The sequence below is a fragment of the Thermobia domestica genome, chromosome 7 (assembly GCF_964235325.1).
Source record: "Thermobia domestica chromosome 7, izTheDome1.hap1.1, whole genome shotgun sequence".
NCBI lineage: Eukaryota > Metazoa > Arthropoda > Insecta > Zygentoma > Lepismatidae > Thermobia > Thermobia domestica.
Genome location: NC_137460.1, coordinates 254,478,940 through 254,603,229, shown reverse-complemented (window position 1 = coordinate 254,603,229; position 124,290 = coordinate 254,478,940). Strand labels below are relative to the sequence as shown.

Sequence of the window (124,290 nt, the reverse complement as noted above, 5' to 3'; positions counted from 1 at the left end):
CATTTATTTGAAAAAATGAAATCTTAAGTTTTACGTCCCACGATTACGCCGGTTAAGCTAAAGGAGACGGTGAGTATGAGAAATGAATGAAATGGTGGAATGAAAAAGTGGGAGGAAACGGGAAAACTCCGGGAAAACCAACGAGCACGGTGTTTGTCCACCACAAACTCCACATGGCGCGAGCTGGGATCGAACCAGGGACCCCAAGCACCGGAGGTGAATGCTCTACTACTGAACCACCGCACCCCCTACATTTATTTGACATTCGACTTATAAGAAAATAAAGGATATAGTTTTTTTTTTTTAAAAAATAGATCGCACTCAGACTTCTATGCAATAATAAGGTAGTAAATTCGCAACTGTGTGCACTCACTTCGTTATTTGAGAGTAACACAGTAGATAATTAATGAATGTATTATTTTATTATTTGGAAAGTTCATACAATGCTTTTCATCACAAGATACTGTAAATAGTAGCAACTTCTTTGATTTGTCGGAGAAATTCCCTAAAGTTATTCTGAAAAATATTCACGATATTTCACTTTCGAATGCAATTAGAGCTAAATTCACCTTCCCTGATGAAATGTGGATGTCAACGTTGAAAATGAATGATCAAACGTGAATTTTATGACCTATAACATATATACATTCATATTAAGATTGTTTAAATTTAAAAATGAAAAACAAAATGTGTTACATCTTCCATTGTAAAAATGTATACGTAACAATAAATTATTTATTTATATGCTGAATACGAAAATATGTAAAAATGTATATTTAAAAATAGATCATTTATTTATCTGCTGCATACGTAGAAATATATAAAAATGCATATGTAAAAATAGATTATTTGTTTATGCCCTGCATACGTAAATTATGGAAAAATAGATTATTTGTTTATGCCCTGCATATGTAAGATATGTAAAAATAGATTATTTATTTATCTGCTGCATACGTAGAAATATATCAAAATGTATATATATATAGATTGTTTATGCCATTCAAAAGTAAAATATGTAAAAATAGATTATTTGTTTATGCAATGCATACGTAAAATATGTAAAAATAGATTATTTGTTTATGCCCTGCATACGCAAAATATGGAAAAATAGATTATTTGTTTATGCCCTGCATACGTAAAATATGTAAAAATAGATTTTTGTTTATGCAATGCATACGTATAATATGTAAAATAGATTGTTTATGCCATGCATACGTAAAATATGTAAAAATAGATTAGTTGTTTGTGCCCTGCATATGTAAAAAATATTTTATTTATTTATGCCATGCATACGTAAAATATGTAAAAATAGATTATTTGTTTATGCCCTGCATACGTAAAATCTGTAAAAATAGATTTTTGTTTATGCCCTGCATACGTAAAATATGGAAAAATAGATTATTTGTTTATGCCATGCATACGTAAAATATGTTAAAATATATTTTTTGTTTATGCCCTGCATACGTAAAATATGGAAAAATAGATTACTTGTTTATGCCCTGTATACGTAAAATATGTAAAAATAGATTATTTGTTTGACATACATACGAAAAATATGTAAAAATAGATTACTTGTTTATGCCATGCATACGTAAAATATGTAAAAATAGATTATTTGTTTATGCCATGCATACGTAAAATACATAAAAATAGAATATTTGTTTATGCCCTGCATACGTAAATTATGTAAAAATAGATTTTATTTATTTATTCATTTATTTCCTGCAATACGGAGATCTCTCCAATTATAGGAGGTGTACACAATTGGTTACATTATTATATTATAATAATAATATATAAAACAGAAATGTACAAATGAAAATAATAAAAATAAAAATAGTAAAAGCAATAAGGAAATATAATATATAACTTTGTATGTGGACATTCCATAGATCAGTGCATACATTTTATGAAACACAAACTCATACTCTCATTCTAGAAATAGTCGTACATACATAATACATATATACACTTACATATACATATATATGTACACCAATATTTATACATACAAATATATATGCACGAACACACACATATGTATCTCGCACATTTCACATGAACACATTCATGTGCTCACCATGGATATTGTACATTACAATAACATGAAAATAGAATATGAATCAAATGTGATTACCGTAGTTAATTTAGTATTATCTAATATTAATTACGTTTTCTATATAACTTAATTTTTATCTGTTCAATATATTTTTAAATATTTTTTCTTTCAAACTTAAATCAATGTCATCGATACTCTCAGCTATATTATTATATAATGAACATAATCTTATTAAAGATGAGTTGTTGTACGTGTTAGTTTTCTCAGTTGCATACCATAATAATTTCCTCATTTTTAAAGTTCTTGATTTTATATTGAATTTGATATACTGCAAAAACTCACTGTTATCGAATTTACCATTTACTATTTTAAATAAACACATTTCTTGTAGAATAACACATCTATCCGAAAAAGTTGCGTAATTGAATTCAGCTAGTAGTCTAGAATACGAAATTTTATTAGTAATTGCAGATTGTCCAGTTTTCTTGTAGTATAGATACCTTAAAAACTTTTTCTGAATTGCTTCTAATTGATTGTTTTGAGTTACGTATTTCGTAGTCCAGATCATCACGGCGTACTCCATCTTTGATCTTACAATACTTTTAAAAATAGTCCCTATAACATAAATGTTTGTAAATAAATTCTAATTCCTTAAAAGCGTTATGTGTTACCAACAATGTATGTTTATTAAAAGACATATCACAGCTGAAAGTAATACCCAAATTCTTATATGTATACACACGTTCTAATACTTTGTTATCTATCTTGTAGGAATTAATTTTAGTTAACCTTCTTTGTTTTGAAAATATCATGAATTTACACTTGTTAGTATTAAAATATAATTTATTTTCTATACTCCGCTGATATATGTTTTTTTTTAGATCCTCATTCAGTTTCAATACATCCTGATTTTCCTGTATATCTTTGTATAATTTTAAATCGTCAGCATATAATAAACATTTCTAATATTTAACATATTTTGGGAGGTCATTTATAAATGGTAGGAACAATAAGGGTCCTAAGTTTGAGCCCTGCGGGACACCGGAATTAATATTATAACTGAATGATCTTGTGTGATTGAAGTATACATACTGTTTCTCTGATACAGGTAACATTTAAACAATTTTAGTAAATTTGATGAGAATCCAAAGCTTGAGAGTTTTCTAAGTAGTATGTTATGATTAATTGTGTCAAATGCCTTTGCAAAACCAATATGTACTGTGTCTACTCGTTTGCGATCTAGTATAGCTTCATGAACGAATTGAGTGAAATTAAGTAAATTTGTTACCGTCGATCGTCCAGGGTAAAATCCCTGCATACGTAAAATTATGCTCTGCATATGTAAAATATGTAAAAATAGATTATTTGTTTATATCCTGCATACGTAATATGTAAAAATAGATTATTTGTTTATGCCCTGCATACGTAAAATATGTAAAATAGATTATTTGTTTATGCCATGCATACGTAAAATATGGAAAAATAGATTATTTGTTTATGCCCTGCATACGTAAAATATGTAAAAATAGGTTATTTGTTTATGCTCTGCATACGTAAAATATGTGAAATAGATTATTTCTTTATGTGCTGCATATGTAAAAATATATATAATATGCATATGTGAAAAATAAACTTTATTTATGTGTTGCATATATAAAAATACAGTATTAAATAGCAGACTGTATTCATTGCTGTTTACCTTCTCCTAACGGTGACACCACCTCTGGTGTGTGGAGTTCTTAGCTGCATTCCAGCTCTTTATGGTGGACAAACATTGTGACCGTGTTTTCTCGGATTCTCCCGTTTCCTCCCACTTTCTTCATAGGCCTCTTGGTTCGATTTCAGTCCTCGCCGAGTGGTCCTTACGGTGGAAGAACACTGCGTAAATATGTTTTCTCGGGGTTCTCCCGTTTTTTCCCACTTCAATCATTTCATAATTATCATCTGTCTGATCATCACCATCTTCCTTAACCTCGGTGCATAATCGTGGAACGTTAAAATACATTCTGATGTAATGACCGTAAAATACCCATTCGGATTACAGTCTCGCTTCCTTTTAGCGCGTACACCTTAGTGAGAAGATACTTTTAGCTTGATTTAGTTTTCTTGTCAGACATATTATCCATGGGCACATATTCTTCATGCGAGGAATTCTGAGTACTTGCAGCTCTTCTATGAGGGAAACTCCAGCATTTCTGGTCCGTTCCGAATGCATTTGCTTCAGCTACTGTCGTTGGAAGAATCTCGTTCAGGGTTTCTGGCAATAGCAGAGTTGCAAATACAGACCACAAGTTGAATATAGCGATAATGATAAATGGATACCGCACATTATAAGCCGTTCCCTGGAAAGTAAACAAAAGAATACTATATATTCAAGAAAACGATATTATAGCTAATAGAATGAAATAAAATTTTATAATATTAGTAGTATGTAACACACACACACAACTCAAAAAGTGAGACATATGAATGCATAGATCTTATTAATATGAATCACTGTAAATACTCGTAGTTTTCGAGAGCTCCTTCGTGGCTAAGGGTCAGCTTACGCGCCTTTAACGTGGAAGATCCAGGTTCGACTCCCGGCTGGAGCTCACGTGGTTCGGATTTCACGTTAATCAGTAGGTCCTGCCCATATACACTCGCTGTTGACTCTCAAAATCAACTCGTACACTTTCCCAGAAAACACGTTTTTTTTCTAAACCCAAGAGTTATTGCTGTATGATCAGCACGCTACCCATTAAGGTGAAACTGATCCTAAAGTTCTCGTAGACTCTCATAATTTTTTCATCATGATATTATGTGAAAATGACAGTGCATAACGAGATATAGCCAACGTTTACCATTAACTGTTTAACTTTAATTTTGGTTTAATCATAACACTATGCAAAGATGAGCTCTATACAAATTAATAGATGATAACGATCTGAACAAAATTAGATAATTGTGAGACTAAATTCTCATGCAGGATCTTCGAAAAAACCTGTGAGAAGTAAGTTTTATGGTGATAAAATGTACGCTGTTGCCAATAAAACAGTAAGTTGATAATTTTAATTCTGCTAGAACAAATAGTTTTATTTAGTTCTATTTGAACCAAGTTTTGTTAAAAAGGCATAACTAATGTTATGGTCTACTTTTTTAAAATAAAAAACTATTTTACTAGCCTATTGAAACGTATTGAAAGGACACCGGTCCACTATTTTGTATGGCTGTAGTAGCTGCTCCAATATTATGAATTTTATAATATTACAATTGCACCAATCCAGACCAATACCCCTTTTTAACATATTAATGTTTGCAACAGTGCTGAAGGCATATAACATTTCCTTACCCAAAGTGTCTGTACATGGCCTATTTTATCTTTGTCAGTTTACAGTTAATGTTTACTTGTACCTGTGTAAAATACTAACACATTATACGCATATCATAAAAAAAGGGGGCTGGTTATAAGGATCCAAACGAAGTGTGAATGTTTTTACATTATTACCCAAAAGATAGTTCTGGTAATTTCAATGGTTAGGGTTTTCTCTGACAATTGCTACGGACAAAACAAAGAAATAGCCACTAAATGTATTTCTCTAGCATTTAACAGATTTTTGAACCATTCCTACATTTTAGTAAGTTTTGTAGCTTGAGATCGAATCTTCGGGCTAATGAAACGAGAACTTCGACAAAGTGACGTGAAATAAAGTATCTACGACATTATAGAAAATATAATAAAGCGTGCAAAGCTAGATAGGTTTTGTTAGGTTAAAGAAATTAAAATGTCGAATTTTGCACTTCGGAAATTGGTGGAAACGTTACTTAGTTTCATATCCAAAGGGGGGAAGAAGAAAATAGAATGATGATAAAGTTAACTTCAGCATTAGTAAAGTGTATCTTTTGTATACAAGCCTGACTTAAAATGTTACACCATTGACACAATACAATCAGCGGTTTGAATAAAAATACATTCTTCATGGGAATAAGAGGTAATGCGGACGTGATACACCCTGTTCAATCTGCGTATCGTGATGGAAGAATTGCCATGAAGGAATCTAAGATGTTCGACATCACGAAAGTACTTCAGAATGTTACAGGACAACAGAATTTTTTACTTTTAGGTTTTAGAGAGATGATGGACTGCAAGAAGATGGGTATGATTAGATGTGCGTCTTATTTACTTATTTTTAAAAATAAAAATAGAGTTTCAGGCTTACAACTTCACAAAGCATTTTCTTTACTTTGCCATGTATATTTTATGCTAATATATACAAGAACATTCTAGTTCGATAAAATAATGAGTTTTGAGTAAAAATAAATTTTAAAATATATATTGGTATGACCTACCTCACGTCATAAAATTCTGAGTTTCGATTGGCCGTGAATACGGTAATCCAAGCCTTGTCTCAGGGGCGGATCCAGGACCGACTTCTGGGGGGGGGGGGCGGTGGGTTGTCATACTGCTACTTTTAAGAGCTCCAAACTTTAGGATGGGTTTTATTTATATATATAAAATAAGAAAGTTTCCTCTTCTGGGGGGGGGGGAGGCGTTCAAGTTCGTTGCAAAATTGAAATCAGAAATTTGTAAGGCAAGGATCGGCATTAAATTTGAGAGACCTCGTGATAATTCTATTTTAGAATTAATCGTAAATCTAATTATTAATTCAGTTTAGTGTTAATATCTTTTTAATTTTCTTATTTGGATTATTGTTGATTTTATTTAAATTTCTGTAATTTAATAAAAAGAACAAAATATAGATATTTTGAATGCTAAGGTTAATTCATATAATTGTCCTGATTTGTGTTATTATTAATTAACAGTTGTTTTTCAGTATTTCGGTGCACTCAGTGACTGTTTCAATATAACACCGGCTTCGGTTGTTCTATTGATCTGAAGAGATTTGAGTTTCATATAAGTTGTATGTAACCATCCCTCCTCCGAATACTAGGACTAGTCGGAGAGTGACTGCTGTTTGTTAAAAGAGCATCTTTTCAACCCTAAATAAAATATTTTAAAATAAAATATAGTATCACAGAAACAAAACCAATTCTTTTCCTTAAAGGACAAGATTCAGAGGTGACAATATTCAAGGAAAAAATAAGTCAATTCTGTTTATGTCTTCTGGCGACAATGCCAGATGGCTAACCCTTTGTAAAGGAAGCAAAATTTGGCTAATTGATATTCTACACATATCTTAACACTCTTTTGATAATTTTACAGCTGATAAGGAAGTTGCTTCAATCCTACTATATAACACTGTCTAGAGATCTCTGGCAAATGAGAAGAACCTAACTCTTGAAGGGTTCTAGGTTTTCTGCCTAGAAGTGTATCATAGAACAGTTAAAAGTAGATGCGATCTGATGGAGCAGGTTGTACTTCTAGCTAAATTTGTGATCACTAGCATCGACAGACACCAGTAGCTACCCAGCTAGAAAGGGTACCTTTGGCATGTTATTTATATTATGATCGTCACATCAAGATCATAGTGTAAGTCAACTGAGATTTAATTCTCCTTTCTAAAGTTCCTTCGAAACACACACACACACACACAAAAGAAATTATATCTCGATTACTAAAATTGACAAAGCAAATTAAATTGCACTCACCAAATAAGAAATATAAGGCCCAGACGTTTCCAGAAGTCCTCCTATTGTACTTCCAAAGGACATCCCCGTCTGCCTTAAACAGGTTGGATAAAGCTCCATCCCATGGAGATAGGTCCCATAGAACGTTAACGCGTTAGTAAATTTAACAAATACTGATAAACCAATCAGACCAATGTCAAGAATGTGAGCTGAAAAGAAAGGAATAAAACATATATTCGCATATTGATTACAATTGTATCAATGGAATTAAAATATAAGTTTCAAATTGACATAGCCATCGAGTTTCGCGAATTAAGCACACAGGATAGAGTGTGATTCATTGTAACCGAAACCTAATATACTTTCAAGAAAAATGAGACACTAACTGTCTTTCTTAGCTACCAGTAGAGAAATAAGTTTTCAGAACTGATTCTCCCTGCCAAATTCACATGCATAACATCTTAAACCAGAACTTTTCCGGACTATGCTTCTAGACAAATTTCTTTCTTGGTAATGTGAGAATATTGTTGAGTGAATGAAATAGTATGGCATAGGGAAAGAAATATCTGTAGTACCTAATATGATCAGCTTAATATCTTAATTATGTTTGTAAGTATGTTGATTCTCCGTGTCACACAATACAGATGCTGATAAGATTATATATATATCTGACTTCGAAGTGTTCCCTTACATATGACAGTTCACCCTTCCACCACTACTTAGCTTTTATAAACGACCAAGACTTTTGACGATTGGACGCTAGCACATTTTCCACTGGATAAGACTTCTTTGGACATGAAAAATGGGTATTTTATTCTACTGCTGTTGAGATGCTTTCTAGACTTCGAAAACGAAATTGTCCGCAACTTACGAGATGAAAGATGGTGTTTCACAAGTCCAAAAGTACAGCAATCTATTCATCTAGCAGGGGGTATCTTCACTGCGATGTTGGTGAACGGAATAGCATGCAACTTGGCCCAAAGTTCCATCCCTCTGGAATATGCCAGCAATGGTTTGGCCATAATTGGACTCCTTCTGATGCAGTTCCAGCCCGTTGGTGTCCGCTTCATAAAATGTAGAGATTTGATTGTTGTCAAAACATTCCTCAAAATACGCAGTATTGATTTTCACATAGGGGATTTTGTTGAAAATTAAAACTATCAACAGTGACAAAACCCAACCAAAACCATCAAATCATTTCAGCACTAGCGAACGGGATTATTTCGCCTTTTGTATCGACAATTCTGTGCGTAATTGCTCGAACTTTTCCACAATCTGTCAGAAATATCCACGTTTCGTCTACAGTGACTATAAACTTCCATTGTTCTCCCGCCAGGTAGCGTTCGACGGCTATCTATAGTTGATTTTCTGTTGCAAGACATGGCTGCTTTCAGTGCCTAATGGACCACCATAATGAGGGGAGAGTGTCAAGCGTGGTTGAGAAAATGTGGCCGATCGTGGTGAGCCACGGCAGACTGCAGACTTGTTTCGTTTTGCAATCCAATCTTTGGCTGTGTGATGTCAAAAGTAGTCTGAAAATTTTTTGAGTAAGGTAATTTTCACCTTTCTGGGCTTTGAAAATGGCACTTGACTATCAATCGTTTCAATCACACAACCCAATACGTATACGTACAAAAAACATTACTTTTTTTTTAGCTTTGTTTCAGCCAGTAATTAGGGTCCCGCAAAAACAAATACTTCTAATGAGTACTGTTATATACCTAGCAAGACAAAGTGATACGAATTAAATCTGCATTTGCATCTCGCAAATTCAGGATGGTCTTTCCAAGCGCTCCATATTAAAGAGACTTCTCATGGATATATTCCCTATGATTAAGCCAATATCCTTATGACTGGAGAGTAGACTCATTGAACTCTAACATGTAAGCTAGTCGTTTTGAACTGGATGCTCTCTGACGTCACAGTTTACTGCTCGGATTCTCTGTAAACCATTCACACAGAGCTAGAAGAAGGCTGGTGACAGGTAAACAAGGCGTAGCTGATGGTTCTGCAGATAAGACTTCTCGTGAATTCATTATTAATCGAACATTGCCGATCTAGTTTTATTCCATTTCTTCTTCGTCCCGTCCCCTAGTCCTGTTCTATCTCTTCTATCTGCGTTCGTGAAAGACCCCTTATACGTCGGCGAGTTGAAAATGACTCATGTAAGCGAAGAGTTGGGGAGCACGGTGACTCAGGCAGAGATATTGGGCCTTATGCAGAGTTGATTTTAGCATTGTTTTACGAGCTTTACTAATGCATGATGCTAACTTCCATTTTAGTAGCAAGTAAGTAAAGATAACAACGATATATATCGATAAAGGCCAACTTCGACGTTTTCGCAGGGTTGTCCAAACCCTTTTGGAGAAATCGAGTTAAATGAATCCTATTCTTTCATCTATTGATTTCTCCTTTTGTATTTGGACAACCCTACGGCCATTTTCGATATAAATTGTTGTTAACTTCCCTTACGTGTTACTAAATACGGAAGTTAGCATAAGGCGTTAATCAAGCTCTTAACACAACGCTAAAAACGACTCTGCATATAGCCCATTATATCTACTGCGAAGGATTCCTGGTTTGATCCAGGCTATATGGGTTTGTGGTGGACAACATCACGTTCCTGGATGTTCTCGAAGTTCTCCCGTTCTCTCCGGGGTTCTAATTTCACCAATTCTTTTATAATAATTTCCCCTTCATTAATCACCCGTCTCCTTTAGCCTACAGGTCATAATCGTCAGACGTAAAACTTAAAAGTTCATGTAATCCAAAAGTTAAGTAGGCGAAGGAAGGCACAATGTTTGTACTTACTCTCCCTGATTGGCAATACAGCTGCTGTTGCGACGGGAACCAAGAAGAAGAAGAAAGCTCGTGGCCATCTGCGTCCAAAACGGTCTGTCACCCACATTCCCATCGTATACGCTGGCAATTCCACGAACAATAGGAGGAAGGTATTAAGGAACGGATTTCCAACCAAGTTGTTAAAGTTCCATAACACTGTCCAGTATGTCAAACCATCTCCAGCCCTACACAATAACAATTTATAATTATTAAAAGACATAAAACATGTTTTAATATAGAGAATACTATTTTTAGTATTTATTATATTAATAGATTATATGAATGGGGGCTTTGAACTATAGAATTGATAGATTTCGCTTTACTGTTTGTTTAATGCAGTGATTTTTGTACTGTGTAGATAGAAATATAGCCTACTGAAATAGAACCATTTAAATTTTAGGTTTGGGCCAGAAAATGTTTCTTCTATGTTTCTTGAACTTCAGCTTCCTCTTTTAACTCCCTATATTTTCAAATCATCGATCACCTTTGTTTTACTCCTTCCTTCTCCTCCCTTCAATCTTTCCTTCTATGGTGGTATGAAGGAAACAATTTCTTCCCAAGATGTGCCCAATCCAACTGGCCTTCGTACGAAAAATGCTGGCTAAATTCGTTCTCTTCTATCCGTTTCAAAACATTTTTGTTTGTAACTCTGTCTGTCATTTTATCTTCGCCATTTTTTTCCAACACCGCATTTCGAAGCTCACTAAATATTTCTTCTCTAAGTTCCGCTATCTTCAAGTCTCTGAACCATACAGTCTGTAATAGATATTATTACATAACCTGATAGGCTTCTATATAGATGACATGCAAAGGACACGCTACGGCACAAGAGCAGTGCAGAAATGTGAAACTTGAATTGGTGAGTTAGTAGTGTGCAGCGTGGTCCGGAAGTTGGCATACCCCTAATTGGTGTTTTCTGACGGTTTTAGGTTTTACCTACATTTGTTTGGTAACATTGCTTGCATTGCCTGGTAACATTGCTTGACATTGTCTGGCAACATTGCTGTCCATGTTCATTTATTTTCTGCTTGGTAACAGTTATTTGCAGTCAAGTTGGAGTAACAATGTGTGATCAAAGTCAATGTGTGATCAATGCATGGATGGTAATCATGCCGATGTTTATGACTCCTAAGACTCTTAAGACTTCAAGGTAACTGTGTACAGACATTCTACCGTAACTAACACTATACTGTTGAAACTAAAGGGGGGTACGCCCACTTTCGGACCACCTTGTATGATGTATCTGCTAGTATAGCAGTTGTATTGACCAGAGATGCAAAAGCAGAATGAGATAAGTGGGTAAATACTTTAGAGTCGTCTATATGGAAGCCTATGAACCCCTGTACATGAACTAAACATCAGACTTCATTTCTGTATAAGAAGAGAAAATAATATATATATATATATATATATATATATATATATATATATATATATATATATATATATATATATATATAACTATTCAACATGATGAACTGAGAATGCTATTTACAAAACATTACAGTTATTTTCGTAATAGTCTGTGCGATGTATCTACACAATATTCTTAACGCTAATTTAAAATACTTTTCTCCTTAGATCCTCTTACTCCATAATCCTTTCTTGCTTGCTTACTTTCCATCTCTCTTAATTCTCTTCGAGCCCGAATATCCACGGAGTTTTGGCCTCCCTCTTTTGCGCTTTCTCTCTATCTGCAACACATTAATCCTTTCTATCATATAATTTTCATCTTTTCTCTCTCCTGCCCAAGCCACCTTGAAACTGCTCAGTGATGAGTCCCACTTTAACTGTTCCTTGGATGTAATCATTGTGCATAGTCCATTCTTTTCATCTCTCTCATCCACCTCGGCATCTTCGTCCCAGTTACACGCAGTTTCGTATTCTCTGCTGTTGTAATTGCCCAGTGTTCTTGTAACCAACTAGTTACAGTGTATCTAGTGTCTAATTTTTTAAACCTTGGTCCCTGTCTCGATAAATTTTAAACCCACTGTATAATATCGGAACGTGTAATCAGTTTTTACTGTATAAATTTCTCTAACCCACATGTAACATCCGTTTTATTTTGACCTAAATTAGAATAATTTGGAAGTTTTAGGATAATTAGGTGTGTAGATTCTCAGGAAATAATTTCTTTTTATTTATTCATCATTCCTTCATAATTTTCTCGTATATGGGTATCTCATTTGAATAGTTATAAAGTATACGTATTATTTCAATGAAATTCATATTTTAACAAGGGGATAAAATTTCTTCCGAATTTTCGCCAATCCAAAATCAGATAAGATCCTTAAGACCCCCTTCAGCCCGATGAGATACCCATATCCTGCCAAAAACTAGTTTTATCCTCTCATAACCATTTCCTATTCGATTTGTAATGCCGCCGCGCGAAAATTCTATGTTGTGATTGGAAGTTAAACATAGCCTCAGTGCTTTGGCGCACTTCTACAGGGCTTTTGTCCGTGAGATGTTACAGAAGGAACAGTTCCAACATCAGGCAGTGAAAGTCTTGGAAAATTATTGGAAAAAATTCTCCGTATATAAGGTAACAATAGTCTAATTATGATATAAACGTCAGTTAAGCAAAGAGCAGCATAGGACTATCAAAAATTCAATCAGGAAAACGAGCAGGAATACATTATGTATGGGATCCGATTCAGCAGACGCCATGTTTGTGATGAAAAAGTTCCCTGGACAGGTTTAAAGTGAAAGTGAATTTGTTTTTCTTGGGTGTTGTGAGCTACTAAAACCAAAATTTAAAGATTCGTTTTCCCTTCTAAACATTCATTCACCTCCCGTAAATTTGTTAGGTCCAGTTACATGTCCAGTAACATATACAGGGTGTTTCAAAACAACACCGGCAACGTTTGGGAGGTGATTTCTGACACCAAGATAAGACGAGAAGTATAAACCAACCTGGGTGCACAAATGCTTTCTTTCGGAGTTATAGGCTGCTGAAAACATGAAAAAATGAACTTTAAAGGTCTATAGCTCCAAAACTATGGGGCCTACCGTAGTAGGGTCAAGACTTCACTAAGGAACTAGTATGTACCCTATGCAAATATCCAAGTTTCAGAATCCTAAGGTATTTACGCGACAACTTTTATAGAGGGAGTTTGGATACGGGCATATAATTTGACGTACTCACCAACTACCATTATAAAAATTGTTGCGCAAGTACCGCAGGATTCTGAAACATGGATATTTGGATACGGCACATACTACTTCCTAAGTGAAGTCTTGATCAGATTACGGTAGGTTCCAAAGCTTTGGAATTATGGACATTTAAAGTTCATTTTTCCATACTTTTGACAGCCTATAACTCCGAAAGGAAGCATTTGTGCATCCAGGTTGGTCTATACTTTCTGTCTTATCTTGATGTCAAGAATCACCTCCCAAACGTTGTCGGTGTTGTTTTGAAACACCCTGTATATCTATATTCAGCGTAGATATGTAGATTTCAATTTTGTGTAGTAATATTATATTTATATGTGGAGTTAGTAGCATGTGATATTTAGTTAATGAGTGAAAAGTGTTAGTGAGAATATTATGATTATCTGGTGACAATGTACAGTGAAACCTGTCTATGTTGGCCACCATCGTTTCCATCGAAAAGTGGCCAACTTAGACAGGTGGCCCACTTACGGAAAATAAGTGATATTTGTGTATTTTTAGAATAGGATATCTAGTATTACTTGATTGTAAAATTTTAATAAGCAGTGGCACGACAGCTACTTATAAATAATGTATGTAGAGTAATCATAAAAGAATATACAGTACTAGAAAATATTACTATAGTATGTTTAATATATGTGCATAATTTTCTCTTCCTGAAAACTAGTCTGGTACATTGGATTATTCGGATTGAAAACACAATAACACAAATAATCATGAAATAGAAGCGTATGTATGCAGTTTATTGAAATTGATATTATAGCACACTGAGTTACTCAGATTGTAAACAAGAAAAGCTAAGTTATAAATTGAGAAATCCATATGCAATTTATATTACGTCTTTTCAGTTGTTACTGAATGGTGGTTAATTCTAGACGTATTTGTTTTATTCTTTTTGGCAGATATGCACATTCTAATATTGTAGTTAACTACCTCTTGTTAATGACTACCGAGTGTTTCCCTCGGAGCAAAAGATGTTTTGAGAAAATCTTGAGGGAATTCATATCTCAAAAACTCCGCTACCTTTTGACAAGCCGACAGGTGCCAATAGTTGATAATTGAGATGGTTAGTTTTAACCTTGAGAATTTTTCGGAATTACCAAAGCTCCTCACTGATGAGAAGAGTTGATATAGCTAATGGTTTTACCAAAACAGACAGGAGTACAACCATTTCCTGAATTCCTATACGTGCTTTTTCTTATTCACACCTTCCTTCACCACCCATTTATGAGGGTAGTGTTCTGGTCATTGACCTTCAAGAACAAATCGTGCTAATCTATGCTTCTTTGTGTCCAGTCACAAATACAGAACATCTGCCTCTTATATGGGAATACGAAAGAGTTAAGAAAAATAACAAAACTGTGTTTTGCGTGATCAAGATACGTAGGTAAATTTATTATTATCATCATAGGATAAACCTTGCTTCAGTGTGGCCAACTTCCAAGATAGACAGGTGGCCAACTTATAGAGTAGTAAGTAACGAATGTCTTATGGGAAAATGCAGATTCAAGATGAACTAGGCCAAGATAAGCAGGTGGCCAACTTAGAGAGGTGGCCAAGTTGACAGGTTTCACTGTATTTAGTAATAACCACTTTCATCTCTGTGTAGGATTAGACCAGTGCGCGACTTCATGTAGTATTGTGTTTTGTTATATATAAGTGAGATCCGTGTAATCTTTTGAACATTTAATGCATTTGTTATTATATAAAATTTATAATTTTACTGTAGTTAGTACATATTTTGTTTTGAGTACAAGTTCCAATTTTCGTATGGCAGCGACACCTAACGCGAAGCAACAATTTCGTTTCGCGAGTCATTTGTTAAAATGAACTATGAAGTTAAAATGAGTGTTTTTTCCAATATTATGAGTTCATGTGAACCGCTACAATTATGATGAGTAGTCAGATTTCAAGAGGATACTACTGATCAACTGCACGAAAGATTTCATTTCATTCTGACGCAAGAGTACCAAATGATACTTAAAATAACGTTTTACATTTCCGTAGTTAAAGGTCAGTGATTGTTGATGTTTCGTAACCTTAAGCTATTACGTGTGTATAGGATACTGATGGGCCTACGGAATATATATATATATATATATATATATATATATATATATATATATATATATATATATATATATATATATAACTGGTAGTATGATTACAGTATCGACATATAAATTGTTTCGTGTAGCTATGTGAATTCTGAATTAGAAATTAACAGAATTACAGATACAAGCGAACATTCATAAGATAGGTTAGGTACTACTGTTGACTAATATTCTTAAGAATAGGAGTTTTAATTTTGCGAGCCAATGCAGAAGTTTTACCTATGGAATAACATTTATTTATTAACGTAAACAAGTATATAGTACTAAACTTTCGTTCATGTATATGATATGACAGGTTACAAAGTGTAAATGTATAGTAATGTTACTGTTAATAAAAGCAAATATCGAGTAGTTTCGAATTTTTCGTTGCGGTGATCAGTGTTTGACAACTTTTTACCTGAGTTCTTAATCTCTATTCGACTATCCTTTGTAGGGTCGACGCATATAGATTATGAGAATTAGCTTTGAATAGTGATTGCTTACTTATAGTAGCATATGTAAATGAATAGGACGTGGATGCTTTAAGCAGTCCTGGGCATTGCAAAGCATTTTGGTGTCCTGGGAGAAGCACCCCTATTATATACATAAGTGAATATGAATAAATAAATGATTATATATGAGTGTGTTGTAAATGTCGTCGAATAAGACATCTTGATACAATTTAGTATAAGCCCATTTTATTTTCTTTTTTGCCACTTGTTAGGGACGTATTTATATATAGTTCTGTGAATGTTTATGTGTGACTATGAATGGTCAAACAATGGTCCACAATGGTCCAATTAGCAATATTCATTAATTATTATTCTGCAAAATGTGTAAATATCCCGCGTTCATGCCTGGTTGCTAGCCATACCAGATAGAATCCCAAATCATTAATGGTTAACTAAAATATAAAAAATATGTTTTGTGCGGCTAGTCATTTTGGGTTTGAGGAGTTTTCTTCCTTTTGTCTTTTGTATTTGATGTATTTAAATAATCTTGAAATATGTAGAAACGGGGCATTTAATGACGAATTGTATAATATAATTGAATATGTATATATTGAAATGCGAATATGCGATAGACTTGTGTTTATTATGATAGAGTACAGTATAGGGTTACAATACGTCGTTTCGATGTAAGCAAAGGGTTTCGTCACCTTCCCCGGTTGGTTGCAGTACGACTATTGCGTCTTGTTGCCACATTTTTCTAACGTCGATAAATGTAAAAGAGAATGCGTTAAGTATACCGCTTTTGTAAGGAAGTATTATTCTTGTCTTGTGTAGTGATACTACATATATGTATATTTAGCACCTCTATATTGTTAAGTACTAACTGCACGTTGGGTTTAGTAAGGAGGCAGGTTGTCGCGACGTATGTTTAACTTTTCATACATCCATGTATAACATTGCGAAATCTAAATTTTTTGAAATAACTACATCTCTCCTTTCCCTTTGTGATCAATGAATCTCCCAAAACCCGGTAATTTCGTTTGTGCAATTTAAATTTGTACTGAAGACTCAATAACGGTAGAGACTTATGTTCAACAACACAGTTTAAAAGAAAAAAAGGGGGGGGGAATTCTTCGGAAAACCTACCTAAGACATCTCTAATGGTTACAATTTTCACAACGCCTCGTATTCCAAAAGCATACTAGTTCATTTGTGACATTACCGAAATTATAGACTAATTCCTAACGAACATTGATGTTGATTACGAATTTAAATTAGTGATAATATCAAACTGATCTAGACAACGACCAGATTTTGAAAAATATGTAGTCTTAAAACTATGATAACAAAAAGTTATGTTATTATTTCGACTGTTGTCACAAACTATATTAGTGCGACGTGTTCGATAGCTACACACGCTTAATATGGACTAGAGTGTAAATCAATATGACTATTATTATATGTGTGTTTCTCATTCGGAGAAAGTAAGTCGTGTATAGAAACTAAGTTAGTGATAATATGGACATGAAGCAAAAGTAAGATTAGCTAAATTGACGAGAATATTTGAACTCATGTAATAAATCTTATCTTCCCAAGTTAGACCATGATAAGGTCCAGAGCCGTGTGTTGCATAACCACCGGTATGCGTAACAGGAGATATTCAAATCTTGTTATAAATGTTGGATTAGCAAGATAATCTACTTTCAGTAAGTGGCTATTCGATTCGATTTGTTAAACTGAATGTCTATTGATACATCCGAATGATTATGTAGACCACTGTATTTGTACCAATATGTATTTAATTTTCTTTTCTATTTATCTTTTGTTATTAGATGTAATAAACCATGTACAAACTGTAGTTATTTAAGTGCTTCGTTTCTGAACCAATACTTAACTTACTTGTATATATATACATTGTCTGATATGGTGTGGATATGCGAATAAATGAATGATTATTTTAGTTATAAATAGAGAAACCTACGATATAGATTGAAAACCGATAATTATTTTATTTCATGTATATTTTGATTTCCTTTGAAAAATGTGGTTATTCCCTATTCACGACCTAGATTATGAAGGTAATCAATCTTTCAATTAAAGCGACAAGGGCTCTACAAAGCAAGCAGGAACGATTAAACAGAACTAGTGGTAATAACCACTGAGTTCAGAAGTTTTGAGAACTTCAAATCATGAACAAGCAACTTTTTAATTGATTTTATTCCCTTGACTTGTCCAAGTACGAGTCTGACTGCTGAGTAAGAAACATTAAGTAAATAAACAAGTACTCTACGATTAGAAACAATGAGTATAAGAAACAATCTAACCTTTCTCACCATCTGGGCTAGGTTCGAGTAACTCCGACTTGCGCAGTTACTTGGATCCAGGTCAGAGTTGTATGAGTGAACAATCAGTTTCAACTCGATTTTCAGGCAATAGAACGGGAATATAAAGTACATCGAATACTTCCTTCAGTTCTTTACTATATTTCGAAGTTTATCCCTTATTTTCTTTCTCTCTACCTCTTCTTTTCCTCCTTCTTTTATATTCCCCCTCCAAGTAGCGGACCGTCATCGTCGGGGAGGGGGTGGAGCTGAGAGGGCGGCTTCATCATTCATTCATCTATCATCCCTCATCTTCATATCATTGCTCGCCCTCTCAGCCGCTAATACCGCTACCGAACTCGCGGGTGGTTGGTGGGAGTCGGGAAGAGGCAGGTCTAGTGGACGTCTCCTCCACTTGGGGAGGACGTGCACCCACCCGGCCTACTGTTGTCTGCGTCCAGTGTATGTGTTGTCCGGAGTGTTGAGTCTTTAAAAATATAGATAAAAAACAAAAAAATGAAAAAACTAAAAAAATCCTATAAAAAACAAAAAATATTAAAAATACAAAAAAATCCGCACCATTAGTTTTGTTTTGTTCTTCCTGGGCTGGTGGGGATCTATCTTTTTGTTTGCCAGGTTCTTTTGTTTTGTTTCTCTTCTTCTTTTTCCGGGGCCACGCGTTTTTGTCGACGGGAATGGTTTTTGCACTTCCATTCCCCTTGACCGCGTCGGCCCCACGCTGATCCTAAGGTGTTGGGCGTGCTGAAGGGATGGCCAAGGGGTAGCGTTAGTTCCCCTATTAACGCCCCGGTGTGACCTCACACCCTTTTTCTTTTCAAAAATGTTCATTACATTCACACTTTTATGGGTAAAAACACTTTAAACTCTGATCCGGGCTCTCCATCACGGAAGAAGCCCAAACCAACTGAACCTGAGATAGTGGAAAAGACAAGTATCGCGACACCTGTTGTCCGGTATCTTGTAATAAAAGATAAAGACGTTGATAGTGCCAATTCTGATGCAAACCGTCCGAGTGCTATTAAGGGCTTGTCCCCTTTTGTTATTCATAAAGTTATCACTTACCATGCCGGACAGGTAAACGATATGAAGAAGTTGCGTAATGGCACTTTATTGGTGGAAACGACAGACGAGAGGCAAACTGCGAAGCTACTTAAGTTAACATCTATTGGACCGGTGAACGTGTCAGTCGAACCACATCGTATACTGAACGTTTCCAAAGGGGTAATATCGTGTTGGGATCTCCTCAATGCAACCGAAGAGGAAATTAAGTCGGAGTTAGCGGACCAACACGTTATCGACGTAGCTCGAATCAAAAGTAAGAAGTCAGGTGAACTTGTCGCCACCCAGTCCCTGATTCTTACTTTCAGTTTGCCCACGCTTCCGGAGTACGTCAAGGCTGGATACTATCGTTTGAAAGTTCGGCCGTATATCCCTAGTCCTTTGCGGTGCTTTAAATGTCAACATTATGGGCACACTAGCACCTCGTGTAATGCGAGTGCTGCTCTTTGTGCGATTTGTGGCCAGGGTAGTCATGGTGCGGAACCCTGCAAAGCGGCCAAGCCCTTCTGTGTCAACTGCAAGGGTGAGCATTCAGCTTGGTCACGGGACTGTCCAGCCTTTCAGCGCGAGAAGCGTATTCGGGAACTCATGGTTGTTGAGAAGATTTCTGCTGCTGATGCTAAGCGTCGTCTGAAAGAAAGCGTCCCTTCTTCGCTTTCTGATCCCTTCGCTACTGCTGCAGCTAGTTCCCGAAAATCTGTAGCCACCCAGACTTCCGACGTTTCCACCCAGACAGACTCGGTCCCACAGAATAGTTGTGCCCCGAAGACCCCGGTTGCAACGACAAGCGAGCTTCCCAGAACCCCACGTGTTTCTGTTAGTGGTGCTCTTCGGCGTACTCCAGCCCAGCGCCGATCACCTTATATAGGCGGACTTAAACTTAGCCAACATATTCGCCGGCTGAACGAGACTGTTCTCACTCCCAAGAGAACAAAATCTACGCCAGTTCGTAAGCCTCCTGCCGTTTCTCTGAAATCTGACATGGTGGAGGACGAACTTATGGATTCCGAGTGGGCTGTTATTGGACCCCGTGGGAAAGTTCGCCTGAAACGTTAGTCCTTCCCAGTATGGCGCTTCTTCAGTGGAACCTCAATGGCTTCTGTGGTCACCGTGAGGAATTGATCCAACTGCTAACTGACCACTCGCCTGTACTTCTCTGCTTGCAGGAAACCCATTTTAAGCGTACCCAGTCATTTGTTCTTTCTGGGTATACTATGTATCGATGTGACAAGCCAGACGCTGCCCACGCTGCTGGCGGCGTGGCAGTCTGTGCCTCCGATTCTTTGTATTCTCAGCAAATTCACATTGTGTCCCGACTGCAAGCCGTTGCGGTGCGAGTACACTTTTCTCGCCCGCTTACAGTATGCTCATTGTACGTTCCTCACTCAGAAGCCTTTACAACCGCCGATCTGCTTCAGCTCTTCCATCAACTTGAGCCGCCAGTCTTGCTTGTAGGAGACCTTAATGCCTATCACCGTCTGTGGGGTTCTGTCCGTACTGACGGTCGTGGCCGCGAGGTCACCAAATTTCTTGAGGAAAGTGGCTTGCTTATCCTTAACGATGGCAGTCCTACTCATTTCTCCACTGCCCATGGCACATATTCTTGTATCGACCTCTCCATGTGCAGTGCGGGTCTCTTGACCTCATTGACCTGGAGAGTGCATCCTGATCTTTGTGGCAGTGATCACTTCCCGTTGTTTGTTGAAGGTCTCCCAGTTACTCCTTCTTTTCCTCCCCGCCGCTTCAATCTGAAGCGTGCTGACTGGCGTAAATTCCGTGAGCTCAGTGAGTTTCATTGTCGTGATGATCTCCCTGTAGCTGTTGTGGCTGAGGCTTTTGAGCAGACTGTTATTGATGCTGCTCATGGTTCCATTCCAGAATGCGGTGGCGACGTTTCTCGCCGGCGTGTTCCATGGTGGTCTGCGGAACTCCGTGAGGCTCTCCAGGCTCGTCGGCGCGCTCTTGCCACTTTTAATCATCATCCCACAGAAGACAATCTTCAGCAATTCCGCATTCTACGTGCTCGTGCTCGACGTCTGGTCAAGCTCTCGAAGCGCCAAAGCTGGAAGAATTACGTTTCGTCCATCAGTCGTCGCACACCTATGTCAACTGTGTGGCGTCGGGTTCGCTCCCTAAACGGATCCGCTTCTTTACTTGTTGTCCCAGCCTTAACGGTGAATGGTGTTCTAGAGACCAATCCCTCAGAGATCGCCAATATCTTGGGCCACCATTTTGCCACTATCTCTGAGTCAGATCACTACCCACCAGCCTTTGCTCGTTCACGTCCTCAGCTGGAGCGAAACCCGTTAAATTTCCGTACCGCCAACAGTGAGGACTATAACGCTCCTTTCACGCTCGTTGAGTTCGATTCTGCTCTCCGCGAATCGTCCAATACTGCTCCCGGGCTTGACCGTGTTTCCTATGATATGTTGCGCAACCTCTACCGCGATTCTCAGCTTGCATTATTGCAGCTGTATAATCGCCTCTGGGTTGAGGAGTTTTTTCCACCTGCTTGGTGTGAGGCCCTGGTTCTTCCCATCTTAAAGCCAGGGAAAGCCGCAACTAGCCCCACGAGCTACAGACCCATTGCTCTCACGAGCTGTGTCTGTAAGCTGCTGGAGCGAATGGTCAACAAGCGCCTGGTGTGGTATTTGGAATCGCATTCCCTTTTGAGCAAATTTCAAAGTGGATTTCGTCGTTTCCGCTCCACTACCGACAATCTTGCTTATCTTGAGGGTGAAATTCAAGACGCCTTTCTCGACGGCCAGCATCTTGTTGCTATATTTTTCGACTTAGAGAAGGCGTATGACACCACATGGCGTTACGGAATCCTAAAACAATTATACGACTGGGGTCTTCGTGGGCATATGGCCCACTTTATTTCGAATTTTCTTCACGAGCGACACTTTAGAGTGCGTGTGGGCTCTACTCTCTCAGAGCGCTTTGTACAAGAAAATGGTGTTCCACAAGGCAGTGTTCTTAGTGTCACGTTGTTTGCTGTCGCAGTCAACAGCGTTTTTTCGCAGATCCAGGCTCCTGTGTCTGGTCTGCTTTATGTTGACGATCTTGTAATTTTCTGTCGCTCCCGCCACCTTCGTGGCATTACTCGACAGCTTCAACTGACTCTCAATCGTCTCGTTCGCTGGTCGAATGAGACTGGATTTCGCTTTTCCACCGAGAAATCCCAATGTGTTCACTTCTGCCGGCAGCGTACGTGCGTTGTTGACCCGGACTTGTACCTCGATAGCACCCGTTTGTCATTCGTTGATACAGTCCGTTTCTTGGGTCTGGTGTTTGACCGTCGCTTGTCGTGGGCACCACATGTACGGACTCTTAAATATTCTTGTCTTCGAGCTCTGAATCTCCTTCGTGTCCTTTCCCACCGCACGTGGGGTGCTGATCGTACTGTTCTACTTCGTTTATACCGTAGTCTAATTCGGTCCAAGTTAGACTATGGCTGTATTGTCTATGGTTCTGCTCGTGCTTCTCTGTTACGACCACTTGACACAGTGCATCACCTGGGTATTCGTATTGCTACTGGCGCCTACCGAACTAGTCCCGTCGCCAGCTTGTATACTGAGGCCAATGAACCTTCGTTATCATATCGTCGCAGCAGACTACTTCTTAATTATTCTGCGCATGTGCGTTGTGTTCCAGACCACCCGTGTAGACCATGTCTCCGTGGTGGTCGGATATACGAGCGCTATGCTGCACGTCCTCGCTCTACACGTCCATGGTACATCCGTGCGTGTGAGAGTTTCCTTGGCGACGATTTCGTGTGGCCCTCTCTTTCATTGGTTCACTTCTGCGCTGTTCCCCCATGGCTGCTTCGTCTCCCTCGCCATGATTTACGTTTCTCTATGCATTCGAAACAGCAAACTAGTCCCCAGGTGTACCAGCAAGAGTTTGCCGCACTGTTAGATCAGTACCCCGATTTTAGTGTGTTCTTTACGGACGGTTCTAAGAATGAGGATTCTGTAGGCTGTGCCTTTGTCACCGACGGGGCCAGCTCCGAATTTCTTTTACATCGCCTGTGTTCAGTGTTCACTGCTGAATTGACTGCAGTTAAGCTTGCCTTAGACCACGCTCTCACGCTTTCCCTCCGTCGTGTGCTTATTTGCACCGATTCTTAGAGTGTGATTTTGAGTCTACAGAATGTCTTTAGTATGCACTCTGTCGTGCAGGACATTCTTGTGAGATGCCATGAATTGCAGCAACAGGGTTGTGTCGTCGTTGTCTGCTGGGTGCCGGGTCATGTCGGCATCCGGGGAAACGAACGTGCTGACACAGCTGCCAAGAACGCCGCCTTGGCCGGGGTTGCACTGGAGCATAGCCTTCCCTGCTCCGATCTTCAGTGTCATTTCTATTCTTTGTTGCGCTCTCACTGGCAAGCAGATTGGGACCAGGCTCTTGAGAATAAGTTACATGTAGTGAAGCCACTTCTAGGAGAATGGCGTACGTCGTCGTGCCATCGTCGTCGAGATGAAGTGCTCCTGGCGCGTGTGCGTATCGGACACTCTCATCTGACGCATGGCTACTTGTTGCAAAGATTGAACCGTCCGTACTGTGAGGAGTGTATAGTCCCGCTGAGTATTCAGCACATTCTTGTTGAATGTCCTGAATACTCAGCTCTCAGAGAACGTTTCGGATTGCCTTCTGTTCTTACCCGCGCTTTGGGGGATTCACATGATATAGTTAGCCGGGTACTGGACTTTGTTAAAGCTTGTGGGGTTGCTCACGTTCTCTGAGCGTTTTTAATGTGTTGTCGATTTTTATTGCTGCTAAACTTTTAATTTCTGTTATCTTTTATTGTTTTCTATATATTGTTTTTGTTATCTGTTTTAGACTATTTATTCTTTTATTTTCTTTTTCATTTTATGTTTTTATTTAGCAGCACTTTCGTTTATTGCACTCTAGTATTTTAACCTTTTTCTTTACATGTTTTAGTCCAGAGCAACCATGTAAATCGTGACGGGGACATATAGCCTTGATGCTGACGTCCCCATTACACCCCCTATTCATTCATTCATTCATTCATTCTTTTATATTATTCCGTCTTTACCATAGACCATTGAATATCCCTTTCCTTTTACTATTTCTGAGACATATTTCCTTTATAAAGTCATTCTAACCCTCTTTCCTTCTTTCTATCCTCCTTCTTCCTCTTCTTTCTTTATCTCTTTCTTGACTTCCCATCCTTCTCTCTTAATTTTCCCCTACTTTAAAGAAAACTGAACGACGTCATAACTGGGAGTTATCGCCGTTGTGCGCGGTCAATAAATTTAGATTCCGTTGAATCTTCGGAAGTTCAATATTAAATGGCAGTTATAAAAAATATATATAAATTTTATTTAATGATACATTTAATAAGTCATGGAATTCGATAGTCTTGCCTTTACAGCTTTCAGTTTCAAAATGGCGACCACTGCTCCACTCTTCCTTACTCTTCTTTCTTTAAGTTATGACACGTTCCATTCTGACCTTTCTCTTTTCCTTCAATTTCCTTTTTATCCTGTCACTCGAATTTCATCCAGTACAATGTATTTTAAATTCCACCAAAACTCTCTTTAGAAAGAATTCATCAAAAATAGGCATTTTGAGATATGAACAGGCGAGGGCCTAAACCAAGGAGCGCAAGGTCTTTGAAACTCATACTGCTTTCTTTATATGTTCCCAAAACTTCGAGAATATTTCAGTTCCCAATACTTCGAGAATATGTCAATGTTACCTTGCTTACATTTAATAAAACGTACACCTGTCCTGCATAAAACAGCTGATGTTCCGCACGTGATACTGGAACATTTTGATCTTTCTAAGAGTTACCTGATGACTTCCATTTGTTTGGTCTGAAGAATTACTTCAACTGTTGAATCGGTAGTGAAGTTATGGACACGTGTAATGGCTTGATATTTTATCAATCACAGAGCGAAAGTTATTCTTTAAGCAGGGTGCAACAAAGGGCTTGCTACCTACAAACTCAGGGCCAGTGATTATAACTAGTACGTCTGTGTGACTGCCAAGTTGGGTCACTGTCTTTCACTAATTTTTGTATCTATGTTGCAAATGCCTATGTATTAATAGTTATGCAGAACTTAGAAAACAGAAGTGGACAAATACCACTTATATTATTATGCAGAAAGGTGGGTATATATTGCTCAATACTTACCAAATACTTATGAGAATAAGTGTCCTGATGGCAACATTTCTAGTTTTGAATAGGCTAAAAATCCCGTACATCTTTTTCTTTCTGAGGCCCATCTTCTCAACGACTTCTCTGTGGTTGGAAGGCAGACTTGTTCCATTCACAGCTGCTATTCGCTTCAGTTGTCTGATTGCGTCGTCTACCCTGCCTCTGCTAGCCAACCAAGCAGGAGATTCAGGATAAACCCTATGAGGGAAGATTGTAATTGGTTTCTTTAAAATACACTGAATTTTATAGTGATGTTTTGAATTTGTAGAAACAATTGTCTAAACGCTTCCGATTCATATTTACTACAGAGCAAAAATATATGTGGCAATTCAGCACAATTTCTCTGTTATCTGAGTTATGATAAATTTTGCACAAGCCTGGTGATATTTCATATATTAATTTCATATTCCTGGTGCTATTTAATATACAGTATGATTATTTTGATTGTTTGAATTAAAATATTATATTACCTTTTGAAATCAGTTTGTTTATTTTGAGTTATAGCAACATTTTGATTTGTATTTAAAATATCAAGTGCGTAAAAGTCATTATTTAATTATTTACAGTAACTAGTAATTTTAGTCATTATAATATTAGGATATTTTAACAAAAGTTTGTATTTTAAAATAGCAATCTTGACAATTGTTTTCTGCAATGAGACAGGCTGTGACTCAGATTACAGTCACCTGTCACTGAATACATGCTATTGTTTATTATACGATTCATCAACATCTAATCTTATTCTTATCTTGGGGGGCGCGGTGGATCAGTGGTAGTGCGTTCACCTCCTGGTCTTGGGGTCCCTGGTTCGATCCCAGCTCACGCCGTGTGGACTTTGTAGTGGACAAACACCGTGCTCATAAGTTTTCTTGGGGCTTCTCGCGTTTCCTCCCACTTTCTTCATTCCACCATTTTACTCATTTCTCATTACCACCGTCTCCTTTAGCCTAACCGGCATAACTGTGGGACGTTAAACTTGAAGATTTCATTTTCTTATTCTTATCTTTTTCTGTGGCAAAATGAAAGGTTCGTTCTAATCAGTTTGTGAACGCCGATGATGTACATTTTGTAAAGTATGCTACTCGTTGTGTAGACGATTCCTCTATCCCCCCCTGCCCAATCACTTCCTACTGTTCTCCTATCCATATTCTGGGTAATTAGCAAGCGATATTTTTCGGTCGCCTTTGTTAATGCTGAAGCTTTGAAATGAACCTGACTAATCATTTTAATTGCACCTATCGGGCTTAGTAAGAAAGCATCATCTTCATGATCCGATTACTTACCTATAGAAAAGGAAAAATAGCAGGATTGGTAGTGTAGTAACAATTTGGAATATGACCCAGTCTCTAATCAACCACGCAATCAATGGAAGTAGACACATGCCAATGGTCCATCCAAGACATTGCCAAAGATTAAACAGCGCTCGGCGTCTGGTGTCTGTTATCTCCAGACCTGAAACATCAAAAAAGCGGTCATATTTAATTATTTATATTTCTTGGCACTGAATCAAATTTGTGAGTAGAAGCACCCGCTTTCATGACGCTCATTCAGTAAAAAATTAGTCCCGGTCAACGCATTCTTGAAATTTGAGAGAAGTGTATGATTTCGGAAGTTTAGGGTCGAGCTTTAAGGTCCGTATTTTGGTAGGATAGTGGGTATCTAGTCTAAGGGTTTTGAGTACCATGGCTGGAATACACTCTTATTGGCTTAAGCCGTCCTAGATAAAATTATAACTTAACCTTTGGGATATACTCTTGGCTGACGCATTACATACTCTAAGGTCTCAAGCAGCTTCCTACAGATGCGACAAGATCTATTGATCGGGATCGGGTTTGCGTTTGATGAGGAACCTTGATCTCCATAAATATTCGTTCTAACTTCAATAACATTGATAAAACTATTGTCAGGTAACATTTCTTCATTCAAGGAGCAACAATTAAAGGGTGCTTCACAAAGAATGCCGGATTTCAAGTTACTAAATAGCGAATTCATTTCTAACCAACATCCGCTCACACATTTCCCCAACTTCGTCGAGGACACGTCGAATTTCTTGTTTTAAGTTCCAATAGATTATGGGGTTTGTTCCAGTAAACTCGTGACCCCCATATGAAAGAGTTACAAGGTGTCAGGTCAAAAGATCGAGGTGGGTAGTAGTCTGGCAGCCAGTCCATAAGATTTGCAGAGTACCTTACATTTTGGGGTGACCAAGGTTGTTTGATGTTTTCTTATAGATTTTGATGTGCTGAATCCAAAACTGCCGGGTGCAACTCTGGCACCCTTGAGCATTTCCCACAAAACTCACTAACGATTTCCCCTCCCCCTTTTTATTAAACAAATCGTTGACTTCGGGAAAATTATCTGTAACTTCTACAGTAGTTAACGTAGAATAAAAATTCAAACCTTGTTCTGCTTCTATTGAAACTGTCTTTCCAACTATGTTAATCACTGGGGGCTGCGACGAACAGGAAAGGGAAATAAAATGGGAAATTCTGGAAAATTCCCTCCCAAAGCATCTTTCTGCTCTTAATATTCAAGAGCCGTACCTTGAATCTCCATCCGGAAAGAAAATATTTTTATATTTTCACGAACTTTCGACACTAGTAAACAATATTAGGACGGATACTGCCCTGGCACCCTTGAACATTTCCCACAAAACTCACAATTTCCCATCATTTGTATTTTACCAAAAAATTATTGACTTTTCGGAAATTATATGTAACTTCTACAGTATTAAACGTACAATAACGGTTCAGACCTTGTTATGCTTCTAATGAAACTGTCTTTACAACTATGTTAATCACTTGGGGCTGCGACGAACAGGAAAGAGAAATAAAATGGGAAATTCTGGAAAATTCCCTCCCAAAGCATCTTTCTGCTCTTAATATTCAAGAGCCGTACCTCGAATCTCCATCCGGAAAGAAAATATTTTTATATTTTCATGAACTTTCGACACTAGTAAACAATATTAGGACGGATACTGCCCTGGCACCCTTGAACATTTCCCACAAAACTCACAATTTCCCATCATTTGTATTTTACCAAAAAATTATTGACTTTTGGGAAATTATCTGTAACTTCTACATTAATTAACATAGAATAACGGTTCAGACCTTGTTATGCTTCTAATGAAACTGTCTTTCCGACTATGTTAATCACTTGGGGCTGCGACGAACAGGAAAGAGAAATAAAATGGGAAATTCTGGAAAATTCCCTCCCAAAGCATCTTTCTGCTCTTAATATTCAAGAGCCGTACCTCGAATCTCCATCCGGAAGGAAAATATTTTTATATTTTCATGAACTTTCGACACTAGTAAACAATATTAGGACGGATACTGCCCTGGCACCCTTGAACATTTCCCACAAAACTCACAATTTCCCATCATTTGTATTTTACCAAAAAATTATTGACTTTTGGGAAATTATCTGTAACTTCTACATTAATTAACATAGAATAACGGTTCAGACCTTGTTATGCTTCTATTGGAACAGTCTTTCCAATAATGTTAATTACTTGGGGCGGTAATGAACAGGAAACTAAAATAAATTGGAAAATTTCGGAAAATTCTCTTTCAAAGCATCTTACAGCTCTTAAAGTACAAAAGGGATGGGGTGTATCTCCTTCCGAAAGAAATATTTTTATATTTCCATGAACTTTCTACATTTGAAAATAACCGTACACACGTGAACTGTAACCGTGCGATAATTAAAATTTAAAAGGAATTTACATTTATAGAATTTATAAGTAGCACAATATATGGTACACTTATCTTCCTCATATAATTTGGGCAGTAGGATATATTTAGTACTTGTATTGTTGCTTTTAAGTTCAGCTTACGATTTCTTGCTAAAAGTTTATGGTTTTTAATGTTTAATTTTTTTTATCTTTTCATCGTTATTAATTCTAACGTTCCTCCATGTATTAATTCAACCTTTTTATATATCTTCAGGTAGCAGTTATCACATAGACATAACAGTTTTTAGTGAACATGTGGGTGAGTTTACAACTGACTAGTGCCAAGTGAATAAACGGTTACTGTTTTATGTGTGTTAACACTTTTCAAAGTGGTGTTTCATAGTGCACTTTTTAAAATCGTGCCGGATGAAAAGAAGTGCATTTTCACATGTCAGAAAACACAAGAGCGGCTTATAGCTGGAGGACCAGCTCGAGTTCGATCAATTACGTTGGCAAGGCAAGTAGTCTTAGACGTGACGGACGGTTTATTTCTCTTGAGGAAAATGTACCAGTATACTTTCATAAGGACTGCGTATCAACATATACTTCGTAGTGGAATATCAAGAGAGCCAAAGAGCAGTCAACTTTAACCTCCTCTGAACCACAGGTGAAACGGATTAGAAGATCAGACGCAAAAACTTTCAATTTTCGTACTGACTGTCTATTCTGTGGAGAGATCTGTTCCGATCCTGATCCAAAAAATCCAAGTTGATGGCGCAGATATCACCTTCTGAGAATGGTCGATCGTCCAGGGCAACCAACTATACAAGAAGCTATCCTCAAAATATGTGATGTTAGAAATGACGAATTATCCGAAGCTGTCCGAGTGCTTGTAAATGGAGCTGTTGGAGATCTACATGCGGTAGACGCTCGTTACCACAAAGACTGTTACAATCAATTCTTGCACAGTAAGTCAGCTAAAATTTGTTCACTGAAACGCAGCATAAATAAAGGAAGTGACGGAGATGGAATCAACGCAGTCATGACATCTTTAAAAGAGGACACCTCTCGTATTTGGAACTCCATCGAAGTTTACCATCTTTATTAACAAAACGGTGGATCTAGAACTGATCGTCTTGCAATTATAAGAGATGTTCAGGAAAGAATAGGTAAAGACCTTTTGGTATTGTCCTCTCCTGGTGTATCCAGCATTCTTGCCTTTAAAAATCAAACTGCTCTTGCCATGAATATTACCAAAGATGACGACGATGAGGAGAAACAATAAAAGAACTAAGTACAAAGATAATGAATGAAGTGGAGAAGCCTGATGATAGATTGAAAAGTTACGAAACTACCCTCTCTGAAGACAATATTAAAAATAATGTTAGTGAAACTTTACTTTCCCTATTAGAAATGTTTGGAATTACTGAGCTAACTGCAATACTCATTGGAAACTACCTGCAATATCGTAATTGCAGCATTGACAAAGCAGCCAACTACTCTCCAGATTGCTCTTACTGTGCTTCTGAACAGCAAACGTCTCACTGACGAATTCTATAAGTTTGGAATCACTTGTAGTTACAGTGAGACAATAAGATTTAAAGCGTCAGCTGCAGCAGAAGCCAGCAAAGCACCAACTTTGCAGGGACTTAATCCCTCAACAGACGGATTTGTGCAAGCTGTTGGTGACAACTTCGACACGTCTATTTGATCTCAAAATAGCCTACGTCAAACTCACAGTATGGCTCTGCTGATAACTCAAGTGGAGTAGTCAGGGAGTTGCAACAGTAACAAAATTTGTCGCATTACAAAGGAAGAAATGAAGGAACGTGTGACTAGTGGAGTGCTTGTACACCGGTACACAGGGCCAAAAAAGCCACCAATGCCCCAACATTTCTCAGTAAAAGAAGTGCCAACTCTAGCATTCCTTGCATCTTAAGTTTATTCAGTGTACAGAGCACAGAGAATAGATTTCGAATTTTTAAAGTCGATCATTAGGAGTCCTGAAGTCACTCCTGAATATGGTGGCTATAATACAAGAAAATCAACAGCCATTAAACAAGTGTTAAAAGGAGTTATCCTGAAAAAATTGGGGTCTCAGGAAGAGATAACCAGCGATATAGAACAAGAAGCAACTGACTTTGTAGCTGGTGGTGTAGCAATTGTGAAGTCTATGATAGAAGTTCGTATTAACGTTTGGAAGAAAAAAACTGCATCTGCTCACACAAGAGCCCCACTACTTTGCTCTCTTCCACCGACGTCGGAAGCTTTTAAACTACATGTAAAGCGCGCACATCTACAAATGCTAATTTGGCTGAGTGCAGACAGGGCAGACCAACCAAATGTTGGTCCAACTTGTTATGGATGGACACGTGATGAAACAACCAAATCGTTAAGGCCAGTTATGCTTCCTCCAAATGTTGAGCCAGCTCCTGCAGATGTACTTCACCTCATCAAATGTGTTTGTTGTGTGAAAAACCTTGTTCAACAAGAAGATGTAGTTGTGTAGGTAAACTACCTTGTACAATGTTCTGTAAATGCTTTGATGGTAGATGCTACAACAAACTAAACACGTACTCACATAACGACACTGACGAGAGTGAAGAAAGTTGTGAGGAATAATATTACAAATAAACATGACATACTTAAGTCATTATGTAAGTTTATCTTGAATAACCATTTTTTACAAATAAATGTGGCTTTTAGAATACCACTAGAACATTCATTTCCTAAGTGTGCGAAACCTCTCGAATTACACGTGCTACATTTTAATCAAAATCATAAAAATCGAAGAAAGTTATAAGAATATTTTTTTTAAAACGTTCGATTTATTAATACACTTTACTGATAATAGAAAATTTTGGAACAGTCTAAATACATTACATTCCTGCTTAATAAAAATGTCTCGAAATTGCAAATGTTGCCCTAAGGACTGATATCGTTGGAAAGATTATTCGAACAGAAGCAGAAAGGGATGAAACATTATTCTTTGTTAATTTGTATAGAAGTTCAAAGTACATTTCCCGCAATGAACTATATTTAATATAGATGATGGGAAATCATGAGTTTAGTGGGAAATGGTCAAGGTGGCAACCTTTCTCATTGTTTACTAGTGTAGAAAGTTCATGAAAATATAAAAATATTTCTATCGGAAGGAGATAGACCCCATCCCTTTTGTACTTTAAGAGCTGAAAGATGCTTTGGGAGGAATTTTCCAGAATTTCCCATTTTATTTCCCTTTCCTGTTCGTCGCAGCCCAAGTGATTAACATTGTTGGAAAGAATGTTCCAATAGAAGCATAACAAGGTCTGAATCGTTATTCTACGTTTATTACTGTAGAAGTTACAGATAATTTCCCAGAAATCAATAATTGTTTGGTAAAATACATATGATGGGAAATTGTGAGTTTTGTGGGAAATGTTCAAGGGTGCCAGGCCGGTATCCTTCCTAATATTGTTTGCTAGTGTCGAAAGTTCATGAAAATATAAAAATATTTTCTTTCCGGATGGAGATTCGAGGTACGGCTCTTGGATATTAAGAGCAGAAAGATGCTTTGGGAGGGAATTTTCCAGAATTTCCCATTTTATTTCCCTTTCCTGTTCGTCGCAGCCCAAGTGATTAACATAGTTGGAAAGACTGTTCCAATAGAAGCATAACAAGGTCTGAACCGTTATTCTACGTTAATTAGTGTATAAGTTACAGTTAATGTCCCCGAAGTCAACGATTTTTTAATAAAAAAGGGGGAAGGGGAAATCGTTAGTGAGTTTTGTGGGAAATGCTCAAGGGTGCCAGAGTTGCACCCGGCAGTTTTGGATTCAGCACATCAAAATCTATAAGAAAACATCAAAAAACCTTGGTCACCCCAAAATGCAAGGTTCTCTTGCTCTGCCACCAGACTATAGGTTTGGTTTCCTCCCAACGACATTAGTCTGTCAGGGAACTTTTCACACAGCAGAGCGAATGTGTCCCCTGAAGTGTGGCAAGTTGCGCCGTCTTGTTGGAACCATAAATTGTCAATGTTCGTTTGATCCAAACCAGATCAAAGTAAAGCAGTAAGCATCGCAGATAACGAACTCCATTCACTGTTACAGCCCTTCCTTGCTCATCTTCAAGAAAGTAAGGACCGATTAAACCCCACTCCAAATCCCACATTAAACCATAACTCGTTGAGGATCATGTCTTTTTCGTGAATTTTTGGGCTCTCTGATCCCCATATTCGGCAATTATGCTTGTTCACAAAGCCATTTCAATGGAAGTGAGCTTCATCTGAGAAAATGATGCTCTTTGAGAAACCATGGCTCTCTCGTTCCTTCTTAGGATCCATTGCACAAACTGTCGTTGTTTCCATGATCCGCTGGTTTAAGTCCCTGTGTTAACTGTACTCTGTACGACTGTACGTGCAAATCTTTTAAGATTCTGAGCATTGTTGCTGGACACATGCGAACTTTCTGAGCACGACGGCGACACGATTTTCCCGGACTCACAGTAACAGAATCACACCAAGCAATAACATTTGCCTCACTCTGGCCACTTCGAGGGCGTCCAGGGCTTTTGATGCCTACTGTTGAATCGGTTTGTTCAAATTTCTTGATCAACCTGCGAACAGTAGATTCATTTGGTGCATTGTTGCGTCCAAGAATTGCACTGAGTTTCCAAACAGTTTCCGTGAAACTTTCACCATTCTTGTAGTGAGTTTTAACAATCAATACTCGCTGTTCCCTGGAAAACAAAAGCACAGCATCATAACACAACCTCAATAATCACTAATACAACAACAATAAATAAAAGTAACGGGCTTTTCAAATCCGGCGTTCTTTTTGAGACACTCTTTAGTTACGGGGTCAATTTGAAAGCAATCTGATCGTGGGGTTTCTCGATACTTAATTTATTTAGTAGTTTGTCTTCAATAACTAAATTCAGTCACATTTACTAATCATTAAGAAATTAATATCTGTCATAAGCTCTTAGACTGTATATGAACTTTAAAACCTGTACTAATGTTATTATATTGCGTGTGCAAGAAAAGTAAAACCCCATACCCTTTTTGCTATAATTAAAAAGTTATCTACTTTTGGTAAAAGTAGGTGAAACAAAATTTAATATATTTTCCAATTATGTGGGTCATGAATATTTCTTGAAAACAACGGAATAGCTAGCTATATATCCAAGCGTAACAAATTTAGGTAATACTTATCTTTGAACTAGGTAAAGATAAAAATTATCCACACTTTCGCTTAACTCTCTTTTAGACCAATACCATTTTCTGTTATAAGTTTATACTGCTGTAGTAATGCTTTGAGAGTTTGATTTTTCTCCATTTTCTTTCTTATGTTGCAGAGAGCATATCCGTCGTACTGGTAGTATGCACCAAGGAAGTACACAGGACAGTGGTCTGATTTCTCTAGTGTGAAGATGTCCCAAAGACTTAAATTCATCGAAGACTTTTAATAAAATACAATACGAGGACAGTACTCCGCCACGTAGAAGTGTGTTTGAGTGTATGGAGAACTTTAAACGTGGTAGATGAAGCGTAAAGCACGAAGAAGGAGCACACCTTCATAAATCTGTGCTTACTGAACCTCAACAAAAAAGGCGACAAATATTTGAAAATGAAATGAAATCTTTGAGTTTTACGTTTCACGATTATGCCGGTTAGGCTAAAAGAGACGGTAATTATGAGAAATGAATGAAATCGTGGAATGAAGAAAGTGGGAGGAAACGGCAAAACCCCGAGAAAACCCACGCACACGGTGTTTGTCCACCACAAAGTTCACTTGGCGGGAGCAGAGTTTGAACCCGGGACCCCATGCACCAGAGGTGAACGCTGTACCACTGAGCCACCGCGGCCCCCAACGACAAATATTTGAGAATAGTCAACAGGGCAGGAATCATGTTTCCATCATAATGCAAAAGGCAAGATATGGACTGAAAGTAACCAACGAAAGTGAAAATTGTGAACTCGAGAAAAGTGTTGCTAACCCTATTTTGGAACTCTTACATGCAAAATTACCTGCCCAGGAGAGCTTACAGTTAAGAGTGCAAGATACAATAATTACTTGTCTACAGTAATCCGTAGTCGGCAATTCGCTACAAACGGTGAAGTCTGTATTGTTGTTGCATGATCCTCTCTTGTTTCTTAGTAAAGATGCCAGCTTGGCGGCCGTGTTCTCTTTAAGATAGAAGAAAGAAAAACTGGACAATAAAGATCAACTTCTTATCGCATTACCACAACAGTAGAACAGAAGGAAGAAGGCAGTGCACACAATTATGGTAATTTTTGACGTGTGCTCATGTAATACTAGAGAAATCTTCTGTCTTGGCTTAAGTTCTAATCACAGTACCGTTTCCAAATTATCTTTCTAGTTCATAGAGAATGAAGATGATATTTTCAATTCATTTAAAGAAAGTGTATTTGCATCCAAACTCCATTTGTTTGTGTATTTGCATGTGAAAGTGTATTTGCAAGCATTCATCAATCTTAATTCTTTTCATTTTAAAATACTATATTCAAGTGAATATACTGTACTCGCATATGTATAATGTGTTCATGCATAATTTTTCACTTATATGGAAAGTTTTTATGTTATTTGCATTTCATTACTATAGTTTTAGATTTGTCTCTTATGTAAATAAGTTCCCCAGACATTACTCGTTCTTAAAGTGATAGATATGGTCAGCAAACTTTCTATTTTTCATGTGCTGTGCTGTTATCAATCTGTTACGATTTATTTAAATGAAATTAAAAAAATAACGTTCTACCTAATTAATTTAATAACCAACATCCATAATCCAACATACTTTGCGCACGGTCAAAAGGACTTAAGTCGCTTGCACTTTGTGCAGTGCCGCATTTAGTCAAAGTAGGCCCGTGCCTAAAGCGCAAAATTTTTGAAGGACGCATGGTTTAAAAATTAAATGATATTTTAAATTTTTTTTGTGTGAAAAAGTTAAAAAGTCAAGATCTAATAGAGGAATTTTACATTTGGTAGAAGTTTCGTTCAGTTCGATTCCGTGCAGCAATAAATACTATAGTAGTCGCAAGGACTCGTGAAGCTTGACGTAGAAGCTTTACCACCCAATAGAACGCGAGGGTGTGTCCCAATCGTCAACCCCACCCCTGAAATTTTGTCACTGTCGCCTCTCGTGCTGCACGGAGAGGATCTCCTGAGGGTGCAGTGTTGTCGGATTGCCGTGAAGTTTCATTTTGTTGTTATTTTTGCTATTATTATATATTTTTTGCTATTATTATTGTTACAGCTTAATTCGAATAATTGTTACTGATCATTTTATAGTTTTTAAGTGCTGTTTTTCCCGCTTGTTTGCCTTGTCCTCTAAGTTTAGCAATGTTGTTGGTGCACTCTTATGGTTTCACTTTTTCTCAAGCGTGCGTTCGGAAGGCAGGTCACGAAGTATACCGAATTCTTCCGATTCATGACACGTGAGAGAAAGCAGTTCTATGATTCGTGTAGAGCCCAGGCTTCACGAGTCGTCGCGGCTACTATAGAACAAGAAACATGTAAGTTAGTGATGAAGGGCCGGAGAAACAAGTAATTATTGGTGATTCCGACTGCAAAAGTGCCTAGGGGCACCCAGCTCCTAAATGAGGCACTGACTTTGTGATACAGTATTGATCAGGAAAACAACATATTCCTTTTAATATTATAAGCGTATATCTGAGTGCAATGACCAATGTTCTTTAAGACATATTTTATAATAATTTTGTTGGTTTTATCAGGTTATATCGACATATTTTGAAGTTCGTTGTAGCTCATCTGAAAAAGCATTTATTTAAAAAAAAAAATTGACCGTACACGGAAGATATATAACATGTACTATCGAAATTTAATTCACATTAGTTAATATATTTCTTTTTCTATTTAAGAAAATTTAACATTTTAAAACACATTTTTCTGACTAGAACTAGAATTATTTAATAACTTTCTATAGGATTTTTGTTACTGTTTTAAGGACCTAACATCCTCTTCATCAGACATTGAGAAAAGACAGATGACAGCAAATCTTATATCTTCCTCAGCCGTTAGTTAGCATTTTCCTAACTAACTAACGGCTGAGGAAGATATAAGATTTGCTGTCATCTGTCTTTTCTCAATGTCTGATGAAGAGGACCTTAGGTCCTTGAAACTGTAACAAAAATCGTATAGTTATTAAATAATTCATTTTGTTCTGGTCAAAAAAATGTGTTTTAAAATGTTATTGTGATTATCCAGAACTATGGAGTATATTTATTAAGAAAATTTAAGTAATGAAAATTGTAGCGACTTTTACAGTTAATGTCTACAAGAATACAGTGCTATGTTATTTTAGATAAGCATAGTGCAATTAATGATATATTCCCTTCTTTCATAAGAAAATTCACTATTACGACTAAACGATGATTTCGCTATAAAAACTTTACATATTTTTTCTGTATATTTTTAAGACCTGCTGTCGCATATAAAAATATATTTAAGAATTTGCCTTAGTGGAACATTACCTTCACATAGCACTTGAGTTTATCATGGCTTCCTTCTGCCGCATCTCATGGTTTCAAATATACCGTTTGGATTACGTTTTGGAACATTATTATACATGTCAGAGGTAAGATTCTCAGGTATTTTGATTTCTTATGCATTCCTCTTGTGAAAATGAATTAAATATTTTTCTAAATAAATTTTACAAATCTATGTTTACCTAAACTAGGATAGCACGGATACTTTCATTTACCAAAGCAAATAAGGGCTTGTGTATAGCCCGCTCCCCCCAGTTCTTTGTCACCGGAACTGGAAGAGTCACTACTACTACTAGTGCTACTGCTACTACTACTACTACTATTACTACTACTACTACTACTACTACTACTACTACTGCTACTACTACTTCTTATATCGAGAACAGAACCCAACCAACTCCTGCGGGGCTTCTAACCCGTTCCTACTACTACTATTGCTATTAACTACCACTACTACTACTACTATTGCTACTAACTACTACTACTACTACTACTGCTGCTACTACTACTACTATTACTACTACTACTAATACTACTACCGCTACTACTACTACTACTGCTTATACTAAAGCTTCCTTAGCACAAGATTTACATCTTAAATCTTTATAACATGCGATTCCGATTCATTATGAACTAGTATGAATCGCTAGAATCACTATGATTCGTTAAAATCACTGGGGGAAGCGGGCTATACTCAATCCCAATTAAGTTTTTAAAATGAAGTACGAATGATAATCACATGATTTGCTTCGTAATTTTCCTAATAATATTGAAAACTTTATTTTACCTATGGTAACTGGACACTGATACGCTGCAAGACTGGCAGCATTTCCTATTGCATTCGCAAAAGCAAATATTGGGAAGTAACTTGCAGACGCCACTGTACATAATCTTCCAATAACCAGTATTGCTATCGCAATATTTAAAACTGGCTTCCGACCCACACTGAAATAAAATGCGAAACAGGTAAAGAAAGATTCCAACAAGCAATTTAGAAAACTTTGTGGATTTACAAACTAAACTAACTTTTCCTATTAGAAGTAAATATGTGAAAAGATCATTGCAGCCAATGAAACAGTCTTGTTCTTGTTTTAAAACCACAGTTGTGGTTTTATATTATTAATGCCGCAGCCATTAGCTATGTCGGTTATTGCGCTATAAATTGTTAAAAGTAAAATATTCTATTAATCAAAATTGATTTTCACTATAATTGCCCTGGTCACAACCGAAGTTGCAAATCAAAATAGCGCAGGCATATAGTCTGAAATCGCCTGTGTTAAACAGTTTGGTATACAGCTAAAATACCATGAATAGTATAAATTGTGATGACAGGAATATCCACACTCTTTAAAATTTGTATTAAACATAAAAGAACTACAAAACAACACTTGCACCAAAAAAAGTATTAAACTGGAGTTCGAGACAGTTCTTCTGATCCCGACGCCATTTTGCCAATGGAACAGTCAAGTCTCCTTTCAAAGGGTTACCCACTTGGTATTGTTAACAAGAGAGAGAGAGAAAAACATTGATGTACTCTTGAATAATGTCACCTGTAAGCCCTTACCTGCAAAAAAATAGTGGTTCTCATTGTGAAGGAACTAAACATAAATTTTATTAGGTTTAAAAGAGTGATTTTAATAGGAACAATGTTTATATAGGTAACATATAAGGGTGGATTGGAAAGTTCGTAGCCTGACCTACAAAATTAGAAAATATTTAGATGTTATGTTTTATTTTTCCACGTAATTCCTCTTGACCGAGATACATTTACGCAACGCTTCTATACCACTTTTAAAAACCGATTCCGATTCCTGCAAAATATCCCAGTACAGCACTTTTCACCTCTGCATCCGAAGAAAATCGTAGCTTTTCCCAAAACTTTTTCAGGTTTCTAAACAAGTGAAAGTTTGAATGGGCTAGATCAGTCGAATAGGGCAGTTGCGGCAACACATCGAATCTACAGGAATACGTTTCTGGCATGGATACAAGGGATGTGTGAACATGCGCATTGTCCTGGTGAAACAACACCTTTCTTCGCAGCATTTCAGGTCTTTAAATTCTTATTTTCTCACGCAAACATTACAGAATTGTGTAGAATTTCCGTCATTTCCGCTGATTTAGTGTCTTATAAATTCCTCACCTGGAACAATATAGAACTGAAGTTTTACAGTGACTACCAACGGATATAGCTACGTAGCTAATGTATACAAACATAAAATAATTGCTTTTTTCCTAGTGAGGCCACGAACTTTCCAATCCATTCTCGTATTTGTAATAAAATAATTATACTTTAATTTCTGTAAAATCATACTTACTACTTTTTCCGAGAAGAAAGAGGCGTATAGTTACTCAATAGTAGTGAATAAACTTTCTGGTTCAAACCCAGTTTGTGGTACACAACATCTTATCTATGGGTTTTCTAGGCATTCTCTTTCTTCTCGTATTCCCATTGCATCATTTAAAAAAATAATCATCCACAACAATTTACCGCTTCCCTTTAGTCTGACGTGAACAGATGTGCGATGAGATAATTCTTTTAAGCACTTTTCGTCAATTACATTAAAAAGACGTAAGTTATTCCGAAAATTATCATCAGTTGTCGAATGAGAAATTTACTAGAGAGGTGGATAAAATGATCCCCTTAAGTTAAGTTTGGCTCCAGATCCTAGCTCTAATGATCTATTGTGTCGGTAGGATAAGGTGTTATCTTAGGTTTCTAACGTGCAATTTTGAACATTGTCAATAAACATCTTCGATATTATTTTGACACAAATTTGACCCTATTGTGAAAGGATCATTTTGCCTTAGGGGCGAGTAAAATGATCCCTCCATTGAAAATAATAAAAAAATCTTGTGAACAGCAAAAATGATTATATTAAAAAAAATGGAGTACAGAGTCTAGTAATGTACTGTGTTGAAGTATGTTAGTAATAATAGTATTTATAGTTTGTTAAAGTAGGCTAATATGTTCTTCAATATGGAAACGTGTTTTGAACACTTAGTTCTGTTATGATTTTTTAAGGGATCAGCTTTCTTGTGGCCTAAGTGGCAGAACACATGTCACACACAAAGAAATCTTCATCTTCATCAACACCAGCACATTGATCGTGAGCCCAGTCTTGGAACTGCTGACACATTATCCAACCCTCATCTACAGTAGACTTTGAATATAAGTCATGACAAAAAATGCACTCGGTAAGTCTCATGGATTCGTCGTCAAAAGCAGAGGATACTTGATATTTCTTTCCTGCGTCTTGCAACTTCTTCGTTTTAGAAATCATTGCCTTCTTTTTACATTTCTTTAATTTTGGATCAGCAGATTCCAGAACAGCAGGCCTAGAATGGTTCCATGGGTTTTGTTGGACATCACTTAAAGTAGGCCTATACTGAACGATTTCATTATCATACTCATTTGGACTGCCTTGTGTCAAATAAACAAAAACGGCAAAATGATCCCTAAGAAAGTGGAATAATCTTAAGGTAAAATAATCCCCGGATCGTTTAATTTTTCATATGGCTTCCATTAAATACGTTCTTGTGTGACAAAACATGGAGAAGACTTCCACCTGCATTACTAAATTTATAGAATTAAGCACTGACTTTTCAACAAATAGTGTTTCATTTATATTCTAATTCATGCGCTAGTATAAATACAGCAAAAAGTAGCACTTACCTTGTAAACAATGTTATGAAAATGTTATTTTTTCGTCTGGAAGACTAACAAAACGTTTTTCATCCAAAGAGAACTGATGCACAAGGACTGCTTATTTTGTGTGACGTAGCAACCACGTGATACGACAGGCAGCGCCATCAGTTCCCGCTGTAGGGGTAGGGTATCATTTTACCTGCACAGATCATTTTATCCACCTCTCCCCTATACATGATCTTAATTTCCAATGTTGACTGTAGAAGGGTATCTAGTATTTATGTTCTATAATTTCATTTGATATAATGCTATTTATGAGTCAAGCTCATGGATGAAAGATGAGTGATGGCATTAAAGTTACCATCGTTATATCTTCCGCACTCCTTACTTTCTTCAAAGTACTACATTGAGCAGATCCACTCTTTGATAGTAATACCTTAACTAATTTACATTTAAGACAATTTAACATGATCATAAGAGAAACACAAGTAGAAATTGAATCAAATAACTTAGATAATATAATGAGAATTGGATGCTTACATGTCTGCAAGGTGTCCAAATAGAAGTGCCCCTATGAAGTTTCCAGCTCTGCCCCATGAATGAGTATAGACCGCATAAAGGTCTTTGTCACAAACCCAATTTTGGTCAGAGGGTGCTGTTCTGCTGAACCACGTCCTGTCATATTCCCAGCCATACTGACAGCCTAAAATCAAAGGAAGCACTCTATTGATTGTACGAGTCCGATCAAGGTTATTTATCACCAAAAACACGGAATAAAATTTATGATCATACCGAATTACTAATTAGCGAAGTATGTCATTTTATTACCACACTTATTTTTAGAATAGTTTTGTGACAACACCAACTACCTCAATTGTCAAAATGATATATAATTTCTCTAAATTTCACATTCAGCGTTACACCTCAATACTATTAAATTATTTACGTGTCCAACGAAGTGTAAAAGAACGTAGTCCATTCTGAAGATTATTGCATGGTTAAAGACAGTTAACTTCTCACTGATACAGATAGCATCTTAAATAGATGGAAAGATTTCTTTGATGGTTAGTAGACCAGTAGCTACTTCTACACTTGAATAGCCCAGCAGGAGGTCTAATTAAACTGGTATTATGTGTAATGTTTGTCTGTGCAACCGCACCGGCCCTGGGTAGGTCCCTGACGGAGGAAGATTTATTACCTGGGCAACAGAAGGGGTTGAGGTGGTCCTGGAAAATGGAATGACCTCTTTTCCTGTTTGAAACATGACCCTACACGATTCTTTAATCGAAATTTTAAAAATTATATTCAAATTAAAATTAAAATATTTTTCAGATCTTTAGAACTCTACTGTAAGCCTTGAAACACGATCCCTAGCTCCCACAAGATTTTCCCCCTTAATTTAATTACGATCCTACTAAAATATTTAATTCGATCCGTCAAAATGACGTCATTCTTTTTAACTTAAGTTGTTTCCATTAAAATTATTTGCCTCCTTTTTTACGGATCGCTTTCAATGAAATATCATAAAGATAAACTTGTTTCGAAAATACTAATGTTTGAGCGCGCTAAAATTGTTCCAAAAATATTTAAAAAGTATGATTAAATTAAAAATAATTAATATGATTATACTATCCTTTGAAACATTACCCTTCAAGCTCCCGCATTATTCATGAATTTCCTATGTTCAGGAATGATTTTTAATAGAATGCTTCTTGTCTTTCACGTTTGGTTTGTTACACAATCTCGATGTTAAATGTTCTTAACTTAGAAAAAATCCAATAAAACTTATAAGAAGAGCTACGCAATGATTCTACAAATAATTTGGCTGTTAAAATGTTGTGAACTTTGAAAAAAATTCTGAAAGATGAAAACTACGCATATGTGTGCTAAAATGTATCAAGAAAATAAGATATGCAGGAAAGGGAAGGACAGGAATGAATATTTATTTATTTATTTATTTATTTATTTATTTATTTATTTTTAGGTTTTTCTTTGCAAAGCGAACTTCGTTTTGATGCGCCTTCCTTCCAGTCTTGCTCTCTGAACTGACAGAGTCCTCCGCTAGAGAAACAGATACACATACATCCGTCTTCCAACCTCGCTTTCTGTGAACTGGGAACACAGTCTCTCAACTCGTTCTGTATGGATAAACCAGCCACCCTATCCCTGGTAGCGCTTGCATAGTTTAGCCACACCCCAACCAAGGGAGATGGTCACCTGTCAATCACTTTTCCCTTAATGCTCACAGTTTCTTTAGTTATGAGTGAACAGGTGAACCTCTTTTCCTGCTGGCTGACGAACTACATTTGTAGGTGAACGACTCGGATGGAAGCATTATTTCATTCCCCACCCAACCCCGCTGAGTGACTAGCTTTGTCTCTGCACACAACTGAAATAGGGTGCGGACATGAGTTCTTTGCATCTGCCTTTAGGCGCCCAATTGGCTCATAAACGTTATGTGGGACAGCATTACCCCTTGTTGAATGGGTTTATTGGTCTTTGTGTATTCAGACCCGTGATTTTCTTTTCGGCAATAATAGAACATTTATTGAGATATACGTCGAAATGAAGGAAATAAATCTAGAGTATAAAACTGACAACGGTTTTCATTTTTTCATTGAAATGTATGGATCAATAAATTTATGATACTTTGAAAATTGCTGGTCGCATCCTGCCTTAACAATATTCCCTACCTTTTGTAGTTATCAGCTTGAATGTCTGGTGACGCGACATGTGTTATTAAACCCCGTCAACTTCTCTTCTGTTGGTAGCTATGCGCGCCACGAATTTAGACATGCTGGAGCTTAGCAAATAAATCTGGCGACCAGAGTTTCTAAGCACACTGTAAAAATGTCTAATAAATGGTTAATACTTTGAAGAAATTGATATTTAAGAAGCATCCCCCACCATAAGTATTTTGCGAAACTTTCTGTGGAACTATGAAAAAGAAAGATAATTGCTTTCTTCTGAATGTATTCTTTGAACTGGTTATTATAGATCCAAATAGATGTCTGGAAACGAATTATCTGATTTCTCTCTTTGTACAATGAGAGAATTGAACCCAAGCGTCATTTACCTAATTTCTCTTTTATCCCCCCTAGATCCTTAATAAATATTTTATATATAAATCGAGTGCACATCCATTTTTTATAACTAAGTTCACTGCTGCGACGTGATTAACTAGTGGTTTTCGCGAAGTCTAAAAAACTTGTGTTTCTCTTCTGCTTCTTTGTGTGTCCATCAAAAGAAAATATCGAATCCAAGTAAGTTTTATATTATTATTGTTAATGCTTTGATATATTTGTATTGAGAGTGGAGGGGACCCTAGGAAATTTATATATACTGTGTTTGTCCACCACAAACTTATTTGCACAAGGATTGAAGCGGGAACCCGTTGGAAATTGAGACAGATTGTCTTTATTATGAAAGTAATTAAAGCAGGGTAGAAACGAACTATGAACTACCAAGCATCAGAGATATGTACTCTACCACTGAGCCATTATGTTTTTTTAAACCGGGGGAAACTACCCCTAAATCAGCGGGGCCCCCTCACCAGCCCTGAATGTTGTGAATGTTTATTTGTTCATGAATTGTTTTATCCTTAACTATATATTTGTTTGAACACTACGTGTATGCTTCGTCTCGTCTCGCCCTATAGGGAGGCGTAACATTAAAGCTCAAAGGATGAAACTATTATTACGGGTGTACATATTTCCATGTGTGTGTGAGTGTATTTCTAAACATTTGAAACAATGGTGGAGGTGAGGGGAATAGTGATCTGTCCTATTATAACTAGGAATATGTGAGGATCTAAAACTTCATATGATACTTTTTTAAAACAAGGTAGGTCTTATTTACACGGAAAATTTCAGAAAACTAGTTACGAAAAGAACTCAGTTAATCTTTTTTAGAAAATGCATAGTGATGTCGTTTAAGAGCCTCCACTGAAGGATGAATATGATTTAGTACTCTTTATAGTTTCCTGTAGAACCAAGTGTAGATTAGACTAGTTACGGAAATATCCATCTACTTACGAAAAGAAGTTAGTCAGTCTCTTTTGAAAATGCATGGTGATGTCACTTAAGAGCCGCCACAGATGAAAGAATCATTTAGTAGCGTTTACAGTTCATAGTTTACTGCTGAAGCAAGTGTGGAATTTCTTGGGATTTTTTTATAACTGAATGTTTTTCCATAATCCTGAAAGCGAGATTAAACAGAATTGCGTACTACCCAACATTATTCTTATTTTTAATTGATTTGTTTGCTAACATTGTTACTCTGATAATTATTTGGTTCACTTTTTTGCGTAATTACTCAATGAGCAATTTTTAAATTGTGATCTACTAAAAAGTGTGCCTATACTAAAAAATGTAGATATAAAAAGGTCTCAGCTTGCGGCGGGGTAGTTTCCCGAGGTAGATGTTATCATCGCAGATATTGCGTTTGCTATATTTGAATTAGAAGAAACAGATAAAGAAAAGGTTTCAGTGTGCAGGGACAATTTCATGAGATAGATTGCTCATGGCAAAAATTTTGTTCAATTATTTTAACACAGGTAACAAGAAGCAAATAAAGAATGCGGTTTCAGTGTGTGGTGGACAGTTTCTCGAGATAGATTTGATTATTACAGAAATTGCGTTGCTATTTTCTACGTAGATATGCCGGCTTTCCTGTAGATGTGTGGTACTTTTCTACGGTTTGACTTGAAAGAAGGAACACGTTCGTCTATTTTTATTATGGAACTGTGCGGTAGGCTCCCCGTTTAGATTTGCGTTGGAATAGTATAGCCATCGCAAGTTTTGCGAAAAAGGGAATGATCGCTGAGTTGTTTCATAATGCATGCAATATTGGTGTGTAATTTAGTGAGAAAAATTGTTGTTAGATGTTGTTTGTCTTTGGACAAGCACCGGTGAGAAACCCTCTGAAAATGTAAGAAATATGGACTTGCGTATTTTAATCATATGGGGCGGTATTCAGAGAGAATTCGTTAATCAAGGGTTAGTCGCAGACTTGTTAGTGGCATACTAGCTCTTTACTAAGGAAGGTGCACTGTTTGGTATTCAGTGTCTACTTTAAGTACAACTAAAAATCTGATTTGGGTATGATTAACTTATATAACCCCGATGCATCGGGTGAGAAAAATAAATGTCGCAACTACGGAAAAATAAATGAGCGCATGCATAGTCCGTAAAAATGAAAATACATGAAATACGAAATACAAAATGTTGTGTCGCACGCTAAACTGTGGGTAAAAGATTAGCCCCTGCTCTAGATTAATTGCTCACATGTGATTAACTTCGTCAAATACTACGTTCCAATCGGAGAATGAATACAATTTTGATAACCATCGCTTAGTCAACCCCGTAGCATGGTGTTAATAAAACTTCAAACTGACTCTGCATAAGGCCAATGAAATGTTGTTATGCTTGGTTTTAGAATATGAAAGAAAAAGCAAGAAGCTAGCGCAGACATACACCCCTCGTTTGAGAGAGGGGACTTTGCCCGTGTTTAATGGTAAATTTGCCCCATGACTTTTCCATCACTGAACGTTATTTGTTTTATAGATGGTTTCTCCAAAGCGAACGCACCCTTTCTCGCTGAAAGAGAGGAGGCTTTGCCTGTGTTTAACAGTAAATTTCCCCTAGACTTTCCGCAATATTGAACGCTATTCACTCCACTTTTGGGTAATTGGGTTTCAAAGTTAACGTTTATTGCAATAGTGCTAAAGGGAGCTATGCGAGTAGGGTCCTCCAACTAAATACTCATTGCTTTACTGTGGGGCTATTGAAAATGTCTCAATCTTATCGGTGAGAGAAAACTTAACACATGGAAGACATGTATTGCTTCTGTTAGTATTAACTGGTGTCTCACATTAAGTTTGAAATAGCGAATATGTGCTAGGGCTTTATCACGCATTGAAAACATGTAATACAAATATACTATACTCACCTTAAAATATATAGAAATATATGGAACAATCGCGCATATATGTGTGCACTGAAGAACATCTACCGCTCAAGTAACCTCTGATTTAGAATTATGCCGCTAGGCGTCTCTGGTGGTACCAATGTTAGTATATATGATAGTTTTATTATTGATATACTATAAGGTTAGTATAAGATTACCATTGTCAGAGTAATGGACCTGATAATTTGCTAGGAAATTCTCTGCTGACATTGGCTTATTTTCATCTACTATGCCATTAAAATTGTTTTTATTACTCTGTCGGCATTCTGTGATGTTTATCTACCGCGGTCTCAATATTCTTTTGTATTCTCCGCCGACAATGTCTTATGTTCACGTACCGCGGCACTAAACCTGTTTTTATTACTCTGTCGGCATTCTGTGATGTCTAGCCGAAGTGGCGTAGGTTTCCTTTTGTTTTTGTCTTCATGTTTTAACACGTACCTGTAAGGTCATTACCCGACAGCGCTATCTTTCAATCTCGCTGAACCGGTTTCCAAAAAGCGCGCGAAAAGTTCAGTTCGTGTCTTGAATTCACCAGCGTAAGACGTACGAAGACCATTTTCTGTATATGTACCAGCATAACGTTATTATGCAAAACAAATCTTTAATATGTTTACACTCAGAGTGTTCTAAATTTGCTATGCAAATGATCGAATTAAAAGTCCCGCTTGAATAAAGTTTATTCCCTCCCCATCTTTAATATAATCACAGCATAGCTGTTCTATGAAGTATGTATAACATACGATTTGGGAAAAATAATATGATCACAGCATAGCTGTTCTGCATACAGTCGAATTAAAATCATACGATCCAATAAAAATAATTAATATGCTCACAGCATAGATGTTCTACGGAGTATGCTTTAGCATACAAACCAACACATATGCTGAGTTTTCTTTAATGAAAACGAGATAATAAAAAATACGAGCGAATTAAAAATTAATATGATTACAGCATAGCTGTTCTAATCAGCTTCATATCGAAGGGATCCATAAAAAGTATATCGAAATATTAAAAAGATACGATCCAATTCAAATTAATATGATCACAGCATATCTGTTCTAATGAGCTTCATATTGAAGTGAAAAATAAATAATTTTCCAAGAGTATTTTATGCATATTTTAACAACCATTATAAAAACTACACCATCCCTCCTAACGGTTAACCTTTCCAGGAACCAGTCCAACCACCTAACGGTCTAGCAATAAATATTTTCTCTCCTAATTACCTGTCTGACCACACCTGGTCTACCGACAAGAAATTACATAGAATACCAGTTTAATTAGACCCCCGCGGTTCTATTCATGTGTAGAAGTAGGTACTGGTCTACTATGATTTGCTTAACACGCAGTGAAAAACTAATGTGCGTGGAGAAATGGAAATACACACCACAGAACCGTACATTCCAGAATCTAACGGAATAGAATTAGAAACCGCTATAAAGAAATTAAAGAAACACAAATCTCTGGGTATAGACGAAATTCCGGCTGCGATAATTTTAGCTGGAGGCGAAAAATTGTGGCACAAGATACACGAACTCATTTTCCTTATCTCGAACAAGAAAATATTGATACAAGACTGAAAAGAATCAATCATTGTTTTAATTCACAAGAAAAACGACAAAACTGATTGTAATACTTATCGAGAGATTTCTCTTCTGTCAACATCCTTATAAAATCGTGTCAAACATTCTATTATCATGATTGACCCCATATATAGAAGAAATTATTGGAGATTATTATCAGTGCGGATTTAGTCGAAATTGATCAACTATAGATCAAACATTTACCATTCGACACATACTTGAAAAGAAGAAAGACTTACGACTAGAGAAACATTATACAACATTCTTGAAGAATTTGAAACACCGAAAAAGTTAATTAGATTAATTAAGATATCCCAAAGTAAAATAGGGGTAGGAAAATTTTTGCCCAGGAGCTTTCACGTCGAGAGTGGCCTGAAACAAGGAGATGCGTTGTCGCCATTATTATTCAACTTTGTCCTGGAATAGGCTATAAGGAAAATGAAACTTAGCAAACAGGGCCTAGAGTTGAATTGTCTTCACCAGGTTATGGCGTACGCTGATGACATAAATATGATAAGGGATGACAGGAGAACAATAGAAAGAAATACAGAGGTCTTATTAAACACTTGTAAGGACATGGGTTTAGAAGTAAGTGCAGAGAAAACAAAGTACATGGAAGTTCGTTGGGATCGTAATACGGCAAGTTATGGATGCGAAAAATATTGAATAAAACTTTCGATAAAGTGGATACTTTCAAATATCTAGGATCAATATTAACAGTCGAAAACAATATTCACGAAGAAATTAAATGTCGACTAAAAGCAGGAAATTAGTGTGATAATTTAAGTTCTCTTGTTGCGAAACATGTCAGGAATTTGAAGCTTAAAATGTATAAAACGATGATCATGCCTGTTCTGTATGGTTGCGGAACATGGTCGCTTGCTCTGAGGGAAGAACATAGACTGAAAGTATTTGAGAATAAGATACTGAGACTCGGATCTAAGAGGAACGGGATTGGTGAATGGCGGAAACTACATAATTTATACCGTTTACCAAACATTGTTAGGATCATCAAGTCTAGGTGGCTGAGGTGGACAGATCATGTAGCCAGGATAGAAGAAAATAGGAACGCTTTCAAAGTCTTAACTGGAAGACCAGTCGAAAAACGACCATTAGAAAGACCTAAGCTCATATGGAAGGCCAATATTAAGATGGATCACGCAGAAATAGGAATACAAACTAGAAAATGGTTCCAGTTGGCTACGGATAGAAGCCAGTGGAAAGCTTTTGTGAACGCGACATTCAACCTCCGGGTTCCATAGGCCATAGAGTTACTTAGTTAAAGAGAATATACAACCATCAACAAGGGGCTACACAACAGGCTATGTAATCTTAGCAACAATTTTAATACTGAGATGCAATTCAGTAAGATCAAAGTAATAAGCCTCCTTTTTCAACTCAAAGAAAATTGTATTGAAATTCGTTCATTCTTATCTGTGTTATTAATAGCTGGCAGGCGTAGAAATGCAATTTTGCTGGCGTCTGTGCAGACACGATGCGACGGAAGTTATACCTTACACGAGTTTCAGTGACTATCTTGAGCGTGTCATAATGTCCATTAACTCTGATACTTGGAACGTCTATTGTTATAGAAATTCCTTAATGCTCCACAAACCACGTACAATCATCCGTAGTAGGATCGAACACTTGCCGTTAAGGCACAATACCATAACATCATCGATGAAATTATCCCTAAGGGTAGCATATAAGGCACGAACGTATTCTAGAAATAATACAGAGTATTCAGAAAAACACCCAGAGATTTTAATTGGTTATAAAGTGAAAACTTTTTGGAACTTTGAGTTCATTTTTTGCATAAAGGCGTATCAACGCATAAAGTTTCATGTGGTATATGTTAATTACAGGCATTTGTTGTGAGCCTCACGTGTCACGTTGCAAACATGTATTCGATAATCAAGGTTACTCCAACTATTCAAAGCGTATACGGCGTGATTGTGTTGATAGCTTCTGTGATTCGTTCCTTCAGAATTTCCATGGTAGGGGTAGTGCAGATACTTACTCTATGTTTTTGATATACCCCCACAGTAAGAAATCACGTGCAGTAAGATCCGGCGATCTTTGAGGCTACTGGAAAAAACACTTGGTCATTGCGTCCAGCACGACCAATCCATCTGTTCGGCAGGAGCTCATTGAGAAACTTACGTACATTACGATGCCAGTGCGGTGTTGCTTCATCTTGTTAGAAAAGATAGTCACTTACCTCAGTAAGTTGTGAAATCAAACCGTAACATATCTAGGTAACTTTCGCTAGACACTGATTGACCTTCAAGATAAGAAGCGTGGCGTGGAGATTCTCCGATGCCCATATTTGCACATTGTGTCTGTTGATGTTTTCATGCAAGTAGAAGCTTGATTCATCACCGAAAATGGTCTTGGACATTAGGTTATCATTTTCGAGTATTTGTTGGAGATCCAAACAGAACAGCAGTCGCTTTGGATGGTGTTCAAGTTTCAACTTCTTCACTAATTGTAGTTTATACAGATAAAAATGCAAGCGTTTGCGTAACACATTGCTAACGTGCTTCTTGGAATTTGTAGTTCTTTGCTAGCTCTGCGCACAGATTTCTTGGGGCTCCGCACAAAGGTTTCTCTCACGTGATCAATAACTTCTTGCGGCACTGATGGTCGGCCGGTATGCCCTTTTCACTTTTCATAGATGCACCCTTCTTAACGAAATCGTTGTAAGTTACCACTTCAAAGCTGACTTGTTCGAAGGTAGTTTCACATGAAATTTGCACCTGAGCGCATTTTGCACAGACGCGACACTCTTTCTTGAGTGAAAATCCAAAATATACCACCTGCGTTGCTGTTTTGCTAGTGCCATCTTGAATTTACTACCTTTTAGCGGAACAAGGAGTGAATATTAAAACCTGTAGCAAAGAAACAAAAGTGTATTGAGTTAATACATTTTCTGACATATTATTTACAAAGATATTGCAAAAAGCTTTTTTCTTATAGTCAATAGAAACCACGGAGTGTTTTTGTAGAACAGCAAAACTGTCCCTAGATGTGACTTCAGTCTTAAGATCTCAGTAAGTTTCATTGTCGTGATGATCTCCCTGTAGCTGTTGTGGCTGAGGCTTTTGAGCAGACTGTTCTTCGTGCTGCTCATGGTTCCATTCCAGAATGCGGTGGCGACGTTTCCCGCCGGCGTGTTTCATGGTGGTCTGCGGAAATCCGTGAGGCTATCCTAGCTCGTCGGCACACTCTTGCCCCTTTTAAACGTCATCCCACTGCCGACCATCTGCAGCGTTTCCGCATTCTACGTGCTCGAGCTAGACGTCTTATCAAGCTTTCGAAGCGCCAAAGCTGGATGAATTACGTTTCGTCCATCAATAGTCGCACAGCGATGTCCACTGTGTGGCGTCGGGTCCGCTCTCTTAATGGCAATTCTCCTACTGTTGATGTTCCTGCTTTGTCTGTGAATGGTGTCTTAGTTACGCATCCTTCGGAGATAGCACACAATTTCGGTCAGTATTTTGCCTCTATCTCTGAGTCTGAACATTATCCTCCAGCATTCGTTCCCATTAGGGCGCGTTTAGAGCGGAACCCGTTAAACTTCCGTACCGCCAACAGCGAAGATTACAATGCTCCTTTCACCCTCGTTGAATTTGATTCTGCTCTTCGTGAATCATCCAATACTGCTCCAGGGCTTGATCGTATACCCTACGAGATGTTGCGCAACCTCCCCCGCGATACACAGCTTGCTCTCTTGCAACTGTATAATCGCCTCTGGGTCGAGGAGTTTTTTCCACCTGCTTGGCGTGAGGCTCTCGTTCTTCCTATCTTGAAGCCAGGCAAAGTCGCAACTAGCCCCACGAGCTACAGACCCATTGCTCTCACGAGCTGCGTCTGTAAGCTGTTAGAACGCATGGTCAACAAGCGCCTGGTGTGGCATTTGGAATTCAATTCACTTCTGAGCAAGCTTCAAAGTGGATTTCGTCGATTCCGATCGACTGCAGACAATCTCACTTATCTTGAGGGTCAAATTCAAGACGCCTTTCTCAACGGCGAACATCTTGTAGCTATATTTTTTGACTTAGAGAAGGCGTATGACACCACATGGCGTTACGGAATCCTAAAACAATTATATGACTGGGGTCTCCGTGGGCATATGGCCCAATTTATCTCGAATTTTCTTCACGAGCGACACTTTAGAATGCGTGTGGGTTCTAATCTCTCAGAGCGCTTTGTACAAGAAAATGGTGTTCCACAAGGCAGTGTCCTTAGTGTCACGTTGTTTGCTGTCGCCGTGAACAGCGCTCTTTCGGAGATCCAGGCTTCTGTGTCTGGTTTGCTGTATGTTGACGACCTTGTAATTTTCTGTCGCTCCCGTCACCTTTGCGGCGTTACTCGACAGCTTCAACTGACTCTCAATCGTCTTGTTCGCTGGTCGAATGAGACTGGATTTCGAGAAATCCCACCGAGAAATCCCAATGTGTTCACTTCTGCCAGCAGCGTACCTGCATTGTTGACCCGGACTTGTACCTCGATGGCACCCGTTTGTCATTCGTTGATACAGTCCGTTTCTTGGGTCTGGTCTTTGACCGTCGCTTGTCGTGGGCACCACATATACGGAATCTTAAATACTCTTGTCTTCGTGCTCTGAATCTCCTTCGTGTCCTTTCCCACCGCACATGGGGTGCTGATCGTACTGTTCTGCTTCGTTTGTACCGTAGTCTAATTCGGTCCAAGTTAGACTATGGCTGTATTGTCTATGGTTCTGCTCGTGCTTCTCTATTACGACAACTTGACACAGTGCACTTGGGTATTCGTCTTGCTACTGGCGCCTACCGAACTAGTCCCGTCGCCAGCTTGTATGCTGAGGCCAATGAACCTTCGTTATCATATCGTCGCAGCAGACTACTTCTTAATTACTCTGCGCATGTGCGTTGTATTCCAGACCACCCGTGTAGACCATGTCTCCGTGGTGGTCGGATATACGAGCGCTATGCTGCACGTCCTCGCTCTACACGTCCATGGTACATCCGTGCGTGTGAGAGTTTTCTTGGCGACGATTTCGTGTGGCCCTCTCTTTCATTGGTTCACTTTTGTGCTGTTCCCCCATGGCTGCTTCGTCTACCTCGCCATGATTTACGTTTGTCTATGCATTCGAAACAGCAAACTAGTTCCCAGGTGTACCAGCAAGAGTTTGCCGCACTGTTAGATCAGTACCCCGACTTTAGTGTGTTCTTTACGGACGGTTCTAAGAATGAGGATTCTGTAGGCTGTGCCTTTGTCACCGACGGGGCCAGCTCCGAATTTCTTTTGCATCGCCTGTGTTCCGTCTTCACTGCTGAATTGACTGCAGTTAAGCTTGCCTTAGACCACGCTCTCACGCTTTCCCTCCGTCGTGTGGTTATTTGCACCGATTCTCAGAGTGTGATTTTGAGTCTACAGAATGTCTTTAGTATGCACTCTGTCGTGCAGGACATTCTTGTGAGATGCCATGAATTGCAGCAACAGGGTTGTGTCGTCGTTGTCTGCTGGGTGCCAGGTCATGTCGGTATCCGGGGAAACGAACGTGCTGACACAGCTGCCAAGAACGCCGCCTTGGCCGGGGTTGCACTGGAGCATAGCCTTCCCTGCTCCGATCTTCAGCGTCATTTCTATTCTTTGTTGCGCTCTCACTGGCAAGCAGATTGGGACCAGGCTCTTGAGAATAAGTTACATGTAGTCAAGCCACTCCTAGGAGAATGGCGTACGTCGTCGTGCCATCGTCGTCGAGATGAAGTGCTCCTGGCGCGTCTGCGTATCGGACACTCTCATCTGACGCATGGCTACTTGCTGCAAAGATGGAACCGTCCGTACTGTGAGGAGTGTATAGTCCCGCTGAGTATTCAGCACTTTCTTGTTGAATGTCCTGAATACTCAGCTCTCAGAGAACGTTTCGGATTGCCTTCTGTTCTTACCCGCGCTTTGGGGGATTCACATGATATTGTTCGCCGGGTACTTGACTTTGTTAAAGCTTCTGGGGTTGCTCACGTTCTCTGAGCTGTTTTAATGTGTCGTCGCTTTTTATTGCTGCTAAATTTTTAATTTCTTTTAGCTTTTATTGTTTTTCTCTATATTGTTATTGTTATCTGTTTTAGATTATTTATTCTTTTATTTTCTCTTTTTCATTTTCTCCTTTTATTTAGCAGCACGTTCGTTTATTGCGCTCTAGTGTTTTAACCTTTTTCTCTTTACATCTTTTAGTCCAGAGCAACCGTATTGATCGTGACGGGGACATGTAGACTCGTTGCTAACGTCCCCATTAACTCCCTATTCATTCATTCATTCAGTCAGTCTTAAGATGTGGAAATTGTCCCTATTCTGTAACTTTGACCAACAAAGTATTACAATTTATCTAAGCATGAGTGATATTATGGAATACCTTTCTTAAGCACTTCAGTATGCATTTTAATTTTATCCTATATTTAGTTTTCTTATGTAATTGTGCTGAAGCAGTAGTCTAGATTCCCTTTAATTAAAAAAATGTATTAATTCCCTTTAATTATTTCACTGTGGTCAATCTTCCGTCAGTCAGTTAATTTTTACTACAATAACAAATCTTTTAAACATAATTAATACTTAAATGTTACACAATGTTTTTAAACATAATTAATACTTACTTATAACTTCTCTCTCACTGGCGTTCAGAGTTAATATTTCATGAAACCCTGGCTCCTCGACCCACGACTCATTGACATTGTACATTTTACACTTGCTGAAGCTGTGTTCTCCTCTGTTATCCAGTTCTCTGCAAGGAAACAATATGATATACTGTAAACGACACATGAACTGTGTTTTAGTTTGATTTCCATAGTTAAATTTTTCGTCAATATATGAATATTTTTACTATTTAATTAGGGATTTGCATATGAGGTTTAATAGAATTTGCATACGTATCTGCGGGAGCATGAATCTTTTATTGGTATTTTTATGTATATATAGTGTTATGTTGTTTATTTTGAATATGTAATTTGAACATTAGCTAACTACAGGACAGGACATCAGAATGGAGTAATGATATTTTAATAATAATTAATATAAACTTCGAAGAAGAGAGAAAATTCTATAGTTAAGATACGCTATTTTGCTGGCAGAGAAGCAGCGAAGGCTCACACACACAAAAAAAAACCTAAAGAAAGCTTGTGTTCCTAACGGAGCCCTGGCCGCCCACGTCGTGAGAAAATATAGGAATCAATGTAACCATCTGTATATGGGTGGAATACCTATGAGCTCCAGTTTTCGAATATACGGATAGCTAGTCTCAATTCCTAGGGTAGTTGTAGGCAGGAGCATTCACTGCCACGATAGCGACACGGAGTCGCAAAATACAATGCTTTCAAAATCATAAAATTTTTAGCGTGTCTATGAGAGAATCCAGAATACAAAGAGGTGCTAGTTTTTCAAGACACACCCCTTTTTAGCAAGTTTGGCTCTAGATGCGTCGTTTGGTCAACGATCTCCCGTCAGAGTAAGGGAAGTTGACAAATTCAAAATTGTGGACGAGTCCACTTGAGTATTAGTGGTAGTCGTCTAGAACGCTGTTTGTCGTAGTACGGTGACAGCCGCAAGATGTCTCTGTTTAAAAGATTGTTTCTGCTGCTCCGCTGATACATGATGCGTGTATAATAGTATGTGTAATGTTTTGTAAATAAACTTTCTGGGTGTTCCCGTAGTTTTAGATATATTTAGCTCGATATATATTTTACTTACTATAATTGGCTTGTACTAATGACAGTTATGGACCTAGCCTATGGTTGTGGAAGGTATTCAGAAGACGAACACACACCTCAGTTTTATATTTTTTTTAAACCTTGGCGAAATGCACTACTGTTGGCAGAGAGAAGAGAACTCGCTAATTGTTTTATATTGCTTATTTTCATGTGTCAGGCTACGACAGCCTTGTTTAGGGTTCATTTCATATGTTAGTCTCTGGTGTGGTTTATTTAAATGTGTAATTAATATGAATAAGCAAATAATAAGCATAATCCTTCAATGCATCAGTTTCAGAAAGTTGCAATATTCAATGTCACTTGGACAGACAGTTACGGGTGTCGCCACTAGATGGTACCACTCGTCAAGTAGTGTACGTAAACCTGTCAAGTGATCAAGTGTGAATAATTTTGGTTGTTTATTTTAATTTTTCTATTATATACAACACAGTGTTAGTGAGTGACATACACTAAGTGAAAGCTTGATTAATAAGCTATCTAACACGCATAGTGACTGTTAATGATGTTATTGAAGTGAACTACAAAGTGAAAAAGAATTTGAAAAGTGTTAACGATCGAAATATTTAGGTCATTAAGAGCCTACAGGTGAGGGATGTACCTCCCACACCCATTTCGAGTGAAGCGGGCTATAGTGGTTTGGCCCAACCCAAAAGTTGGAGCGAACAATGAACCGTGAGGGAAATATAACATTTCGGGACACCAGAGAAAAGACAGTTGCTTCTTGGATCGTGAATCGTGTACATCGAACACGAAATTCAGAGTGATTAATTTTACCGCCAGTTACTTGCAATTTTATAATCAACATTCGTTGTGTGCAGATATGCGTGGAACATATCAGTGATTTAGTTCAAACCAGATACATAGTGCGTGTGTTATATTAAATGTGCACTAAGCACCAATTTACCGCCTGTTAATCTTCGTAACGCTGAACTCATATTCTGTTGGTAGAATGAGAGCGTAGGAGGAACTACCAATATTTACTAATGTGCGGTTTGCGGGACTGTCCGCAAAGTGATTTTATATTAATTAAAACATTTACAAAGTGTCACTAGTGTGAAGAGACAATCCTTCAACGTATATTATGTGAAGTGCTTCGCACAAGTTTCAACTTTTGCTGTTTAACGTCACACGCCATGTCATCTGTTAATATTGTTTCCAGTTAGGCGCAGTATTGGTAAAAGACAAACTCTATGCCTAACTCTTTAGGCCGTCACCAATACTACGATACGGTACAGAGTATTTAAATGCTGGTTAATACAAGTGACTGAGCTTTTACGCTTGTATAAAGTAGGCGCGGTTAGTGCAATATAACGCCAATGCATCAGATAATGACAGGCTAATGGAACTCTCAGTATATATTCAGTTATTTAATATTGCCATTACATAGAGGTCTGCCCACAGAACCGCCGCTTACGCAGCAGAACTCCAGAGTTAGAGGGAGTACGACTGGTGGGATAGTATAGCAGCACGACAGGAGAAGACGGAGAATGGTCGCCGGAAACGGAAGAAATACTCCAAGGAGGTGCATACCATAGTGAAAGGCAGAGACACTGCAAGTGAGAAGATATTGGGATAAATAATTAAAACGTGCACGAACAATAAAAATATGAGAGCTCAGAAAAGGTGATTAAGTTTCAAAGAGAAATAATTTTATTAAAATATTTTTTTTCAGGTCTCATTGCGAGACCGTGCGCGCGCGTGTGCTTCTGTAAAATCTCAATATTATGTGCATCTTATATATTGAAGCGGTGCATTAAAAAAGATTATCCCTGGAATTATGGACTTCTTTCTTGTCTACAGTACAGAATGGCCGTAAGGTATGTGTTACCCTTTTGTTCTTTTGTTTCCTTTTCAGGCCAGAAGCTGGGTTTATGAAGGAATCGTGAAGGCGATGTGTGTATCTTGGGTATCTTTCTCATGCAGGATGGGTGTTAAAACCATAGATTACCTGTAATCTAGAGTTTCATGCTAAAACTAATTTTGTTTTACTTTTCAAAATTTTAATTTCATTGAATTTAAGACTCTACCGACTGAACTCATTTAGTAAATTAACTTTGTGACTGGAGGTTGCATTAATTTGGAGTAATTTTTAGTTTACATATCAAGTCTCCTCCCACATTTGCATTTTGCATATTAATTATTTTATTGATTTTATTCATATTATGCAATCTTCCTTCCTCCCGCTCACAATACCTTGTACACACTACTGTGCTAAATGTTGGAAAAGACAACACATTAGAGACCTGCACGGGCCGAAGTTTTCGGCCCGAGCCTGGCCCGGCCCGATAAGTTTTTTAAAATTCTTGGCCCAAGCCCGACCTCGGTCCAATAAATTTTAAAAGATTTTGACCCGACCCCGGCCCGATAAATTTTTAAAAAATTTAGCTCGAAGCCCAATCTTTCTCAAAATTTAGTGTTAAACTTGACCTAACCCTCAGAAACATTTTCTAAACTCTGGTTCACAACCTGACGCTTGCCTCCCGAATGGTACCATTGTCTCCTAGAACTTTGTTTGTCATCGAGAGAACAAAAATCTAACTTAATTGATTTTTAGCATAATGTGAAGATGGCAATATTGTTTAGCGACAGGCAAAACTTTCCCACCCCTTCTTGTCATATTTTGGGTTCAGTGAAAGTCAAGGTCAGAGTTCAATTTACCGTGCAATGCCTGCAATCCTCTATAGTGAAAGTGGAGCCGCTAAGCAACACAAACTGTAAACAGCTATTGCATTCTTTGTAACATTTTTCACGGGCACACTTCTTCAACGTTTGGCTTTATTCCAATTATCGTTTAACGAAAGTCAATAATTATTAAAAAAAATTGCAATTAATCGGCCCCAGCCCGGCCCGATCTGAAGAGAAATCAGTGTCGGCCCGCCCAAAGAAATAACAGGGTCGGCCCGCTCAAGCCAGGCCCGTGCAGGTCTCTACAAAACATGCCTTAATTTTCCTACTTCCAAGAAACGTTTCTATCTATTAAAGGCATTTGAGGAACGTTGCGCACAGAATCATTTTGATAAATATCTTAAGATTTCTTATTTAAAAGGAGAAAGAAGGACACAAAGCAGTTGCATAAACGACAATAGCGGGGATAGTAATATTGGGGCATTTGGTAGAGAGCTTCTATTCCCTACCAAAAGAACATCCATTTACTTAAACATCATCTCTATCTTCGCGTATTGACGGCAAATGCTTCAAGTTATTTGACAACAAATAAGGCCTAATCAGAAGCGCAATCCTGCGCAACAAATTTTATAAAAAGAAAAGGGGCTATAAGAAGATATTGTAACTGTTAATTAATACTCATATTTGACGATTTTCTAGCAAAAACAATCAAAAATGATTTTATTCTCCTCCTAGTAACAGAAAATAAAACAAACATAACTTCCCACTTTCAAATAACAGCAAATATTAACCCCTTTAATGGATAATGTGAAATGAAAGCAAGCATAAGAATGGTGAAAGAAGCATTTAAGAGGAAGAAAATTATCTTTTGTGGGCTCTTGAATAAATGAGAAAAGGCTTGTAAAATGCTTCGTGTGGAGTTTCGTTCTGTATGTGGCAGAAACACAGACATCACACAAAAGCGATAAAAAAAAAATGGAAGCTTTCCGAAATGTGGGTGTGCAGAAGCATGGGGAGAAATAGGTGAGTAGAGTGGAAAATGAATAAGAGGTTGTTATAATTGGTGGAGAGACAAGAACAATTTTAAATGTAATTGAAAAGAGGAAGATAATCTGGTTAATGCATAATATGAGAAGGAACTTCATGAGAGACGTGAGAGCAGTGGTGATAGGTAAGAGAGGAAGGAGGCTGGTCGGTATCTAAACAGAAATCGTATGTGAGGACAAAGAACTTTGGAGCTTAACTGAAGACTATAAAGCATTGCGGTAAGCAACCTCCCAACAATGGGATAATACGAGAGCCACTATTAATATTTTGAACCTAACAATGAGAAAAAACTGTAATTTGCCATTGAAAATTGATTTATTGTTTCTCGAAATATTCTCCTTTATGATCAATATACTTTTACATTCGTTCGAACCATTTGTCAAAGCATTTCTTCCAATCTTCTTGAGACACCTCCATAATATGGTTTTTAAACGCATCAACGGCTTCTTCCGCCGACGAAAATCGTTGTCCACGCAATTTATTCTTGACATTCGGGAACAAGAAGAAGTCGTTTGTGTGCCAAATCAGGACTGTACGGTGGATGACCCATCAACTCGATTTTTTGAGTGTTCAAATAGTCGGCTGTTAGACGAGATGTGTGAGAGCTCGCATTGTCTTCATGAAGAATGATTCGACGGCGCTTGTTTGTTTTCCGTATTTGACCGAAGATCTCCGGCAAACGAATTGTTGTGTGCCGTTCACACTTGACCGTTCTACCTTCCTCTAAAGGCACAGTTACCGCATGGCCAGCTTTCCCGAAAAAACAGACGACCATTTGCTTCGATGTACTTCGAGCGCGAAAAACTTTTGTTGGATTTGATTCATCTTGAAATACCCATATACAGTCGACTGCTATTTACGTTGCGGCTCATATGCATACATATCCATGATTCGTCACCTGTTACAATATTATATATACATCTTTTGAAGCACCGCCATTGTATTTATTGAACATTTGTGTGCACCAATCTACGCGAGCTTCTTTTTGAGTTTTTGTCAAATTATGTGGGATCGAACGAGAACAAACCTTTCTCACAGCAAAATGATCATATAGTATTTTATACATGCTGGTGGAACTAATGCCTAGGGTTGCCTCAATCTTACAGTATGTCACATGACGATCTTGCAGTTTCAGGATTTGCTCAGCATCAATGTTTTCTTGAATAACAACTGATTTTGAACGACCTTCGCGAATTTCGTCAGTGAGCGAATGGCGGCCACGAGTAAAATCGTTATACCAGCGTTTCACAGTGGCAAAGGATGGGGCTTCATCGTCAAATATGGAAGTAAGTTGGTGCAATCTTGTCTTGAAAATCCACGTCGAAAATCGTAATAAATCATCACACGAAAATGTTCACGAGTTAATTCAATTTTTCTGTTGTCACACGCAATCTCCAAGTCTAGTATTTCTTTCAGAAGAAATGTTCCGGCGGGGGGGGGGGAGCACTGCTGGTACTATTCTATTTATTATTATATTATAGACATATTATTTTGGTCTCCGGGAAAGGCATTCTCATAGCTCCGGGGGGGGGCAGTGCCCCCAACAAACATGCCTGGAAGAAACACTGTTCAAGTCAACGTAAACAACACAAATAAAGCTATTGACAAAACATTTGAAATGCGGTTATGGTCAACAATGTCAAACGTTTGTAACCAAACGAAAAATGGCGCATAACTACAATCAGTGTTGCGAAGGCACAAAATATAAATAGTGGCCCTCGTACAAATGATGATGATTATTATTAATGGGGAATGTATCTTTGGATGCGCTCCGAAAGCGACACTAAATCGTGGTGTGTGTCTATAGATGTGTTTAATAAAAGACTTCTCTGTCCTCGACAAGTGCGTCTTGAGACTGTCTTTTGGATTTATATTCGGCATGGTTCTGCCATCCATCAGATAATAAAAGCACCCGAGGGGTAACTACTGAAAACAAAGTTCCCATCAAAGAGTTGAATATTTTTAGGAAGTATACAACACATACAACTTCTGTTTAGAAAAAGAAATTTTATGGCAGCAATTCCGTTTCCTTCATTGCTCTTGTAAAAGTAACATCGAAATCCGTACTATTGCTACTTCATTGAACGAAATTAGCAGCACTTCACTTAGGCTACGATATATCAGTTTCGTGCCCACTGAAACTAAAATTCGATTGCGATTATAAAGAAGACAAACGTATGACACGAACGACAAACAAAGCAATCATGACATTTTTCTTTACTTCTATTCTATGATGTTAAAATCGTTTAAGGACAAAAGAAAATACATTCCGTCAAATTTAAAAGATCCTTCGCTTGCTTGTAATTTGGGCGATATTATTGTCAATCTCACTTCATGAGAATGTCTCGACAGACCAGCTTTTGAGATCAATAGCGCACTGGTTACACTGTGAGTAAACATTTCCTTTCTGTGATGAACTATATACCCATCACCGTTTGCACTCTGGTTACTTACAGAACGAAGTCCCAGCATTCCTTGCTCTAGGTGGCGGTAAGAAAACTTTATCAATAATACAGACACAAATGCAACTGACAATAGAGATGTTTCGTAGGTATCATATTTATTCTAACTCTAGTGGTTTTTAACGGCTTGTTTTCTTTCAAGTTAAGGACGTTTTATTATCTGTTCCCTGCACAGCGGTGGCACCTGTGGGCACATACCTAGCAAGCCTATTTATATAAGCGGGCCTATTTCCCTCTACAGACTGCAGTCTACCTGAACAGACACCACTAGTCTAAAATGTGAACGAAACAGTGAATCTTACCTTGGTAGAGTCAGATTCTTCCATTCTTCCAGCGTAAAGTTGGTCAGATTTCTTCCCGGGACTTTGCACCAATGTTCCGGAATGTTCATCGAGAATACCATATTAGTGAATGGCATTGCTATAAGTATGCAGAAAAGTGCATTTCCCAAGTACAAGAAGCGTTTCTGGAATGGTCCGAAGTGGCCAATAGCCTTCATGAGCTTATCATATTCTTCGCTGCTTGCTTTCTCTTCATCCTGTTACAAAATACAGTAAAATACATTATGTAATAATTCAAATATTATTCCAGTGTTTTTTAATGAGACCTTTTCAAGGTATTTGTTATTTACTTATAATAAAAAAGTATTTGTTTAGGTAGAAAATATTTTAGGTTTTCTTTAAAATAATAATTATAAAATAATAGAGCATTTAATTTCCTTCAAAATGCTGTTTGTTTAATCGAAATCGGATCATTGGTTATTGAATTATATTCTAAAGTAATTTAAATGATTTTTTAAAAGGAAGTTTCTTTCTTAGCACGAGTGTTACGCTTGCCACCACGAGGGACTTGCATTGCGCATCCCTCTCTCTTCTCCAAGTCTCGAGGATTGTGCGAGTGGCGTGACCAACACTACTCCTATATATATCATCAGATAGAGTTGAAATCATCGAATAGTGTTAAGGTCATCAGTTAACACTAAAATCAATCGTAATTTTGGCATGAAAAAATTATTTAGTCATTGATAATGAAGTAAATCGTACTATTTCACGTGGTACAATTGTTTAGTGAAAGTGTGGTTCAGGCACAGTTAAAATTCTACTGTAAAATAAGGAAGTGCTGAAATGTTAATTTTCTTTGCTAAACCAGTTCTGTGTTCCCGTCAAACTAGTCTATATACATTACTACTGTTAACTTAATAAAATACCTGAATTTAATGAAATTCCTTTAAATATGAGAAAAATTAGACAAATTAAATTGATTGGTTTTAAAACTCACTTCTAACTTTAAGGACCATGCAATTAAGTAAGATTTCTTTCTTTTTCTAATGTTCAATCTAAATTGTTTACTTGTTAATGAATATCCTTTGTTTAAATAAATTCATTTTGTAAATTAAAATTTCGCAAAGGATTAACTTGTGTGAATTTAACCAGGATACTTTAGAGTTTTTGAACACTTGTAACATGTCAAGAGCGCCATTTCAGATTTCGCTTGGGGGTTCAAGACCCCTTGATATAAGTAAAATTTCGCGTTTTTCACTGACTTGTTACTATTCTATTGATAAAATCTATACAAATCTCAAACTGAGTGGCGGCAATTGCTCCTCCCTGCCCCCTAAATGACGCCCCGGCATGACGTGTTTGCGTTTAAACAAGTAACTAAAGAATATTTAACTGTTTGTTGCTATTAAAAACTTAGATTAATAAATTCTGTAGTAAAAACAAGTTAAAATTCTTTCGAATCAGATTTTTTTTGTTAGTATCGAATCTTGATGTGTAATTTCTTTGATATTTTTTTTAAAATTACATAAATGGAGTATTAAGTTTGTATGAAATGTTGAATTTTTCTAAATTGTTAATTTGTTAGAATTAAGTAAACTGCTAAATAACAGACTTAGTAAAACTATAAAAGAGAATTGAAATTTAATATTAGAATTGAATACTTTATCTGCATATTCCTTGCACATGTACTAGTCGTGGAAGAAGGACTAGTCACCGACACACGGAGGAAATTTGATGAGTTGTTAATGGAATGTTTTCTTCAATTATATTTCTCTCTGCGCGTGGTTTCAACTCATTTTCATATTTATTGTAGAGTAGCTAGTAGTGTCTGAACAATGCAATGCACAATTATTGATCTGCCTTAATGTCGTTTATTCATAACTAAATTGGAAACGAAGTAACTTTAGTTTTTTTATTTAAATTTAAACTTAATGTGAAAAAGTTTGAATTGAAAGTTAATTGGTTCATTGTTTGATGTTAAACAATAGGGAATTTAATTTAATTGCATACATATAATTGACCCTAGGACTGTTCCTTGTGGCACGCCATACTGGATTGTTCTACTGTACATTCACTTCGAAAGTTTCCAATTTGGACAGTCTGTTTTGTGTTACTTAAATAGCTACCAAACGAAGATAATGCTATTTCTCGTGTTCCACATTCCTCAAGCTTGTATAGCAGAATTTTGTGTTATATTGTATCAAATGTTTTAGATAATTTCAAAAATACTGTAATAAGCATTTCGTTATTTGACAAATATTTACAGCAATGTAGGTATATTGTAATTTACAAATACTATATACAAAGTATAACAATATAACAAATTATACCAGAACCGGTTACACAACAACTTTCTTAAATTAGTGTAACTATGACAATGTAATAAAGAAGCTTAAATAGAAGTCAGTTAGCATATTGTACTTGAATACATCATCTATTGTTTTTTTTAATCAAATTAAGGCACCTGTCTTTAGAAAAGTTTAGTAAATTAATTTTAATTTATTGCTATTTTGTATAATTGAATTATTCATTAATTGCCATTAAAATTTGAAGAGAATTTAAACCCTTTTAGTGGATTTATTCATTTTGAAGTATAAATGGTTTGAATGATCGCGAGCACTTATGAAATATTGAAGAAGAGGAAGAAGTAAATGGGGAATTCATGTGGAGTAGGTATATTTTGAAATCTTCTAATTTTGATAATTTAGCCAAATATAAAAAATTAAAACGAATGAACTTGGGAAATTCTTGCTTCATATGTATGTTTTAGAATTAACTCATTCATATCGGACTCCCGAAGAGGAACATCAAAGTAATTTAATGACCGTGTCTATAGCGACAACTCCCATTCCTGACTTCTCTTTACTTTTATTAGAAAGAGGAAAGAAAGAGTAAGAAAGAAGAGAAGGAGGTAGGAGAAAGGAGGAAAAGGGGGAGGCGAAAAGGAGAAAGGAAGAAGTAACTAGAGATAAAGGATTACTGGATAATTATGGAAATATGGTAGAGATCTGAATAGTTATTAAAAAAGTGATTCATATTCGAAGGTTATTACTTGAGGATCAATTTTGAAGTGATTCCAAAGAGACACGTTACCTCATACGATCCCGACCTGGATCCAGGCAACTGCACAAGTGGGAGTTGCCCTAACCCAACCCAGGTGACGAGAAGATTAATTTAATTCTTTGTCTATTATTTCGATATGTTAAATAATCTGTATCCAGTATTCGAATATTCATAATGGAGATCGAACACACATTTGCATTAGCCAAAAAAACAAAGTAATGGATATATTTTCTACAAATAGAAATTTTGGGATTTCTGAAAAGACTGTCGTTATTCAGGCTCATCCTGTTATCTTAGCTTTTCTCCCAGAGCCGATTTAGATTACTTTAGAAGTAATCTTTCATGACCTCCGTCATACACTAATGCATATAACATGCTATTACACATTTATTATGAACACTATCATAGTAAATCAATATTAAATGCTACCACTTAAAACTAAATTTATCATTCATTCACACACACTCACATACATACAGGACAGCGTATTGATATGGGTAAAAATAGTTTAAAAGAAACCATCTAACTACAATTTGGTGCACATTTCTTACATCTACTGCGAAATTAAACACAGAATTTATAATCATGCAATAAACATACATATAAATGTATCAATCCACATATGAAATTGAACAACGACAATGTAATGATATATATAAAATTTAACTTTTGGGAAAAATGACGTAAGTCCGTGAATATAATTTCATTATGCAATATTATGAGAAAAGAAAAAAACTTAAGATGAGGATTAAAATGAGTCTATATCTCATATATGAAAATTTTAAAGTAATAACATGAGTTCTCTCTCGTACTTTAGACGAGCTATAATATCACGCATATTATCAACGCACCCTTTCTGGTGTCCACGCATTTAACTTCGTTTCATTTTCATATACACATATGAGCTTATGTTTACTAATCGTAACCGATATATATATTCTGTCCATAGAAGTATTTATCGATACCTTTCTGCCATTTCTAGTATCAAGAGAGCAAAGTTTTGTTACTAGTATCACAGCAACTATGTTACTGATTCAGTCATGCCATTTATTATTCTATTCATTAACTATCCTTAAATCACTATCACCTGATATCACCAGGTGGACACATTTATCGTTAGATCTACACAACGTATACAGAAATAAGAGGTTTCCAAGTCCAGAAGTATTTTTGTTTATATTGAGAGCACGATTAATGAGGTGGAAACACTGGTCAAGTTTGAGGATTTGCATAGGAGGGATGGAATCAAGATGTAATTTTACAGAATGATTTAAGTTTACTGGTTTCAGGGTAGATTTATAATACATTAGGGTTAGATGACCTGCTTTAAACCATGCTACATGCAGTTAATGCAATACAGATGAGGTTAGTTGTTACATATGTTATTCAATAGTATCACAAAGATTGAAGAAAATATCTAATATGCGGCAGTATTTTCTAACATTTACATTTTATATTTATCGGATATGTCGGATCCATGGTAACCAAGAACCGTTCGGGGTAGGTACCAAGACCCTTTACACATATTTTTCTATTCAATTAAACATTATATATTTTACTTTAATATATTTCTATTCCACACGTATTTATATATCGATATACATACACTCAATAATCATTTAAACTTTCAAATTGATAACTCCAACAAATTAAAATTTTTATGTTTGCAACACTTCACAAAACAAAATCCGAATATATCCCAAATTTGGCTAACTGACCGTTCATATTCTCAAGCATTTTATTTAAAATAGTAGACCTTTAATTGGCAGGGCAGGCACGTAAATACAAAATATATACAAATATATGACTAAAATTGTTAACACTACTTTTGGGTTACTACTACGTTACCAAGACAACGACAACATTAACGTCTGTGGTTACCAATGGAAACAAAAGTAGAAATGACTGATAGTCTAACGGAGAATTCCGAACGAATAATGAAGAAAGGATAAAAAAGAAAAAAAAAACTTATTGTGTACTGAACCATCGCTCGCTATCCCAGTTGGTAAAAATATGACGGAAAGAAAAAAAAACTGTTCCTTAATATTTAACGAATACCTCCACAAATCGTGTCTCACGACATCTCAGTCGGTAATTCAGGTTTAAATTATATACATTAAGTGGTCGATATTTGTCAAGTTCAAAAGTTGGAGGGGGAAGGTTAAAAATAAAGAAATCTTGAAGAGAATAGAGGGATAGATAGAGAAGAGAAAGAAAAAGCAAAAGCGGCGCCAAAGGAATAAGCTAGGACACTAAAACTACAAAGATAAGTGGTCGAATTTCGACATGGAACAATCCACGGCCAAATATACTTTCACAGACCGAAAAAAGGTGGCCTACTAGAACGCGTGGCCCAACGGGGCCTCTGATTGCCTAAGTACGAGTCCGTGGCTTCTAGGCAACCATCTCACAAGGAATAAGACCTGTGGAATGATTGACTATTAACCGTTTCCGGTATCAATTCACTCCGATTACGGCCGGTCTAGCTGGAAGTGTCAGTGTGGTCTCTAATTTAGAATTTCAAAAAAAAAAAAAAATATCCGAACCCTCAGAAACTAGGAAGAGTTCCGAGTAAAGTATAGAAAACTGGACTAAAGTCGATAAAATAGAAGAAATCCTAACAGGGATTTGCCAAAATATAAAAAAATAAAATTAAATAAACTTTGTACTAGAAAGTTGTTTGCCAAATCTCACTAGTGGCTCCCAAGCTGCAAGGGGCCAACCTTGAGGCGTCAACTAATTTCAAACACTATATACTAGAAATAAAAAGAAGTGAAAATTCATGGGTAATGGGGTTTAGACGCTGTGGTACGGTAATACGAAAGTTTACTGTAAAAATTTACTAGATTGTTTAATCCTATCCACTTCGTCACCTCAGCGAACAGGAACAAACTTACCTTGAACAGGTGACGTGGAAAAAATTAAAAGTTGCAGAGTAGTATCGCAAATGTATGCTGAACGTGTATTTAAACTGTACTAGTCCTGTAAACGGTTATTCTATTACGTGATTGACTGGAAATTATCCCAAAATCGTTCACTATATGACCATCATTCGTATCATCAGGCCGGTTGATCAGTTAGCCTGTATATTTACTATTAAATGTCAAGAAATCAAAATCCACAAAGTGAAAATATCATCCATCATTTTTTACATAACACACTATCTTCACACAAATATTCTAGCGTAATGATTAATGTACTAAAAATTTTATCATTACATAAATACAATCAATATCTCGTAGTAAAATTTACGACCGGGCACGTATATGCACGGGTGTCCTATTATTTATTCATACTCTCTATTATACACATACATCATTAATATTATTATTACGAACTTACATATATATTTATTAGTTTCTATAACGTCGATTTATTTTTCAGACACCCTATACTCTATCATTACGCTCAGGACTGTTCACAGCAGTCTTATTATACATACTAAGATCAACACATTATTCTAATATGTTAATCAACACGCGTGACATGAACCGATATCAGATTCTTTCAAAACTAATCATAGTATAATTCACTTTACGACTTCGGATTATATTGTATGCGATGAAAACTCAATATTCTTTACTACATGCAATCATATGTCAGAAAATGTAAAAAATGCGCTCATTCACAGAAAGCTACAGAAAGAGAGAATTTAAAACTGCAGCCTGACAACAAAATAATGCCATATAATTACACTCCAAGTTAATGGGAAAAGTAAAGTTTACTATTATTAATAATTTAATTACTGGACTATATAAATGACTGTGCTTTTCAGGAAAGTTAATTTACAATGTAAGTTATCTAAATATCTATTCGCGTGGGCCAAAACTAACATTTATTTATAATTAATCCCCAAAGAAGGGTCATTTTCGTGTTGACCAGTTAACTAAGTATCGGAATAACAAAATCCTAGAGGCGAATAGTTTTCAACTCGGCAATAGATGGCATTAATAGTACGAGAACTGACTTTGCACTAGTAAATAAAATTTTTATTTTGTAATTGATAACTATAAGCAGTATACTATGTAATTACGGTACGGAATTGCTATGAAATTACATTGCTAATTAATTTGCTTATTCGAACTGACCAAAAGAGATGAACAATTACACGACAATACACTGTCTGTGAATAAATTGGTTATATATACTCACACACAACACACTAAACTACACACACGCACACTACATTACACATAAACCAAGAAAGCAAATATTAGTACATATTACTACACATGTTAATCAGTACATTACACAACTCAATTATACGTAAATCAAACAATCACTAAATTTCACCATATTCATAATCGGCACTGAAAACTTGGAAAAAGAACGTAATAATCCGGGCCAAATGGCCCTTCTGTGAACTAAATCATGTTTTCAGTTTGAAATTATAGTCAATGCCCCAGGAAGAACATATTGAAACTATTAATGGTAAGGGTCCCTTTCCTGAAGAGAAAAGAGCACTTTCTGATTCCTTATTTAGCCCATAATGTGTTGGAAGCTCAGGAATAGGGAGAGTCCCTGTTCTAATTTACACTGACATTATGATAATAAATTCAACTGGAAAGAACTCTACTCCTAGCGCCATGTTAAAAAACCATTTACTATATACACAAACAGAAGCTATGTTAGGACAGACCTATCGTAACCTAACAGGAATTTTTTGAGGATGACATGAGTTATCAGGAAAACATTAATTTTCAAACTGGTTTTGAAAAAGAAAATCACACACTACCATGAACCCTGTCCATCACTTTTAAAGTTTACGAACATGGTGTCACTGAACCCAATCCTTATTTTAGATTTTTTTGACTGTTTTTACTACATAATTTTACTGTTCAACAAGCCTTCCTGCTTCCAACAAATTTATTTCTAAAATGAAACTGATTTTACCATAATAATGCAGCTTTTTGGTTCAAATATCCAAAATTTGAAAGCGCCGGTGTTGTGGCTTGGTGCTTGTCCAGATCGAGAATGACAAGAAACGTGCCTTAAAACGAGAGCGTCGGAAATAGTCTCAATCAGGAAAAAAGGGTTTTGGTGGCGGAAAAAAATAAAGCGAATAGAAAATTGTAAAACTGGATAAAACCAGATTTTTGGGAGGATATTGACATCTCAGAGGGACGAAGGGGGTCTAAATTATCCTGCCAAATATCAGATTGGTGGATAATTTTAAGAATTTCTATCCAATTGCGGGCCTATGTTTTCCTATAGCATTAAAGTGTATAATTTTAATACTCATCCATTTGAAATGCCCATATACAGGGTTTACATTAGAATAATGTATAAATAAATATATTATTCCCCAAAATATAATTCCTACTCGGTTATTCAAAGCTTCCACATTAATTTAGGTTTGAATAAGAAACAAATGAATATACTACATGGACCGAAGGATATATATCTTGAAAAATCTACAATATACAGTATGTCCAAAAAATATTGGGCCTCTCCAAACAAAAATTTCATTATCCCGACTGTAATGGTACATTACAACATTTGCTGCTTTATTTGTGTTTTCTAAAATTTTAGAAAGATTGCAGAACTAAAATAAATGATTTCGTACTCCTCTTAAGTCAACCGAAGACCTATTAATATATATATATCTTGCGTCCGTTATATATTATATTATTATGCGTCAATAATAATAATAATAATAATAATAATAATAATAATAATAATAATAATAATAATAATATGTAGCAGTAGTAACATCATTGAAAATAATTATATTGTCTATGTAGGATACTTGAAGAGAGTACTTGAAACTACACACAGGATTTGGCTCGATTTGCCTCAGGGGCCGCGGTGGCTCAGTGGTAGAGCGTTCACCTCTGGTGCTAGGGGTCTCGGGTTCAAACCCTGCTCCCGCCAAGTGAACTTTCTGGCGGACAAACACCGTGTGCGTGGGTTTTCTCGGGGTTCTCCCGTTTCCTCCCACTTTCTTCATTCCACCATTTCATTCATCTCTCATCTTCACCGTCTCCTTTAGCCTAACCGGCATAACCGTGGGACGTAAAACTCAAAAATTTCATTTCATTTCATTTCGATTTGCCTCAATTCGACTCGAAACTTGACATAAATTCGGCTCGAGTTGGAGGAAATTTTTCGGGCCGAGTTGTCGATTCGAGCTCAAAGATGTCAATTTCGAGTCGAGTCAAGTTTTAAAGAAAACTTGCTCGAACTCGATCTTGCCCATCTCGAAAAGGTGGAATAATAAACTATGAATTATACGAAATGAATTGACGATGTACAGAAGTATGGAAGTTTCACCTTAACGATGTGTTGTTTGCTCGGAAAATAACAAGATGACAAGGTTCTTCTTCAAACCGCCTTGGAGTATTGAGCTAATGTTTTGTGTTTCACAAATAGCAACGCTTTTCTAAATGCTCTGGAGCGGGCACATTTTTGTTCGATTTTGAACTTCCTGACTTAATTATCTGATGTGTTGCTTATTTTATTATTTATTTATTTATTTTAATTTGTGATTGTTCTATCTTCTATTCCTAATGATTACAATCTTTGATTGTTCCTTTTCTGTTCTTACTTATTTTCATTTGTTAATCTTTTTTCTTTTGTTTTCATGTATTTCAATTTGCAATAGTTTTTGTTATTATTTTTCTTATTGATTTCAATTTCATTTTGTTTATGTTATTATTTTCTTTCCTTTACTATAACTTTTGTTAGCTAATCTTTTGTTTCGTTTTGTTCTTAGTTGTTTTATTTTCCGGTTATTTTCATTACTGTTTTTGTGAAAGTGAAACATTTCTTAAGGTCTTCTCCTCTAGTATTAATTGCAATTGTTTGTATTTATTTTAACTTGAGTTTTGCTGTCCTTAGTTGACACTTGTTCTGTGTCTTCCCTCCCTTATAGTGAAAGCGTTTTTAGGATGAATCAAGTGATTGACAGGTAGACCGTGTGAAAATGCACGACACCTGCAGAATGATTAATTTAATAAAGAGAACCGTGTGAAATTGCTCAATAATGAGCACCGTGCGAAATTGCACTGTGAGAAACTGCACTTCACCTATCAACACGGCGATCCAATTGGAGTGCCGAATAAGATGGCCAAGCATGCTGTTTCTTCTTTTTACTATTATTTTCATTATTTGTTGTCCTTCATTAGCTTTCTTTAATACGTCGTCATTCCTTTTCCTTTCGGTCCATAGTATGCACAGCATTCTGCGCCAACACCACATTTCAAATGCTTCCAGCTTGGATATATAAGTTTTTCTCAATTGTCCATGTCTCTGATCCGTAAAGCGCTACGCTCCATACCAGAGTCTTAATAAATCGTTTTCGAACGTCCAACGACAATATTTTGATGTTAGCGTCCTCTTTTCCTATTGAATGCTGGTTTAGCATGCTCTATTCTTAAACTTGAACTTAGCACACTAAAAGTAATCCATTAAAACGACGCCGTAGTTCTGAGTTACATGTAGCTTCAGAATTAAATTCAAAGGGACTTATAGTAGGGTATTGAATACAAGATGCTAACTAATAAAAGTGATTCGCAGTTGAAAATAATTTGAAGAACGTTAGAGTAGTTAATTTTAATTTTGAAATAGGAGATGACGGCTTTATACCACTATCATCATCATCATAGGTATTCTGCCATTATTGGCAGGTCACTTGCCGCAACTGAGAAGCTTCCATGTTCCACGGTCTCCCGCTAACCTCTTAGTCTTCACGTATGAATTTATGTTTTGATATCGTCCATTAATTGTAGTCTACTTCGCTCCCCTCCCTCTCTTTCCTGCCACCATTCCCTCTAGCATGTCCGTCATGATACAGTTTCTTCTTAGCCAATGTTCCAATCAGTTTCTCTTCCTCTTCTTAATAACATCTAAAATTCTTCTTTTCTCCCCACCATTTCTAACACCCTCTCATTCGTTTTTTACTCGACGCAGCTAATTTTCTTCATTCTTCTCCACACTCACATGTCGAAAGCTTGTAGGCGTTTCTTATCATTTTTGCGTAATGTCCATGTTTCTGCCCCACATTACAATGCTTCACACGAAGCATTTTATGAGTGTTTTTTCTCAACTCTTTAGTCAAGATCCCACAAAATAGTATTTTCTTCCTTGTAAAGGCTTCCTTCGTCATTCTTATCCTTGCTTTTATTTTACGTTCACACTCTTTCGGAATGAAAAACAATAAAAATTCTGAATGAAATAAGAAAAAAAGACTTGAAAAAGAAAGCAATTTACAAAAGTATATTCAAGGATACCTCTCTACATTCTGTTCCGCTTGTAGGAGTAGTGCAAAGTTAAAGGATTTATGATTAAGACTAATGCGTTATAGTGCCAAAACTAAAACTATAGGAATACAAAGGATATTTTTACGTTAATGCCTAGACAAAATCATTCAAGAATATTGTAAATTTCTTCCTTTTGTAGGGGTAGGTAGAGCTATGTAGAGTAAATTAGAGTCCGGAATCGGCTCCGTTTTTATTATAAAATACAACACTATTTGCAGAAATATTACAATATTTTCTCTAAAGTGAGGTAGAGAAAAGATAACCAGGGTCGTACAGCCTTAGGGCAGGGTCTCTGAAGAGCTCCAGGCAAGCTAAGGCGGGAGGAAGGGAAGCTTAGAGCTCAGTGCAAGCTAAGGCGGGAGGAAGGAAAGCCTAGAGCTCCGTGCAAACTAAGGAGAGGGGAAGGAAAGCCTAGAGTTCCGTGCAAACTAAGGCGGGAGGAGGGGAAGCCTAGAGCTTCTTGCAAGCTAAGGCGGGAGGAGGGGAAGCCTAGAGCTTCTTGCAAGCTAAGGCGGGAGGAAGGGAAGCCTAGAGCTCCGTGCAAGCTAAGGCGGAAGGAAGGGAAGCCTAGAGCTCCGTGCAAACTAAGGCGGGAGGAAGGGAAGCCTACAGCTCCGTGCAAACTAAGGCGGGAGGAAGGGAAGCCTACAGCTTCGTGCAAACTAAGGCGGGAGGAAGGGAAGCCTACAGCTTCGTGCAAGCTAAGGCGGGAGGAGGGGAAGCCTAGAGCTTCTTGCAAGCTAAGGCGGGAGGAGGGGAAGCCTAGAGCTTCTTGCAAGCTAAGGCGGAAGGAAGGGAAGCCTACAGCTCCGTGCAAACTAAGGCGGGAGGAAGGGAAGCCTACAGCTCCGTGCAAACTAAGGCGGGAGGAAGGGAAGCCTACAGCTTCGTGCAAACTAAGGCGGGAGGAAGGGAAGCCTACAGCTTCGTGCAAGCTAAGGCGGGAGGAAGGGAAGCCTAGATCTCCCTGCAATCTAAGGCGGGGGGAAGGGAAACCTAGAGCTCCGTGCAAGCCAAGGCGGAAGGATGGGAAGCCTACAGCTCCGTGCAAACTAAGGCGGGAGGAAGGGAAGCCTACAGCTTCGTGCAAACTAAGGCGGGAGGAAGGGAAGCCTAGAGCTCCGTGCAAGCTAAGGCGGGAGGAAGGGAAGCCTAGAGCTCCATGCAATCTAAGGCGGGGGAAGGGAAACCTAGAGCTCCCTGCAAGCCAAGGCGGAAGGATGGGAAGCCTACAGCTCCGTGCAAACTAAGGCGGGAGAAAGGGAAGCCTAGAGTTCGGTAGCAAACTAGAAGCTTTTGGGTTGGTCTTCTTCTAGAGCTCCACTCAAGCTAGAACAGGTGAGTCCAATCGTAGACTAGTGAATGTCTGTTAAATCTTCTCCATTATATAGGCGCTGCGTGCGGCAGTGCGCTGCTGCTCCTTTGTCGTCTTGAGACTTGTAGGTGGTGGTGGTGGTGATCGATCGTCTGCTTCTGTAGTAATCCAACATGAGGTGTAGTTCTCCATTATAAATACATATGGTTGTTGTTTACAAACAGGATCATGTGATGTTCATAAACACACGCATGTGGTACATTATAATATTTAGATGAAGAGCACAATTTTTACTAAATTAATATTGGCTTATTGTAGATTTTTTTGTGTAAATAGAAATACACTTACTTGTGACATGTCGCCGTCCCAAATAAATCAAACGTCGTTGTCCTTTGGTGTTTCTCCAGCAGAAATGATCAAGCACTCATAAGGTTCACCTGTTCCAAATAAATAAATAAATAAATAAATAAATAAATAAATAAACTATAATATTGCTAGCTTTCAACGGGAAAAAGCCTAAAAGTAATATGTGATAGTAGTATGAGGGTCAGTTGAGGACATTTTTGTGCCCCTGGTTCCTTGGCCCAGGGGTCATGATCCAGAGGTACCTGGGACCACACCCTCAAAATTTTGGCAATCGGTTCTTTGGCTCATCTCTATAAATTTCATGCCTGATTTTCTAAAAATAATATAAAATTTATCATGTTTCTTTTGCTTGCTTTTCATAAGTGAAAGGAGATAATAAAATACAATCATAGATACTGTTATTCTACAACAGAAAATATGAATATGAAGAATTTTCAATGATGCCATCCATTGAAACTACAGTGTTGCCAGAATAACATCTGAGTAAATTCAACTGCATTTGATTACATATCATGTTGTCTTGGAATCCTGTGAAGTACTTTTTAAATAATAGTTGTATTTAGTTTGTAATACACAAAAGAGTATTAACATACAGTTATTAAAATTAAATAATAATTCTTCAGGTTCATATTTTCTGTTGTAGAATATCATTATCTATGATTGTGATAAGTTGTATTTCATTATCTCCTTTCACTTATGAAAAACAAGCAAATGAAAAATAGTAAATTTTGTTTCACTTTCCGAATGTCAGACTCTTAAATTTTAGCATTCCTAAAACTAAAAGTTTGGTATGGTAGTATAGGATCACGGCATGTACCACTATAAGTTTGGTGATGCATCTAGTTAGCTTTTATAGGTAAAAAGTTGCTAAATGTGCAAAATTTTGAGATTTTCCATGCAATTTATTTCCTTTATTACGCACTATGTTTATATAGATCAGTATAGGGGTTCATTTCCTTTCATAAGATACAGATACTTTGACGTAGCTGTCTAAAAGTTTGTGAGATGTACATTGCACCACCCCTTATATTTGGGAATTTTAAAAAAAGAAAATTTGGTAAATATTCTCTAAGACTCGAACATATATTTTTGTAAATTTGGTTTGTACTTTTTGTTCCCTTCTATGGGTAAAAAAAAAAAAAAAAAAAAAAACTGCTAAAGTGTTAGTATTGCCATGTGCTTACCACATGGTCGGTTATTTACCAAATTTGTCTTCTTTGAAGACGCATTATTACATTATATGGAAATACGGTTGAGTAGAGTGGTATATTTTCTTTTATGAAGCATGCGTACGTTAATGCTACCTTGTCAAAACTTAGGAACAGGGGGTTGGCCCATCTTAAATTTAAGAATTGCCAAAAAAATAAAAATTGGCAAATGTTCTTTAGGACCCAAGTATACTTTGGATGGTTCATATTCATCCTTTACATAAGTGAGACATTGTGAAAATTTAAATTTCGAGGATTTTGACAATATCTAAAATGAGGAATTTTATTATATCATATGGTCATATGGATGAGTGTAGGATATAGTTTAAGATCATTGGTGGAAAGTTATCTTTGCTAAAATCTGATTGGTTGATCTGTATCTGTAACTCCAAATTTTGGGCTTGAAACCTGATAGATAATTATTGTAACCTATTGATATAGATTAGCAATTTCAGTTACCTATTCATCCTACATGAAGGAGCAAATTTATCGCTCACTATTGGGCCTAGTTTTTAATCCCAAATACTGAAAGCTGTGGGAAAACCTGAAAGAACATGCTTGTGTATTCGAAGGAAATCGAGGGGGCGCGGTGGCTCAGTGGTAGAGCGTTCACCTCTGGTGCTTGGGGTTCGATCCCAGCCCCTGCCAAGTGAACTTTGTGGTGGACAAACACCGTGCTCGTGGGTTTTCTCGGGGTTCTCCCGTTTCCTCCCACTTTCTTCATTCCACCGTTTCACTCATCTCTCATCATCACCGTCTCCTTTAGCCTAACCGGCATAATCGTGGGACGTAAAACTCAAAGATTTCATTTCGAAGGAAATCGAATAAGGAAAGTTATCTGGGAACGATTTCTAAAACAAATCGGGGGCAGAAGTAATGCACCCTTCGGTCTTTGGTGATCTTTGGTCTATCCAGAGAGGATGATTAGGAAGCCTCGAAGAAAATATTCGGCATGTTACATAAAAATAAAACACCTTTTTAAAATTAAATTTTCGTGGAACATATTTCTTAAACTGAGGAAAGGGTAAGTTAGCCTATCGCTAATTCAAGGTTGTAACCCCAAGATGTACTGATAACATGAATTCCCTTTAAAAGTCTGTGCAATACTTTTTGTCGAAATAAAATAATTTTCGTATAGATTATCCTGCAAAATCGTTTTGTATGAAAATATTCAAACATGCAATATGGGGTTGATTTTTATCTCCTTTCACCACCTTTTCTTCCTGGATTGCAACTTCAGACAACAGTTAGACATATTTGCTTAAGGCAGTTAGAAGTTTTGTTAAAATCGATTAAGTTTTATGACAGTTATCATGAAACCGTCAGATGGACAAATGAACAAACATAGAAATGCCAATCGAATCGAATGATACAAGCTTCACTAACGCTTGCTTCAGTTTAGGAGGAAATTCGACAATTCAAATTACAAGTTCTCTTTAAACAAAACTAGTCAGCTTTCATTGAATTATTTCCATTTGTTGACGTCTGTTTGTTTCTTTCTGTTTTAAATATTATTCATAACTCCAAATTGTAACTGTAAGAATCCATTCAATAAGTCCGTGGGATGACACAGAGATGGCGTAACTAGACTTTTTTCCATATGATTTTTATTTAGTACTAACCTGCAATCGATACGTGTATACATTTGACAGCAATCTGACTATTGATTCGTGAGTTATAGCTTTTTGTGTGAAGCAACTTGTGTTAGTGCAAAAACAATGGACAAAAGTGAATTTTGAGTTTTAATAGAGCATTGCTTTTTGATGAAAAAAACTACAGTGGAAACCAAACAATGCACAGTGGGCCAGAATTAGAATCTGACTGGAAAAAAGTAGTTTTGGCAACTACGTCTAATCTACATTCGAACAGCACAGTTGTGTTAAGTAATAAATAAGGTTTCTTGCTGCGTATCAGTAAACACGGATAACAGCATATAGTGACGGCAGCAGCACTTCAAAATTGATAGTTCATTATCTGTTTTATAGCGCGCTGAATTGGGGTAGTATGAACGTAAGGTTTGCGGTTTAATTGCGCATGTGAAAAGGCAACGAACGATCGCAAAATAAGCTATGAGTAAAGGTATGTATATGTACTTGCTGTTTGACTAAAGTTTTGATTGATTGGTTTACGTTGCTGTTCTGTAGAAGCATTTCTAGAGAGTCGAAGTATTCACGTATTGAAGAACTGCTATTGGAAATTGAAATTGAGATTTACAAATGTACGTTCATGTCTGTATTGAGATCTTTCGTCATGATGTAGTTTGATATATGTATTTCGAAATACAGTTGTGATCTACTGCCCGTTCTTGCCCGATTTTTATATTTATCGTCTTTTCAAAGTTAGGTGTAGCGAGCCGGATACGCTCTTCGTGACGTGAAGAACCTGTACGAGGTATTGCGTTCTAAACCATCACTTTATAATTATGATACGAACAGTTATGGAATGTAAAGTCTTTCTGTGGATGTTCTTCGCAGTGTGAGAGTGACTTTAAGTGCCTTCAAAGTGATTTCGAGAAGCGTTGGAAGCTGTGTAATAGAATGACTGATAAATTTTTATCCAAATAAAATGATTGATTGGAACTTGGAAGGACATATTAAGTTCTCTGATATAGTATTTACTGGTTTCAAAACGATCTCTTGAAGCCAAGAGCATAGGCCTTTGACAAGCAAATTAGGCAGACCTAGTAAACTCTTCGAAGATCCGGAAACAAAGTCGAGGAAAAAACTTGTACAACCACTCGTTACAAAGCATTCTGAGTAAAAACTGGTGTTGGCTACCCAATGTTCATTGAGAGCTGCTGGAAAAAGAGATGCCGCGGTTGTATTAGGAGAAATCACTCAAACGACACCTAAGGGAGCAACGAAAATCGAAAAGGCTTATCATTCGCCAAAATTCTCTTAAACACTTATTCTCCGGATGAAGTCGTGGCACTTATTATAGATAACAACTTAACAAAAAGACAGTATGCAAATTTGAGACTAGGTGCAAAGCAGAACATTGTGACATATATCCGTCGTATAAAGTGATGTGGGAAGCAAAATTAAAGCGTTATCCCAGAGAAAAGAATATTATAGTAACTGACACGTCAGCCGAAGATAATTTACAAGCAATAGTAAATCAGACAATTGAGCGCATCGTGATTTTAATGAAGATTATATTAAACAGTGCATCAAAGATGGAGACATAATGAAATTAGTGTGTGAGTGGGGTTGCGATGGAAGCAGTTGTCATAATGTATACAAGCAGAAAGTTCAAACAGAAGATAAATTGAACTAGTGGCTCAGATATTTTTGCTATCTCCTTCGTTCCCTTACAGTTGTATTCAACATCATATAGGGAGGTTGACAAAGCAATTTTGTAGCAAAATCCCTAACCATCGTCGCCTAGATTTTGTCGACCAATTAAATTATTGTACCAGAAAAGAGAACTGAACTGTCGAGAAAAGAGGTATGTTCAATGGAAACGCAAATACGTAATTTAAAGCCTACTGATGTACCAATTCAGGAAAAGGAAGTAAATGATATCCCTAAACTTGTGTTCACAATGGTGAATGGGAAGATGTGAAACTCTGTTACAGAAATTTCCTCCTCAAACGTACTCCTCGAAGGCACTTAAAGTCACTCTCACACTGCAAAGAACATCCACAGAAAGAATTTACATTCCATAACTGTTCGTATCATAATTATAAAGTGATGGTTTAGAACGCAATACCTCGTACAGGTTCTTCACGTCACGAAGAGCGTATCCGGCTCGCTACACCTAACTTTGAAAAGACGATAAATATAAAAATCGGGCAAGAACGGGCAGTAGATCACAACTGTATTTCGAAATACATATATCAAACTACATCATGACGAAAGATCTCAATACAGACATGAACGTACATTTGTAAATCTCAATTTCAATTTCCAATAGCAGTTCTTCAATACGTGAATACTTCGACTCTCTAGAAATGCTTCTACAGAACAACAACGTAAACCAATCAATCAAAACTTTAGTCAAACAGCAAGTACATATACATACCTTTACTCATAGCTTATTTTGCGATCGTTCGTTGCCTTTTCACATGCGCAATTAAACCGCAAACCTTACGTTCATACTACCCCAATTCAGCGCGCTATAAAACAGATAATGAACTATCAATTTTGAAGTGCTGCTGCCGCCACTATATGCTGTTATCCGTGTTTACTGATACGCAGCAAGAAACCTTATTTATTACTTAACACAACTGTGCTGTTCGAATGTAGATTAGACGTAGTTAGCAAAACTACTTTTTTTCCAGTCAGATTCTGATTCTGGCCCACTGTGCAATGGCTTGATAAACATTATCTGAACTCTGCGCCATCGAGACAAATGGTAGAGAAGTGGATTGCTCAATTTAAACGTGGTCGTACCAGCACAAATGATGCAGAGCGTAGTGGACGCCCAAATGAGGCTGTTATTCCAGAAAACATAAAAAAAAACACAAATTGGTTAAGAACGATCCCAAATTGAAGGTGCGCGAGCTAGCTGACGTTGTAAAGATATCAGATGGTAGTGTTTTTCCCATTTTACACGAACATTTGGGCATGCGAAAGCTCTGTGCAAAGTGGGTGCCGCGTGAGCTCACAGTCGACCAAAAACAACAACGAATCGATGCTTCAGAGGAGTGTTTGGTGCTGTTAAACCGCAATAAAAGGGAATTCTATCGTCGATTTGTGACAATGGATGAAACATGGCTTCACTATTACACACCAGCATCCAAAAGACAGTCCTGAGTGGACAGCCGTCGACGAACCGAATCCAAAGCGAGCAAAGACGCAACAGTCGGCCAGTAAGGTGATGGCGTCTGTATTTTGGGATGCGAACGGAATAATATTCATCAACTATCTCCAGAAAGGAACCACCATCAACAGCGACACTTACTGTGCACTTTTGGATCGATTGAAGACTGAAATCGCAAAGAAACGGCCACATTTGCAACGAAAAAAAAGTGTTGTTTCACCATGACAATGCACCGTGTCACAGATCGATGAAAATGATGGCAAAATTGAATGAATTGGGCTTCGAATTGCTTACTCACCCACCATATTCTCCAGATTTAGCCCCCAGCGACTTTTTCCTGTTTTCAGATCTCAAGAGAATGCTTGCTGGAAAGAAATTTAAGTCCAATGATGTCATCGCTGAAACTGAGGCCTATTTTGACGAGAAAGAGAAATCATACTATAAAAGTGGCATCGAAAAGTTGGAAAATCGCTATACTCGTTGTATCGCTCTCGAAGGCAACTATGTTGAATAATGAAATCGAGTTTTATCAAAATTTTGTTCTTTTCTTACTTATCCTACAGACATATTGAATGACCTGTTATAATACATGTATTTACGAATTTTCACTGGGTATTCATTCAAACGTTATTTCTTTTCTTTTCTCTTGATCTACAATTTCTGTGAATCTGAAATCCCTAGACTTCCTATTATTGCAAGTAAACTTTACCTATATTATGCGCAGTAGCGGCTCTGGCGGGAAGTCACGTTAGAAAAAATCAAAATTGTATCAGTATATTGAAGTTTTAGGTCCCTTTTCAGCAACGAGGTTATATAAGAGGCAAAATTACATTTTAAAGTAGAATCTAAATTACCATAATGGTTGAAATTTTAACTCTCCCACTGGTTACTGAACCTAGAACCTCACGAACCAAAAGCAAGAAAAGAAAGCTTACCTGATGTAATACTTGCATGCAGCTATCTGAAGTAGGGATGGCCACATTTTCCGGAAAAACTATTTTCCGTTTTTCCGGAAACCGGAAAATTGAAAACGGAAGACGGAAAATTTTCCGGAAAATTGGAAAACGGATAATGTGATTTCCGGAAACCGGAAAACTGTTTTTCCGGAAATGGCCATCCCTAATCTGAAGACGTATAAAGAGTTTCTCCTTTTGCTTATAATGACAAACTTTAAATTATTGGGTATACATTCATATTGTATAGATTGCACTTTTGTATTGCTTTAACAGTTTGAATTTCAGAATACTTTTTTAAAAAAAGCTGGCACGATATACAGCGGTAGCATAAATTATTCATTCATTTTGAAAAGGCTATATTTCCAGAAGTATTATATGTACACACATGCAGAGGCGGATCCAGGACCGACTTCCGGGGGGTGGTAAGTTGTCATACTGCTACTTTTCAGGGCTCGAAACTTTGGGATGGGTTATATATATATATATAAAAAAGTTTCCTCTTCTGTGGGGGGGGGCGATCGACCCCCCCTGGATCCGCTCCTGCACACATGAAATATAACGTAAGACGGTGTTACTTTTCACATCAGGGGTTACTTTGCACAAAATATGAAAAGAGTTTCACAGTCCTCTGTCGGCAAAACCATGAACAGAAAAGAGGAAATTTCAACTGGAACCGTAAGATAGAACATCTAACTGTACCGGTATTTTGCTATAATGTTGGCGATTAACATCAGTTCTAATTACCGGGAGGGTTCATTGTTGTAGAGGTATGGAAAGCAGTCACTGTAAAGGTCCCCAAAATTTGAAAGATATCACGTACAAAATTTTCCGACAAAGTTAAGTTAGTTTCGTAGAATACGACTGTATATAATGGGACTTTGATGCAATAGTTGAAATTGAAAGTCATCAAAAAAAGTAAAACTGTGAGAAGGCAGTTTCAGCCTCTCCTCGTGGTTACTTTGAACCGGTCCAAAATACTGCTCATGTAGGAAATTATTACTACTGGAACTTCCTGCATTCTAAATTTAGGTAAATTTCCTATTTGGGAAGATACCGGAATGAATTTCTTGTAGGAAGATAAATTATGAAGAGTGGCGGATCCAGAAAAGTAGTTTGAGAGGGGCTTCACTCACAAAGACTTTTTTTTAATAGAAATCACTAGACTTTGAGGGGGCTTGCAGCTTATACGCATAGGGATGAGTAGCATTAGATTTTTTTAAAAAACAAATCATGCAATTTAGGTGGGTTTCAGCCTGAAAGTCCCAAATCCCGTAAATCTTCCACTAATTACGGTTGGGATGATATTCTTGGAAATAAGGAATAACCAAGGCAAATCAATTCACTGGGATTCTTTTTCTGTTCCTGAGTTGGCATTTTTGTGGGACATATGCTAAACTATTAAAATGCGGTTCCTGTGCCGCTACCAGAAAATACATAATTTTCTTTACAAATATCGATAATTCAAACTAAGTACTGATAGCGGTACCATCATTCTAATATCAATATTTGTAGACTGCATGCAGTTTTGTGTAGAAAGTAAAATGGATAAATACTGAAAGGAAAACATTGCACAGAAACGTTATGTTCGTATGTTGAACATACTTTTTGTATGTTGTGCAAAGTAACCCCAGCTATGGGGTTACTTTGCACAAAAGTTTATATTTCAATAACTATGGTCATACTAAATGTTTACTAATGAAATTGTATTTATGTTTTCCTTATATATCTAGCTATTATATGTTTAAAACACGGTGTTCTAAATTATTAAGTTTGTAGTTGCATGCGATTTTCTTTAAAATAGCTTAAATCTTGTGCAAAGTAACCCCTCTTACGGTATATCAAAAGATCCACAATCTCACTAAGTTTATACACTCACTACAAATGTTCAATTTATGCTCCTTTGGTGACACGACACACATCCAGACGATACTGGAGCTCATTCCGTATATTTTGTAGCATAGTCCTGTCAATTGTCTGCACTGTAGCACTGATGCGTTCTTTGAGCTCGACTAAGGATAACGGTAGTGGAGGTAAGTACGTAAACAAGGTTCTTAACCCGCACAGGAAGAAGCCGCAGGGCATTTAATCAGGAGATCTGGCGGCCAGGTGCTTTCCACTATACAAGCAACAAGTATCCTTTTATTGCCGCTGTTTACATGGCAGTTTTTTTCCATACTCTTTTCTGAAAGCGCGTTCCACAGCTATAACAGACGAACATCTCTCATATTCAAACACACGAAAACTTTTTTGTTGTTTTCCCTACATTTTCGAACGTTTGTCAAGTCAAAATCGCCACTTACTAATAATTAAATGAAAAACATACTAGTCGTCGACAGCTACTAACCACACACTGCCTCACCCGATCAGAAAGATAACGGATTTGTGCTGCCACATAGTATAAACTTGGTGAGTTTGTGGTTCTCTTCATATATATTTAATGTGTGTGCGTGTAATACTTTTGAAAATATAGCCTTCCCAAAACGGATGAATCATTTATACTATACCTGTATAGTAAAAGCTCGTGCTTTAGGCCAATATCTGAACATCTAACCAACCGCGGAGTTGAACCTAGGATCTTCCGTTTCTAAAGGTGAGAGTTTACTGTCCCTCCATGACCGCACTGTCAATAGTTTTCAGTCTCAATCTCTTTTACGCAGCTTGCAATACTTCCTCATAATTTGCTAAACTTTCCATTTCTTTCTGTTTTTTCCCTATATTTTAAGATTAGCTTTTTTCTTTTTTTTTTTTTATGCGATCAGATTCCACGGAGAATGTCGTAATACAGTGGCTTGAATGTTATATAATATTAAGAGACCACTTCTAGCAACAGCTCCACGTGTCAACTTCGGCATCATTACTTAAAAAAACAAGATGTCCTTGGGTATATGAATTCCTCTAAGCCACAGATTTAATTTGCTCCCAGTCTTTTGTTTTATCACACTTCTAAGAACTTGGAAAAATAAATAAATAAGAATAAAAAAGATTAAAAATCTAAGCGTGTACTATCTACAAGATGATATTAATGAACACTTTGAACTGCTTTTTTTTTTTTTTTTTTTTTTTTTGTAGACGTGAAACGAGAGCGCTGTTTATAAATTTACAACTCTCGGTCACTTAATGATATTCAGTACTTTCGCCATATTTCCTTTTTCTAACCAATTTGATTTATAAAGGGATTACTTTTCTGTTTCCTGTTTTCTTTGAAATGGTCTGGAATTTTAATGTTTGATTTCACTCATTTAAATATGTCTTACTTCGTAAAAATTAACTTTTGTTGTATGATTTTTAATAGTTAATAACAAATTCAACGTAAGTGTTATTGAAATTATGTACGATGCAGGACCGTGCCGTGGAAAATCAGCGCCCGGGGCGAGAGTATACGACGGCGCCCCATACATATATTCCAAGCAATTTTTCTTATCTTTTTTCCTTTTTTCTCCCGAACTTTTCGCCCTCTTAGTTCGGCGCCGAGGGCCGTCGCCCCGCTGGCCCCCCCCACGGCACGGCCCTGGTACGATGCAAGTTTGTTTTGAGAAAGCAAGACATTTAATTAGACCAAACCCGTAACGTCAAGATTTGTGAGTTGGTCAGTGGATCATAGCTCAACAGTATGTGACCCACTGCGACCTACCAACCACCATGATCCACTTAGATCCATTAACCCACTCTGACCCACTCTATTTAGTCCATTGTAGACAGCATCTTTTGAACACTGGTGAATTTGTCTACGATTTTCTTTCAAGGCATCCATTTTTCTTCTTTTTTCATTTGTTTCTACTTGCTTAACTGAGATGAGCATATCTAAGTGTAAAAAGAACTTCAGCCACTTTTGGATATTGATATTTGTAACTGTAATAATGGCAATAGGATTTAGCTACTTGGCTTTCGAGACAAATGAATTTTACACTGTTACGTTGCCCTACTTTACCTTCTGAGACTCAAATTTCATCCTATTATCCACTGAAAAGTATCTGTAATTCAACCAGGAAATACTTACACATGATAATAAATAAATTGAAACTCATCGTAATGTTGCCTATGACAAACACTTTACCATTTTATATCATAAAGGTCAGATCCACTGGTATTGTAACAGAGCGGTGCTTGAGCAATTGACCGTAGAAATTCAAACTCCGATTAGTGATAATGTCACAATCTTATTTTATTACAGGTGTAAACTCTTTAGTCAATGGAGAGGAGGGCGTGGATCATGGGTAGAGTTCATGAGGATAGATTTTGGTAGGTGGTGTTTCAGAGTGGGTCACAATGGGTTGTGGGTCCAATGGGCCGTGTATAAGAGAGAATCAAGTTTTCATTGACTCACGCCATCTTTGGCTGGAAACCGTCCGTTGACATCTTCGAAACAGTCTCGACAATATTTACGACGACCTTCGAAGAATCAAACCGTCTTCCCCTTAGCTCCTTTTTCAGATAGGGAAAGAAAAGAGTCACACGGAGCTAAGTCTGAGTAGCATGATGAATGAGGCACACATTCAATGTTTCTGCGGGCAGATCTTGGATAACAATGTTGCATACGTCAGGCAACTGTCCTGGTGAAAGCGCAACCAGAAGGATGCAGTTCCGGTCATTTCCGTTGGATGTGTTTAGCAAGAACGTCCGAAACGGCCTTATAATACTCACCAGTAACCCTCGTATGCCGAGAGACTTCGTGTTTCTACACCATTGTACGGCAGTCGAAGAACAAAATGACCATCACGTTTACTACTGTTGACCGTCGCCTTCTTGGACGTCGGAGAATCAGGTGATTTCCGTACTGAGCTGGCTTGTTTGTTTTTAGGTTCGTAATTTTAAAGCCAAGTTCTTATCACTTGTAATGATAGAATTCAGGCATGTGTGCCCATGCTCCAATAGTAGACATTGAAGCTCCCTACGCACTTCCAGTTGCACCATATTCTGTTCAAGATACAGCTTTCTTGTCTCATGTTCAAGTAATCACGCTGAAATGAAAACGCATTGCCATGGGAAATATATAACATGTCTCAAAATCCGTCACTTACTTGTCGATCTTCACGAACTATCATTTCAGCTGTGTTAATAATCATTTCGTTTACTTATGTCGCGTTACTTTTTGAGAACATTGATGAATAATGTCATAGATAATGATATGCAAATTTAGAATTAAAGAATTAACATCCCTGTAATAAAATCAGTGGTAGTATTGTGGAGCTAATGTTTACCTATAACATGATTAACATTACCTGAATGCTAGATGATAAATGAAATATGCCTACATCAAAACAATTTTCTTTATTTACTTATTTACATGTCATGACTAATTCAAAACTTTATTCTAAAGCATTGTTATTGTAATATTCTGGAATTTAAAATTCTGTCACCCATTTCTGTCACCAGGAGAAAATCCAATTAGTTGTGACATCAGAATTTTTGCTAAAGTGACGAAGAGAAAACAATTAGCCTTAAGCATGTCTAGAACATACTTTACTCTTACAAATTTAAAAGACGAAGCATTCTTATTCCTATAAGTTTCGTGAGAGGTCCACCAAGCTACCAAGTAAAATTGAGCTTTAAGACTGTGATCGTAAACTCCCAGCAAGAATAAGATGGTAGCTGGGATGCTGAGACCCAAGACTAAGAACTAATGACTCTGTTAGAGAAACCAATGTTTACATACTTTTTCACTGGAGACTTTATTGTGGATCAAACGATTGCATACAGATCTGCATCTATATAATATTCAATATCAAGTACGGGCGTCTTTCAGAAGAGAAAAGTTCTATCTCGTTACGCAATTTGTGCTTTTGAGAACGTTCTTCTTAAATTATGTGTTAAAATTGCCTTCGCAAGCCTATCATTTGAATTTGAATATCACAACATAAAAATTAAACTTTTCCCTTGTTATACAATTAATAAACTTAAGTTCATGACACTGCTGTTACTAAATGAAGCACCTAAACTGCGAATCTTGTTTTGTTGTAGAAACATGCCCTTCTTTTAATTTCTTTAAGTATCGAATTGTTGTAGATTGTAGCAGAACATCATCATATGTATGCTGCAACAATCTACATAACAGATTTCTGCAAACGAACACAAAACTTAAAAGCAGAATATTGCTCTTCATGAATCGGTTCCATTTCATAAGTAGGTAACTGACAAACGGGTATGGTTGCTTGTACCCCGTGCACAAATGTCCAACAAGGAGGGTTGATCCGTTCTCATCATACAACGAAGTTATTTGAGCTAATTATCTTGGAATAAACCCGTGATCCTATTGTACTGTTACAAACGTAAGAAAACAACTTTCTTGCAAGTAAAGCCTTCTACAGGCAATAACAGACTAATATAGCAAACATCGGAATTACAATACGCTATGAAAGGCATCTATCTTATGTCCTAGGTTACGCGTGAAATCATGTAGTTTGAACTTCAGTTCATTAAAAAGAGAAAAATCTCGATGTAAATAAGCGAGCTATAACATAAAGATGGCATTGATACTCAGTATTATTACATTTCTGTTTAATATGTATAAAAAGTTTGAAAAATAATATTTAAACAAAGAAAGTTCTAAATGAGTTTACTTTCAAAGCCTGTTATATTCTTTGCAAAGGGGGCTCTCCCTCAAAACTAAACAGAAACATGTCCTATGCCAATTGAATTCTTAATTTGAGGGAGCCTTCCAGCGTTCGTGACCCCTGACCATGGGCTCTACCTGGTCGTTAGCCCCTACTAATTTTTCCGTCGTTATTCAGTTACAAAATATAAAGGAAAGAGTTAGGAAGTAAAATATGTTAACAGGTTGTTACATAGCGAACAAAAAAAAAAAAAAAAAAAAGGAAATTATACGAGGTGTTTCAGAAAAGTAATGAGACGCAACACAGTGCAGGAATTGACAAACCTGCTGTCACTTCTTTCAAACAGCAGTTAACTCTTGCCGTTAACTCGGAACAAATTTGAACTTGCTCCAGTTGCTACATCATCGTTGGCAGCCTCTGAAGTGGAGTCGTGTTTTTGAGCTGTGTTACTTAAGTGGGCAGGCAAAGTTTGAGAAATATTTTTCCATCAAATTTTGTGTAAAGCTTGGCGAATTTGCAACTATGACCTCTGACAAATTACAAAGAGCTTACAGAGAACATTCCCTACGCAGGACACAAACGTTCAAATGGCCCAAGTAATTTTTAGAAGGCCAAGAACAAGTCAAAGACAAATCTCGTGCAGGTAGATCTCCACCTCTGAAATGGATGACAATATGGTATGCGTCAAGTCTCTTGTGAGGTGAGATCGTCGAGTAATGGTGAAAATAGTCAGTAGTGAGTTGAACGTGTTTACCGTTCATTAAGTGCTAACACAGGATTTGGACATGAGGAAAGTGTACGCAAAGATGCTTGGAAAGAACCATGACACACGGTACTCTCCATCAATGAATTCTTGGAAGAAAAAGCATTTCTGTGGTAACTCAATCCCTATTCGCCGGACTTCAGTTCTGGACTTGCTTTTATTCTCCAAGCGCAAAATCCGCTTGTTGTTGGTACTTTGGATAATATCCAGAAAATTATAACCGACGAGCAGAAAGGAATTCCAGCAGAAGCTCTCCAGCACTGACACGAAGATTAAAGAGAACTTTTGATTGCTGTGTGACTGCCCAAGGCAATTATGTTCAAGGGGGTAACTTTGATTTGTAAAAATAATTAAATTCATTATTTAAAGAAAATTAGTCTCATTACTATTCTAAAGAAAGGTGCCTGCTTTGCACTAATCTCTCACTCAAACGCACGCTCACATCTTTTGGACTTCACCCTCACATGTTTTCGACTTCATGCTCATAACATAATCTCGAATAACCCTCAATTAACATTACACTCACACCAACACCTCGACATTATGCTCACATCATGATTTAAAATTCGCACTCACTCAACCTCGCAATTACTTCGTGAGGGTGAGGTCGAGTGAGCGTAAGTTCCGAACTTGCATACGCTGACCTCATGAGTTCGGGCATCTTCGATTCTAACACAGCTCCTAAAAGACGAATCTTGCAAATTGCAGGCTATTAAAGAGTCGAGTATGAAGAAATTGATGCTTTCAGTGTGATACTAACAACATTTAATGCTTAGGGAGATTCATTTACAAAAACCTCATTTATATATTTATCCTGGCTGTTTGTCCGTCTGTCTGAGAGACAAATAACATGGGCCTTATGCAGAGTCGTTTTGAGGTATGATTAGCGTCATACTAACGGCCTGACCACTGCAGGAAATATTTGTTAATCGAACTCTTTAGAATGACACTAATCACGCGTCTGAACGGCTCTGCATAAGCCCCTATGTGTCCTTCCGTCTTGGATAAAGTCAAGGACTACTTGAATTACCGTCAATTTTGGCCAAGATGCACGGAGACAAAAGTTTGTTAAAGGAGGAGATCCATTCACCGGAAGTAGTACAAACTAATCCTTTCTGTTTTTTTTTTTAAGTTGTGATCGTAGTGTTGTTATACAGGTGACTGACTGTGAAGACCAAACTCGCTGTCTGACATGTGTTTTGCCACCTTCATATCCGTTTAGGCCTATGTGTGATGACAAAAGCACTTACTAGAAAATACGTCAGACAAAACTTAGTTTACGGGGAGCTGAAAATCATAGACGTACCACTGTTATCACTTAACGAAACCTTACATGCAAGATTAACGGTTACCCATAACCTGTAATAACTATGTATATCGCTAGCACGATACATTCTACAATTGACAACTAGATTTTTTTCCTTTCAGTTTCTCGCATACGGTTAAGCTGTCTCCTAGCTAGTACAACTTTAAAATGATTGATTTTTATACACTTTGTTCTGTCTAATTCTAAAGGATTTTAACTGTTGCGGGAGACCTATCCTAAGATACATTCATGATTTCATTTCACAGAGTTCAGTCCTTTAAAGTACGTATAATATAGATTTCGTGGTGTAATTAGCGAGTTCAGATATAATAAAAACATTATTATTATTATTATTATTATTATTATTATTATTATTATTATTATTTTACTTGTCCTGTTTTTGTTTTAAAATTACTTTCCTCCTACTTATTTTGTTTAGGTTTTTATTCTTCTAGTCTTTTTGCGTCCTCTGTTTTAATATTTAAAATTTCTTGTTCAACTTCTTAATTTATAGAAGTTATCTGAAGCACACTTTTAGACAATTTTATCTTCAATTTGGGTCAATCCATCTGAAGTGGTCCAAAGATGGGGAAAATGGTTGCTCGACCATCTTCGAAAATTATAGAAATTGGAGTGTAATGAACCTTGTGTATAAGAAGGTCAATAACACTATTCACGTTGACGTATGTACATGTGTTCCTGAATGACGGCCATCTTTGTTGTCGGTGGAGTGTCATTTTTTGTAATTGCAAGCGTTTAAGAAAACTACAGTTGCTCAGCACGTACTTATCAGAAGAACTACAAACAAAAACGAATGTTTAGAGGGGAGAATGAGGTGCACGGAGAGCATACACTCTTGCTTCTAAATAAATATTCAGGGTTGCCTAACCAAGACATCAAATCACTACAAAAAGTACAGAAAATTACTTTTAAAGGGGCTGTATTTTGGAATGGCATAAAGTAGGGAGTTCATGAGTTTTGTGCTGAATACTATTGTATGTAAAGAGTCTGCAGAAATATCCACACCTACGATACTACTGGCACCATAGATTTATGGGTGTCCGCAAGTTGAAGTTTGTGATTTTGATGCCATGTTTGGGGCGTAATATTTCAGGAGAGAAAAGTGCTAAAAATGGCTGCTTAGGCCACAAAATAACTCTGAATGTGAATGAAATATTGCAAAAAAAAAAAAAAAAAAAAAAAAAAAAAAAAATCATGACATATTACATGGAGAAAAAAGTGAGGACATGGTAAAAACGCGAAGAAATCACGCGCGTGATGATGGTCGTATCCTGGAAAAAATTAAATGTTTCGATATGTTTCATGCTAGATCTCAAAAACTACGCATGGTTCACCAAATAGGCAACCTTTTGTTTGTGTTCAGTTGTGCAAAAGCTTGCGAGTGGCGTTTGTTCCATCTTTCTAGCTCCATGATCATTGCCACGTCTATATGGTAAGGAGGTTAGCTCCCCCTTGCACCCACGACACCCACGAACGGGACCGCGGCATTATGGAACTTAATGTATCAGCAAAGTATCATTGGAATCAAATCCCAGTTAGGGAAGTTAATGGGTTCACAAGGTTGCGTTACACCTATCTATCCTATCTTGGTGAAAATGGCGTATTTGTGGAAAATATTTAAAATGATTTTGTTTCCCTTCTCTTCTATAGCATTACAGCAATAACTTTTAGTAGCTGTAGTTACAACAAGTTCTCGCAATTACACGATTTAAGCAGTGTTGCAAACTTCAGCAATGTTTATCATATCTCTGGAACGGTTTGAGATATCGAAGTGCTGTAAACGACAAAATAATTTACACATCCATACAAACCATGCAAGAAACTACATATTATATTTATCTCAGCATTTTTTCAAAATAAACGTTTTCCAAAAAAAAAAAAAAAAAAAAAAAAAAAAATTAAAATCTTCAAACCCTGGTAACTTCGTTCCTATTCATTCGAAACAAGTCATACCATAACCATGGTATCCAACACTAAAGTACTTTCGATGTCCTGTGCATCTTCATTATGCTGAATTAGCGTTAGAGGCTTCCGAACTTTGGATGTTTGTGATACTATAACATCCTTAGTTTACAACACTGAATAATAAAAGTGGTATTTTAAGGTTACATTTGAGACGTTAATTTAAAATATGTAAGAATCTGACGTAGTGCCATTTGAAAAATATAAAATTTTATATTGGGTTGGCAACACTGTTTGATGAGTCTTTCTGTTTAATACATTCAAAGATGTCCCCCTTCTTATAGTTGCTTCGTGCCGAGTTTCGCTTTTCTCTCTCTTTTGATTTGTCCATTATAGCGGATGGTCAAGATAAATTGTTTACTCTGTAGACGTGGCAATGATCATGGAGCTAGAAAGATGGAACAAACGCCACTCGCAAGCTTTTGCACAACTGAACACAAATAAAAGCAGGTCTATTTGCTGAACCATGCGTAGTTTTTGACATCTAGTATAAAACATCAAAACATTTAAATTTTTTCGGGCTACGACCATCGTCACGCGCGTGATTTCTTCGCGCTTTTACCATGTCCTTACTTTTTTTCCCCATGTAATATCAGTCACGATTTTCTTGCAATAGTTCATTCACATACAGAATTTCTTTGTGGCCTAAGCAGCAATTTTTAGCACTTTGCTCTCCTGAGATATTACGCCCCAAACATGGCATCAAAATCACAAACTTTAACTTGCGGACCCCCATAAATCTATGGTGCCAGTACTTTCAGAGGTGTTCGTATTTCTGCAGACTCTTTACATGCAATAATATTCAGCACAAAACTTATGAACCCCCACTTTATGCCATTCCAAAATACAGTCCCTTTAAAAATGCCATTCTCTGTACTTTTTCTAGCGATTTCATATATTGGTATGCAACCATGCACATTTATTTAGAAGCAGAAGTACATATTGTCCGTGTACCCAAGTCTCTCCTCTAAACATTCGTTTTTGTTTGGAGTTCGTCTGATACGTACGTCCTGAGTAACTGCAATTTTCGTAAACGCATGCAAATGCAAAAAGTGGCACTCCATCGACAACAAAGATGGCCGCGATTCAGGAACACTTGTACATACGACAACGTGAATAGTGTTATTGATCTTCTCATACACAAGGTACGTCACGCTCAAAGTTCTATGATTTTCGGAGATGGTCGAGCAACCACCTCTGGACCACTTCGTATGGATTGACCCATTTTTAATATGTAGTGCGGACGAGGACAAATATTCTAACTGCCGACACTCCCATTAAACTGGAATCAAACAATCAACCTAAAAGTCAATTGCTACGCTTCAAAATACCACTTGATAGTTTTTGTTGAGATTCTGAATGTTGAGAATAAACTCTTGTGTAGCCCACACTTCGGGACCTATCAGTTGAAAGTGTAGAAGTTACCGATGCAGGCTCGTAGTCAGAATAATAAGAGAGGAGAAAACTTTTTTTTTTTTTTTTTTTTGTAACGATGGACTAACTTGAATTCATTTTGCGTTCATACATATGTACTAACGAGCATCTGACAGTTTCAAGGCTACTGTCAGATGCTCGTTAGTACGCAGGGGCGGATCCAGGACCGACTTCTGCGGAGGGGGGGGGGGGTTGTCATACTGTTACTTTTAAGGGCTCTAAACTTTGTAATGGGTTTTATTTATATATATAAAATAAGAAAGTTTTACTCTTCTAGAAGGGGCAATCGCCCCGATCGCCCCCTGGATCCGCCCCTGTTAGTACGTATGTGTAATTGCAAAATAAATTCAAGTTAGTCCATCGTGACAAAAAAGAAATCTGTAACTGTAGAATGCTGTCACCTCTAGGTATGAGCATGTGCCGATTTTAATTATGTAAAGTTAAAACACCTTTTCGAATAGTATTAAATTCATATGCTCAGAACAAAGGTAAAATTAATGTAGAAAGCTAAACCAATGTTTTGTATAACAAGAACGCTTAATTTACACTTCAAAAATTAATCTTCGCTCAAAGTCACACAAAGAGATTCAGAGACAACTTCAAACAATTATGAACCTCTTACAGGTTATGTGATCAGTATACGAGCATTTAGCTGGAGTTCCGAAGATCGATTCCCAATGGATACTCGTGTGGTCCTGATTCCACGTTAAGAGCCTGCCTTACTAAAAACAATACAAAATTTACCATTTTTCTTTTGCTTGTTTATTCATAAGTGAAAGGAGATAATGAAATGCAACTTACCACAATCATAGATAATGTTATTCTGCAACAGAAAATATGGGTCTGAAGAATTTTCAGTGTTGCCATCCATAGAAATTACAGTGTTGCCAGAATAACAATTTCCTTAAAATCTAATTTAAGGCAGCAATTAGAGGAACGGACTCAACTGCATTTGGTTATGTATTATGATGTTTAGGTTTCCTGTGAACTACTTTTTAAATAATAATTGTATTTAGTTTGTAATAAACAAAATAGTTTTAACATACAGTTATTAAAACTAAATAATAATATTATTTAAAAAATAGTTCACAGGAAATTGAAACATCATAAAGGTAACCAAATGCAGTTGAGATCCTTTCTCTAGTCGCTGCCTTAACGTAGATTTTGGAGGAATTGTTATTCTGGCAACACTGTAATTCCTATGGATGACAACACTGAAAATTCTTCAGGTTCATATTTTCTGTTATAGAATAATATTATCTATGATTGTAGTAAGTTGCATTTCATTATCTCCTTTCACTTGTGAAAAACAAACAAAAGAAAAATTGTAAATTTTATATTATTTTTAGTAAGGCTGGCTCTTAAGCTATAGATTCACGTCTCGTATAGCCGCGCTGTTGAAAGGGACGGCAAATTCCAAGCTACATATTACTCGCTTGATTTATCTGTGCATGCGGCAAAGTTGTGAACTGACTTCCTTGTTTACAAGCAATCGTTCTTTCAGAAAGTGTTCCGGGAGGCACACTTAGTATTCCGGGGGGCCACTGCTGGTACTATTCTATTTGTTATTATATAATAGACGTATTATTTTGGTTTCCTTCGGGAGGCACTCTCAGAGCTCCGGGGGGCAGTGCCCCCCAAAAACGTCTGGAAGAAAAACTTTTTACACGTGACGCAGCCATATGTAAGGGTTGCCAGAGGTATTAGTTTCACTTGAGATTTCTTTCATATGCAATTTTTCAAGAAAATCAAATTGTTATGCTGAACCGAATCAAATGTAACGAAAACAGTTGTGTACATACTTAAATCGTTTCATGCACATAGCGCCACAGGTGAGCGCTCTATTGCTGAACCACTGTGGCCAGCCACAATGACGTGCCAACACCGGAAATGTTAGTGATCCAATTGAGAGTAGAACTGGAACCACACACTACGAAATCTGAGTCTCGTGAGCTAACGATTTGGCTAAGGAGGAGTTCAATAAAATAATTAAAGAAAATGATCATGCTATTTCTTTGTGTAATGTTCTGTACTCACACAAGCAGACTGAAAATTTTAATATATATTCTGACGAGAAAGAGTCCCACACCCAAATGAAGAAGAACACAGTACATAACCAATTTACTGAAATCTTATGTAAGGTTAAATGGTGTTACTGAGAAATTAGTCTTTTAAGATCACTAAAATATTGGGATAAATTATAAGAATAGTCGTATTATCGTGGATGTACTATATATCTATTTTTGATATCACTATACTAAGAAAAAGAGATGAGCTGGAGCGTCAACTCCTTGTCTAGGCCACTGGTGTAGTGTAAATTTATGCTTATACTTTGAATAGTATTATTGAATAAAATACCAATTTTAATAATAGTTATTACACTTTTGTCTACCGGACAATCAGCTTTGTTTTCTTAATAAATGCAATATGTGTCAACTTTTATTTTTCTTTCCTACACAATTTTAACGTCTTATATATAGATCAGGGATGCATATAAGCAACAAAATTTTACTAGCCCACGAAAAAAGCTACTAGCTCACTTCCCATAATAAAAATCATTTACTTACCTTCGGTATGATATTAAATACTTGCCCGTGCCGATGAACCACTCTCCCTGGGCGAGTGGTTATTTGCATCTCTGGTACAGATAGTCTCTCTAATATTGGAATTCATTAGTTTGTGAGACTTTTTTTTTTTATATTCGTTTCAATTATCAACTTTAAATCCCAACAATAACTTTAACAATATTATAGAACAAGAAACCAAGAATTGAACAGCGTATTAACTTTATTGCTTTTATGTTCTGGCTACCCTGTAAACAAGTACAGAAAACTACTCATACCTATCCTCCCCAAAATTCCTTCAATGAAATAATAGTATGCAAATACAACAGCGACTCCACGAAACGAAGGTACAAACTTGTCAGATTGGTAATAACTACTAAATAAAAAAAATTAAACAAATATAACTTACATTCTTTTGTCCTTTCGTGGAATGGATTACGTAGAATTGCCGAACGAGGAAATCTAATTTAGAAGGGCAAAAGTCACGGTCAAGTGTCAGAATATCAAAACAACTTTTAAAAAACACGTCCTAAATTTGTATACGAACTTTTACATTGTTTCATTTGATTATATATATTCACAAACACTCTCACACATACCAATATTGAGATACAAACACGTTGCGAAACGGGCAAAGTTTCATGACTTGAATCGAGTTAGGAATTCTTGTCTCATTTGGTTTAGTGTATTTTGTTTTTATTCCTAGAACTAAGCATCGTTACAAAAATAGCGCGGAAATCATTGCCAAACGACTACTTTTCTTGTAAATCGATACGTACTTCGCTCCGTTCCATTCTTTACCTACTTTATACCGTCATCCAATTTAAGAATTTACAAATTTTGTGATATCTATCATATACGTTTAAAAACTTCTATCGTTACTGCGTCATTCATAATTAAGATTTATATCATTGGTAACTTACTTTGTCTTAAATGAGGAAATTAAATGCCTAGGCTGCCCACGAAACGGGACGAGCAATAGTGTCATTTCAGATTTTCCAAGGGGAGGGGGCAACATGCTCCACCTACATAAGAGTTTTGCTTTTTCAATACTATATTAGGATACGATCGATTAAAAAAATATGGACTTCTGAAACCCAGGGGGCAATTACTCCTTCCTTCAACAAATGACGCCCCTGGAGACGAGGCAGAAGGCAGATCTATTTCAACAGAAGCAGGTACACTTCATGAGACAAAGCAACACTTTTACACTTTTTGGAAGCGAGATAGCCACAAACTTATCTCAGAGGGAAGTCTATCCATGCTCTAGGATTCTCCGATAAGCTTTGTCTCTCGACACTTGCACTCTTCCACCCATCCCTCCTTTACCTTCTACCATGGACATCTAAGGAATGTATTCCAAGCGTATAATTACTCGTATCTTTTTTAAATACATATTTTATAAATATTCCAAAAGACACCATCATCCAGCAGCGGTTTGACAATAGTTGACTATTACATAAGTATATAGTAGTCAATAATTGTTAATCCAGTGCTAGATAAAGGTTTCTCCAACTCTTCTCAACATATACCCATCTATCTTAGACACTTCTCTTCCACATTACTCTACAACGGTTCTCGTTTTCGTCACGCCACTTTATGTGAAGACGTTTGTCTGGTATCCAGCTAACAATTGCTTAGGCCTATATCTATCCATCATCTTCTTGCAATATGCTCAGCCACCGCCACTTCCGTGCAATTATTGTCATCTTAATATCCCTCATTTTCCTGTCATTTTTCTTATTCATGTGTTTGTGTTTCTATCGTAGCGGATTATCTCTAGCAAGTAGGCCTACATTGTTCATCTTTATATCTCTTTTTAAGGACTTCAGTTTATGTTAGGTTATTCTCGTATAATGCTTCTCATCAGTGGTGTATTTAGGACTTTGTTTCGGGGGAGGGGCTATGGACTACACGTTAATGAGTACTTATATTTTTCTTTGGGTGCCGACAAATTTTAATGAAGTCGTGCATATAACAAATTTATTTCGGGGGGGGGGGACTTGAGAACGATAGCCACCTCCTAAATACGCCACTGCTTCTCATGTTTATACATAGCATATTTCCGAAGTCCAACATAAATGTGGTGCAGTCAGAAACGCCAGCAGGATTTCTTTTTCTAAGAGGAGTGAGCAAATGGTCGACACACAAACGAAACTGCGAATATACATAGTACCTTATTGCACATATAATAGGGAGAACTTGTACCAAAAGCATAATGTACCGTGAGCCACTTGCAATATCTCGGGAGGTGTTGTTATCTGGTGATCTAACACCAAAATATGTCTTCCTCAATGTGCAATTGACCACCAGTGCGGGTCTGAATATGTTTCAGATAGTGTTGTTTTTGTTTTAAAATATCTTTTCTACGGTTAAATCAAAATTTTGAATGTTCAGTTGAGTGAATGTGAACTGTGAAAAAATGGTCTAGAATTAGTTTGAGTATTGTCAACTGATGTCTCATCCATTGGTAGGTAAAATATTGGTGAAGTTGTGAGTCTTAGCTGTATTGTACCGTTTCGGTAGCCATATGCATTCAAATTTAGACGATTATGCACCTTGGGCCAAAAATACGTCTGTACCATGAACCAAACCGAGGTACGACTGAGTTACATGAGGTTACAAGATACATTCTTTTGTTTATTTCAGGTATGATTGTTGCCAGAAAGATGTCCCGTAGGAAATCTGGAAGGAAGAGAGAACCTGCGGATCCAACTGCTTTGCGAAATGCATTTGAATCCAATCATTCCAATGATTCAAATAAGAAGATATCCTATAGAGAAACATCGAAGGTAATGTAAGCCTTTCCACTCTGTACCCAACATTTACACAAATTCAGATAGTAAAGCGAAAGAATTTAAATATAAAGTGAATCAGGCAGTGAGGAGATATTTACAGAAGACGAAGATAAAAGTCTTGTAACTTATACTCAAACTATTGCGAAGATGCAATACAGGCTAACAAAGAAACGTGTTAGAGTACTTACATATAAATGTGCAAAAGCGAATGAGAAGAAACATCCAGCAACATGGGAAGAAAATCAAATAGACGGAGAAGAATGGATGCGTGCATTTCTCAAAAGACATTCAACAAAACTTTCGATAAGAAACCCGAAGCTATTAGCATAACCCGGGCTACCAGCTTTAATCACCATAATGTTTTTTTCTGTAATATCAAAGACGTTCACAACAAATCTGGTCCCATCCCTCCCGAGATAATCTGGAACTTGGATGAAACTGGGCACATCACTGTCTAGGGACAGTCCAAAATAGTTGCGCCTAAAGGTGTCAAGCAGGTTGGTAATGCGACACCAGAGGAAAGGGGTAGCCTGTTTCCTATGGTTACGGCTGTCAACGAAGTTGGAACTTCAATTTCACCAATATTGATTTTCCCCCGGGTACACTTGAAGGACAGGATGTTATTTGGGAATCACTCAGAAAGTATTGGAGCCGCCAGTGTATTCAGAACCTCTCTGAAGCTTCTGGATCATTTTCTTGCCCTCGTCATGTGTTCAAAGGAAAATAGAATTTGTTAATTTTAGACAATCATGAAACCTATCTTTCTCCAGAATGTCTAGATAAAGCTTCAGCTGCAAGTGTGGTGATGATGTTCCTACCACACATTTCGCGTAAGTTACAACCTTTAGAAGCCACTGGACTTATTACAATCAGGCTGTTGAGGAGTGAGTGTACAACTGTAAGAAAGCATTTGATATCTATACAGTTGCAGACACACTGGAGATAGCGCTTCCTAGGGCATTTGCACCAATCAACATATTTCATAACTTAGGGATATATCCACTAGACACGGTCGTTTCCAATGACGACGATTTCATGAGCTCATATGTAACAGATCAAATCACAGAGATGCGGCCATCAGAAAAGGCCGGAGAATGAAAATAAAATTATGCAGAAAGCTTTCAGTTCTAAACATTTGGATTAACCAGCTGCTTGGGATTCTAATGTTCAAAACTACAACACTGAATCGGGCTCACATATGAAGACAACAAGAGAAAAGTCAGGAAAACTGTCATCGCTGTATAAATTCAGCCGTTTTCAAAGGCTTTGGATAGAAAAGACAGTTACAAGAAGAAGAGGGAAGACAATGATAGCAACAGACACACCAAATAAATAGGCTGTAAAGGAGGAAAAAGAGAAGAAAAGTTGCAAGAAAAGAGCAAAATGTAAATAAATATATAAATAAATCAAAACTCTAACTAGTGGCCAGAAATTTAGGAGAGATTTTCAAGATAAAGTCTGGCAAATTAAGTAAGGAGGGCTTTAGTCATAAGACACAGCATAATACGTAAGGACTGATGAAGAGAAAAAAGGAACTGGAGATAGAATCATCATCGTCATCATCACCATCATCTGAGAGTGAAGATGAATCTAAAATTTCTTTTGTTAAATCTTTGAGATTTACGCCCCACGGTTATGCTGACTAGGTTAAAGGAGACGTTGATGATGAGAAATGAATGAAATGGTGGAATGAAGAAAGTGGGAGGAAACGGAAGAATCAGAGGAAACTCAGTCACACAGTGTTTATCCACCACAAAGTTCACTTGGCGCGAGCTGGGATCGAACCGGGTACCCCATGCACCACAGGCTCTACCACTGAAAATTCTCTTTTGTGTCTACAGGTGATGATAGTGCAGAGGAGGAATGCGTGATTTTTTGCAGTTTAGAAGAGGGTTATTTGGGTGGAAAAAAGTGGTGTAGGTGCATTAAGTGTGGTCGTTGGACTCACTATTTATGCGCTGGGGTAGCAGATAGGGAATGAAAAACTTGTATTTGACTTTTGCACTTCGAACTAAGGTACACTTTTTATTTTCTTCAAACTAACGTAAATCTTATTTTTAGCCTTATCGTAAGAACTTTAGACTTATTTTGAAATTTATGTTTTTCAATTTAACCCCTTACCGCATGCCGTGTCGTATATGACACAACCCTTTATTCACTTTAGCTTTTTTGTGATTTATCAAAGGCACCAAATGACTGTTTTGTCTGCTGTGTGAGATATTGACATGTATGAATAAGAGATTTTGGTGTCATCTCTCATATTTTTTGTGAGTTGTAAGTGTGTCATATATGGCTCTTACTTATTTCTCGTCGGAATTAAGTGAAAAATCTAAAATTCAAGTTTTGATTCATTTTTCAAGTTCCCATATGAGGACTTCCAATACTGATTATTCTTTTTTCGCTAAAAGAAAAAAAAGAAATCGGAGTCAACTGGAGAGATCGACGACTTATTTAAAACCTGTACATAGGACGAGTGAAGCTGCGCTTGAATGGAGAAACCAATAGCGTGGAGATTGGAAGGGGAGTCAGACAAGGATGTAGCTTGTCGCCCCAATTACTCAACATTTACAGTAAAAGTTTAATGAAGGAAGCATTATTGGCAATTGGAGATTTCAAGATTGGATGGCAGATCATTAACAAGATCAGGTATAGAGATGATACGGTTATAATAGCTAAAACCGAAGGAGGACTACAGGAGATGATTCACAAAATAGTTGACACTGGGAAACTGTATGGAACAGACATTAACATCGTAAAGTCGAAAATCATGAGAATATTCCGTGGAAACACGCCCTTACGGATCAGAGTAGAAAAAGGAGAACTTGAGGAGGTCCACAATTTCAAGTACCTGGGAAATATTTTGACGAGTGACACTTACTGCACCAAAGAGATCAGGTCAAGAATTGCCATAGCTAAAGAAGCATTCAACAAGAAAAGATCAATCTTAACTATCAGACTCAATATTGAACTTAAGAAGTAGTCCGTCAAGTGCTATATATGGAGCATTGGACTGTATGGATCAGAGACTTGGACATTACGGAAGTTAGAGAAGAAATATTTGGAGAACTTCGAAATGTGGTGTTGGAGGAAGATGGAGAAGATAAAATGGACAGAGAGAGCAACAAACGAATATGTTTTAAAATGGATAGGAGAGAAGAGGAAACTTATAGGCACCATCCTTCGTAGAAAGGCCAATTGAATTGGATACATCTTGCGAAGAAATTGTCTTCTTCGCACCGCCATAGAAGGAAAGGTGGAAGGGGAGCGAGGAATAGGAAGAAGAACACAGCTGATCGATGATTTGAAAGATAGGAGAAAATATCGGGAGTTAAAAGAGGAAGCTGAAGATCGACAAAAGTGGAAGAAACATTTCCAGACCAAAATCTAAAATTGAAAAAAAAAATCAGCAAAAAATTCAAAATATCTATTTAACGAGAACTGCTGGTAGGAGCTACATCCCTAAGAGAGGGCGTAACCCTCTAAAAGGGTGCTAGTCATTATGACTAGCTATGAACGAACGAACTAGTAGCTACGTTTCGTTCCTAGGATGTCTAATGCTCATGAAAACGATGTTAGTTCACCGAATCCCCACAAGATGAAGTACTAGGAGCATGCCAAACATGCACTAACATGTTTGCACTTCAGACAGCTGCCACCGCGTCTAATTAGAACAAAGAGTTTGCTTGACCTGTGCCCTTCGTATGTTGGGTGTTAAAGCCTGAAGCAGTTGTTGTGTGGTACTTAATTAGTGGTGTGTTTAGATGAACAGAAGTTAAAGTTGTCGGCCAGTTGAAGTCTGTCAAAAAGGTGCATTTTGTGTGCAACGTAATAAGTCATAAGGGATATGTTGCGAAGGTGTTAGTTTTTAATTTATCCAAATCCAGCTGTGTGTTTGTGCTAATATTATAGCTAGGACACTTGTGATTCTATGTATAGAAAGAGATCTTGCGAATGTTTGCGAAATTTTTTGTTTTCGTTTGTTTCTTCCAAAATGACATTTCAGATTTCCCGAGGGAAATTGTTTGAAATATGGGTTCAAAGTGCAAAGGAGACAGTTTGACAATTTGGTTGGTCATGTCTTGCAAGAAATAAGTAATAAAGTGGATATTAAACGTGATAATATTTATCTAAGCACTACATTAAAAAAAATGTCAGCAAATCAAAAGCAAATGGGAGAAGGGCGGAAGACATAGACAACGTTTTCTTCCTTGCAATTCCCATTGCTTTGATGGCACTATTTCAGTCACTATATCTGATGACATTGATCACAATGTTCCTAGCACATCACGAGCGTCCACGGTAGGACCTGATCAGCCAAGAAAACCTTTTTACGTTTGTATTCATAAGGCTAAAACAATGAAAGTAAAAGATCTTCTACAGTCATCTACTGAAGAACTTAATTGTACTGCTATTGCAGTACAATTGAGAAAAGAAGGCAAATGAGATTCTGCGGCTGTTTCCAAAGAGATCTTCACTGCATTTCCGAATAGAGGAACAACAATTAAGAAAGCTCGAATATCCTTGCTTGAAAAGCTAGCATAATTAACACCAGAACAAGCATTTGCCTTAATGGTGGACACTAATTTATCTATTCCTCAATATCGACGAATTCGCGAGCAAGCCGGAAAGATGGTTTCTAAATTATACCTTCTCTATCATAGAGTTAAGGACTCGAATCAGTTGTGCTATCCAGAAGGCATTATCACTACGGAAATTTCGACGGAAGTACCTCTGCAGTAGCAAATCGATCACACGGTTTCTCGCGTGTGTCAAACTGAAGAGTTCGGTAAGAAATTACATCTATCAACAACTTCTGCTTTTCACATTGTCATCAAGTGGGAATGTGACGGATCGGACCAGGGTCGGATCGTTCGAGAGTAAACAGAAGTTCTCTGAAGGACATTTCAGTGATGCAAGCCTGTTTAGCATTTCTATGGTTCCGTTGCAAATTTGTGGTGCAAACAACTCTGACGCGATCAACTGGCAAATTCTGCCGCCCTATTAAATTTATTTTTGCACACGAATTGGCTAACTTAGCTATCACAAAAGTTGAGAACATCAAATAGCAAACAGATACATTGATCGACACTAAAATCACTCTTAATTGTTCGGAAGTGACCATAAAGCCAATTTTGGTTTTTGCATGGTTTATGGAATAGTGTGTAATGCTGTGTCCACTATGTGTTCGGAAGGATACAATTCCGAAGACAGATAAGATGATGGAAGTGATTTCAATGATTCTGAATAATGTTGTAAGTACCTGCTTTCGTCAGTTAGGTATTTCTGTTGCATTTGTATTTCATACTTTTCTTCTTAACAATAGTCTTTTATGATCGAGTTACTTTAGGGCCCCACAAACGTGTAATCCACCGCCATTTTCAACATACGTGTGTAATTAGCATATTACATTCTTTATTTTGTATTAAACTGCAAATCTCTTGCTAATGCTTATTTTAGTGTCACAACTATCATATTTAACACTGGAAAGTCGAATAGGCTTTTTTTTTTTTTTTTTTTTTTTTACTAACATTGAATTTTTTCCACCTAGATTGCTGAAATTTAACACTGTGCGTCGAAACATTGTCTTTACGATGTCTTTTTATAACCAATGTCATAGGTTTGCCGCGCCTTTGCCGACCCAAAATCGACCTGTGGAAAGTTGTTTCAACATTGTTGTGCCGGCACGGCTATTTTCGTAGCATATTTTCCGCGAGGTGACCCTTTCGCTGCGGAGGCGGACATGGGCGTGGCGGCAATTCCCCATGGGGTAATTAATGTTTTAATGACAAGTAAAGAAATACATTATTTTCTCTTCATTTCATCATTCTTATTAGGTGTGCCCCAAGGCACAGGGTGGCTCCCCACGATACATAAGCATATTGCACCTAGTGATGGGCAGTGGGAATATTCCCGGTGGGAAGGAATTTAAAAATGGGAATATTCCCGGGTTTTTTCCCTGGCCTATAAATTCCCGGGAAGGAATTTATTTCCATTTATTTACTTTATCTTCCATATTATAAGAACCATATGACTAATTACTTTATTTTAATATATTATGGATTTACTTCTAAGTTTTAAAGAATTTGAAGGTTAAAAAATTTAAAATTATTTGACGGTAGTTTATATAACTAATAATATAATTTTTTAAGTTCCATTTCCATTTGCACTGAAAATAAGGTAAATGTTTAGTATTGGGGACCAAAACTAGCAAAAAGTAGGATGATTTACGGAAGAAATGAGTTGATAGTGATGCTCAAGTAGTTAAAAAAAAGTATCGAACACCTTTTTTTTTTTTTTTTTTTTTTTTTTTAGGGCAGTAGGGGATTTATACAAAACGTAAAGGTAAGTGGAAGTGATTTATGTGAGAACAGAAAGTGAATTGTTGGTAACGAAGATAGAAAACAACGTGCCATGCGGGCTCTAACCCGCCTTCATTCGCTAACGCTCGCTCTGCAATGCTGTCTGAATTTAAAGTTGGTAACGTAATTTAACGTATGAAACCATAAAATAACCGCATCGGAATAGAATATCGCAAGAAAAGTAGGTACAGAAGCTGGCCCCCAATGCTAGACGTCGGTCTGTCTCTTCTCTCTGACTCAAATTTCTGAAGAGGTACTCGGACTTCTTTTACATATGAATTAACGTATGGAATTTCGAAAAATAGGTAGAATGAAAGGTCGTGTATGGCAATGTTACGTGCTAAAATATAAAGATAAGTAAGTATCTTGCAAATTTTGTCAACATAAATATAGCTATATGCGCAAATGTTGATAAATTTGTGAGACATGTATCTTCTAGCATTAACCCAATCTAATTGGTTTATAACATTTATAAATTTAATGTGTTTATAATATCAGTAATAGAGTCAAGTTGAGCAAATCCACTTACATATAAATTTAAACTGTTACTATATAATTTTTTCACACATATTTAATTGATAAAATATGTTGTATATAAATATACATTTATGCGTACTCTCTAAATGGGAGCAGGAAAATTCGGTGTAGGAAATTTCGGTGTAGGAAAATTCGGTGTAAGAAAACTCGGTGTAGGAAAATTCGGTGTACAGAAAATTCGGTGTACGGAAAACTCGGTGTGGGGAATGTTAGGTGTAAAGAAAGATCCGTTGTAGTAGAGCGTAGGATTTATTAAAAACTCAACTGAGGATAAATGAGCGTATTAGTTTTAAGCTCAAACTTTGTGTAGAACGTACTTTTACTGTATACTATACCAAATTTTAAAAAATTGTGATCGTGAAATAATTTGAATTCTAGATTTCGACGGATTTTAACATTTCATGGAGCTTACATGACGAGAAATTTGTTTTTTGATGTCCGTTCGTGTGATTTTGCGAAGCGACCATCGCTACCAATCGACATTTAATTTAAAACTTAAGTTTTTATGTTGTTTTGGAGGATGTCTCCTAGAATTTTCTACTTCAAAAAGAAAAAAAAAGTAGCTTACAGAACGGGTAAAGTTGAAAATTGTAGATTTTTCAAAAATATTCTGACGAATTTATGTCTATTTTATAAATAAATAATTAAATCTAAATTTTTCAAAAACGACAGTTTATTTATGTTACTCAAAGGTGTAAAAATAAATGCCTCAACTAAAGTACCTACGCCTGATTGGAGGAGAAGTCAATAAGGAGTCAATAGGGTTGCAGTGCTTGTTTACCTTAACTTAAGGCAAACAAACTAAAGTGTCTGATTGGAGGAGAAGTCAACTATTTGTACAAATATTATCTGATAAAACCAGCCTGCTTTATATTTCTTTTTCCACTAAGACTTTTTTGATCAATATATATTTGCATCTTACGTATGTATATGCAGAGTGATTCTTTCAAAACTCACGGATTTCATTTGGCTCTAGAATTTCTAACTGAAGTCCGGTTTTCATGCGGTTTGTTGCAAATCATCAAGGGAGGAGGGGAAATTTATGGGACTATGTTTACTGTTTAAATTCATCCGGGGTAATATCGAGCAGGCCGCAAGAAAAACAGCAAATATTCGCCATTGTACGTTACAGTTCGAATGAGATATTGGATATTTGAAACGAAATTGAAGAATACAAATTAAGGGTTAGTGAGAATACAAAATAAGTGTTAGTGGTAACACACATAAATCACATGTTGAATAGCCGGTTTCTCGCTACAAAAGACAGAGAGATTTCATGGGTGACTTAAAGAGTCGGTAACTGATATCTTCCACAACCTCCGCCAGCGGGATCCGATGCTTCCCTGTCTTACTCAAAGGATCCTGTTTCCTGCAATTTATTCACTAACGACCATATTATGTTCCAGTCTGGGGCAGAACGTGAGGCAAAGTTGCCCTTTGCTTAGCAACAACAGATCCCTGTCTCCAAAATATTTTTAACGATAAAATCACGTTGCTCCAAAGAGTACATTATTGTAACTGTGTCCTGATGATATTGGTACAGTAGCACAGCATAATTCTCAATACAACGGCTCAGTTTCCTGTTTCTTATTGACCGCCGCGAGGTTGCCATCTAACGAAGAAACTCAAATCTCCACACCGCACCTCATCTAATTCCAATTCGGTACAGTGGCGAATATTTGCTGCTTTTCTAGAGGCGTGGCCGATATTACCCCAAATGAATATAAACCAGTAAACATAGTTCCATAAATCTCCCAACGTTCCTTGATCATTTGCCACAAACCGCATGAAAATCGGTCTTCAGTTAGAAATTCTAGACCGAAATGAAATCCGTGAGTTTTAAAAGAATCACCTTGTATATGTTCTATGATGTACTATATAGGAAAGGTGTTTTTAGTTGTTAATATAACTATTCTCTGAACTTATAGTTGTAATTGTTTTATTTTTGACAAAAAGTGTCAGCTTCATTGTGTGATGAAAAGTAGTTTATAGTAATACCCCGCAAAAGACATGCAAGAGGTATTGGACTCAAGGCAATAATAATAATAATAATAATAATAATAATAATAATAATAATAATAATAATAATAATAATAATAATAATAATAATAATAATAATAATAATAATATGCTTTTTTAGAAATAGGTAATAACATTTTATGCGTTACATTTTATAGTTTTCGTTTTCACAATATGAAGTGTCGTAAATTATCGTAAGTGGTAATATTCAATATGTATTACACCGAATCTACCTTACACCTAAATTTCCCCACACCGAGTTTTGCGTACACCGAATTTTCTGTACACCGAATTTTCCTACACCGAGTTTTCTTACACCGAATTTTCCTACACCGAATTTTCTTACACCGAATTTTCCTAGACCCCTCTCTAAATATAAAAAAACTGTGAATAAAGTAACATAGAGTAACCCTTCAGAATATATAGATTTTAAAGAATCCTCTGTGGACAACAGTAATAATATGCTGTGATATAAAAATTAATTCAACTTTGAAATCATAATATAGTAATAGAATGCAATTTTCTTTCTGATTGTACATAAATTCCCGGATAAATTCCCATTTTGGGAATCTTCCCAGGGAATATTCCCAAAAAATATCTTCCCGGGAATTTACCCATCACTAATTGCACCGTGATCCATTACGCAGAGCAATTTATATTTTGCTATGAAAAAATTGTAAGATATGATTTCTGATCATTTCCAAGGTAAATAGATTTAAGAAAGATTGGAAATTTAATTGACCTCAAAAAAGTGCACATATGATATTAGAAGCAACGTCATTACAATTATTTTGAAAAGTGGCTCAAGGTACGACACTCTCCCCTAGTTCATGTAAAACAATTATTTTCACTGGTGTATTTAGGGGGTTATCGTTCTTAAGGCCCCACCTCGAAATAAATTTGTTAGTTTCTCGCATTCCACGTACAACAATAATCCTTCTCACCATTTTTAAGAATTTCATTGACATTCCATTTTCTTATGCTTTTTATCCAGAAATAATACTGTATTTGTCAAATTTCATTCCATGTAAGAATTGTGTCCTTTCTATCTTTCTTTCTTTCATCCATTCTACTCTTCTGTTTATTTTTCGTAGTTGTTATTTTCTTTCGTTTCTCCTATCATACTTTCGTCCGTTGTTAGTTGTGACTCAAGTCGGCTGTCATCAGTAACACCAAAACTAAGAGGAGCTGATAAGCGAAAGAGGTGTACCATACCAACTTTGCACGGATATCAACATAACGGGACTTTAGTTAATATAGCAAAGGAATATGTACATCGTTTAGTTATAAAGAAAGGTAAATGTTTGAATTAAACAAAATCAAGAGGGTGGAATAAGTAGCCCCGGAAATTAGGTAGGCCAAGAGGATGCTACCTCTCTCTTTTATGAATAGAATAAAAGGTTAGATTCACTGCTAATTTTTGTGTGTATCATATAACATAAGATTCACCAGTCTGCAATTCTTGCCATTAAAACTTCAATTTATGCCTAAATTAAAATATATTTAATTCTCAAACTCAGGTGGGCAAGTGCCCCCTGCTTCGCCGTGTTGTACATGGCCCCCGGAACAAAATCCTAAATACGCCACTGATTATTACCTGACGCACATTGCATGACCTTACTAAATATAATAAATATATTACGTTCTGTAGTGGGTGAGTAAGCAAATCTATTTTGAAATGTATTTAGAAGAACTGAACTATTTTCAAAAATCTACGAGAAGGTAATTGGCCTTCGCTTATTCCACGCTGCGGGCAGCTGTGGTTGCACTTAAGAAAAGTAAAGCTTTTTCTGCAGCAGTGGACATATTCCACTACGAAGGAGCGAAAGTCGAATTCAATGCATATACAGAAAATAATATTATTGGCCTCATAGCGATAAAGTATTCGAATTCCGTATATAATATACCTCTATGCATGAATGGGGTTATTTCATACACAAATGCAAATATGGTTAACAATTTGCTAAATTGACGCGTTTTGATGTAATCAATTTTAAACAATGTATCAAATGGTGGTCGAGATTATTAATGAGTATCGATGGAGTACTGAGTTACACAGTGCTGTTTCTCTCCCCCTGCCGATTACATACGAAAACACATACACACATTCAATCTCCCTGTCTCTCAAAATCATACTGGTAACAAAAAATATTTTCCGTGGTTTCGAAGTTTTAATGAAACGTGGCAAAACATATATTACAACATACAGATTTTTTTTCTTTATGAATTTCTTGCAGGTGCCTCATTCTGGCGACCCGGCAAAACGCTCCCAAATTAAGAAAGAAAGATCTTTTCTGGAAAGTCTCGGGAAAATTTCTCGAGTTTACGAATCATGCTACATGCGTAAGTTATCATTCGAAAGCCTTCTACGTTTGGATCTAATATAATTATTCATCCAGGACTTGAACTCGGATCTCCCACGTTCGATTCCCAGTGGAAGTTAACGTGGATCGAAACTCACACTAACCATTACATCCAAGATTGATATAGTTTCGATCAGGTTTGTAGTCAGACTGATTTCGTCGAGGGATCAGGAATAAATAGTAAGGGGAGTATGATGAGCAATTCCAGGATACTATTTAGCTATTTCTGTAACAGGGATGTATTGGAGACTACGGGAAGGTTTATCATTAGAACACAGACACGTGTATATTCGTGCATGTAGCAAGAATAACATTATTTTACGCAGAAATGAGCAAAATGCGCACAGTTGAACTAGTTAAATATTTGATATCTAGGTTTGAGCCAATTTAAAATTTCCCTGTTAATTCTGTTTCAGAAGGGCCGAAAAAAAAATTAGGGCTATGGCCGTGGTTTCGATGCTGGGAAAGAACACTTAACTAGGAAAGCAACCAAGGAAGCCACTTCTAAAAGAGAAAGCCTATTGAGTATTTCCCTGAACGAAATTTAGATCACTGGTCGCCAAACTTATGAAGCTTATGAGCTACTGTAACGTTTTTAAATCCTACTGTGAGCTACCAACCAAAAAACTACCGACTTTTTTTTTAAAATCACATTTGTTTATTGCCTATAAACTTACATTCCAAGGTTAGCCAACCGGAGCGTTAATGTCATCTACCGAAAATGTGCTCAGGAGCTACTAGTAGGTCGTGATCGAAGGTTTGGCTATCACTGATCTAGATCAAAGATATGTATCCCAAGCATACTTTTAGAATATTTTGAGTGTATAATATGCACATATGTAGTCTATAAGAAAGAACTCTTACCTTTAGTTAGCGCGTGCGTGTGTACTTCTGTTGGGAATAATGAAAGAAAGAAGCTGGCTTATGCGTCGGCTTCAATGTTTCTGTTTCCAGCTGTAATCTTGGAGTGTTATGTATTACACAGTGAACAACTCTCAACAGGAAGTGATGGCCCATTATTTTGTCAGCCGGTTAGGCAATTCTTCTCTCTTTTCATTTGAACATCTCTCATGGCCTTGGATTTGCACAACTATTCGCACAGAATAATTGACCCCGCAGGCCACGAAACAGGGGAGTATGAGGGGAAAGGAGTAGCTATTTATCGCTGATTTCTTTTTAATTTATGTTAAAAAGAAAGCGACACAATTAAAAACAAAATATACTGATAACAGTGAATGAGTTCTATTACCACAGGCATAATCATTCAACGTCCCAAGGAATGTGGAAGAAGTTAAAAGGATGGCATTTTCGCAAGCATTAAGAAAAGTGATTTTTTTTTTTTTTTGAAAAACTAAAGATCGTATAGGCCTACCGAATTTCACACCTTTCACTTATGCGCATATTCACACTGGATATTAGGGACCGTGGTGACTCAGTGGTAGAGCGTTCACCTCTGGTTCGGGAGGTTTCTGGTTCGATCTCAGCTAGGGCCAAGTGGGTTTTGTGGTGGACAAACACTACGTGCATGGATTTTTTCGAATCTTCCGTTTCCTCCCACTTCCTTCATTCCCCCATTTAATTCATTTCTCATCATCACCATCTCCTTTAACCTAACCAGCATAACGTGGGACGTAAAACTGAGAGATTTCATTTTGTCACAGTGGACATTTTTGAGCATAAGAATGAGAATTGAAATATTAGAGAATTTTCCCCAAACCTAATTTTTGAAAACGTGCAACACGTATTTCCTCAGCGCCGTAACATAGATTTTTTGGGGGGGACAAGCATTAATATTTGGGCCCCGTAGAGAAGTTGTTTCGGGCCCTCCCGCAAAATTCGAAAATAGGCCCCTCCTTTCCATCTTTCTCATACTGTTTGTGGGCCCCCAGAGCCTGTGGACCCACCCGCACGGCTCTGGGGCAGTTCCATGCACGACAAATTAATTAATTGGACAATATTGACAAATCTGAAACCCATACGAATAAATATTATTTCTAGGGCCCCTAATAGTAAACATTTTTTTTACTGAAATGGGCCCACGACTCATTTTTGCTTTATTTAGCTTTTGTATGCTGTTTTGTTTATGTAATGTAGTGAATCTGTTTGATGCTTCATTTATAATTTCATGTTCATATTGTACATGGAGTAAGAAAATTTTGTATTACAGTTGGCCCCCTCGAATGGCGAGAAGCTTCCCTGGGGGATAATCGCCCTTTTGCCCCCACAAGTTATGGCCCTGTATTCCTTTATTCTTAATTAAAACTTTATGTATAGAATTTCATATAAAGTATATCTAATTTAACCGAATCCTCATACTGTGCAATTTATGAATATAATTTTTTAATAGTCGAAAACTGGACTATTAAAATAAACTCCACATTTTCCACTTTGAAATGTAGAATTATCAAAATATTTCAAATAAAATGGAGTTTATATGTCAAATTTAATCTCGCTAAATTAAGGAATTCGTCAGATCCTCTATTCTTACCAAAAATTTGAACCCATTACTATATATACACAATGCAGCAATTTGAAATCAAGACTGGAGGTATAGAAATGAAAAAAAGTGCACACAGAAAATTTCTTACCTTGCATCATTCAAAATCTGATCCTCTTGCACCTATACATCGTTGCGCCCTGACCGTGTGTGCACGGGATAGATCGAATTCTTTTTGCGGAATATTGTTGAAAACTATCGTCGCAGCCCCCTTGATGACGTGGTGTCATCAAAGTACAAACTTCCGAATGCAGACTTGAGTTTATGAAATAGGAAATAATCGCATGGGGGCAGATTTGGTGAACAGGGAGGGTGGAACATAATGATGGGGAGTGGGAATATTCCCGGGGGAAGGAAAATAAAAATGGGAATATTCACGGGTTTTTTCCCTGGTATATAAATTCCCGGGAAGGAATTTATTTCTATTTCTTTACTTTATCTTCCAAATTATAAGAACCATGTGACCAATTACTTTATTTTCATTTATTATGATTTACTTCTAGGTTTTAAATAATTTGGAGGTTAAAAAAATTGAAATTCGTTGACTGTACTTTATATATCTAATTAATAATATGATTTTTTAAGTTCCATTTTCATTTGCACTAAAAAGGAACCAGTTTGTAAAGTAATGTAGAAGTTATGTAGAAATAGAATCACCGTTAGAATTATGTAGAAATAGAATACACTCTGAAGCACCGTTAGTAATAGACGTCGGTCTATCTCTTGTCTCTGACTCGAATTTCTGAAGAGGTACTCGGACTTCTCTTACATGTGAATTAACGCATGGAATTTCGAGAAATAGGTAGGAAGAAGGTCGTGTGTGGCAATGTTACGTGCAAAATTATAAAGATAAGTCAGTATCTTGCAAATATTCTGGACATAAATATGTATGCGCAAATGCTGATAAAATGCTGAGACATTGCGTCTTCTGGCTCATACCCAACCTAATTTGTTCATAAAATTTAAAAATTTAGTATGTTCATTATATCAGTAGTAGAGTCAGTTTTAGAAAATCCACTTACATATAAATTTAGATTGTTTAGTGGTGTAAAAATATGTGGACTTAGTATACCATTTTTACCACATATTTACTTGCATAGAACATATTGCAAGTAAATATACATTTATACGTACTCTCTAAATATAATAAAATATTAATAAAGTAACATAGTACCGATCAGAATATACATTTTAAAGACTCCTCTGGAGACAAACAGTAATAATAAACTGTGTTAAAAATCGAATTTAACTTTAAAATCATAATATAGTAATAGAAGGCAATATTCTTGGTGGTTATACATAAATTCCCGGAAAATTCCCAGTTTTGGGAATCTTCCCGGGAATATTCTCAAAAAATATCTTCCCGGGAATTTATCCATCACTAGTGGAACAACACACAGATTCCCTTTTGGGACAAAAGTCTTGCACAATCATTGCTTTCTTACTTGAGGCATTGTCATGGAGCAGATGCCACTGAGCATTACTCCGATACAGACAGGCATTAAGTGTTTGTTCTCACTGTATTAAGAGGCAATGAGCAAAAGCTTGATTTTGGATTTTAACTTACGCAGTTTTTGGCTTCTGGAGAGTTAGGAGACTTCCACTTTGCACTCTGACGTTTTGTCGATAGGTCGAAATGAAAAAAAAAAGTATCATCCGCATTAACGATATTCAGGAGGAAGTTAGGGTTCTTATTGGCGGTAGCAATAAGGTTTTTGCAGTCATCAACCCTGTCCCTTTGTTCGTCATTTGTTAAGGAACCAAACACGAAACGAGAAAGTAAACAAAGTAATGACCAGTAACACCCGATGGAGTTTTTCCAAGGAGGGTGGCAAAAGACCGGTAAAGATGGTCTCGGCAGTTTTTCAATTTGTTGTTTTATGTGTACACTCCTGTTCATATAAACTTGGAAACTCGTTCAGATACTAAATCGAAAAAAGTGAGTCTAGATGCATCACAATTTCGACAGGTCTGTACAAAAGGGATTGTATTTTCTCACCGTTCTTTATACAGACACTAGCTCTAAGACGTACATCCTTATACATTTTCCTACTTCAGCTTATAATATACAATCTGTAAACTTTTTACACATTAAACACTTCATAAACTTTAAAATATCAGCGGTCACACGGTCACACAGAAGGTATTGCTTTCCACGGCCCACCCATCCTTGGAAGGAAGGAAAAGAAAAAAAATATACATTTTCGGGCAAAGCCCCCCCCGAATGTTAGCAAAGCCCCCTCCGAAACAAAATCGTAAATACGCCACTGTATATATACATATGTGGACGGTAGCCGAGAGTGCTGAGGCGCTCAATCTTCTTAAAGAACTTGTGAAACTTGAAGATGAAAGGTTCGAAACTCAGTCCAAGATGTTTTATTTATCTTTTTAACATGAAGATATGATCAAAATATTAAAAGTGGAATATTTATACATATGTAAATTGCAAATTTGATGATTTGGTATTAAAACTGGTGTTCCAAAACAAATTCTTATAAAACCTCTCGGTTTAAAACCCCTTAAACAATCAGTGACATTTGGATGGCTGTGAAATTAGACTGAAATAAATGCAAATAATCATGTACTTTGAAATGTATAAATCGAACTAATTTTATATCTGATAAAATATATTTCTACTGCGAATATATTTGATAATCAATTATACATACAATTTTGACAAATTAAACAATTATATTTTAGATATAGTACACCCACTGCCAAGGACGCCGATTTCTCTGTAAATTTGGGGAAGGGGCCTATTCGGATGCATATGAGGATTTTAAGATAAATTGCATTCAAATTATGCCAAATACTGTATATTCATAAATACAATAGGGGGGCCCACATGAACCTGGAACCAAGTTCACTCTTTTGTTAAGCTGTAAATATTACATGATACAAGCTTACAGATCAGGCAGTCCCGTTTTCAAATAGCTTGCTTCGGGGCAGGGTGAAACTGACAGCGGGGAAACACTCTCCACATCAAACGTTTTCTTATCATCATTACATTAATGAAAGAAAAGGTAAATATTCACACCAGGGCCGTAACTTGTGAGGGGACAGGAGGGGCAACTGCCCCCAAGAGAAGCACCCCGCCGTTCGAGGGGGCCCATTTTAAGACAAAATTTTCTTACTCCCTATAAAATACGAACATGAAATTATAAATGAAGCATCAAACAAGTTCACAACATTACATAAACAAAACATCACACAAGTCAATAAAACAAAAATGAGTCGTGGGCCCATTTTAGTACAAAATATCTACTATTAGGAGTCTTAAAAATAATATTTATTTGTATGGTTTTGAGATTTGTCAATATTGCCCTTTTAATTAATTTGTCATGTATTGAACGGACCCAGGGGCGTTCCGCGCAGACCTTGCTGTGCGCGAGGGCTTACAGGTTCCAACGGGTCCATAAAGGATAAGAGAAAGATGGAAAGAGGGGGCCCAAGGTTAAGAAAAACAACTTTTCTAGGAGGCCCAAATGCTTGACCCCCCAGAAAAAATCTAAGTTACGGCGCTGGCGTAGATCTCTCTACGCTGAAAGCCTAGAGTGGACGTAAAGCTTTGAAGATTTATTTTATTTTCACATTGAATGATATTATATCAACAGAAATTCTGATAACACTCATTAAGATAAGTTTGTCTGTTGCATGATACAATTGAATAATGAAATTGATTGTATTTCGATGTCTTCCTTTTAGCCTAACAGGTTATTGATTTCTCTTCAGAGCCGTGACTGAGAACCTAGAGAAAGCCCACGCACACTATTTGTTGCTGGGACTACATTCACATAAGATGAATGCTCTGACACTGAAGAATCGTGCCCTTTTGCTTATGTAATCGAAAAAAATAAAGATTATGTCCGTGTGAGGCCTGGGGACCAGACGAGTGGACCGACAGTTACCAAAATTTCATCACGATTACCTTGGTCCACACCTCAGACCAAGAAGAAGCGTGTCGCCGAGATCAGTAGTGAAACTTCGAGTCATCCCATCGGCTACGGGCTGGGGTGGGGGTCCCTGAGGGGTAAGAATTCCGGGACATGTAAAAGGAATCCAAAATGACCGATATTAGTGTTAAATCCATAGTTTTCGTGGACGTTGAGATGAATGGTGATAATCCCACAGACATTGTCTTCCAAATACAGACCCATTTCATGTTTATCATTAGGCAACTGTTTAAAATTATTTTAATGATTATGCTTTGAAGCTAAGAAATACGATGATAATACTGATGAACTAAATGATGAAATGAAGGTTTTCACGCATATAGTGTTTGCTCACTACAAAATCCATTTGGTGCATGCACTTGTTTTCTTTCACCTTTTTATTGTATGAATACAAAAAAGGTTCATCATCGCAGAAGCAAAAGATTCTGGTACACAAGTGATATTCGAAGAGGTCCCAAGTCTCGGCATCATAAAGTTCACTTGACGTAAGGAGAGAAAAAAGAGGAAAGAGAATGGAGAACTGAAAATGATAGTTCAAGATTATGCAACTCTATTCTTCCCGACTCTGGAACTTACTAAAGAAATAATAAACACTTCTGACCAGAGTATATACACTTGTTTATTAAAAGCTAAATTACAATGTAACGGTGTAGACAACATTGTCTTCATCAGATACTAACTGAAAGAGGTATCTTAGAGCATTGACATTTATACTAAAAGTGAAAGTACTCAAATTCATTGTGTGCATGGGAAACTACCTGAGTCGTACTTCCCCGGGCGCCATATGTCGGCCACCTGCAAGGGCACCCATAAGGGGGGCAAGGTGGGGCGCTTGCCCCCCCTAAGAGGAAATTGTACTTGGAAATATTGAAAACCCAATAGAATTTTTACATTAGTTACAGCAAAATTTGAAACTATATTTGAAACGTCGCTTATACTTGTCCCCCCTTGGAAACCACAACATGGGAGCCCTTGGCTACGTGCCCTGACATAATTACCCTTGTTTATCTTTCCCAGGCATCTGCAACACACCTGTTGTTTATACTTGACCAATTGCCTTAAAACTTTCTCTTAATCTTCCTTTGATGCCTATTAGATATAAATAACAAACTATACTACCTACAACTGATTATAAATACTTCAATATAAAAATATATATAGTTATAAAAATAAACTATAAAATATATAAAACTCTATATAACTATATACAATATTAAACTATATATAGTATTAAATATATGAATATAAATTACATATAAATATGTTCAATCTTGTTCTTTTACTTCAATTTGTTCCAATAATTTATTCCATAGATCATATATTAACAGTCCACTTGTCCAGTTCATTAATTTGTCACTTTTCTCTTTCTTTATCCTTCGTGCTTCCTTCCATTTATCCTTATCATCCATCGTACTTCCCGACAGATGACGCCCGGGGAAGTACGTCTCAGGTGGCTTCCCATGCACATAAGGAATTTAAGTACTTTCAATTTTAGTATTTAATATAAATATCTATGCTCTAAAATATCTCTTTCAGTTAGTGCCTGATGAAGACAATGTTAAATTGTTGAAACCGTTACACTGTAATTTTGTTTTTAATAAACAAGTGTATATCACGATTATATACTGTAAATATATATACACATACAAGGGCGGATCCAAGGGGGGGCTATAGTCCCCCTTGATCCTCAGGGATACACTGGATAAAATGGACTTCAATCATTTTTTACACTGGGTAAAGCGGCAAACTATGGTTTAGCCTCTCCCTTGATCATATTCTGGATCCGCCACTATATATATATATATTGTTGATACATGTCATTGATATTATTCAGAAAGATATTATTTTTGGTAAAGGAAGTATATTTAATTAATCGAATGTTAAGAAACTCAATGTTATCATGTAACGTAAACACGTGTGTGTGTGTTTATGTGTTGACATCAATGTTTTGTGTATGTGATGTTTCGCTACGGCTAGACGCTTGGTCGTCAGTTCGTAAGCTATTGTAATTTGTATTTGTAATGTTTTTGAATTGTCATCAGATTGTAACATCGTAACATTGACACACTTTGACTGTGGTATAATCGTTGAGTTTGCAGAAATTTGTAAGTCTGAGAATTTGATCACGATGTAATTCGGGTGAAACCAACGTTTTACCAATAGCTGAGATATACAGAAAGTCAACGACAATGAATTCCAGGATGTCTGGAATCATAGTATAAAACTTCATGGTTTTTAGAGATTGGGATCAGTCTTGGAGCAGTCTTAGAGATCAGTCTCCATGATCAGATGAGAGGTGGACCATCACACATCAAGTATACACATAGAGATCCACTGCGACTTATATCACAGTAGTTACTTAGCTGTGAGTCTATTCTACGAACATCGACATCAGTTCCAGACACCAGTTGTATAAAGGTACGTGTATCTCAGCTATGTTCGAGTTATTCGTGGTTAACTTCTTAGCTGCTTAAAGATATGTGATCTTGCGTTTATACTCAGTCGACGATCAACAATAATAGTACACAAGCTTTAATGAAATACAAAGTTTTAATTCAAAGTTAATTCAATGTGGTTTCTTTCCATCATCCTGTACCTACTCATTCTAGATGGTGAGTAGCAGCGATCTTCGACCGTCATTTAACATTTCATCCCCATGCTAAATAGGCACGACGGTGGAAGGTTGTTATGGTGGAGATAGCTGTGGTTCGAATCCCGCGCCGGTGCAATTTTAGTGTTAAGAGTAATCCCACCGTCTTATGGTGGAAGTGCTGGTTTTGTAACGATCCTAGGGTATCCCACCGTGTTATGGTAGATTTGCTGGTTTTTGTAGCTACCCTAGAGTAGTTTTATGGTGGAGATATTTTGGTTCAATTCCCGAAGAATGCTAAGTGTGGGTCTCACCAGTCTTATGGTGATGAATAGCTATGGCTCGAATCCCGAAACGGAATAATTTTTGTTTAATAATACGTTTTAATAGGTTATGGTTAAGTCCGGTTTAAATATTTATAGTTTAAGTTATTTAGTGTGTTAAGATTTTTAGTATGATCGTTCACCAATTGAATACGAGATTTGGTTCGGATCTCGAATGACTAAGGCAATTGACTCAAGTAGAATAAGTAATTACGTTAACCCTCACCACCCACCCTCGCTTCGTAATCAAAGTTGAATTAAGTAGTTAGATAAATGAATGAAAACACTGTGTTAACTAGAGCACAGAAAGCGAGTAAGGGAATAAATATTGATGTGAATAATTTATTTGGTGTGAGGACACCGGAAAGACGAAATACTTCTTGTAGTCAGGACAAAGTTGCGTGTCCTAAAATTGTTTTGAGTAAGGAACCAGTTTTTAACTTCCCGAGTAGTCCGGTGACTAAATCCGTATCAGAAGACTTTCCTTCAATCATAAATTTAGATCCGAAATTAATAAATAGTGAAAATAAGAATTTTACGATGGCGTCTAACATTACGTTTTATGCAGATATTAACAAACTACCTAAATTCGATCTCAAGAACGATAATGACATCGTTTCGTTTTTCGATGAATTCGACGATGCTTGTCAAATGGCAGGTATCGCCGAAAGCAAAAGAAAGGAATTACTGCCTAATATTTTCAAAGGAGTAGGGAGGCAATGGATTAAATTGTTCCTGAAACGGAAAAACACGGCAGAAATACAGTATAAAGAATTGCAATCAGAAATAGTAGAAGAATTTACGAAATCTAATGTAACAATAGATATCGAAGATAAAATTAAGGAACGGTTACAGCATGAAGACGAGGCTGTCATCAATTACGTATATGACATGCTCGTTCTGTGTGAAAGACTGGATTCGAACATGACCGATATTAAGAAGATAGGAATTATAGTTGGAGGATTACATCCATACTATATGGAAAAGGTAGGAACGCGAGAATATTCTAGCCTAGACAAATTCGTTGAGGATTTGCAAAAGATAGAAAAGAATAAGTGTAAGATTGCAAAACGCGTGAAAAAAGAGTCCGGTAAAGTCACAATCAAAGATCTTGTTAAGAAAATTAGGGAGCAAGTAGAAGATGACGAAAGTGGATCTGATTTAGATCATGTAGTTGTAAGAAAACATAAAGAAGAGAGTAAGATCAAACAAGAGCCGCAGAGTATTACACAAATCGCGGAATTAGAAAAGAAGATAGACAAATTACAGCTTGCATTATCGGCAAAAACACAAGACGAAGAGAGACAAGAGAATAACGCTAGAAAACAAGGGAAAAATCAGTATTATAGAAATAATAAGCAGAATAGAGGTAATAACCGAAATAATTACCGTGGAAATAAGAATAAGAATTGGTATAGTAATAGTAACCGTAGCCAAAACAACAATAGAGGAAATAATGGATATTACAATAAGCGTGGTAATAGAGGTTATTATTGGAGAAATAATAAAGGACGTGGTCAACGAGGAAACTGGCAAGGGAATTGTCAGAATTCGTGTTGTCACCAATTCTATAATTTTGAAAATCCGAATCAGCAGAGATTTGTACAAGTGGTACCAGCGCAAGTAAATGGTACTACTTACTATCAAACAGTAGGTCCGAGTAATTTAAACGGAACACATCTGTAAATGGGCGAGGCGCATTTACAGGCAATCGAAATGTACGAACAAGAGAAATAATCGCCTCAGTTAATTTAGACAATAATATGGTATATTTACCATTGGAGATCGATGATAGACAGATTAAAGCGTTACTCGATAGTGGGTCGCAAATTTCAATTATTAATGAGAAATTAGTGCCACCGAGTGCAAAAATAATCCCACGACAAACTAAGATCAAAGGCATCACGCAAAACACTCTTGTAATTAACAAATTAGCTATAATTAAGTTCAAAATTTCAAATCAAACTTTTCATCAAGAATTTCGGATAGTAAAAGATTTCCCATATCAAATGTTGATTGGGAATGATTTTTTGCAAACGCAGAATTGTAGAATAGATTATGGTACTGGTAAGATTATTGTTCAAAGGTTTGGGAAACCGATTAAACATTGTAGAAACGATCAGGAAACCAGAACAGTTTCTGATAATATTGCAATTAGCATAAAAACAAGTTTAAAGCCTAAATGGGTTCTTGGACATAGAGTAAAGTTGTTACCAAGAACTAGGACAACTGTTGAAGTTAACCTAGTTAACTCTTGGGCAAACAACGAATTTCTATTAGAGCCAGATAAATTGTTAGAGTCTCAATATAACATATTTGTACCTAGAGCAATATTGTCGAAAGAAAATAGGTGTTTAGAAGTAATCAATCCGTCAAATAAGACGATCATGTTGACGAGAAATTTAAAAATTGGAGATGCAGAAGCATGCATGAGTGAATCGGAATTAAGACAGGAAGGATTATCAGAGGAGGAAATTGAAGAGGTTTTAGATGCGAGAAAAAACTACGATAAATCACGTTTAAAATTTGGCAATAAGACTAAACCAGAAATTAAAAAGAAATTAGAGAAGTTATGCTACGATTACGCAGATGTTTTTGCGTGGCGAGAAAACGAATTAGGAAGAGTCAAGGGAGTAGAACATAAGATAGAGTTGGAAACGGAAGTTCCGTTTCGACGTCAACAGTATCCAATACCTATAGCTATGAAAGATAAAGTTAAAGAACAGATAAACATTTTACTCGAACAAAACATCATCGAGGAAAGTAATAGCTCGTATAACTCACCTATGCTGTTCGTAAAGAAGCCAAATGGATCTATTAGAGCCTGTTTGGATTGTAGATTGCTGAATCGGCATGTAAAGTTCCATTCCGTGGCGTTGCCGCCTATACACCAAATTCTAACATGTATGGGTGGTCACAAATTCTTTAGTGTGCTTGATATTAAGAGTGCTTATCACACGGTATCAATTTCTAAGGAATCTAGGAAGTATACAGCATT

The 124,290-nt window shown here is 36.9% G+C and overlaps 1 protein-coding gene across 5 annotated transcripts; it reads right to left on the bottom strand.

Moving 5' to 3' along the window:
• Nucleotides 1-3,676: 3,676 nt before the first annotated feature.
• LOC145690836 (carcinine transporter-like) lies at nt 3,677-112,999 on the bottom strand. Of its 5 annotated transcripts, none has more exons than XM_081766174.1 (11): nt 112,794-112,999; nt 76,307-76,395; nt 63,341-63,576; nt 55,795-55,922; nt 42,147-42,309; nt 38,748-38,905; nt 27,062-27,230; nt 25,755-25,976; nt 10,439-10,653; nt 7,649-7,836; nt 3,677-4,401 (listed from the first exon to the last, which is right to left on the bottom strand). In XM_081766174.1, exons 2-11 carry the CDS (start codon nt 76,313-76,315, stop codon nt 4,147-4,149), a joined length of 1,743 nt encoding a protein of 580 aa, XP_081622300.1. In that variant the 5' UTR covers nt 76,316-76,395; nt 112,794-112,999; the 3' UTR covers nt 3,677-4,146. The 5 variants fall into 5 exon arrangements, with proteins under 5 accessions (XP_081622300.1, XP_081622299.1, XP_081622301.1 ...); XM_081766173.1 differs by lacking the exon at nt 112,794-112,999 and adding an exon at nt 85,757-85,938; XM_081766175.1 differs by lacking the exon at nt 112,794-112,999 and adding an exon at nt 85,808-85,927.
• Between the last annotated feature and the right edge of the window lie 11,291 nt (nt 113,000-124,290).

What these genes read in the sequence shown, in the direction of transcription:
- LOC145690836 (XM_081766174.1), bottom strand. An exon ending in CAGTGAGAGAGAAGTTATAA is followed by an intron (nt 42,310 to 55,794) that starts GTAAGTATTAAT and finishes CTTTGATTTTAG; the next exon opens with GCTGTCAGTATGGCTGGGAA. An exon ending in TCAGTGTCCAGTTACCATAG is followed by an intron (nt 27,231 to 38,747) that starts GTAAAATAAAGT and finishes TTGATGTTTCAG; the next exon opens with GTCTGGAGATAACAGACACC.